General features: G+C 44.4%; 1 protein-coding gene across 1 annotated transcript; it reads right to left on the bottom strand.

Moving 5' to 3' along the window:
• Nucleotides 1-22,191: 22,191 nt before the first annotated feature.
• Nucleotides 22,192-110,682, bottom strand: GRK1 (G protein-coupled receptor kinase 1). Its single transcript, XM_073670424.1, has 7 exons — nucleotides 109,981-110,682; nucleotides 47,223-47,350; nucleotides 41,919-42,076; nucleotides 38,042-38,125; nucleotides 31,225-31,349; nucleotides 26,589-26,790; nucleotides 22,192-23,574 (listed from the first exon to the last, which is right to left on the bottom strand). The coding sequence occupies exons 1-7, from the start codon at nucleotides 110,680-110,682 to the stop codon at nucleotides 23,297-23,299; spliced, it is 1,677 nt and encodes a 558-aa protein (XP_073526525.1). The 3' UTR covers nucleotides 22,192-23,296.
• Nucleotides 110,683-143,887: the final 33,205 nt, after the last annotated feature.

Here is a 143,887-nt window from a genome sequence, read left to right as displayed (position 1 = left end):
GTACAAAACCCATTTCTGTCCGCCGGGTACATTATGCATCTGGCGTGTGGCAGCAGCAGTTCTGAACTGTTGCCCCTGAGGTCCAGGGAGTAGAAGCAAAGAGACGGGGGCCCCAGGCTGCCAATGTGTCCGGGACCCCCCTTTTTGCTTCATCTCACAGGGTCCCATACAGTAGTAGGGCCGCCATCAGAGCATTACTGCCCTTATCTGTAGGTTTTGTTTTGCACTTTACCATAAGATGATTCTTTGGCACTCTGCACACTTTGCAGTAGGAAAATATGTCATGGAGCCATTAGCACATGAATCGACATCAAGTCACTGCCAAGTGATTTTTTCAATTTAAAAGCATGCTGGATTAAAGCCATACATTGGACGGGTTGCTGATGTGCATCAAGTGTCAAATGTCACATTGGATGGTTCCCTGATACCTGCAGCTGGAAATTGTCATGAGCAACAATGCCCTGAACTTCCAGACAGCCTTATGTTTAGGCAAAGTAATTCATGCTCCCTACTACATAGAACATGTCCTGAATTTGATTGTGAAAAATGTCTTTAAGAAAAGCGGTAACTACAGCCAAGAAAGTATCTGCTTGTTTCAAAAATTTTAACGTGGCCAAGAATTGCTTTGCAAAAATAGAACTGTCTGCTAGAGCACTGATCTGTGACATTGCAATTAGCCGGAATTTGATGCTATATTTGTTTGAGTGTCTGTACAAGCCGTGTAAAGAAGAGTAGGAAAGGAGGAGGATCAATAGCAGATGGCTATGGATAGACACATTAATTTATCATAGTCAGGGGACAACACTTTCCATGATGACCAACATTCATGGGGTGCTGAAAGTGAAACAATGGGGCACCCAGTAGTGCTTGTAAGCATGGACAGCTGTATGCTGGAATTCTTGAAGGATGACAGGTGTATCGCTACCATCAAGCAAAGGGATGAATATTGGATAGCCATTAGTGATAGGCAAATGTGGTCGGATAAAGTGTTATCCGAGCACGCTCGAGTCTTAACCCAGTATCTTCGGCGTGCTCGTCAAATATGTTAGCGTCAATGCAGCTGCATGTCTCACAGCTGTTTGACAGCTGCAACACATGTAGGGATTGCTTCTTTGTTAGACAATTTCTGCATGTGTTGTAGCTGTTTAACAGCCGTGAGACATGCGGCCGCGGCGACGCTAACATATTTGATGAGCACGCCAAAGAGTTAGGACTCGAAAGTGTTCAGACAACACCTTATCCAAGCATGTTTGCGCATCACTAATAGCCATGCTTTTAGACCCTTGCTATAAAAACAAAATGGCAAAGGAGGTGTTTATATGCTTGGCAAACTTTTCTCAAAACAGGTCCCCCCCCTCCACATGGCTGACCAGAAAACCCCTGCACACTCCCCACAGAATCAACATTCCCCCACCTATGCAAGCATCAGGCCTGCAACTATTAGTGGAGGCAGCAGCAACAAATACAGTATATTTGACATGATGGATTAGATGTTTTATTTGCTGCTGCACCAACCTGAAGCACTTCAGCAAACAGAGAAGCTCCAGCTGAACAGGCAGGTTCAGTCACACATAGACTATGTCCTTTCTCCAAAAGACACCCTGAGCCCCGATCTCATGAACTAAACTTCATCCTGCCTTGAAAAAATAAGCCCTCACACAGCTCTGTTGATGTAAAAGTGTTAAACATAAAGAAGTTGTCCACTACTATTTAAAATCCCCCCAATGTATTTAAACTGGGAAGAGAAGTTTTTTTGTAATTACCTTGTGTGTTCTTTATTGTCTGTGAGCGGCGCTATCGCTGACCGCTCACAGGCATCACGTGACCCCCTGCTGCAGCCTCCTCTGGCATCTGCATGTGTCACGTCAAGTCGGGTGTGACCCAGTGACGCACTCCCCCCTGATTGATGGACTGTGGGTGGGGTTTCCCTGCACATCACAGCCCAGCATCCACCATGCGCTTTCCCTCTCCTGCATTCATTGGGAAAGCGCACGGTGGATGCTGGGCTGTGACACACGGGGAAACCCCGCCCATAGCCAATCAATCAAGGGGGAGTGCATCACTGAGTCACGTCCGGCGGCAGACGGAACTTGACGTGACATCAGCTGACAGAAACAAAGGATATCTGTTCAAACAGTGTGTTTAATATATAAAAGAAACAAAACATTAAAAGAAAACTTTATTATTTGGCATATCCATAATTGTTCTAAGTGACATAATATAAATACTACCTTATTTGAGGAGCATGGTGAATGGTGTAAAATGTAAAAAAACTATGGAATTGCTGTTCTTTTCTGTGCCTTCCCATAAAGAGTTAATAAAGAATGTCACTAAGTTATATGTACTCCAAAATAGTGCTGCTGATAAATACAACTCATCCTGCAAAAAAAATTCCTTTATATGGTTATGTTAAAGGAAAAATAAAAATGTTACAGCTATTTGAATGCGACTGAAAAAAAAAGATTTGTCCTGAAGGCACAAAATTGGCCAGTCCTTAATGGGATAAGGTGGCAATATATTTCAGATGAATGATGTCCAAACCTACTGATTTGAGTGGCACAAGACGAGTTTCTGTGTACAGGGAATGTATGCAGATGTTGGGCAAAATAGGGTCTGTCCGGCTGGACTTAACATGTTTGTTAACTGTTATTAGCTGTTGGCTGAAGAATTGATTAGCTTACAGCTATCTCTCCCAATTCCCCTATAAACAGGAATGCTCCTTGTTCTCTATTAAAAAGAGTTGTTCTAGACACGTTTGGCAGCAGCCTATTTGCAGCTGAACAAAAGGATCGGCTGCTTAAATTCAACAGTCCAGCCCTTCCCTCTTCCAACATCGTCATCTGTTTGCACACAGTCCAGAAGGCCCTATGCACATTGTTGGCCAATTTTAGTCTAATGTGCAGTGGTATGTAAAAGTTTGGACACCCCTGGTCAAAATTACTGTTACTGTGAAGAGTTAAGCATGTTGAAGATGAAATGATCTCTAAAAGGCCTAAAGTTAAAGATGACACATTTCCTTTGTATTTTAGGCAAATATATTTATATAATATATATATATATATATATATATATATATATATATATATACAGTACAGACCAAAAGTTTGGACACACCTCATTTAAAGATTTTTCTGTATTTTCATGACTATGAAAATTGTACATTCACACTGAAGGCATCAAAACTATAAATTAACACATGTGGAATTATATACTTAATAAAAATGTATGAAACAACTGAAAATATGTCTTATATTCTAGGTTCTTCAAAGTAGCCACCTTCTGCTTTGATGACTGCTTTGCACACTCTTGGCATTCTCTTGATGAGCTTCAAGAGGTAGTCACCAGAAATGGTCTTCCAACAATCTTGAAGGAGTTCCCAGAGATGCACTTGTTGGCCCTTTTGCCTTCACTCTGCAGTCCAGCTCACCCCAAACCATCTCGATTGGGTTCAGGTATGGTGACTTTGGAGGCCAGGTCATCTGGTGTAGCACCCAATCACTCTCCTTCTTGGTCAAATAGCCCTTACACAGCCTGGAGGTGTGTTTGGCGTCATTGAAAAAATAAATGATGGTCCAACTAAATGCAAACCGGATGGAATAGCATACCGCTGCAAGATGCTGTGGTAGCCATGCAGGTTCAGTATGCCTTCAATTTTGAATAAATCCCCAACAGTGTCACCAGCAAAGCACCCCCACACCATCGCACCTCCTCCTCCATGCTTCACGGTGGGAACCAGGCATGTAGAGTCCATCTGTTCACCTTTTCTGCATCGCACAAAGACACGGTGGTTGGAACCAAAGATCTCAAATTTGAGCTCATCAGACCAAAACACAGAATTCCACTGGTCTAATGTCCTTTCCTTGTGTTCTTTAGCCCAAAAAAGTCTCTTCTGCTTGTTGCCTGTCCTTAGCAGTGGTTTCCTAGCAGCTATTTTACCATGAAGGCCTGCTGCACAAGGTCTCCTCTTAACAGTTGTTGTAGAGATGTGTCTGCTGCTAGAACTCTGTGTGGCATTGACCTGGTCTCTAGTCTGAGCTGCTGTTAACCTGTGATTTCTGAGGCTGGTGACTCGGATAAACTTATCCTCAGAAGCAGAGGTGACTCTTGGTCTTCCTTTCCTGGGGCGGTCCTCATGTGAGCCAGTTTCTTTGTAGCGCTTGATGTTTTTTGCAACTGCACTTGGGGACACTTTCAAAGTTTTCCCAATTTTTCGCACTGACTGACCTTCATTTATACTCGTTTTCCTTTACTTAGCTGCTTTTTTCTTGCCATAATACAAATTCTAACAGTCTATTCAGTAGGACTATCAGCTGTGTATCCACCAGACTTCTGCACAACACAACTGATGGTCCCAACCCCATTTATAAGGCAAGAAATCCCACTTATTAAACCTGACAGGGCACACCTGTGAAGTGAAAACCATTTCCGGTGACTACCTCTTGAAGCTCATCAAGAGAATGCCAAGAGTGTGCAAAGCAGTCATCAAAGCAAAAGGTGGCTACTTTGAAGAACCTAGAATATAAGACATATTTTCAGTTGTTTCACACTTTTTTGTTAAGTATATAATTCCACATGTGTTAATTCATAGCTTTGATGCCTTCAGTGTGAATGTACAATTTTCATAGTCATTAAAATACAGAAAAATCTTTAAATGAGAAGGTGTGTCCAAACTTTTGGTCTGTACTGTATATATATTTTCATATTTTACATTTTAAAAATTACAAAAAGGAAAATGGGCTGATGCAAAACTTTCAGCACTCTGCATGATTTGTACCTAGTAGCACCCCCTTTTGAAAGTATCACAGCTTATAAATGTTTTTTGTACCAGCCAAGAGTCTTTCAATACTTGTTTGAGGGATTTTCATTAATTCTTCCTTGGAAAATTCTTTCAGTTTTGTGAGATTCCTGGGTCATCTTGCATGCACTGCTAGTTTGAGGTCTAGCCACAGATTTTCAGATTAAGGGACTGCGAGAGCCCATTGTAAAACCTTCAGTTTTCACCTTTGAGGTAGTTTATTGTGGATTTTGACTTGTGTTTAGGATCATTATCCATTTGTAGAAGCCATCCTCTTTTCAACTTCAGCTTTTTTACAGATGGTGTTATGCTTGCATCAAGAATTTGTTCAAATTTCACTGAATCCTTTCTTCCCTCTAATCGTGAAATTTTCCCCGTGCATTGGCTGCAGCAAAACCCCAAAGCATGATTGATCTACCTCCATGCTTAATGGGTGGTGAGATGTTCTTTTCCTGAAATTCTGTGCACTTTTTACTCCTCACATACCTTTGATCATTTAGGCCAAAGAGTTCTCTTTTAACCTCATCGATCCACAGGACTTGTTTCCAAAATGCATCAAGCTTGTTTAGATGTTCTTTTGCATACTTCTGATGTTGAATTTTATGGTGAAGACACAGGAGAGGTTTCTTCTGATGACTCTTCCATGAAGGCCATATTTGTGCAGGTGTCTCTGAAAAGTTGAACAGTGTACCACAACTCCAGAGTCTGCTGAATCTTTTTGAAGGTCTTTTGCAGTCAAGTGGGAGTTCTGTTTTGCCTCTTTAGCAATTCTACAAGCAGCTCTCACTGAAATTTTGCTTGATCTTCCAGACCTTATCTTGACCTCCACAGTTCCTGTTAACTGCCATTTCTAAATTACATTTCGAACTGAGGAAAGGGCAACTTGAAAACACTTTGCTATCTTCTTATAGCTTTCTCCTTCTTTGTGATCCTCCACCATTTTCATTTTCAGAGTGCTATGCAGCTACTTAGAAGAACCCATGGCTGCTGTTTTTTAGCACAAGGTTAGAGGAGTTGGGATTTTTATAAATCTGGGAAATTTGCATCACTCTAACAGGCTAATTAAGTAATTAAGGCTATGTGCGCACATTCAGGATTTGAAGCAGAAATTTCCTGAACGTTTCTGCATCTCCTTGGCAGGAAAAATTCTGCAGAAAAACTCTGCTAATTTGCTATGATTTTTATTTTATATGCAGTTTTTAAAGCGTTTTGTGAAGCGTTTTTGTACATCAATGAATGCTTTTTGGAGCTAAATAAAGTTATTTGGTGGGACATTACTTAAACCCTTGGATTACCGTCAGAACTGTATTGAGTATATTGCTTAATTTAAATGATTAAAGAATGTGTCTTTTGTATTTCAACTAAAGTGTTTACTCTGTGTCTGTGTGTTTATTTAACTCTTTACCTTACTTTAATTAGGTTTGGTGATGAAAAAGTCCGATTGACACCTTGTTATTACCAAACAAAAGATATAGGTGTCAGCTAATCCTATTTGCCCAATCTTCATTAGCATTCCCATTCATGCTCTGGCAAAAATTAAGAGACCACTGCAAAATTTTCAGTTTCTCAGATTTTTCACTTTATAGGTATATTTTTTAGTAAAATGTACATTGTTGTTTTAGTCTATAAACTACTGACAACATGTCTCCGAAATTCAAAGTTAAAATTTTTTTATTTATTTGCAGGAAAAGATAAAGCGTCAAAATACTAAAAAAGAAGGTGGACTAACCATGATTTTTAATCACAGCTTTCATGCGTCTTGGCATGCTTTCCACCAGTCTTTCCATGCTTTCCAACAGAAAACTGTTCAGTGGTCTCTTAATTTTTGCCAGAGCTGTATATATATTTTTGCCTAAAATACAAAGGAAATGTGTCATCTTTAACTTTAGGCCTTTTAGATATCATTTCATTTTCAACTTGCTTAACTTTTCACAATAACAGTAATTTGACTACGGGCGCACAAACTTTTACTTGCCACTATATACGACCAACCATATAGACAACAACTACCTGAAGTGTATGGCCAGCATAACTTTGGAAATCTTGCCTGCTTTTTACAGATTTTTTTATGATTTTCTAGGCGATGTTGTTTTATGTACAACTGGTTTTAACCATATATTATATTTGAGAAAAAACTGGCCAATTATATGCTAAAATACAAAACCCGGTGCTAAGACAGATTGTCCGGTACCGGGTTCAAATTGCCTACTCATGTCCAATATGAAGAACAAACGGAGAACAAAGGAGTAGTTAGCAAAGAAACAAAATGTTTATTAATAATTCATAATCACAGTGATAAAAAGTTATATAGAAAAATAGCAAGGCAAGGGGATCAGGAAGAACAGTGCCAGAAACAAGACAGCCCCTGGCAATAAGGCTGCTGGGCAGTCCAAAATACAAGGGTACAAATAAATCTACAGGCAGAGGGACACTCCATAATTATGTAACTACAAGTAAAAGCAGTAAATAAGTATCACAATTCACCCATTAAGGGATAAGAGTCAGTAAGATAGGTATAATCTACCATAGCATGTGCAAGAATCGCTAAGTAGCAGCAGTAAAACAAAGATACAAATTAAGGATGAGTTGTACAACTACCCTATGCCATGTAGTGTTAAGTAAAAAGATATACCAAAAGTACCCGGAACGTGGATGGAATCACTCACCCAGTGGCAGAGTGCCCGGGTGACAGGAAGCCCGCAAGATGCCAGGGAAGCCACAGAACGTGCTGCAAGTAAAGACGCGCCCCGACGCGCGTTTCGCTCTTCTTTATCAAGAGGCGCTGTATGTGTACCCGGCAGGACCTGATTATATACGCCCACCACTAATCACGTGATGGATAGAGGAGAAGCACATTGGTATGTAGCGGCGCGTGTACCCGGAGCCGCGCCCCCCGCCGCACACGTCACAGCTGTCAAGTCCCGAGCGCGCGCCAGGTAGCGCGCCTAGGAAACGCTCCCAGGGGCGCGCCAGGGACAGGAGACAGCCGGACACGGGCATGGGTCAGCCAGGAGCCGGAGAACACGCACCATCAATGTGTAAGAAAGGATAAATATTAGAAATACAAACAGAAGATAGAGAGCAAATGACTAGATAGTATAATACACATTAAATAAGACAAGATGCTCTAAGGCACACACAAATGCATAAGATAACTTAATGGAGCATAATTATAATAGGGATCCATCAAAAAGCTCCTAGATAGTTACAATAAGTACCCAAAAGGATAAATATATATGAGTCCAAGTATATATGTGGATACTAGTCGGCATGGGACCATTTCTCACACGGAAAGGAAGGATGATAGTCGAGGGGCTCTTGAAAGATGCTCCATGTTATCAGCTATAGGATGCCTTGAACAATAGATTGAAGAAGGTCCATATGGTGCACAAAGATAATGAGTTAGTAGCCACGAGTCTAGAAGGGTAAGAAACAACAAGGTTAAAAACAGATAATAAAAAAACAGGCTAAAAACTAGAGCACGGATTTAAGATCAGAAAAAGTAAACACTGAGGGAGAGCAAAGCCAAACAAGGGGGCCCATTCACAAAAATGAGGAGAAGCTCAGATTTTCATTGAGGCCACGCAGTGCCAGGGTGTCCAGGGTACTAATCCACCTGGCCTCTTTTTGTGCAAGGCAAAGTTTGTAGTCACCCCCTCGAGAGCCCAGATGTACCACATCGATTCCACGCACCAGAAGGCTGCGTGGGTCACAATCGTGAACTTGTTTGAAATGTCGTGGTAAAGTTCTGAGCTCACGGGGGTCCGACACAGATTTGGCTGCGCCAATGTCCCGCACATGCTCCCGCACCCGAATCCTCAATTCCCTTGTCGTAAGACCTACATAGATTTTCTGACAACTACACGTGGCATAATAGACCACGTGTGTTGTACTACAGGAAATATATCTGAGGATTCGGTATGTGCGGGAGCCATCTGAATTCGTGAAAGACGAACTGCGAAGGACATTAGCGCAGGCCCTGCAATGGCCACATGGATAGGACCCAACCCTGGGACCGCGCGACCCGAAAGGGTTAGGTGCTGGTGGGACATAATGACTTGAAGTGACCAGATCACCCAGATTTCTAGCTCGTCTGGCAGTCATGAGTGGAAACTGTCCCACCACATCCCACAGGGAGGGCTCCGCCCCAAGAACATTCCAATGTCGTGAGAGGACCCGCCTCATAGAGACCCACTCATGGTTATAAGTGGAAATGAAGCGGGTCCTCTCAGGAGGCCCGGAGGAGGATGATCTCGGAGGAGGATACAGTAGAGAACTGCGGGGGGTGCTGCGGGCCCTTCCATAGCCACGGCCGATGCAACGATTACTGTAGCCTCTCTGTTTGAAGCGTTGTGTTAGAACTGCCGCCTGCCTATCAAATCTGCCTGTAGATTTATTTGTACCCTTGTATTTTGGACTGCCCAGCAGCCTTATTGCCAGGGGCTGTCTTGTTTCTGGCACTGTTCTTCCTGATCCCCTTGCCTTGCTATTTTTCTATATAACTTTTTATCACTGTGATTATGAATTATTAATAAACATTTTGTCTCTTTGCTAACTACTCCTTTGTTCTCCGTTTGTTCTTCATATATTATATTTGTATCTAGTACATAACTGATTCCTTATCATACCATCTGTAGCCTGATAACTTATATGACTACAGTGATACAAACCATGTTTATATGTATACAAACATAACCAAATGACAATATAATAAAGCTATAGTTTCTTCTCAGGTGAACCTAAAAATATCAAATATATATTTGAAAAATATCTAGCGCAGAAGTGTTTATGTGCAATTTGCACAATTATTCGGCAATGTATTTTTAATTATTAGAGATGGGAGAGCACTAAAATGCTTTTATGCTCGTTACTATTGATGAGTGAGCACTAAAATGCTCGGGTGCTTGTTGCTCAGGTCGAGCAAATTGGAATCCTCGGGTGCTCGGTCCGAGTAACGAGCCCAATGTAAGTCTATGGGAAAGTCGAGCATTTTTTCGGTGGCATCCCCATTCCCCCAGAGGTCTGCAGGGGGCCTAAAAATTGCCCAAATCGATGGGAATAGTGCTCAGATGACATGGGTACAGCATAGGGAAGACTTTTGCATTGCTTTCAACGGTGAAAAATACATTCACCGGTAAATGTAATTTTAATATTTTACTACCTTATCTGGCCATGTGGTGTGTGAGACATGATCAGACACATCCATACAGTGCTGAAAAGACATGAGAACCACATGGGGAAGACCCCTGGAAGCATATTTAACTTCCAAGTCATTGCCTAAAACCGTAGTCATCAGACGTGATTCTATATTACTGCGGTAATAATACAGACATTTTTGACAAATATTAAACTCCATTTAAAATGGGCAAGGTGCGTGGCAAGGGACGGGGAAGTGGACGTAATGGTGATGGTGCACACAGAGGCCGTTTGCGTTGGCAAGATGAAACTGTGCCTGCTGAGGGAGCACAACAAACACCCACATCATGTTGAACTACTTTCCCGTCCCAATTTCTAGGGGGCCGCGAAACACAACTATTGAAGCCAAAGCAATGTGAAAGGGTTGTTGCTTGGATAGCAGATAATGCTTCCAGTCAGTTTGCCACCACCACCACCTGGTCTTTCACACAGTCCAATCTCAGTAGCCGTGAGTCTAGACATTACTATTATTAGTATAGCGCCATTTATTCCATGGCGCTTTACATATGAAATAGGGGGATTCATCGCAAAAACAATTGCAATAGTCTTGAACAGAAATATGACGGCGACTGGTACACGAGAGGAGAGGAGCCTGCCCGTGAGAGCTCACAGTCTACAAGGGATGGGTGAGGATACAGTAGGTGAGGACAGAGCTGGTCATGCAGCGGTATGGTGGAGCGAGGGTTACTGCAGGTTGTACACTTGTCAGAAGAGATGGGTCTTCAGTTTCCTTTTGAAGGTTTCAACAGTAGACGAGAGTCTGATATGTTGGGGTAGAGAGTGCCCGAGTAGGGGGGATGCACGGGAGAAATCTTGTATGCGATTTTGGGAAGAGGAGATAAGAGGGCAGTAGAGAAGGAGAACTTGTGAGAATCGGAGGTTGCGTGCAGGTAAGTACCGGTAGATTAGGTCACAGATGTATGGAGGAGCCAGGTTGTGGATGGCTTTGCATGTCAAGGTTAGGGTTTTGAACTGGAGTCTCTGGGCAATATAAAGCTAGTGAAGGGATTGACAGAAAACACCTTAAAGTGGCTACCAGGTACACACGAATTGGCCAATTTATGCACTAAGATTTCTCATTTATTTCTATTTTTTAGAGCAGTAATGCAATTCAAATTTCATATATTTCATGTTCGCATACTTAGCGATGCAGAGTGCTACTTCTTTTTTAGTTGTATATGGAGGTAGCTGCTCCTAGAAAGCACCTGTACACACCTATTTTCTTGTTTTGGAAGTGCCGGTCAGTTTTTTCTGTTTATATGTATTGGCTTTCACTGAGCACTCTGCCTCTAAGCAACAGGCGGTTTTAATTGCAGCAGGTTCTTGCCTTCCCATACACAAGCAGACTTTTGTCTCTTAGAGAGGGGTTCACATAGGCAGGTTCCGGGTATAACGAGAAACGCCTTAACGTGGCTACCAGGTACACAAGAATTGGCCAATTTATGCGCTAAGATTTCTCATTTATTTCTATTTTCTAGAGCAGTAATGCTATTTAAATTTCAAATATTTCATGCTCGCATACATAGCATTGCAGAGTGCTACTTCGTTTGTTAGTTGAAGCGATTGACAGAGAGGAGAGGCCAGGGAATAGCGGGGGGAGAGGTGGATTAGAAGGGCAGCAGAGTTTAGGATTGATTGGAAGGGTGTGAGACTGTTAGAAGGGAGGCCACAGAACAGGAGGTTGCAGTAGTTGAGCGGGAGATGATGAGGGCATGCACTAGTGTTTTTGCAGATTTTGTTTGAAGAATGTGCGGATCCAGGATATTTTTTTTTATTTGGAGTCGGCATACTCCTCATCCTGATCCTCCTTCCTCCCACCATGCCGAGTGCCCGGAGACAGCTCATCCCACACTTGGACACTCCGAAGAGCTAGTCTGTTCATCTTTCCATTAATAGATTCTGGCCTCTGGCTTGGTCCCCTTCAAGCGGGGCAACAGAAGATCGCATGTAGTGATAGTGCTTGCGGCAAGGGACGGTACATCTCACTGATGGCACACTGGGTTAATATTGTGGAAGCCGGGACCCAGTCGGACCCTGGGACGGAACACGTCTTCCAGACGCATAGAATTGTGAGTCCTGTGTCAATAAAGCTTCAGCACAATGTTCACAAGGTAGACAGCTGCAGTGGTTGGTCTCCTAGACAATGAGCAAATTATTCATGATGATAGAGGCCATCATCTACTTAGCTTTCTGCTGGTACTTTTCTGTGGGAATGAGCTTGTCTCCAACCAGCCTGGAATATTTCCAGTGAATTATGGCACGCCATGATATTAGCAGTGCACCCAGTACCAGAAGTGAAGCCATCCACAATTTCCTTCTCAGGATTTTTATTTGGTAGACTGAGTGGCTGCCCAAACATTAGTTTCTCACAAAGGAGCTGAAGACACTGAGTGGCAGTAGGTGCAATTTTCTCAAGCATGACCTGTTTGTTATTGTTAGATATCAGAGGTAGAACAGAATTGGGCTTTGCCAAGGTGCCAGATTGCACCTTAAGTCTTATATACCCTGCCCTTGCGGGCTTACATTCTACAGGATGGTGGGGAAGGAGACAGTAGGTTGGGGGGTTGCAGTAGCTCTGGTGGTGTTGAGGTGGCAGTGAGCCTATAGCAGGCTGTAGGCTGTCCTGAAGAGATGGGTTTTCAGGTTCCGTCTGAAGGGCCCCAATGTGGTGGCTAATCGGACGTGTTGAGGCACAAAATTCCAGAGGATGGGGGAAGTCTTGGAGGCGATTGCATGAGGAACAAATAATTGTGGAGGAGAGAAGGAGGTCTTGGGAGGACCGGAGACTATGTAAGGGAATATATCGGGAGATAAGTTCAGAGATGTATGGAGGAGAGAGGCTATGGATGGCTTTGTAGGCCAGTGTTAGCAGTTTGAAATGGATACGCTGGGCAATTGGGAGCCACTGAAGGCATATTATGAATTGCAATCTTATAGATTGCTGGAGCCAGTCCTCAGTAAAAAAGCAGCCATAGAGTGTCTGAGAACCTTCACATAGACTTTTCTTAGGGCTGTTCTTGGTGAGAGTTGTATTTCACCACAGCCATATTCTTTAGCTCAGTGAAAGGACTGGCATAGAGGGAAACCGTATCTACTCCAGTTGCCAAGTCCTCTAATGCAGCTTGTGGTATAAGAAATGGCAGCCCGTCCAACAACAGCTCACACGTCTCGGTGGTGCTTCGACACACAAAGATCTTTCTTTACGACTTGAATTTCATGACTACCGAGTTGGGCAATGGCATGATCTGTAATGCGTTTTGAGAAATAATGTGCATAGGCATGTCCAATCCACAGTAAAAAAGCAGCCATAATGTGTTCAGGAACTTTCACACAGACTTTTTTTTAGCCAGGGCTGCTTCTCGGCAAGGTTGGACTGGCCCACCAGAAAATCAGAGAATCCTCCGGTGGGCCCTGGCTTCTCCTTCAGGAGAGTTCATAGTGCAAACCTTGCAGGTTGTGATGATGATAGAGGCCACATCTCCTTAGCTTGCTGCTGGTACCTTTCTGTAGGAATGAGCTTGGCTCCAACCAGCTTGGAATATTTCCAGTGAATTATGGCATGCCATGGTTTGGTATTAACACCCAGTACTAGAAGCTAAGCCATCCTCAATTTCCTTCTCAGGAATTTTATTTGGTAGACTGAGTGGCTTCCCAAACTTTAGTTTCTCACAAAGAAGCTGAAGACCATGAATGGCAGTAGGTGCAAGATTCTCCAGCATGACCTGTTTGTTAGATATCAGAGGGAGGACAGAATTTGGCTTTACCAAGGTGCCAGATTGCAGCTTTTTAAGTCTTCTAGATTGCTGGAGTCAGTCCGCAGTAAAAAAGCAGCTGCAGAGTGTCCGGGAACCTTCACACAGACTTTTCTTTGCCAGGACTGCTTCTCGGTGAGAGTTTTATTTCACCACAGCCATAATCTTTAGGTCGGATGAAAGTACTGGTATAGAGGGAAACACACGACCATGCCTGGCTGTATGTTCAGCGGTGAGAGCCACAGATCTGCCTGCTGTGATACTGCTTTCGATAACTCTACAGAGGTGTGCGGTTTGTCGTATACGCATATTATCTTCAGCACAGCCTGTTGCCGCTAGGCCAAGGCAGGGCTGCAGTTCTTCCAGCTTGCGACTGATATGGTAATTTCGGAGATGGAGGCTGAAGAGGAGGAGGAAGTGCAGGAGCTGTAGAATGTGATTACATTGAGGTTACATTGACAAGTCTGTTTTTTTTTTATACTAAAGATCCTGCTGTGTGTTTATTTTTTTATTTTTTACGTCTCTTCAAATGTGTATTGGAGTGCGTCCTAATTTTTGTCAGCCCTTGAAATTGCTGCATATATGCAATACCAGTATAGGAAACCCACTCTTTAACAATGGGAAGGACAATTAAAATAGATTCTATATTCTAGAATATTACCTGTCTTATCTGAAATTTGTTTACAGGTGAGGTATCGCAGTATGGATAGTGTATTACACCGATCTAGCCAGGTATTATTGCCTTATACTGCCTGCTGCTGATGCTGCATGCTGGAACGCATTGTTCCTGGTAGTGGAACGCACACTTCCGGGCCTTGGAGCGCATGATGACGTCACGTGCACCGCAGAATGCCCATTCTATAGGCGGACTGGAATAGCGCTACACGTCACATCCAGTGACGTCACAGTCAAAGCCTACCCCATCGGGTCAATGCAATAGCGGCGATTGGCTACTCACACAGGAAATCACCCTCCATAAGCAGCAATAGGCCACTTTACAGGCCGATCACGCCCACCTCCACTGAACCCCACCTCCAGTGGCCATCAGCTTTCTGATAAGCCCCGCCCCTCATGCATTTAAACAGGCCGGCGGAAGGCACACATCAGGGTGGACACTTCAACTAGCAGTGGACACCGCATTCTAGTCCCACATTACCCTGATTTGAGAGACACAGGTATGCAACAGGCTCCAATCTATCCCATACCCAGCTTGATAACCGATTAGAGATAGTGATATTTCCACCATCATTTATATAGATCCGTGTGACCCTCGCTACTAGAGACACTGCATCCCTCCTCCCTCTCTACACCTGATTTCTCCAGCGCTAGGGTAGGTTATTTTCACTTCACGTTGTGATACTGGTCTGTCTTCTGATGCATTGTTTGGAGGTTTTATCTAAAAATTAGACCCTTTATTGCTTACCTATGTATATACTTTATTTTTCATTGTTATTTTCGATTAATTTTTTTTTTGTTCTGTTTATTTAGATTACACTGATGAAGGCCTAATTGGCCAAAACGTTTGTTGTTTTCCTGGACTGCATTAAAAAATTTTGTTGAAAAATAGCCATTTTGAGTGCCAAGGTTTTTTCGTAAAAGGAAAAAAGCTGTTCTAAACCACACCCTCCCTAATTACACAAATTAACATCTTTTTATAGCTTGGAGCTGTAAAATATTAATAAAAATAATGATATAGTTAAAATACTTAATAATTGTACACACAGTGTAAAACAGCACAGTACCCTTAGCAAATTTTGCATTAATCAATAATACAAATAAATGTAAGAAGCTTTGTAACATAGCTTAGCACAGAAGTTTGTTTTTCTCCACTTATGACCCACTTCTTCCATTCCCCAAGCCACCTGAACTTGTAATCCGCTGTGAAAAGAAGCAGCCCATCAGGTCAGGTTACAAAGCTCATTATATTTTATGGATGCTAAAGGTGGGAGGAGGAGTGAAGAGCACAATGAAGAAACAAATAGAGAGAGACACAGAAAGATTGTTCTGAGCTTTATAAAAAAAAAATCAATACCTAACCCCAGAGCTTGATTCACATCTATACTGCTCAGTACTGCTTTTCTATTTTGTCTATTATGCTGCTTGTCTCTGTGTTCTAAATAAGAAATGAAAAGCAGAAATTCCTTTCTGTGTGATGTGCTCTATGTTGGAGAGATCACAGTAGTTGATCCGCCCACCAACTCTTAGTCAATTGCAAATTTCAAAGATTTGTGATTTGTTATGTACACAGGACTGCTAATTCTGGAAAGTTATTTGAAAGTATAGTTAGCCTTTAAATTGACTGATGTGTGATTCATGTATCTTTCTAGTTGATCTTTATATGCTTTTTCTAGGAACATCTGTTAAAAGAAATTTCAGTGAAGTGCCTAGATTCTATAACATAAACGTTGTATTATTCTATGATATTTCGACATGGGGAACTAGAGATAAAAATCAATATACGTAGTAGAAAAATCACTCACTCCAGCACAAAAAATAAAGACTCACGCAGATGATTCTCAAGATAACATTTTGCATCACATATTACAATGGTGATATTTTACTAGAGATTAGTGATTCAGTAACATTTGATTTGTAGTGATTTATGTATTTTTAGACTAAATGTCCTTAAAAAACTACTTTTAATATGGAAATAACTAATTTTTTTTAAATTACAGAATAGCACAATATGGCCACATTCTCAAGGCAGGATATTGGGGTCAGTTTATTGCATCAGTTTGTAAGCCGAAAGCAAAAGTGAAATCAACTTTATAAGCAATACAGAAATAAATTAGAGGTACAACAAATATTGGTATCTCTTCTTTGTTTTGGACCCACTCCTGTATACTTTTTCTTAATAATTTTGCATTAACTATGCTTTTTTGTATATTTTGTATGCATTTTTACACTCTTCATGTTTTTTCTCCATAGTGGTGCATTTCTTATTCTTGTTTACATATTTGTTTTGGTGGGGGTTTTTGTAATTTTGCTTTCTATCTATTTAGGACTGGTATCTCTATTGTTATATTTATTTGTGCATATTATGGCTAATAGAAAGTGCTTATCTGTGTTAATATTTTGATTATGATTAAAGAGTTTATTCCTATGATCACTTTGTATATGAGTCCTGTAACTTTGTTTTACAAGCTGATCAACCTGTATCCATTTATTTCAATCCTATTTTACATGAGTAATTTTTGCAATAACTGAGAGCTGCAAAGTTCAATGCCTTGTGTGTTCTACCATTTTAGATATGCTTTCATCCAATGTAATATTGAGTAGTGGATCTATTCTGTTTTTCCATTTGGGGTTTTCTTACTAATATTAATGGAAAGTACTGACTTGTAAAAGTGGAGTGTAAAGGTGATTAGAAAGACTCACATATTTATTATCTACTAACTGTAAAGTGCAGAATTGCCATACTGTAAATCCACATTTATGTATTAAAGTTCTATTAACATATGCATTTTGGCTTACAATAAAGGAGTGGACACAGACAGAAGAGGTGCAAGAACAGTATATGGGCACTTTGCAGTCCAATAGTTCATTATAATTCAGCACTTTGTGTCTGTAACCAAAGCTTCTTGTAGCTATAGAGGTAGAAGTTGGCACTCCCTAACTCCTTTGGCCCCTGTATGATGGCACAGGTTTCACCAGTGGTATATCTACCCCTATTACATTCATAAAAGAAGCCACACTGCTGTGCAAAATCTGTCAAATGAAGGATCCAAATGGTACTTAAAGTAAACTTTATTGACTTATAATGGGGTTTCATTATAGATTTTACTGTGGGTTTCTATCAGAGTGTGATAAACATAATCGCCCCGATGCTCTCGGATGAGAGAAGATGCGGTGTTGTGACCCAGCCTTTCAGAAGCATATACATGAATTTTAGCAACCTTCATTCACATGTATAAGACTGTTGCAAAAATCTACTGTGTGTGAACATACCCTTATTGGTAATATCACAAGGAGCAACCTTCTAGAAGCAAACATTATAGAGTGTAATAACAGAAAATTCCAACAAGATGACAATTAATTGTTTAAGGAAAACAAAGATTTTTCTCATTTTTAATTTAAAGTTTACCAAACTCACTCCATACAGTATATTTAGCGGTATACAAAGCAGATATGTTCACATTTCAAATGTACATACAGTGCATTGTGAAAGTATTTGGCCCCCTTGAACTTTTCTACCTTTTGCCACATTTCTGGATTCAAACATAAAGATATAAAATTCTAATTTTTTTGGGAAGAATCAACAACAAGTGGGACGCAATCGTGAAGTGGAACAAAATTTATTGGATATTTTAAACTTTTTTAACAAATTAAAAACTGAAAAGTGGGGCGTGCAATATTATTCGGCCCCTTTACTGTCAGTGCAGCAAACTCACTCCAGAAGTTCAGTGAGGATCTCTGAATGATCCAATGTTGTCCTAAATGACTGGTAATGATAAATAGAATCCACCTGTGTGTAATCAAGTCTCCGTATAAATGTACCTGCTCTGTGATAGTCTCAGGGTTCTGTTTCAAGTGCAGAGAGTATCATGAAGACCAATGAACATATCAGGCAGATCCGAGATACTGTTGTGGTGAAGTTTGAAGCTGGATTTGGATACAAAAAGATTTCCCAAGTTTTAAACATCTCAAGGAGCACTGTGCAAGTGATCATATTGAAATGGAAGGAGTATCAGACCACTGCAAATCTACCAAGACCCAGCCGTCCCTCTAAACTTTCATCTCAATCAAGGAGAAGACTGATCAGAGATGCAGCCAAAAGGCCCATGATCACTCTGGATGAACTGCAGAGATCTACAGCTGAGGTGGGAGAGTCTGTCCATAGGACAACAATCAGTCGTACACTGCACAAATCTGGCCTTTATGGAAGTGTGGCAAGAAGAAGGCCATTTCTCAAAGATATCTATAAAAAGTCTTGTTTGAACTTTGCCACAACCCTCCTGGGAGACACACCAAACATGTGGAATAAGGTGCTCTGGTCAGATGGAACCAAAATCAAACTTTTTGCCCACAATGCAAAACGATAAGTTTGGCATAAAAGCAACACAGCTCATCACCCTCAAAACACCATCCCCACTGTCAAACATGGTGGCGGCAGCATCATAGTTTGGACCTGCTTTTCTTCAGCAGGGACAGGGAAGATGGTTAAAATTGATGGGAAGATGGACGGAGCCAAATACAGGACCATTCTGGAAGAAAACCTGTTGGAGTCTGCAAAAGACCTGAGACTGGGACGGAGATTTATCTTCCAACAAGACAATGATCCCAAATATAAAGCAAAATCTACAATGGAATGGTTCAAAAATAAACCTATCCAGGTGTTAGAATGGCCAAGTCAAAGTCCAGACCTGAATCCAATCGAGAATCTGTGGAAAGAGCTGAAAACTGCTGTTCACAAACACCCTCCATCCAACCTCAATGAGCTCGAGCTGTTTTGCAAGGGAGAATGGGCAAGAATTTCAGCCTCTCGATGTGCAAAACTGATAGAGACATACCCCAAGCGACTTGCAGCTGTAATCGCAGCAAAAGGTGGTGCTACAAAGTATTAACTCAAGGGGGCCGAATAATATTGCACGCCCCACTTTTCAGTTTTTAATTTGTTAAAAAAGTTTAAAATATCGAATAAATTTTGTTACACTTCACGATTGTGTCCAACTTGTTGTTGATTCTTCCCAAAAAAAATAGAATTTTATATCTTTATGTTTGAAGCCAGAAATGTGGCAAAAGGTAGAAAAGTTCAAGGGGGCCAAATACTTTCACAATGCACTGCATATAACAGAAGCAAAATGCAAAGCAACTATATATTCTGGAAACAAAGAAAAAACATTCATTAGGATGTTGTGAATATATCAAGAAAAGAAAACATTTCTATAATTACAGCTGAGATTAAATCAATGTACAGTGGGGCAAAAAAGTATTTCGTCAGCAACCAATTGTGCAAGTTCTCCCACTTAAAAAGATGAGAGAGGCCTGTAATTGACATCCTGTAGGTAGACCTCAACAAGAGAGACAGAATGTGAATCAAATCCTGAAAATCATATTGTGTGATTTGGAAAGAATTTTTTTTTCAAATTTTGGTGGAAAATAAGTATTTGGTCAATTACAAACAAGCAAGATTTCTGGCTCTAACAGACCTGTAACTTTTTCATTAAGAGGCTCCTCTGTCCTCCACTCATTACCTGTAGTACTAGCACCTGTTTGAACTTGCTATCAGTATAAAAGACACCTGTCCGCAACCTCAAATAGTCACACTCCAAACTCCACTATGGTGAAGACCAAAGAGCTGTCAAAGGACACCAGAAACAAAATTGTAGCCCTGCACCAGACTGGGGAGACTGAATATGCAATAGGCAAGCAGCTTGGTGTGAAGAAATCAACTGTCGGGGCAATAATTAGAAAATGGAAGACATACAAGACCACTGATAATCTCCCTCGATCTGGGGCTACACACAAGATCTCACCCCGTGGTGTCAAAATGATCTCAAGAACGGGGAGCAAAAATCCCAGAGCCACATGAGGGGGACCTAGTGAATGACCTGCAGAGAGCTGGGACCAACGTTAAACAGGCTACCATCAGTAAGACACTACGCAGCCAGGGACTCGGATCCTTCAGTGCCAAACGTGTCCCCCTGCTTAAGCCATTACATGTCCGGGCCCGCCTGAAGTTTTCTAGAGAGCATTTGGATGATCCAGAAGAGTATTGGGAGAATGTCATATGGTCAGATGAAACCAAAGTAGAACTGTTTGGTAGAAACACAACTCGTCGTGTTTGGAGTAGAAAGAATGCTGCGTTGCATCCAAAGAACACCATACCTACTGTGAAGCATGGGGGTGGCAACATCATGGGGCTTTGGGGCTGTTTCTCTGCCAAGGGACCAGGACGACTGATCCGTGTACATGAAAGAATGAATGGGGTCATGTATTGTGAGATTTTGAGTGCAAACCTCCTTCCATCAGCAAGGGCATTGAAGATGAAACATGTCTGGGTCTTTCAGCATGACAAGATCCCAAGCACACCGCCAGGGCAACGAAGGAGTGGCTTCATAAGAAGCATTTCAAGGTCCTGGAGTGGCCTAGCCTGTCTTCAGATCTAAACCCTATATAAAACCTTTGGAGGGAGTTGAAAGTCCATTTTGCCTAGTGACAGCCCCAAAACATCACTGCTCTAGAGGAGATCTGCATGGAGGAATGGGCCAACATACCAGCAACAGTGTTTGCCAACCTTGTGAAGACTTACAGAAAGCATTTGACCTCTGTCATTGCCAACAAAGGACATATAGCAAAGTATTGAGATGAACTTTTGTAATTGACCAAATACTTATTTTCCACCAAAATTTAAAAAAAAATTCTTTCCAGATCAGACAATGTGATTTTCAGGATTTGTTTTCTTATTTTGTATCTCATTGTTGAGGTCTACCTATGATGTCAATTACAGGCCTCTTTCATCTTTTTAAGTGGGAGAACTTGCACAGTTGGTGTCTGACTAAATACTTTTTTTCACCACTGTAAGGGAGAAGTTAGACAACCATATGAATGGGACCGAGATCGGAACACAGTGCACTGACAGGCTCGCGGCTTTCCCGACCTGAGCGTGATGGTGGCATAAAAATACATGAAGCTGTCACTCTCTAAACGGGAGAGCTGCCGGCCAATCTCAGTCCGATTTATACAGCCGTCTGACAGCGCCATAAGGATTAATGTTCAGATCACCATAGTATCTTTTATAGATGTCAGTATCTCCTTGCTACTATACTTTGTCAGAAAAGGAAAGTCCAACAAAAAATTGTCTTTCTCCATTCAGATCCTAATAAAAAATATTATCAATAGTGGAACTTAGCAATGAAACAAAACACATTTTTTTCCACTGATGTTTTAACTACTGAGAATGTTTTAACAAGGAGTTAGAAAAAGACAGAACCTTTTTATGTTGCACTGTTTCAGAAATTATATTAAACCAATTTATTTACATAATTTTTGTAATAGTTCAAACTTTTATTACAAATATTCTTAACTTACTCTCGTTTTTTGCAACACAGGATTATTTTCATAAAATATTTAATCTAAAAGGAAATTGCAGCTGTAGCGTCAGTGTTTTGTAAAAGGCATCCTATCTAATTAAGATGAATGGTGCCATTTTTTATCCAATATCAGATCAATTAGTTTCTAGCATTATAATAAAAATAGATTTTACAGCCACACTGGTTCTCTATTAACATCTCATATAGTCAAATAACGTTGGCATAATAGTAAGATACTAAAGGTAGTTGTGTGTAACACATCAAGAGGAAATGCCGTTTTTTAGATGAAACGCTTATCAGATGAACTTTCTGTATCTCAATCATTTTCATATTATGATACTAATACATGATTAAAAATAAGAATCAGTCATTTTCCAATTATGATACTATACGTGATTAAAAATGAGAATGGGGCAAATGATTTAAAGAAATCAAAAAATTTATATTGTATATGGTTCAATTATGGTATTTTTAATTTCCAAGCAAAGAGCATATATTTCAGGCTTAGCTTTTGCTATGATATCCAGATGTGCTTTAATATACTATTATTGTCCACAGATAAAACACTATGAAAATTTTATATACAGCTCCAATACAGAAAACAAAGAGACTTTGTAATTTACATCACATCCCAAGGCAGTCCCTCAGCTAAGATCTTAGTAGAATTGTGTTACTTAAAGTGCTTCTCATGAATACTAAGCAATGTACACCTCCTGCTGAAATTTTCAAATGACAGACCAAGTTCAGCTTTGCACATTTTTTATGCTTTCTCTTATTCGCTTATTTTTATCACAGTTTTTAAATTAAAATCTTCATTAACGACAGTGAACACCTTTGCAACCCTTTTCTGCTTTAATGCAACTAAATAAAAGTATGGAAAAACTTTACAAATAGCCTTAGTATCTTAATAAGAATAAATATTCTACTATTTTACATCATCACTTCATCTCTTAGGCAGATCTACAGCATATGTCTCTATGGTTACAGACTACAAACAAACTCTGTGTAGTCATATACTGCAATCAAATTCTTTGCTAATTGTCCCCTACTTCTTGCTAATGTAAATTTGGATATCAAGAAAGCACTGAAACTATAGAAAAAAATGCGTTTCTTTTGCCAAATTACGTGCAATCAAAAAATACAACTATAGCTTGTTCATAAGGTTATATAGTGAGAATGTGAGTGCTGGCAAATCCAAAGTTAAGAAAGTATTTTATAATAATAAAACACCTTCTTTTATAAGTAAAAGATAACTGTCCTCAGTAAATTTATTGAATATCGTTTTCTTGTAGATTCTGATCTTTGTATCTTTGCTCCACGTAGAGGCCTCTTTCCATGTATGTAATAAATTCTTAACTAGGGGGATGGGGAGAGGCAAATGTATATGCCGTAACATAATGTCTTCAATTAAGTGCTTCATCGTTCTGAATACTTCAACGGCCTAATGTGAAAATTTAAAATTCAGAAAAATAGATATTTAACTTTACTTTTACATATATGAAGAAGGTGGATAAATCTTGCTATGCAATTCGACATACTCCAGACTTAGCGGAGTTGTCATTAGCAGTGGAATGTCGCCTCATGTCATTCACTTCTTCATTCAGTTCATCATAGATACCAGTTTCAATCATTTCTTCTTGCCATGGTATAGGAATGTTGCCAGAAGCAAATTCATCAAAAAATTGCTTATCATTTTCCTCAAGGTTGACTCCTTTCACCGTCGAAAATAATCCTACATCTTGAATATCCTTAGCATACACTGTCTTGGAGTCAGGAGTAAAAGGTGGTGGTAGAATACCTGTTAGATTGAACAAAAGGAGTGAAATGTGAATTCATAAAGATTCAATAATAATCTACCTTGTATTATACACCAAAATACTATACAATGTGGCTATCTCCCACAACAAAACCTTTCAATGTTGCATGATGAGAGTAAGGATTCATCGAGACATCAGGTTTTCATGTACGTGTTTTATCCACACCAAAACATATCTGATTTTGATCCGAGTCATGGATCAAATTCGTCAATGCAAGTATATGGGTCCATGAAAAAAATCTGACAGCACTAGGATGCCATCCAAGTGCCATCCATGTGCTGTTTGTTTTCCACTTACTGTTTCATATGAGAAGCTTGAGAAACCTCCATTAGTTTTTAGCAATATGAGAAAAAAGTGGTGAAACTCTGATGGTAAAAACAGACACATTAATCAAAATGTGATCTAAAACACTGATGAAAATCAGTCAGTTTTTTTGCAAACTAGAAAAATTACTGACATCTGAATGAGACCTTCATAATATACTTAGTAATTTAGAAAGAAGAAACATTGTTAAAAGAACAATTTATTTCCAAATTGCAACATTGTGTAAGTGGGTTACAAAACCCCCAAAAATGCATTTAATATGCACAATATGCAATATGTGTTATACACAAAAAAGAAACTTATTTAAGGGGTGAAAAACTGTTCATTCAGACATGCTTACGGCTTCTATCATTTTAATGGCAGGTGCTGACAGCTACAGATTATTTCATTTTAGAGAATCGGATCGATTATGTAAATGACACTCTGATCAAACTCTGATCAGAGTTTGATCAGAGTGTTAGCATAGTGTGCTCCGATTGTCTCGGACGGGGAGAAGATGGAGAGAAGAAATTCTCTATCTTCTCCATTCTGTGAGGCCTTGGAAATCGTACTGCAATCAGATATCATCCGAGTACAGTCCGATGTTTTCCACGCACTCATTGACTTGCATGGCCAAGTGCGATCCAAATAGCCGAGGAAAAAAATCGAAATGCGCATGGCCCAAGCATAACACAACATTGGTCCGGGTGCAATCCAATGTTTGTTCAAGTTTGTGGGTGTAATGTGAAAAAATGTGGAAAAGCTCAAGAGGTATGAATACTTTTTCAAGGCACTATATGGTCTCAGAAAACGACCTAGTAGTTAGATCAAGTTTAAAATTATACTTAGAAAATATTTAATGATATGTCCTGTAATTTTCCATACACATAGGAAGAAGCCGGCACAACGGCTGAATAGGCAGTCATGCTTGAGGAAAGGATGGTAATCCTGTAGTATATAAAGTGAAAACCTCAGCACAGACAGAGATGAGAATAATGCTGCTTGTGGTAAAAAAAATTCAAAATTTATTTTGATCTGGCACCAAAAGAAAAGAACAGATGGTTTGCAACGTTTCGACCATAGGTGGTCTTTAACAAGGACATCTACAACAATTGAAATATTACAATTAAGCAAAATAACCTAAATTGTTATAAGGGAACTTAAAGGGAAGGAGGGAAAATGGGAAGGAGGGAAAAAAGTGGATCAAACAGCATAATGAAATCCAAGGAACACACCAGACAGGTCAGGAATAAAGTTGTGGAGAAGCGTACATAAGTGTTAGGTTCTAAAAAAGTAGCCCAAACTCTGAACATCTCACAGAGCACAGTTCAATCAAATCATCCAAAAATGCAAGGCTTATGGCACAGCTGCAAACCTACCAAGAAATGGTGGTCCACCTAAACTCACATCCAAAGCAAGCAAAGCACTAATTAGAGAATTGGTCCACAGGACAACTATTAATCGTATACTGTACAAATCTGGTCTTTATGGAAGAGTAGCAGGAAGAAAGCCATTTTTTAAAGCCAGCGATAATAAGTCCCGTTTGTAGTTTACAAAATGCCATGTAGGGGACACAGCTAGTATATGAAAGAAGGCGATCTGGTATGGGTGAGGTGGGTGAGACCAAAATAGAACTTTTCAGGCTAAATGCAAAATGCTATGTGTGGCAGAAAAATAACACTGCACATCACCCTGGAAATGTCATCCCCATCATCATGGTGGTGACAGCATCATGCTGTGAAGATACTTTTCTTCAGCATGACAGGGAAGCTGTTCAGAGTTGATGCGAATATACAGTAGATGGAGGTAAATACAGAGCAATCCTGGAGGAACACCTGTTAGAGGCTGCAAAAGACCTGAGCCTGGGGTGCAGGATCACCTTCCAGTAGGATAACGACCCTAAACATATTGCCAGAGCTACAAAGTCCAGATCTAAATTCCATTGAGAATCTGTAGTAAGACTTCTAACCTTACTGAGCTAGAACTAGTTTGCAAAGAAGAATGGGCAAAATGTCAGCCTCTAGAAGTGCAAAGCTGGTAGAGACATACCTCTAAAGACTTGCAGCAGTAATGGCAGCGAAAGGTGGTCCTAGAAAGTATTGATTCGGGGGCTAAACACAAATGCACGTCACAGTTTTCAGATTTATATTTTTAATATATTTAGAATATTTAAAATATTTAGAAAACCTTGTATCATTTCCATTACACTTCACAAATACTTGCTACTTTCTGTTGGTATATCACATAAAAAACATTTGTGGGTGTAATGTGAATAAATATGGTGGAAAAGTTCACAGAGTGTGAATGCTTTTTCAAAGCACTGTATTTCCTCTAACTACTAAGTAGCCTTAATTATGAAAGCGTGAGGCCTATGTTTTTGTCATGTATGGGTCATCAATGGAACTTGTCCCAGTGAGAGCACACAGTAGAGGAGTCCACCTTGTAGCAGACACTGAAGGGTTTTTGTCACCCAATTTGAACAAAACATAAAATAAGCAACCTACTCTAGACTTGAGACAATTGAGAAACCCTTGATCCCATCATAATCATGTGGATTCATGGTTCACTGGATAAGTTTCATGAAATCTGCAACTCTGTGCACTTGAGTCTTAAAATGAAGACACTAAGTAACAGTTTTTCGGTGAGTATTATACTTCAGTAATATATATATATATGAAAGTATTAGACATACCAGCTTCAAGTTTCCTCCAATTTATTTCCGTGAAGAAAGGAACTACTCGTAAATCATTACAATTTCCATTTCTAAACCCTATACGTTTCTTAGGATCTTTTTCCAGTAAGGCTTCACAGAAGTATTTACAATCCTTACTGTGCTTTTCTGTGTAAGTTACTGGATCATTAAGGATTCTATTCTTTAAGTCTTTATTCTCTACCTAAAACAAGAGAAAACAAATTGCTGAACAATTCTTATCATTGAAACAGTTGAAACATGGTATGCTATGTATATATAATTAAAAAAGTTAACTTTTGCATATTTTAAACAGATAAATTAAAGCTGACTTGATCTATAAATTAAATTATTGTTCAGTTTAAAGATCATACAATAATTAAAACAGTTGTTCATTTCACAGATCACAAAGCAAATATAAAAAGTAAAAGGAATATGCCAAGCATTCATCATAGCCAGATGTATAGTTTGCAATAGACCACAAGAGGGCAATGCAACACTTTGTAATGCATTTAAAGTCACCTAAATGTTCTGTAAATGTTAACAATGGCATATCTTCCGCCTGCTAAACAGTCTGTCAGGATTAAAAATAATAAGGCTGAAGAGTAAAAACATACCAGGAAGAGATTGATATAATAATAATATATAGCATACACATCTCTAAGGCCATGTTCACACATGTAAAAACGCTGTTTTTTTACTATTGTGTTGAGTCTACAGATGTCTGTACCAAAATACGCAATAACAATCTGCACTGATTATTGCCTTTTTGCTGCATTTTTTATGTTTTCTAGACTTTCTAAGAATTTCTGTACAGTTGGCAACCCAGTTTGATACCAGATAGGGCGTGTGTGGTGAGACACCTGGAGAACCTGTTATTGACCTGTGAGAGCAGTCTGCCTGCCAGTACGGTGGTAGTTTACGCAAGTGAGAGTATGGCAGCTTATGGGTCTAGTAACTTTGATGTTGAGACCAAGTGATCGAGAGTAGTTAGGCTGTGTGCAGATCCCCAAACATTCAACTTCATGATTGCTGGGGGGCAATCACTCCTATTTGATGGACAGTTAAAGGGGTTTTCCCACGAACAAAAGTTTATTTTAAAAATTGGATGTGTCTGACCGTGTACGGAACATGGTCTGATCATACCACATCTTCTGCCAGGGGAGGAAGGTAAAGAAAATACAGACGTTACAGTACCAGGATCACAGAGGATTCATTTTGTGAGGTAAAACACTTCACTGGCTGTTTTTAAACAATATTTTACCTCATAAAATGAATCCTCTGCGATCCCCTGCTGTAATGTCGGTATTGTCTTTTGCTTCCCCCCTTGCCCAGGAGCTGTGGTATGTTCCGTACATGTTCAGACACAGACAATTTTTAAAATGAACTTTTGTTCGTGGGAAAACCCCTTTAAGGCCACCACATTGTCGCTCTGCTGGCCTGAACTGTGTGCGCACTAATGCTGCAATTTGCTATTTCCTCTGCAGCATCAGAGTGCTTTGGGATTGCGGGGAGGTGGCTGGGAATAGGTGTTAAATGTGCTCTAGTGCTTCTGGCCAGCCTGAAAGCAGTGCTTACAAGCTCAATAGGGAGGAGCTTATAATAACTGCACATGTTCCCCCACCGCTTCTACAGTAGTGGTGGCCAATCCCCTTACCAATGAGCTGTGAACAATAAAATATAAAAATTAGATTCTGTCCCGGTTACATCTTAATACCAGGAAAATGTTTTTCAGATCTGCTCCCTGATGTGTCACAAACTGCAATGAGGAAAACAGATTCCAAAGGACGAATATTTGGCCTCAGTTTGATCTCTTTTCAGTCCATGTCAGTCAACTAGACTATTGTGTTCTGCAAAAAGGATAGACACCAAAAGGATGACAAACGAGAACTAATGAAGGTATTGAGTAACAGAAAATAAGGTGACTGACTGGGTAGTTTTGCAAGAGAAGCCTAGACAGGACAGGTGGTGGCACAGGGTAGCCTCACATAGGCACACAATGGCACAGACAAAAGAAAGAAGTCACTTCAGGCATAATTTTTCGGTCAAAGGATTTGTGGAGTATCGCACAATTATGGAGGACCACTCACAATTGTACAAAGATTTAAAAATTGACCAGCTATTCTGAAGAAGAGAGTGTAGCAGAGCAACCATTTTTGGGTGAGTCTGTTAAATGAGACGATATCACAACATTGCAATAGAAATAGGGAGAATAGGGAGAAAAACCCTAAAAATTCTGAATATACTATGCAGACAGTGTGTGTGTGACAAAACAGCAGTAAATAACAGTTGCCATCCTTTTAACCATAGCCAGATATGTTGAGGTCAGCCAGTCTTCTCTAATAACCAGGTTCCTCCACAGTTTCGCACAGTATAGTGGCAGTTCTTGAGCACTTTAGTGGGGGAAGAGCCGATGGTCGACCTGTGTATGACCAATGCTCATAACAGGCCAGGACATCTTGGTGCTGATATCGCTTGGTCGAAAGGGAAGATCAAAAGCTGCAGAGAAATCATAAAGTTCGGAACTTGGTATGAACCAAGTTCTGACTCAACATCGTCAAAGCCAAAATAGACAGAAAAGGACTCAACTTACTCAAAATTAGTAAACAAATTTTTGACATCAAAGATTAGAGTTAAGCTGCACAAATGGACTAGACAATAAGCCGTTTTCGACTTCAATTTCACCAACATACCCAAAGTTTTTTGGAACGGTCTGCACAACTGATTAAATCACTGGACACAGATGAAGGAAAGCCTGAGGAATAAAAACTATTATTACTGAAGAAGCCAGAAAGCTAATAAACAAGATGCAGAAGAGACCCCCACCACTGTGATTAACAAAAAAGGCCCTAAAAATCATTGAAGTAAGACGAATGGCCAAAGCAAAATGTAATAAGCAGGACACAGACAACATCAGTAAAAGACTAAAAATGGCCATTTGAGTAGACAAAGAACTAAAAGTTATGTACAGAGATAGAAAGCGAACATCTAAGGAGCAAGACCAGGAAGGCATACCTAAAAATCAAAGAGATACGATGAAAGTTTCAACCCGGAGTGGACATATTGAAAAATGCCAATGGGAACAAACTAACTGAGCCAAAACAGATCAAGGAAAGATGGGAAATGTACACAGAGCACCGCTATAATAATACCTTGGGAAGAAACTGAAAATGGAAATAATAGAGAGCCAAATATCCTGAAAGACAAAGTCGTTTCTGCAATAAAGTTTCTGTCAAACAATAAAGCGACTGGATGTGACAATATTACAATAGAGATAATAAAGTCTTCTGAAGCAGAATTTCATGTCATCACATGCCTGTGTCAACAGATATGGCCACTGGTAAATGGCCCAAGGACTGGATGAGATCGGTGGTTATTCCTATTCCGAAGAAGGGACTTGCTGCTAACTGTGGAAATTATCGGACTATTGCACTCATACCTCATGCCAGCAAAATACTACTGAAGATCCTATGAATTACAGCCTTTATTTGACAAAGAGCTTCCAGAGGAACAAGCAGAATTCAGAAAAGGCTGAGGAACAAGAGATTTAATTGCTATCATTGGATGGATAATGGAAAAGGCCAAAGACTAATACAAGGAGATTTATTTTTGCTTCATCGACTAAAGCAAAGCCTTCAACTGTGTTGATCACCAGAGATTTTGTAATACAATGAAGGATATGGGTGTGCTGAATATTCTGATCAGCCTCATTAATAACCTTTATATAGACCAAGAAAGATCAGTTCGAACGGAACACAGCGACACAGCATGGTTGAAAGTAGAGCGAGGCATCAGATACATCCTATCACCATTTCTTTTCAATTTATATGCAGAAGCTACTTATAGGAAGGCTGGATTTGCCGAAAAAGAAGAAGGAATCAAAACTGCTGGACAAATCATCAACAACCTTAAAAATGAAGACTATACAACATTGATAGCAACAAACGTAGATGGAATGAAGGACTTATTACAGAGTATCAAGATGGAAAGTTCGAACATAGAACTGCTACTCAATACAAAGAAGACAAAGTTATTGATTACTGCCAGGTATGCCCTGGACCTATTTGAGATGGACGATGATGAACTGGAAGTTGTAAAGGACTTCATACAATACTTGATACAACCAAAATAATGACGGAGAAGACCTTCGTGGACCTATCTAGGCTTGCACAAGATCAATCTTCCTACAGATCATTCATCCATCAAGTCACCATGGCTCGAGATCGTTAAATAATAATAATAAATATTGATGCAGCTTTAAGTTAATTGAAGTGAATAGGAGATAAGCTGCAGTACCCAAGATCAGCCACTAAACAATGAACGGATTGTACAGCTCTGAACATTGCTTCCATCTGTCCGCCAGCGGAGTAGATAACAGAAGGTTAGTGGTGTTGTGGGGGTGTTGGGTTGTGGGCCTACCATCGATTTGATATTTATGACCTATTCAAAAGATAGGTCCACAATATGTTTGTCCTGGATAACCCCTTTAAATCTGTAATTCATCTTATAACAATATGGCATTTATTCTCAATGAATATTATTTTGGAATTAAAAGTATCCTGCATAGAGTAGAATATAAAACATCATCTAAAAGTGGCCTGAGCTGAATTATTTAGTTATATTGATAATATTTAGTTACCTTTTCTCCTCTAGATCTGAATGGGCCACGAGCAGCAATCATTTCATATAAAGTTACCCCTAAAGAGAAGTAGTCCACAGAGTAATCATATTCTTCTCCATTTAACAGCTCAGGAGCCATAAACCCTGGAAAGATTTTTGTTAGCCCATATATGAAAGAAATAAAAATAGAATTTAGCACATAAATTGTAATACACTGAGGAGATACATTAAAACAACCTCACCTCACAATAAAAATGTCATAATAAGTGCATAATGCATATTAAAAATATCTGGTGCCCTTCGTTTAAGTCTTTCTGGCACTGTTCCTCTGAATTCCAGTACCCTCTTCATGCATGTAAAGAGGCCACCTCCTTCCAATATGTTCTTTGAAAGTTTGAGACACTCTCCCTGCTTTGGGCTACTCCTTCTATGAGCAGGGACAGTGTCTATGTCTAGGCTTTATGCAGTTTTATGGTAGTCTGAGACACTCCCCCTTTCTTAGATGGGCCAGCCACAAGTGTCTGAGACTTTAAAGCACTCTGTGCTTAGAGGACACTATGAGGAGGGTATTGGGAAATAGGAGAACTGTTAAACAAAGTGAGTTCACTAGATGAGATGGATACTCTAAGCCCAAGGTCCGGGTGGTCACACGGGACATTGGCGTTAGTGCAGCAGGAGGGGGGTTGAATGTGAGAAACAGATGCAGAGTTACTGGAAGCCGCAGACAAACTGGAGGCATCTGGGAGACTGCTGATAGGTAGCAGTGTCCCTAGAAGCTGCAGTTGGACAAGTAGCAAAGGCAAATTAAAAGTCTTCAACGGGTCCTTGATGCCACAAGTTGACAGGCGACGTCCTGGAAGCCGTGGGCAGACATAGCAAAGGCAAAAAGTCTTAATAAAGTCCTGGAAGCATCAAGCGGACAGGAGATATCCTGGAAGCCACTGGCGGACATGTAGCAAAGGCAAACAAAAGTCTTAATAAAGTCCAGGAAGCCGCAAGCAGACAGGAGACATCCTGGAAGTCACAGGCAGATTAACGCAAATTAAAAGTCTTAATAAAATCTTGGAAGCCACAAGTGGACTGGAAACGTCCTGGAAGCTCCAGGTCAGACATAAAGCAGGGCTACTGAAAGCCACAGACAAACATGTGAAGTCCTGGAGACCCCTGATAGGTAGCAGGTTTACTGTAAACCACAGACAAACAGGTGAACTCCTGGAGACCACTTACAGGTACCATGGTTGCTGGAAACCGCAGACAAACAGGTGAAATCCTGGAGACCACTGACAGGTAACAGGGTTAATGGAAGCCATAGACAAGTAAATCAGAGACTGGAAACCACAGGCAGCTAGGAGACGGCCTGAAGTCTGTATTAAATGACTGCATAGACAAACTAAAAGAGTTACTGGAAAGTCTTAATACCAAAGACACAGGTGTGTGACGCGCCCCCTGGGCCGTGGGGTACTCGGCAGCCGGGCCTCTGGTTGCCGGGGGATATCACGGTAGCAGGCCCGGTCCGTGACCCAGGGCGGTCAGTAAAAGGGGGAATAGTTTATAGGGGATTTGGGAAAGTGTTCGTGACGCCACCTGTGGAATGCGGTTAAGGGGTGCCGCCGCTGCGGAGCAGTCCTCTGGAGCTGATGTTACGGCAGCAGGGATGGTGTGGCTCTCCACAGGTAGAGCTAGCTCCAGGGCAACGTGGGGTGTAATGGATGGTGGTGCAGGGGAGAGACGGCAGGACGGTCCCGGAGGAAAGACGGACACTCACACGGGGGTAAGCTTCAGTACCTTTACTGGTGATGGTGCAGGCACGGTCCAGGGTACTCCGGATGAAGGGCGCACTTTTGGACTCTCCCCAGTGAGCAGGTATAGGGCCTCCTGATCCGTGGCTTTACTCGCTAAGCTTCTGACCTGCCAGGAGCTAGGCCTAGCTTGGTTACTGTCTCTCTTTGCACCTGCTGACCTGGTGGTAGGGCTTTTTCTTGGAAATCACTCTCCCTGGATGCTGGGGCTTCCGTGACTCCTAGCCCTGGTACTGTAGTCAGCGTTTGGCAAACCTGGGACCTGTAGTCCTCCAGGGGTTCAGGTGGTTCCTACTGGGTATGAAGGGTCCCTGTAGGCGCGGACCCAGTGTCCGGTATATATATCTCGGGGTAAGCCTGGTATGCTCCTCTGCCCCCTCACTACTTCTTCCTTCTCCTCTCGCCTTCGGCCACTCAGGGCCCTCACGAGGCCTTCACATGTGCTGTAGGCCTTGGCTCGCCTAAGCACAGCAGCCAGCTTGCTGCCTCTTCGCTGCTCTCTGAGCATCAGCAGGCTCTCAGCTCAACTCTGAACTCTGTCTGAACTAAACTCACTTCAGACTAATGACTCGCCCCCTGGGCCTCGCGAACACGTGTAGTGGGTTACCCGGAACCAGGTCTCTGGGGGGTTGTAGTTCTCCGTGGCGGTGACCCGGTCCATGCCCAGGGCGTTCAAACCAGTGGCGGTCTTAAGTAATAACAATGTCCGACTACGCCACCCGTGGATTGCGGTCAGTGGGGACCGCCGCTGCGCTGCAGACCGCTGAGGCTGATGTTATATGCGCAGCCAAGAATGGGATAACTCCCCACGGGAGAAGTATTGCCTCAGGGCAGCTAGAGTAGATGATGGGAGTGATGGTGTGAGCGTCCCAGTAGTAATGGTGCTGGTGCGGCGATGAAACACAGAGACTTGTAATTGCAGTTTCCAATGCTTTACTCACAGTTGTTATTCTGGTCACTTGTGCACTTGAGGGACCGCCTGAGCCGTGCTGCGTTCACCAGGCAAGGGACTCGACCAACTCCCAGGCAATTCCAGAGCGTGGCACAGGTCTCCCTTCCTTTCCTTTCTCTGGCCGTCCCCACCAGTGACCCACCTTTGTCCAGCTCCCTCGGGCCTTCTCTTGGCGGAACCTATCTCCGGTTTCCCTGACCCTATGCGGTATGCTTTCCTGGTGGATGTAGTGAGGGGTCGCACCAAGATGTGGTAACAACCTCCGGTCTTTGGCTGAGGAATCTGTTGCCTCCACCAATTTGGGTTCCGGTACACTGTTCTGCCAACCCGTCACCCGCAGTCTCCTGGGTCCTTAGGGTTCCCTCTGTCCTCGTGTCTCTGGGCCTTTCTCTGTGTTCCTGTTCCTTGTTTCCTTTCTTACTTTCCTTTCTGTTCTTTCTTCTCTCTCTCTCTCTCAGGCTCCGGCCTCCTGACAAGGCCTGCCCGTGGAGCAGAGCCCATGCAGCAGCTCTGCTCCCTGTCACTTCTCCTCAGACTGCACACTGATCTAAGATGGTGCCCACCTTATATACCTCCTTCTAACACCCGAGCCCAGGTGACTAGCAACCAATGGGCTCCTACTTATGCCCAGAGACCCACCCCTATCTGCTCCTACACCACTGGGTGTACTTTCCCCTCCCCACTCCAGCCAGGGACAGATGCTGTCGTGCCTGCACTTCTGTCTAGTGGGAGCACCGTTGAGCTGTCCCTCGGAAATGGGGTGTGTGTGGTGCATGCAGCCTACCGAGTCCTAGTCCACACTCCATCCTTACCCGGGAGTGGAATATCACACCTCTGGTTTGAGGTGCAATACCCCTGTAGCAGCCGAGCCCTCGGGGTGCTACACTAACTCTCTCACAAACTGAGCTGCCTGCCTCCACCCTCCCTATATATATCCCTGACGGGCTCCCTCTGCTGGTCTGAGGTGGTAGGGTGGAGGTGTGTGAATGTGTGAGGGCCTCTTGTGGAGAAGTCCATCCATGCACCCTTCTGGGTTCTGTGGCACCAATGCACAGCAGGGCGCCACATGTGTGTCTTGGGAGGCCTTATAAAAGCCTTGGAAGTTGAAACACATGGGAGCACGACAGACTACTTGCAAAGATTGAGATGGAGCACAAGAAAGTCTAGTAGACTGGGTTGAGGGAAGCAAAGCTGGGATCTGGGACAGGTGTGTAACAGTATCCCCACTCAAAGGGTCTCACCTAAAATAAAAGTCCATAACCAACTGGAAAGAATGTTGTTGCTGCTGCTCCTTTGGAACCACGGTCTTGGTATTCTTTTACACACAGTGGGCTCACTAGGTAAGGTGGATCCTCTAAGCCAAAAGTTCAGGTGGGCACATGGGCCCAGAGCTTCGGTGCAGCAGGCAGATGTTGCTCGCAGGAAACTGATAGCAGAGTTACTGGAAGCCGCAGACAATCTGGAGATGTCTGGGAGACCGTAGACAAGTAGCAAAGTTACTGAAACTGTAGGCGAAGACGTAGCAAAAGTAAGCTAAAAAGCCTAACAGGAGTCCTGGAAGCCACAAGTGGACAGGAGACATCCTGGAAACCGCAGACGGACATGTAGCAGAGGCAAATTAAAAATCTTAAAGTGGTCCTGGAAGCCACAAGCGGAGAGAAGATGTACTGGAAGCCACAGGCAGATATGAAGCAGGGTTACTGGAAGCCATAGCCAAGCAAGTGAAGTCCTGGAGACCCCTGACAGGTAGCAGGGTTACTGGAAGCCACAGACAAGTAACTCAGAGACTGGAAACCAAAGGCAACCAAGAAACAGCCTGGAATCTGTATAAAAGAGCTGTGCACAGACAAACTAAAAGAGTTATTAGAAAGTCTTAATACCAAGACATGGATGTGTGTCTTGGTAAGCCTAATAAAGGCCTTGGAAGTTCAACACATGAGAGCACGATGGGCTACTTGCAGAGCACGACGGGCTACTTGCAAAGCCCGATGGGGAGCACAAGAAAGTCTAGTGGACCGGGGTGAGGCAAGCAAAGCACAGGTCTGGGACAGGTGCATAACAAGGACAGTGCAAGAAAGATTAAAAAAAGAGATCAGACATCTGAGTTAAGCATTATGCATATGATGTAAATCTTTTATTGTGAGGTGGAGGGTTACTTTAGGAATTTTACTGTAGATTGGTCATCACAACTAAGATTATTTCCTTACCATGTAGTACAGAATGATTAATGTAATGAAATGCAACTCCCTTGCATGAATGGAGCATGGAGCATTAGTGAGCATGTGCAATTCACTGTTTATAGTAATGGTGGTTGCACATACCCACTACCCCTTTATTTACCCAAGGGACTTTGGGAACTTTAGATGCGGAGTGATCATATGTTTGTCATGTATCTTATGGATAGGTGATAAATGTTGTCCGTGGGGCAACCTCTTTAGCTGGTTACAAAAAGTCATTCTTACAAAAAATACTAAAGAAGTCTTCTGTTGCATGTAACAATAAATTTCAATTACTTTCAGATCACAGGGAATTGTAATTACAAAGGAGGACCTGTCACAAGGTAAACAGTAGCCAGTTTTTGCTATTACTTGGTTCACTCTGCACTCCTGAGTATTCTGTGTTCATGTTTTTGTTTTGTTTTTTAAATCTGCTATATGGCTCCAGAGATATGGATCTTTTTATTAGTGATAGTTTTTATGGTCTTTACCAATAGGGTGTTGCTCTCAGGGTAATAATGCAGAGCAGCTTAAAGATACAACCCAGAGAATATTGGAAGCAATGCTCCCTGATAAAGGCCATGAAAATTAAAACGAAGTAAAAAGGACAAAAACTCTGTGACCCTATGGTGGATTTAATCCCTTCGTGATCGGGCTATCTTCCATTGGGGTGGGGTTCGTTTTGGTTTTTTCCTCTCCTTCTTCCAGGAGCCATTACTTTTTTATTTTTCCATCAACATAGCCGTATAAGGGCTTGTTTTATGTGGGACAAGTTGTAGTTTTGAAGAACACCATTCATTTTATCATGTGGTGTACCGGATAGTGGGAAAAAAAATCCAAGTTCATTGAAATTGCAAAAAAAGTGCATTTCCACAATTGTTTTTTGGGTTTTTCATTTACCATGTTCACTATATGATAAAACTGACCTGACAATACGATTCTCCAGGTCAGTATGAGTACGCAGATACCAAACATGTTTAGTTTTTTTATTTAGGTGGTGAAAAACAATTTTACTTTTGTCACTATTTTTCGAGATACGTAACCTTTTCAGTTTTCAGGATATGGGGCTGTATCACAGCTTATTTTTTTGCGCCCTGAACTGACTTTTTACTGATGTTATTTTGGGGGTAGACATGATGCTTGATTTTTATTGCAATGTTGCGGCGGCCAAAAAAACATAATGCTGGGGTTTCCATTTCTTTTCTCGTTACACTGTTTATCAACCTGATTAACTTATTTTATTTTTTGATAGGTCGTACTTTTCTGAACACAGCGATACCAAGTATGTGTATTTTTTTAAATTGTTTTGTTTTTAATGGACAAAAGGGGGTTGCTTTGAACTTTTTGTTTTTGTTTTTTTTTTTCATATTTTTAAAAACATTTTTTGTCACTTTATACTATATTTGTTAGTCCTCTTAGGACTTGACACTGTGTTCATCTGATCACTTGTACTGCTATGTACTGCTATATATAGCTAAAATCAGTCTCCTATGAACACCATCTAAACACTAGCTTTTACAGGAGTATCATAATGACAGGTGCGGGAAATTTCAGCAGACCCCGGCTGTCAGGCCAACCCATCCGCGCCCAGAGATCACGTCATAGGGCACTGATGAGCCTGTGATATGACAGAAAATATGCCGGCTCGGCTTGTGAGCTTGCGTCAAAGGCAGGGACATGTCAGATGACATAACTGTACATCATATATAGTGAAGGGGTTAAAAAAACTAAATAATCTGGGGAGCAGCAGAAATAAAATAGGAGCAAAAACAAGCCACTTTTAACTTGGTAAGAGGTCCTTGTTAAGTATTCCTAGTTTATACGTATGAAGGGAAGCATGTAATAGGTTTTAATCTATTCATTCTTTACCTGGAGTTCCAGCATAGCCTTTAGTTTTGTTTTTCTTCTCTTTCAATTGTACAGCCAGCCCAAGGTCAGAAATACGGACATTCCCTGAAAAGTAAACACAGACTTTGTTCTTTCAGACCACATACTGTTCCTGCATGCCTATCTACAATATTCACCTTGCATTATAAAATTTGTCTGAAAATATATTGAAAATCACACAAGTAGATGCTAAATGCAGGAAGGTTTTACATTGCATGCATAAAAGGAGTATACAAGGAACAGATAGCCTAGACTTAAAAAGCCACTTTATATAATATGCGGCATCATATTTGCAAATTGGTGAAATAAAAAATTGTACACATTAAAAATACAAATACATAACAGGACAGCCACTCTCAGAATCACTATTTTACTCTATAGGGCCATGGTAAAAATAAAATTCAGTGAGGAAAATAAGTACCGTATATACTCGAGTATAAGCCAACACGTATATAAGCCGAGGCACCTAATTTTAGCACAAAAAAACTGGTAAAACTTACTGACTCGAGTATAGACCTAGGGTGGGAAATGCAGCAGCTACTGGTAAATTTCCCCATCCTGGTAAGAATGGCCCCTCATCCCCAATCCTGGTATGCATGGCACCCCTCATCGCAATCCTGGTATGAATGGCGCCCTCATCCCTAATCCTGGTATGCATGGCCCCCTCATTCCCAATCCTGGTATGCGTGGCCCCATCATTCCCAATCCTGGTATGCATGGCCCCCTCATTCCCAATCCTGGTATGCACGGCACCCCTCATCCCAATCCTGGTAAGCATAGCCCCCTCATCCCCAATCCTGGTATGCATGGCACCCTCATCCACAATCCTGGTTTACATGGCCCCCTCATCCCCAATCCTGGTATGCGTGGCACCCCTCATCCCCAATCCTGGTATTCATGGTCCCCCATCACTGCACACATGAAGAAAAATAAACAATTCTACTCACCTTCCTCCCCTCTGCTCCAGCACTTTGTCCTGTTCTGCCAGCATCTCACCTCCGCATCTGAGCAGTGCATGACGTCACTGCCATGTGCCTTCAAACGCCGCGGTGAGGTGCCGGGATATTCACTCCTCTCCACGCCGGGACTATGAGCATGGAGAGGAGTGAAAAGTCATTCTCCTTACTAGCGCAGTGTGAGTCGCAGCCGCACTTCATGCAGCAGCTCAGGGATCCTCTGTGCCTCTCTAATAGAGGGCACAGAAGATCGCTAAGTCACAGCAGGAAGCGGCGGCTGCGACTCACACTGCGCTTTTAAAGAAAATGAATATTCACCCCTCTCCACTCCCATGAGTGTGGAGAAGAGTGAATATTCATTTTCTTTAGCAGTGGGTACATGTGGTAGCTGCAGCAGCGGTTACTGTCTGTGCCCACTGCTTGGCAGCCGCAACCCCCCCACCGGTATATACTGCATATATAAGTATATATAAAGTATATACCCCATTATAAGCCGAAGGGGGCTTTTTCAGCATAAAAAATGTGCTGAAAAGGTCGGCTTACATTCGAGTATATATGGTATTTGATACACTGCCAATTTTGCAAGTTTTCCCACCTACAAACAATGAAGAGGTCTGTAATTTTTCTTGTAGGTACAATTCAACCATAATATTTTGTACAGAAACCTTGGTTTGCAATTACAGAGGTCAGATGTTTCCTGTAGTTCTTGACCAAGTTTACACACACTGCAACAGGGATTTTGACCCACTCCTCCATACAGATCTTCTCCAGATCTTTCGGGCTTCGGGGCTATCGCTGGGCAACATTGAGTTTCAGCTCCCTCCAAAGATTTTTTATTGGGTTCAGGCCAATCCAGGACCTTGAAATGCTTCTTGCGGAGCCACTCCTTAGTTGCCCTGGCTTTGTGTTTCGGGTCATTGTAATGATGGAAGACCCAGCCACGACCCATCTTCAATGCTCTTACTGAGGGAAGGATGTTGTTGGCCAAAATCTCGCGATACATGACCCCATCGATCCTCCCTTCAATACGGTGCAGTTGTCCTGTCCCCTTTGCAGAAAAGCACTCCCAAAGTATAATGTTTCCTCCACTATGCTTCACATTGGGACGGTGGTCTTGGGGTTGTATTCATCCTTCTTCTTCCTCCAAATACGGCGAGTGGAGTTCTATTTTGGTTTAATTTGACCACATGAACTTCTCCCATGCGTCGTCTGGGTCATGTAGATGGTCATGGGTGAACTTCAAACAGGACTGGACATGTGCTGGCATGAGCACGGGGACTTTGCGTGCCCTGCAGGATTTTAATCCATGACAGTGTAGTGTGTTACTAACAGTAATGTGTGAGACTGTGGTTCCAGAGCTCTTCAAGCCATTGGCCAGGTCCTCCCATGTAGTTCTGGGCGGATTTCTGACTTTTCTCAGAATCATCCTTACCCCAGGAAGCGAGAGCTGACAGTCATCTTGCGTTTCTTCTATTTTCTAATAATTGTGCCAACAGTTGTTGCCTTGTCACCAAGCTGTTTGGCTATTATCCTGTAGCCCATCCTAGCCTTGTGCAGGTCTACAGTTTTGTCCCTGGTGTCCTTAGACAGCTCTTTGGCCTTGGCCATGGTGGAGACATTGGAGTGTGATTGGTTGAGTGTGTGGACAGGTGTCTTTTATACAGGTAACGAGTTCAAACTGTTGGATTTAATAAAAATAATGAGTGCAGAGTAGGAGGTCTTCTTAAAGAAAAAGAAACAGGTCTGTGAGAGCCAGTATTCCTGCTGGTTGGTAGGTGATCAAATACTTATTTCATGCAATAAAATGCAATTTAATTATTTAAAAATCATACAATGTGATTTTCTGTTTTTAGATCCTGTCTCTCACAGTTGAAGTGCACCTATGATAAAAATGACAACCCTCTCCATTCTTTGTAGGTTGCAAAATCGGCGGTATATCAAATACTTATTTTCCCCACTGTATAGATTTAGAGGCCAATGGTTAAAGAAGACCTGTCACTTGCCAGAACAGTGTGTAATTTTTTTACCTGGTATAAATTATGCATTTCTTTTGAATCTGCAATTATTTTTCTTTTGTTCCCGTGCCTCTACATTCATGAGATATAGCTCCCTCTTTCCTGTATGTAAATCAATCTTGTATTTTTATCCAAAGGGGCCTCAACTCTTGCCTATTGGAATATTTTTGAGTATCACGCCCTCTTGGGTTTTTCCAACCTTCAACACAAAATGCTACTCTTACTGACTCCTGCAGTTTCAGAATTATCCAACACTTTCATGACAAGCATCTTCACTACTTAGTAGAACATCCTTCTTAGCTTTTATGGCGAGCTGCAAATATGAATACATAGGCAAGGCATCTCAGCCCATTCTATCTTTACGAATTCTTTTCCTTGTTTATACAAGGGAATTATCTTTTCTGTTGACTTTTTGGGCCACTTTCTTGACAACCGAAGAATATTCGTGAACTGGAGGCCATTGCCCATGAAGAATGGATTAACATTTCTCTGGAACAGTGCCAGAAGCTGGTATCTTGCTATGTATCATGTATGCAGCAGGTTATAAATGCCAAAGGGTGTTCTACGAGTAGCAAAGATGCTTGTCATGAAAGGTTTGAATAACTCTCACCCTGCAGTTGTCATTAAAAGTGGTATTTTGTTCTGAATTTGGAGAAACCACTTAATATGTTAGTTGTATTGAGCTTTTAAATTGATGCCATTTGATTGGTTCATTACCAACAGAAGAAAGTTTGTACATTTTGGAAATAAACCTAATTTGCAATTGGGGTAGAATAATTTTAAATGCAACAACAAATACCAACATATACTATTTGTCTCTAAATATTTGTTGTGGCTGCTGACATAAAAATTCTTGTTCAGAGTTACCACCATCTAAAATAAGCATACCATCATTGTCCAGTAGAACATTTTCTGGTTTAAGGTCACGGTAAATGATCCTGTTTTGGTGTAAATGTTCCATCCCACATATAATCTGTGCAGTATAAAAGCATGCTCTAGGTTCATCTATCCCTGGATTTTCCTCATCAACATTGTAAATGTGGAACCTAGAGTCAACAAGGTTTTAAATAAAAGTTAAGACTTATAAATTAAAAGAAAAAAGTTAATAATAACCATATAGCAATATAGTGAACTAGATATGATGAGTGACATTTTGTAATAATTATAAACAGAAAGTAGGGAAAATATCTATATTTAAAATTATATCTAAATTACAAATGGGAGAATAAATTCATTGTAAATTTGTGTCAAATTTTATGAAATTCACATATCCCAGGAAACTTGAAGAAGGTTGCATCAGCTGCAGGCCAAATGGCAAACATGACATCAGGCACGAACGCACAGTTTTCTCAAAAACACTTTGCAGCTATCATATCACGTGGTTTAGTGTCGACAATCAGAAGAGACTATCATACCCTCTATAAAAGCCAAGGCAAGGATTGCAGCAGCTATTTTAGGATGCGAGGGTGAGAGAACATCAGAGCTCACAGCTCAGTAATACAGATAGGAAGTGAAAGCGTTCAAACATAGGACTAAACATTCTAAACAGTTAAGTGTTGTACAACTACAGCAGTGAAGAAGATTAATGTAGCAGTCTGCAAATAATACAGAAATTCAATTAATAGTGGGAGAGAGAGATATGAGAGGTGCCAGCAGCAGAAATGCCAAATTATGGGTGATTGATTAGAGATATGGAGATATGGTGAAGCTGGCATCTGTCCTGCTGAATTTGAATTCCAATTACACATTTTTTCTTCATTCTTAATGCACTAGCAAAGAGCAGCAAGACAGAACAATGTTTTTTACAGAAAAAAATAATCAGTTTCAGTCTTGGATGGTGTGCTTGCTAGACATAAACAATTGTATTGAGTTTTTGTATTTATTGCACAATCATTTTTGTGAAGGGGAATAGCATTTTTTTAGCATACAAAAGAAAATTCCCCAAAATTCAGATATTTTACTGTGATTGTCTACCTCACAAAGTGCGCGTATTTTAAGAATTGTTTTTATTGGCACATCTGTTTTACTAGTCAAATTTTACATGTGTACTTGCTACTTCAGTACAGTGCCATGTTGCAGGTACTTGCTTTTGGATGTGCACCTACCTTACATTTCTTATCTAATTTTAGGAAAAAGGGTTGAATTTGTTTTACCCCTTAACAATCTTGTGATTTTCCATTTTTGCGTTTTCAATTTTTTTCTCCCATTCTTCCTAGAGCCATAACTTTTTTATTTTTCTGTCAATATAGCCGTATGAGGGCTTTTTTTGCAGGATTAGTTGTACTTTTGAACCTCACCATTGATTTTACCATATAGTGTACCGGAAAACAGGAAAAAAAATCCAAGTGTGGTGAAATTGCAAAAAAAAGTGCAATTCCACAATTGTTTTTTGGGTTTTTTATTTACCATGTTCACTATATGGTAAAACTGACCCGCCAATATGATTCTCAAGGTCAGTATGAGTACACATATATCAAAACATATATAGGCTCTTTTTTTATTTAATTGGTGAAGAAAAAATACAAAGTTTGTAAGAAAAAAAAATATCACCATTTTCCGAGACCTGTAGCATCTCCATTTTTTGTGATCTGGGGCTGGCTGAGGGCTTATTTTTTGCACGCCAAGCTGAGGTTTTTATTGATACTATTTTGGAGTAGATGCAATGTTTTGATCACCTGTTATTGAATTTTATTGTAATGTTGTGGCGACCAAAAAAATGTAATCTGGCGGTTTGATTTTTTTTCTTGATACGCCATTTACTGATCAAATTAATTTACTTTGTATTTTGATAGATTGTACATTTCTGAATGCAGCGCTATCAAATATGTGTATTTTTTTATTATTTTATTTTGAATGGGGTAAAAGGTGTGTGATGTGAAATTTTGTTTTTTTATTTTTTTTTTATATTTTTTAAAACATTTTTTTTACTTATTGCTTGCTTCAATAGTCCCCTTAGGAGACTTGAAGTTGTGATCGTCTGATCACTGGTGCTACACATAGCAGAGCTACAGCCCTGCTATGTGTAGCATAAATCATGATAGGCACAATGACAGGCACGGGGGTCTTCTGCAGACCCTCGGTTGTCATGATAACCCATCGGCGCCCAGCGATCACGTGACAGGGGTGCCTATTGGCATGTCTTATGATGCGCTTCGGGTTCGCGAGAGTTAAATTCCATTGTCAATGATTGACAAAGGCATTAAACATGTTAACAGATGTGGGAGGGTCGCAGATCCACCGCTGTTAGAGGCACATGCCAGCAACCAGATCAGCTGTCTTCCATTGAAAAAAATAAAGTTGGATCCAAAATGGCCAACTTCAAAATGGCCGCTATGGTCACCACCCATCTGGAAAAGTTTTCCCCCTCCCATATACTAATGTGCCACAAACAGGAAGTTGATATCACCAACCATTCCCATTTAATTTAGGTGCACCCATATAAATGGCCCACCCTGTATATTAGTGAGTAGGAAGTGGAGGGTGCTATGGAAAATATGGCACATCACTCATCATAGTTGTTACCTCTGACAGTAACACTATCAGTGTAACGGGTCTGGGAGGCGGAACCGCTGAGCTATTATACAAGGGGGCGGTCCTTTGTAAGGGAGCGGGTGGCGACCAGGGAAGACGGGCAGGCAGTCACAGCAGGTGACCGGGACAGTCTCTGAGTGAACGGGCTGGAGGTCACGGCAAGTGACCGGGGCAGTCTCTGGATGAACGGGCAGGAGGTCACGGCAAGTGACCGGGGCAGTCTCTGGATGAACGGGCAGGAGGTCACGGCAAGTGACCGGGGCAGTCTCTGGATGAACGGGCAGGAGGTCACGGCAAGTGACCGGGGCAGTCTCTGGATGAACGGGCAGGAGGTCACGGCAAGTGACCGGGGCAGTCTCTGGATGAACGGGCAGGAGGTCACGGCAAGTGACCGGGGCAGTCTCTGGGTAAAGGGTTGGTACGACCTGTGGCGGCTGATGGTAGACGTGAGCTCCCAGGTGAGCAGGCGAGAGTCTCTGGATAAACGGGTGGTCACAGCATGTGACGGCGGAGCCTCCAGGAAGACCAACAGACAGGCGGCAGATGAGCGCTCCCAGGTGAGCGGGCAGAAGTCACTGGACAGGCGGGTGGTCACAGCACGTGACGGCAGAGCCTCCAGGTAGGCTAGCAGACAGGCAGCAGATGAGCGCTCCCAGGTGAGCGGGCAGGAGTCACTGGACAGGCAGGTGGTCACAGCACGTGACGGCGGAGCCTCCAGGTAGGCTAGCAGGCAGGTAGCAGATGTGCGCTCCCAGGTGAGCGGGCAAGCTGGTCCATAGACAGACTGACAGGAGTTGGAAGGCAGACCGTCGGACCTCAGGCAAGCAGGCAGGTAGCTGATGTGCGCTCCCAGGTGAGCGGGCAAGCTGGTCCTTAGACAGACTGACAGGAGTTGTAAGGCAGACCGTCGGACCTCAGGCTAGCAGGCAGGTAGCAGAATATCAGGCAGGAATAAGACAGCAAGCTGGCAGGAATCTGGCAGGTATCTGGCAGGTAACTGGCAACGGGACCTGAGGGCTGAAGCAGAGTAGTGAACAGTGCAACAACATTGCTCGGGCACCTCCATTTTGGAGGAGGTGCCTTATATATGGTGAAGTCCTCCGGCCATTGGCCGGGGACTCCTTAGGACGGCGCGCGCGGCCCCTTTAAGAGGGAGGGAGAGCGTGCGCGCCCTAAGCACTGTGGCCGGGAAGGAGCGCGCGCTGCCAGCAGAGCGGGAGGAGGACGCCAGGCACGGAGCAGAGAGGTGAGGGGAACAGCATCCCTGCCTAGCAGAGGGCAGGGACGCCGGCGCTACAATCAGTTTGAGTCATTTTTCTCCAAATGATCCGCATGATCACAAATGGCTAAGAATCATTTTTGAACCATTTTGTTAATTTAAAAAAACATTAATATTCTGTCAGTGCATTGTGTTATTAAATGGGCTGTTGGTTGCTACCGGGTTACTATTCCTTTCTATTGTGAGATCACTTTGACATTACTAAGGTTGTGTTTGTGTTGAAGAGCTTGAAAAGGGTTGGATACAGTGTGAGGTAACCTCAGAATCTTAGACACGTCTTTTCAGAGCAATTAGGAGCTTTGCAGTATTGTGGTGCTCTGCAAATCAAATTCCTTTTAAAAATTCATCATACTTGGTAAATTAAAATTTTAAAAGATACAATCATCTCAAATTAAAATAGATTGAGAAAGAGTTTTATTTTTTATGAGGAACCGGCTTGTTTACAAAAACAAAGTATTTTCTGATGGAGCAAAATGATCAGGGGTTGTCTTCATGAAGCAACCCCTTTTATGAGTATCTGTCAGTACACCAGGACAATATGCATGTACTCTCTGAAACCAATTAGTCAGTGCTGACCGTTTAAGACATACTTGCCAACACCCCAAAAATAACAGGAAGGGTCTCATAAGAAGGGGGGATTTTCAAGAAGAGCCAGGAAAATCTCTTGGTTGACATTTGAGTTTAAATCACAACAACTGCTCCAGGAATTGGAAGAGATGAGTATATAAATGCCTTAGGTCTGTAAAACACTGGTTTCGGTTTATGTAAATACTTAGAATGTTTAACAAATGAGTCTCTATACTAGACAGGTCCAGGTAGTTGTCTGTATACATGGAGTCTGGTTTTGCAACTTTATTGGGAGGTATTTGCTTACAAATACTGATGTAAAACACTGACCAAATACTGAACGAGTGAACGTGGCTTTAAGCAGAAATCTGGTGAAAGAAGGATTGTGCATGTTGACGTCTTTATTCCTGCAGGAGACTCAGGAGGAATAGCTGTCTAAGGGCCTCCTTCATACGTCCGTATAAAACACATACGAGAAGAAACGGTACTGTTGTTATCATTGTTTTCCATCAGTGTGGTCATCCATGAGTCCGATTTTACCATCAGTGTGGTCATCAGTGTTTTTCCAGTACGGATAACAAAATAAATTACTATGCTTCTCCTATACTTTGAAAAGATAAACATGGACAGCACACAGATGGTGCACAGATTTCATCCATGTGCTGTCCATGTTTATATACAGGACAGGACAGGACAACTACTGTGCTCTACAGGACAATAAAAAAACAAAAAATCTGTCAATAATTCCTTTAAGAAAGTGCTGATATAGCAAAATATACTAAAAGTTCTACAGCAGCAATTGCACAACAACTTACCGCAAGTCACCGCCATTCATCAGAGTCATTACTAAGCAGACGTCATTCTTTGTTTGGAATGCATATGCCAATGAAACAATAAATTTACTATGCACTTTAGCCAGAATCCGCTTTTCCACCATGGCACCCTGTAAATATAGAAGAGAATTTTGTGTAATTTTGTTGTATTCTATAATGTAGTAATTAAAGAAACACGCCAGGAAAAACGTGTACACTCTAACGCCAAAACAATGCTTTTCTTCAAGTCACTGAGAGCCCGTATTAGGCATAATGCAGTATGTTTTATAAGGAGTAACAAAAGGGGTAGCATAGAATATGTACATTTGAAACCAGAAGTTTACATGCACTATATAAAAAGACACATATGCATGTTTTTTCTCACTATCTGACATGAAATCAGAATAAACCTTTCCCGTTTTAGGTCAATTAGGATTACCATAATTTTTGATATTTGCCAAATGCCAGAATAATGAGACAGAGAGTGTTTTATAGCTAGCATTTTTATTACTTACTGCAAAGTCAAAAGTTTACATACACTAAGATTACTATGCCTTTAAACAATTCTGGACTGCCCATATTATGATGTCATGTGTTTGGAAGCTTCTGATAGGTTTTTTTGGCAACATCTGAGTTAATTAGAGACACACTTATGGATGTATTTTAATGCACACCTGAAACACACTGCTTCTTTGTGTAGCATCATGGTAAAGTCTAAAGAAATCAGCGAAGATATCAGGAAGAGAATTGTGGACTTGCACAAGTCTGGCTCATCCTTGGGTACAATTTCAAGATACCTGAAGGTGCCTCGTTCATCTGTACAAACAATTATACGCAAGTACAAACAGGATGGGAATGTCCAGCCATCATACCGCTCAGGAAGGAAATGGATTCTGTGTCCCAGAGATGAATGTTCTTTGGTCCGACATGTGCATTTTCAACCCAAGGACAAAAGCAAAAGACCTTGTGAAGATGATGGCGGAAGCTGGTAAGATTGTGTCAATAACTACAAGTACTGTATTGTAACGGGTCTGGGAGGTGGAACCACAGAGCAACTATACAAAGGGGCAGTCCTTGTAAGGAAGCGGGTGACACCCAGGGAAGGCGGGCAGGCAGTCACTGCTAGTGACGGGGACAGTCTCTGGGTAAGAGGGCAGGAGATCACGGCCAGTGACGGGGACAGTCTCTGGGTAAGGGGGCAGGAGGTCACGGCAAGTGACCGGGGCAGTCTCTTGACAGGCGGGTGGTCACGGCAAGTGATGGCTAAGCCTCCAGGTAGGCTAGCCGGCAGGTAGCGGGTGGACGCTCCCAGGTGAGCGGGCGAGAGTCTCTGGACAAGCGGGTGGTCACAGCAAGTGACGGCTGAGCCTCCAGGTAGGCAAGCAGGCAGGTAGCGGGTGGACGCTCCCAGGTGAGCGGGCGAGAGTCTCTGGACAAGCGGGTGGTCACAGCAAGTGACTGCTGAGCCTCCAGGTAGGCAAGCAGGCAGGTAGCGGGTGGACGCTCCCAGGTGAGCGGGCGAGAGTCTTTGGACAAGCGGGTGGTCACAGCAAGTGACGGCAGAGCCTCCAGGTAGGCTAGCGGGCAGGTAGCAGGTGAGCGCTCCCAGGTGAGCGGGTAAGATTCTCTGGACAGGCAGGTGGTCACAGCATGTGACGGCAGAGCCTCCAGGTAGGCTAGCAGGCAGGTAGCAGGTGAGAGCTCCCAGGTGAGCGGGTAAGATTCTCTGGACAGGCAGGTGGTCACAGCACGTCACGGTAGAGCCTCCAGGTAGGCTAGCAGGCAGGTAGCAGGTGAGCGCTCCCAGGTGAGCGGGCCGACGGATCCGTAGACAGACTGGCAGGGCTGGTAGGCAGACTGTCGGACCACAGGAATAACAGCAGATAGACACGAGTCAGGCAGGTATCAGACAGGAAACTGGCAGGAAACTGGCAGGTAACTGGTAACTGGTAACTGAGGGCTGAAGCAGAGTGATGAACTATGCTACAACATTGCTCGGGCACCTCCATTTTGGAGGAGGTGCCTTATATATGGAGAGATCCTCCGACCATTGGCCGGGGACTCCTTAGGACGGCGCGCGCGGCCCCATTAAGAGAGGGGGAGCGCGCGCCCTAAGCACAGTGGCCGGGAAGGAGCGCGCGCTGCCAGCAGAGCGGGAGGAAGACGCCGGGCACGGTGCGGAGAGGTGAGGGGAACAGCGTCCCTGCCTAGCAGGAGGCAGGGACGCCGACGCTACATGTATCAACATGGACTGAAAGGCCACTTTGCCAGGAAAAAGCCATTACTCCAGAAGAAACATAAAAAGCCAGATTAATGTTTGCAAATGCACACAGGAACATAGACCTTAATTTTTGGAGACATGTTTTGTGGTCTGATGAAACTAAAATTTTACTTTTTGGGCATAATGACCATCATTATGTTTGAAGGAAAAAGGGAGAAGCTTGGAAGCCTAAGAACACCATCCCAAACTGTGAAACAGGGGGGTGGCAGCATCATGTTGTGGGGTTGCTTTGCTGTAGGAGGAACTGGTCCACTTCACAAAATAGATGGCATCATGAAAAAAGAAGATTATGTAGCAATACTGAAGTAACATCTCAAGACATCAGCCAGGAAGTTAAAGCTTGGGCGAACATGGGTCTTCCAAATGGACAATGACCCGAAGCATACTTCCAAAATGGTAACAAATTGGCTTAAGGATAACAAAGTCAATGTTTTGGAGTGGCCATTACAGAGCCCTGATTAAAATCCTATTGAAAATTTATGGGCAAAGCTGAAAAGGCAGGTGTGAGCAAGGCGACCTACAAACCTCGATCAGTTACACCAGTTTTGGCAGGAGGAATGGGCTTAAATTCCAACCAACTATTGTTACAAGCTTGTGGAAGGATATCCCAAATGTTTGACTCAAGTCATTCAGTTTAAGGGCAATGGTACAAAATACTAATGAAATGTATGTAAACTTTTGACTTTGCAGTAAGTAATAAAAATGCCTTAAAGCATTCTCCCTCTCTCATTATTCTGGCATTTGGCAAATATTAAAAATTATGGCAATCCTAACTGACCTAAAACGGGTATGGTTTATTCTGATTTCATGTCAGATATTGAGAAAAATGCATATGTGTCTTGTTATATAGTGTATGTAAACTTCTGGTTTCAACTGTATAATTGTTCAGTATAAATGTTTTGCTCAATATTCATTTAAAGGGGATGTCATCTACTTTTAAATCGATAACCTATTTTTAGGATAGGTCATCAATGTAAGATCAGTGGGCGTAAAAATTTCCTGCATCTCAATGATCAACTATTATCACTTGCCAGCGAAATAGAAACAGTGTACAGGGCAGAACACTACAGCTCCAATATTCATTGGCTGCTGTTCTAAACTGCAGATTGGCTCTCATGCTCTTAAATAGGAATTGATCTGTTGGACCCCCATTGATATTATATTGATGACCCATTATAAGAATAATTGACCAATTAACCTTGTGTAAAAATTAAATAGATCACTCTGATATGATATCATTGCTAGATATTGACATCATCGACAAATAATTTGAATGCAATATTAAAGGAGTGTTTTAATCTTATTTCTTCAGGGGTGCACCACACCTTTCACTCTTGGCTTACTGATTGCTGGGGCCAGTGCACTCCTGATGATTGACAGTTTGGACCAGCAGCATAGCTGCGCTGTTCGTCGGAACTGAACTTTCTCATATACTGAGAAGCAGCTTTGACTCTGCAGCATCAGACAAGCACATGGAACTGAAGCTGACAAGCAAGCAACAAGCGCTCCTTTTCTAGGTAACCAGTCACTCTTTGACTGCAACTTCACAACCTATGCTACCAGCGGCCACTCAGTAATCCTAGAAACAAGCTGTAAACTATTTAAATATCCCTCTGTTTTTAAGATCAAAATAGATTTTTAATAAGAGATAAATTACAAAGCTTCTTGTTTTTACAAATAGTCTGAAGTTTTAACCATTTAAGAACTTGAGACTCCTTTAATAGTATGTCAACACTATACAGTGCAGAAGTGATTATGTATCCATATGTACTTATTCATAAGGTTTATTCATAAAACCAAGTAAAGGCAGATTATGAATGTGCTCTACAAGTAATAGTCACTTACTTTCTAGATTGAAGCCAGCCCAACTATCAGCTGAAGCTGTAAAGTAGGGATGTCCAACCTTTTGGCCTCTCTGGGCCACATCAGAATAAGAGTTTTATTGGGCCAAACGTTAAATACACAAATAGTAACAAAACTTGATAAGCAAAAAAAATATTTTTTTCATAATTTTTGTGATATTCGCCACTACAGGTAAGCAAAAAATTCATCACATAATAATCCTAATTATACAGCAGCCTTGTCAGAAAATCTTTCAAGTCCAAAGTTTGTGATCACTAACATAAAAAATGTACATATCTAAGTAATAAAATGTTACACTGAGGCTGCTGTGTATACATCACATAGCACTGAGACTGCTGTTTACATATCACATAGGCTTCTGTATACAACATATAAAATACATTCAGACTCTGCTATATACAATACAGAGGATATGCTAAAGCTGCTGTATATTTATCAAATAGAATACACTTAGGCTCATCTGTACATATTACATACAATATACTTAGACTGCTATATGTACATCACACAGGATACATTAAGACTCTGATGTATACATCACATAGGATACATTTAGACTGCAATATACATAACATAAGATAAACTGAGACTGCTATATATACATCACATAGGATACACTGAGACTGCTGTGTAAATCACATAGGATACACCAAAACTGCTGTATATGTCACATAGGAAACAATGAGACTGCTTTGTATAATTGGAATTATGCGTTATCCAGATCAAAGGCTGGGGGAATTGGATTACACCCCCCTCTGTGACTAGGTAAGTGAAGCAGGTTATGTGATGAAGAGCAGACATGGAGTGTGTACATGGAGTGATAAACAGGTAGCTCTCAATATTGAATAACCATTTGGGTCAGTAGGTGTGTCCCTGTATGCCTCCACTGGCACATAAGTATTAAACACAGTGGCATCAATGCTTTCACCTTCTGTAGCCATTCTGTCTAAACTTTATAATCAAGACCACGTATAAAAATATTTTAAGATTTTTTTGTATTGTAATTCTCCTTTTACAGAGTCTATGGAAATATCCATGATCAGGAAGCATATTTGCATTTGTGGGTAAATTGCAAAAGTTTTGACAGCTGGCAACCCACAGGACTGCCATATCTCCCTGAATTATGGATAAATAATATTCATGTATGGTATGTATAGAATGATTGAAGGATGTTCGATAAGATGACAGCAATATTGTTTCCCTAGGACAGTGATGGCGAACCTTTTACATACCGAGTGCCCAAACTGCAACCCAAAACCCACTTATTTACCGCCAAGTGACAAGACGGCAAATTAACCTAAATACTGAGGATTTAGTTTAGAAAAAACAATTCATACAGAGAGCAGACAAGGGTAGCATATAGCAGCCACAGAAAGGAGCAGGAGTATGAGACTGCAGAAATAAAGGATGTCCTCACCCCCATCTTGGTATATGCCCCCAATCCATGTATGTATGCTGCCCCCAATCCATGTATGTATGCTGCCACCAACCCTTGTATGTGTAACGTCGGCGTCTCTGCCTCCTGCCGGGCAGAGACGCCGATCCCCTCATGGCCGCGGTCCGGCGTCCTCCGACTCCCCTCCTGCGTCTTCCCGGGGTGCGCGCACCACGCGCAGTTCCCCGTGCACTGTGCTTAGGGTGCGCACGCGTGCGCTCCCTCCCTCTTAAAGGGGCCGCGCGTGCCGTCCTAAAGAATCCCCGGCCAATGGCCAGAGGACTTCCCTTATATAAGGCACTTACTCCAAAATGAAGGTGCCTTTGCAAGATTGTTTTTTGTGTGCTAACACGCTCCTCAGTTCTCAGGTTCCAGTGCCCGCCAGCCTGTCTATCTGCCGTGCCCGCCAGCCTATCAGCTGTGCCCGCCAGCCTGTCTATCAGCCATGCCCGCCAGCCTGTCTATCAGCCGTACCCGCCTGCCCGTCTATCTGCCGTGCCTGCTTGCCTGCCTATCGGCCGTGCCTGTCTACCCGCATCACCTGCCTGTCTACCAGCCGTGCTCATCTGCTGTGCCTGTCAGCCTCGGCCATCAGTCCCTGCGGGAGTCGCCTGCTCTCACACAAGGTCGGTCCCGACCTGAGGGGTTGAAGGCTATTCAGCGGTTTCTGGGATTCGCTATTATCGCCTCTTCATTCCTCATTTCTCCTCCCGGACTGCTCCCATCTCTGCTCTCACCCATAAAGGAGCAAATCCCAGGGAATGGACTTCCGAGGCGGAAAGTGCCTTTGTCTCTCTTAAACAAACCTTCTCCTCTGCTCCAGATTGCTATAAACAGTTCTTTCTGGAGGTTGATGCCTCTTCCTCCGGGGCCGGAGCAGTGCTCACCCAGAAATCCTCGTCCGGGCGAATGGTGACCTGCGGCTTCTTCTCCAAACTCTTTTCTCCCTCCGAGCACAATTACTCCTTAGGAGATCGAGAATTGCTGGCCATCAAATTAGCGCTGGAGGAGTGGTGCAATTTGCTTGAGGGGGCTCTACACTCTGTGTTCATCTACACTGACCATAAAAACCTCGCTTACTTGCAGACTGCCCAAAGACTCAATCTGCATCAGTTTCACTCTCCATTACCGCCCGGTAGCCATGAATATTAAAGCTGACGCTCTATCCCGCTCTTTCCTGTCTACAGACCAAGAGGAGAAGCTTCCACACATCATTGACCCCTCCAGAATAATGACTGTTGCTCCGTTTGACCTGTCTCATCTCCTGGTAAGACATTTGTAGCAGCTCAGGATCGGAAGAGGGTCTTACTCTGGGGTCATTTGTCCAAACTGGCTGGTCATGCCAGCCAGAGGAAGATGCTTCCGCTCATTGCCCAACATTATTGGTGGCCCACTCTGCACAATATTTTGTCGTGGCTTGTTCCTCCTGTGCCCATAACAAGATACCTAGGCACCTTCCAGGTGGTCGTCTTCTTCCTCTCCCCGTGCCTTCTGCTCCTTGGCAACACATTGCTATGGACTTCATCACTGACCTTCCGGTATCTGCCGGTTCTACCGTCATATGGGTGGTTGCTGACCGCTTCTCCAAGATGGCTCCCTTCATTCCTTTGCCTGGTCTTCCATCCACACCTGTGCTGGCTAAGTACTTCATCCGTCACATCTTTCGTCTCCACGGCTTACCCCTCCACATTGTCTCGGACAGAGGAGTTCAGTTCACTTCTCGCTTCTGGAGAGCCACGTGCAAGCTACTGGATGTCACTTTGGATTTTTCTTCGGTCTATCATCCTCATTCCAATGCTCAGGTGGAGCGTATTAATCAGATCCTTACCAGGTTTCTTCGGCACTTTGTCAACGCTCACCATAGCGATTGGGTAGAACTTCTGCCTTGGGCCGAGTTTTCTTATAACAACCATGTGAGTGAGCCCTCTGCGAAGTCTATGTTCTTTGTGGTTTACGGTCGACAGCCCTGAATTCCGTTTCACTTCTCCTCTTCAGTGGACAATCCTGCCGCGGAGTCTCTTGTCAGTGACTTTTCAGTGATTTGGGAAGACACTAGATCTGCGCTTCTTCAGTCCTCGGAGCGGATGAAGAAGCATGCTGATAAGAGCCGTCTGGATCTGCCTTTGTTTCATCCGGGAGACAAGGTCTGGCTTTCCTCCAAATATGTCCATCTCAAGATACCATCATACAAGTTGGGCCTGCGGTTCATCAGTCCTTTCGACATTTTGAACCAAATAAATCCAGTGGCGTACAAGCTGAAACTCCCTGCCTCTTTACGGATTCCCAATTCCTTTCATGTGTCTCTCCTCAAGCCTGTTGTCCTTAATCCTTTCTCTGACGATCCAGGTACCACTCCAGCCCTAGTCTCCGCTGACGACGTCTTTGAGGTAGAGAATATTTTGGCCATCAAGAGGGTAAGAGGAAAGACTTTCTTTCTTGTGGATTGGAAGGGGTTTGGTCCTGAGCAGAGGTCTTGGGAGCCTAGGGAGAGCATTCATGCCCCTCGTCTTCTAGAAAAAAAATTTTCAGGCCTAAAGAAGAGAGGGCATAAAGGGGGGTACTGTAGCGTCGGCGTCTCTGCCTCCTGCAGAGACGCCGATCCCCTCACCGCCGCAGTCCCAGTCCGGCATCCTCCGGCTCACCTTCTGCATCTGCCCGGTGTGCGCGCACCGTGCGCAGTTCCCCGGGCACTGTGCTTAGGGCACGCGCTCTTCCCTCCCTCTTAAAGAGGCCGCACGTGCCGTCCTAAAGAGTCCCCGGCCAATGGCCGGAGGACTTTTCTTATATAAGGCACCTCCTCCAAAATGGAGGTGCCTGTGCAAGATAGTTGTTTGTGGGCTAACACGCTCCTCAGTCCTCAGGTTCCAGTTCCCGCCAGCCTGCCTCTCGGCCGTGCCCGCCTGCCTGCTTATCGGCCATGCCCGTCTGCCTGCCTATTGGCTGTGCCTGTCTACCCGCATCACCTGCCTGTCTACCAGCCGTGCTCATCTGCTGTGCCTGTCGGCCTCGGCCATCAGTCCCGTGGGAGTCATCTGCTCTCACACAAGGTCGGTCCCAGAGTGGCACCTGGTTCAACTTCCCGGTCCCTCCTTGGTTCACGGAGTCGACTAAGCCGCCGTGTGGCCAGGGTCGGTCCGGGTAGGCACTTAGTTACACCCCTCTGGTCCCTCCTTGTATCACAGCACAGAGCTTCCACCACCTGGATCCATAACAGTATGTATGCTGCCCCCAATCCTTGTATGTATGCTGCCCCCAATCCTTGTATATATGCTCCCCCAATCCATGTATATATGCTGCCCTCCCCCAATCCATGTATGTATGCTGCCCCAATCCATGTATGTATGCTGTCCCCAATCCATGTATATAGGCTGCCCTCCCCAAATCCTTGTATATATGCTCCCCCAATCCATGTATATATGCTGCACTCCACCAATCCATGTATGTATGCTGCTCCCAATCCTTGTATATATGCTGCCTCCTCATCCATGTATGTATGCTGCCCCCAATCCATGTATATATGCCTGCCTCCCCCAATCCTTGTATGTATGCTGCCCCCAATCCTTGTATGTATGCTGCCCCCAATCCATGTATGTATGCTGCCCCCAATCCTTATATGTATGCTTCCCCCAATCCATGTATATATGCTGCCCCCAATCCTTGTATGTATGCTGCCCCCAATCCAGGTATGTATGTCTGCCTCCCCCATTCCATGTATGTATGCTGCCCCCAATCCATGTATGCTGCCCCCAATCCATGTATGTATGCATGCTGCTCCCAATCCATGTATGCCGCCTCCAATCCATGTATGTGCCCCCCCCCCCCTGCCAGCACCGCTGTTCATCGCATATAGAAAAAAACTCCACTCACCATCCTTCCTCTCCTACGCCACGTCCTCTCCTGTAGCCGGAAGCTGATTTCAGCGTCCTAGCGACGGGAGCGCATGACGTCACTGTTATGCGCACAGTCGCGTGTACGCTGACCTCAGCTGCTGGCCTCTGATCGGCCAGCAGCGTGTATTGCGGCACACGGGCCTGGCATTTTGTGCGCTGAAATACACTTCAGCTACATGTGTGTCAGAGAATGCACATCTAGCTGAAGTAGGGGTTGGCGTCGGCACTCGGCGCGTTTAGAGTACTCACCCGTCAGGCCCGATACAGGAGCGCAAGTGCTGCAGCGATGGCGCACGTGCCCTTAGGGAGGGCTCTGCATGTCCCCTCTGGCACGCGTGCCATAGGTTTGCCAGCACTGCCCTAGGAGGTTCCTTAGGGAAAATATGGCCCACAGCAGAAATGAGGGTTAAAACTAGATTAGACTTCAATCTAATCAGCTGTATCCCTCTCACCTCAGCAGAGGGAGCAGTGAGGTGTCTGGTGGATGCTTTATAACATGTCATCTAAGGAATATCCGGATTAGACCCCAACAGAAGCAAAAAGTATTGCAGAACTGTCTATATTTCCCGTGGTATTCTCCTCCGCCAGAAGGGCTCACAGATCCATTTCCTAAGACATATCTGTATTTTATCCCTTCTATTTTATACTGTTTTTTCCTGTGTGTATGTCTTTTAATTATTCCATCTTTTATAACCTTTTTTAAGAACTGTACTCATTTAGTACATTAAATCAAATATTTAATAAGTGTGTCCTTTGTAGATCTAACATACCCATAATCTCGAGAAGAGAACATAGCTTGGTTGTTTTATCTTGTAGCCATAATGCAAGTAGTGAACCATTCAGGACCTTGGGAAAGCTGGGTATGCATGTGTACCAGTGTGTTCCTAGTACAGGCATCTTGCCACCTGGTAACGGATGAATGGTGGTAGCTTAAAGTGTGCCATGGATGAAAGTACTGGTCACGCATCACATATCCTGATATCGCTCATAGAAAAAAAAACAGCCTTACCAACACTAGGTCAGATTACCAAAGCACAAGCAGGATGGAGGATATCATGGGGGTCTGCCGCATCCTGCTTGAGCTTTGGTAATCTGACCTGGTGTTGGTAAGGCTGTTTTTTTTCTGTGATGTTTTTTTGAATTCTTGTCCTTTTCTGTGAGATGTTTTTATCCTGATAGCGCTGCAGCAGACAGTTTGCACAATCTACAGATGACTGATGAAGTTCTGATTGACCAAAACGTCTTATTTGTTCTGGATACTCCTTTTCCACAATAAAAGACCATTTCTTTGAATGAAGTTATCGATTGCCAAGTATTTTCTACATATTGTTAACGGATTACTACTAAGTTTCAGCTTGTGCACCATTTAACCAGAAGTGCCTTTCTTCTCCCCATATGGATGAAAGTACTGTCTGTGGGGAGTGCTAAGTAGAGATGAGCGTTGTTCGACTCGAACTGTTCGCCAATCTCAAATTCGAGCTGTTTTGGGCGGTGTTCGAGCCGTTCGGCGAACACGAACAATTTGAAAAAAATTCGGCTGTTCGAGGTTATGTTCGATAACTGTTCGTGCCATTTTCCCCGTCGCTACCATTTTCTCACTGCTGCAGCTGCGTGTTAGACTGCACCGCTGTTGCTGTGTGCGCTATACCTTGTTAATTTAAAGCCAATTTTCGCAAACATCTTCAGATAGCTTGGGAGTAGGGAAGAGTTGTGATTGCAGTCCTTTTAAGGACTAGGTTACAGCATTTCCTACGACTTTTATCAGGCAGGTATGAGCTCTTAAATAGATAGGTTGGGAGTAAAGACTAATTGTAATTGCTGTCCTTTTCAGGACTAAGTTACATCAGTTCCTATCAGTTTTTGCCAGGCAGGTCTGTGCCAGTGCTGTGCAAGTTTTTTTCACAGCATTTGGCTAAATCTAGCAAACCTAATCCTTTTTGGCCTATTGCAGAGTGTGTTAGTCAGTGGAGTAGCCTATCTGTGTTGCAAGCTACACCACCTGTGTATAGAATACCAATTTTTTTACTGCACCTAGTGAAGTAAAACCTTTTGGGCATAGCATCATTCTATTAGTCCATCTATACTGACCTCCATAAGGTTGCAAATTGAATATAATTTTTTTCTGCATCTAGCTCTGAAAAAGTATTTGGGCTTCTAACTGCGTGGGACTTGTTCTATTAGTCCATCTATACTGACCTCCATCAGGTTGCAAATTAAAAATAATTTTTATCTGCATCTAGCTCTGAAAAAATATTTGGGCTTCTAGCAGTGTGTGGGACTTGTTCTATTAGTCCATCTATACTGACGTCCATCAGGTTGCAAATTAAAAATAATTTTTATCTGCATCTAGCTCTGAAAAAATATTTGGGCTTCTAGCAGTGTGTGGGGCTTGTTCTTTTAGTCCATCTATACTGACCTCCATCAGGTTGCAAATTCAATATAATTTTTTTCTGCATCTAGCTCTGAAAAAATATTTAGGCTTCTAGCAGTGTGTGGGACTTGGTCTATTAGTCCATCTATACTGACCTCCATCAGGTTGCAAATTGAATATAATTTTTTTCTGCATCTAACCCAGCCAATAGTTTTGGCCTAATACCACAGTTTGGCCACTCAGCTCTGCTCGGTTCCCATCCATTGTTTTTTTGTGCTAACAACTCCAGAGTTGTGAATTAGTTAACCACCAAAATGAGTGGAAAAAGGCCTGCTGCTGGTGGAAAGGGGAATAGGCGTGTTGGGAAGGGGGAAAAAGGTTGTGTCCGTGGGGTAGGTGTTAAAGCAACAGTAACATCTGCAGAAGAAAGACCATCTTCCAGCCAAACTAAAATGTCTACTTCTTTTAGCGGACAATGTGATAAGATCCCTTTCTTACGGCCACGCCAATCGCTGCAAATTCCAGATGAGGCACAAAAACAGCAGGTGCTACAACGGATATCAAGTGCTCCTTTAAGTGGGCTCTCCTCCACATCAACTTCAACATCACAAATACTCCAGTCCTCAAAGGTGTCACCCCAATAGCACTTGCTTCCTCACAGCTCCCAAATCTCCAGCTGCCCGTCTGAGTGTGAAGTAGAACAGATGGTTGAGTCTGCAGAGCTGTTTACTCATACTATAGCCTGGGAATCAGAGGTCGGCTCCAGCGCTTCTGTGAATCCAGACGAGGAAATGATCTGCACTGATGCCCAGAATCTTTATGAGTCGGATCCAGGACCAGGCGCTGAAGGTTCTGACCATAATGTAGACCCTCATTCCCAAACTGTAACTCATGTTGGTGGAGACAATGAGGAAGAAGATGATGAGACTCAAATACCTGGTTGGAGCGACAACTTTAGTTTTTTGTCAGGGCAGGAACAGGTTGGCTCTGAGGACGACGGGTGTGATAACGCACAGGGTGATGATGATGAGGTTGGAGATCCCACTTACTGTCAACCCACAGTCAGCCAAGAGATGAGGTCAGCAGAGGAGGTGGAGGAAAATGCTAGTGACGACGAGGTCAGGTTGCGCCTTCCTGGACAGAGACGTAGTACTGGAAGCACGTCAACAACTGCATCCTCAAACACAACTCTGCCTCTCACCACAAGTCGTGGTGGCTCTTCAGGTCGCATGGGTGCTAAGCCTTGCATAGCCTGGGCATTTTTTCAGATCGATAAAGATGACCCAACTCGTGTTATCTGTAACATTTGTCAGCTAAAGCTAAGTAGAGGACAAAAAATACATAGTTTGAGTACTTCATGCATGAACCGGCACATGGACATGAAGCATAAGTAGCAGTGGGAAGCTCACTGTGCTACAATGCGACCTAGCCGGCCGGGCCAACCACCGTCTGCCATATCTTGTGCATCCGCGGCCTCTTCATCCTCTGTGACTGGGGGGACAGCAGTCACACCTGTTTTGGGACGCAGACCTGCCACCTCTTTACCCGCAACAGCCAGCGTGATTGGCAGGTCATCATTTTCTTTGGAGGTGGTAATACCAGCTGGTGTTGAGCGCTGTCCGACATCGATAGCACCACCTTTGGATCAAGGCAACCTAACATGTCCGCCTGCATCTTCCTCACAGACCGGCAGTTTGCCGGGGACACCCTTATCAACCCCGTCTAAGCACAATAGCCAGCCCTCGGTCCCTCAGATGTGGACAAGTAAAAGACCATTTCCTCCTAGCCATGAGAAAGCTAAGAGGTTGAATTTCACCATCTGCAAGCTCTTGGCTACAGAAATGCTGCCTTTCCGCCTGGTGGACACAGAGGATTTTCGAGACCTTATGTCCATCGCAGTGCCCCAGTACCAGATGCCCAGTCGGCACTACTTCTCAAAGAAAGGTGTGCCTGCGCTCCACCAGCATGTCGCACACAACATCACCGCTTCTTTGAGAAACTCTGTGTGTGACAGGGTGCATTTCACCACAGACACTTGGACGAGTAGGCATGGACAGGGGCGTTACATGTCGCTGACTCTGCACTGGGTAACTATGGTGACAGCAGGACAAGGGGCTGCTGTCCAAGTCTTGCCGTCCCCACGAGTTGTGCGTCAATCCTCTTTATCTCAAAGTTCCTCCACTGCTTCTGCCTCCTCAACCTCCTCTCGGTCCTCCACCTGCACCCAAAGCCTGTCTGGTCATGCCACAAGCTTTCTAACTGCGCAGAAGGGATCCTGCACACCTCCTTACTATGCTGGCAGTAGGGCTCAACGTCATCAGGCGGTTTATACTTTGAAATGTCTGGGAAATGTGAGTCACACAGCTGAGGTGAGGAGTTGTGGTCAGCTCTGGAGAACCAATTTCATGAATGGTTGTCTCCACTGGACCTGAAACCAGGGAAGGCCATGTGCGACAATGCTGCAAACCTGGGTGCGGCCCTTCGCCGGGGAAATGTCACACACGTGCCTTGTATGGCTCACGTGTTGAACCTGGTTGTCCAGCAATTTTTAGCCCACTATCCCAGACTAGATGGCCTTCTGCAGAGGGCACGGTCGCTGTGTGCTCACTTCCGCCATTCGCATCCCGCAGCTCAGCGACTTACATCTCTACAGAAGTCGTTGGGCCTGCCACTTCACCGGCTAAAATGTGATGTGCCTACCCGGTGGAATTCAACTCTGCACATGTTGCAGCGACTGTGGCAGCACCGACCAGCACTGGTGCAATACGTTCTGACGTATAGTCTGGGCCAACGAGATCCAGAGGTGGGGCAAATCACGCTGGAGGAGTGGTCTCAGATTAGGGACCTATGCACCCTTCTGCACAGTTTTGAAATGGTGACGAAGATGTTTAGTGCTGACGATGCCATTATCAGCATGACTATTCCGGTGATTTACATGTTGGAGCACATGTTAAACAGAATTCGGAGTCAGGTGGTGGCACAAGAGGAGGTGGAGGAAGTAGAGGAGGAGGAGTTGTGTGCGGAAGGGCTAACATCTGCAAGGTCCAGACGGTCAGCAGCACAAAGGCGGCAGGCATGTGAGGGTGGGGGAGATGGTTTTACCAGGGCGCATGGTAGCAGCCAAACTAGTGAGGAAGGTGCAGGAGCCCAGGAAGAAGTGGAGGACGAACTGATGGAAGACTCATCAGATGAGGGAGACCTTGATCACATTTCTGTTGTGCGAGGTTGGGGGGAGAGGACAGAGGAAGGAAGCATGATTGTTACCTCGCCACCAACACAACAGGGACTTGGTGCTCCTGGATGCGCAAGACACATGAGTGCATTCTTGCTGCACTACCTGCAGCATGACCCTCGAATTGTGAGAATTAGAAATAATCCTGACTACTGGGTTGCCACACTGTTAGATCCCCGGTACAAAAGTAAATTTGCAGAAATTATTCCTGCCATAGAAAGGGATGCACGCATGCAGGAGTATCAGCAGAGACTGTTGCAGAATCTTACATGTGCTTTTCCACAAAACACCAGTGGTGCACGTAGTGAATCTTACAGTTCCAAAATGCCAACCGTGGGACCGTCGAGTGTTCAGCACTAGTGTTGAGCGATACCTTCCGATATCAGGAAATATCGTATCGGATTGGATCGGACCGATACCCAAAAAGTATCGGATATCGCCGATTCCGATACCGGAAACCAATGCAAGTCAATGGGACACAAATATCGGGATGAAAATAAACCCTTTCTTTCCTTGTAGGTTAATTCTACATGAAGTAAAACAACTAAGAATAATGTAGAATGTATTACGCGAAAAGCCGGCAATTCATAAGCGGCATACACCGGTACCCGACAATTTACAACAGAAAGAAGAGAGCTTCACACATAGATTAGATAGATAGAAACATGTCAGTCACATATATATGAAGTACAATGACAGTGTTGCTTACTGTACTTGTCATTTAGTGTAAAGGATTTATTTAAAAAAATAATTGTGTTTTCATGCACTGTCTCTTTAAAAAAGCCGGCCGGCAATTCAGCAGCGGTACCCGACAATTTATAACAGACAGAATAGAGCTTCACACATAGATTAGATAGATAGAAACATGTCAGTCACATATATATGAAGTACAGTGACAGTGTTGATTACTGTACTTGTCATTTAGTGTTAAAATAAAGGATTTATTTTAAAAAAAATTGGCGTGGGGTTCCCCTTAATTTTAGTCTCTAGCGGAGGTTAAGCAGACGGCTGGGGCAGATGTTTGAAGCCTGGGAAGGGGGTAATACCCACGGAGCTTCCCAGGCTACTAATATGAGCCCCCAGCTGAATACCTAGCCTTTACTAGCTATTAAAATGGGGGACCCCCTCAAAAAAATGATGTGGGGTCCCCCCTAATTTAATAGCTAGCAAAGGCTAGGCAGACAGCTGGGAGCTGATATTAATAGCCCAGGAAGGGTGCCATGAATATTGGCCCCCTCCCAGGCTAGAAACACCAGCCGTCAGCCGCCCCAGAAATGGCGCATCCATAGGATGCGCCAATTCTGGCACTTAGCCTCGCTCTTCCCACTGCCCTGTAGCGGTGGCAGTGGGGTAATAGGGTTGGGGTTGATGTCAGCTTATAATGCCAGCTGACATCAAGCCCGGGTTAGTAATGGAGAGGCGTCTATAAGACACCCCCATTACTAACCCCATAGTCAAAGTTAAAAAAAAAAACACAAAACACCCAGAATAAAGTCCTTTAATTTAAATAAACACACAATTCTTTATTGTTCTAAATTAAACTCTACTTACCATCACGCCCATTCCAGCTGAAGCCAACGATCTCCTGCAATAAAAGAAAAATAATAAAGCAACCTCATCCTTACCTTTCCATGGTTCCCAGGACAGCTTCAGCTCTGCTACATCGAGATGACAGGCTGGACCGCAGCAGAACGCTGCCATCCAGCCTGTCATCCCGCAGACACTAAGAAGCGCAGGCATGCTTGTGCTCCTCAGTGTCTCTCTGTGACGGCATCCAGATGAGCCGAGGTCATGTCCAATGAACTCAGCTCACCTCATGCACGTCACTGACAGCGTGGGAGAATTCTCCTGCACTCAGCGCTTCAGCGTGAGAATTTTCCCACGCTGTCAGTGACGTGCATGAGGTGAGCTGAGTTCATTGGACATGACCTCATCTCATTCACGTCACTGACAGCGTGGGAAAATTCTCACGCTGAAGCGCTGAGTGCAGGAGAATTTTCCCACGCTGTCAGTGACGTGCATGAGGTGAGCCGAGTTCATTGGACATGACCTCGGCTCATCTTTATGCCGTCACAGAGAGACACTGAGGAGCACAAGCAAGCCTGCGCTTCTCAGTGTCTGCGGGATGACAGGCTGGATGGCAGCGTTCTGCTGCGGTCCAGCCTGTCATCTCGATGTAGCAGAGCTGAAGCTGTCGTGGGAACCATGGAAAGGTAAGGATGAGGTTGCTTTATTATTTTTCTTTTATTGCAGGAGATCGTTGGCTTCAGCTGGAATGGGCGTGATGGTAAGTATAGTTTAATTTAGAACAATAAAGAATTGTGTGTTTATTTCAATTAAAGGACTTTTTTCTGGGTGTTGTGTTTTTTTTAAATACTTTACTAGAAATTCATGGTGGTCATGTCTAATATTGGCGTGACCCCATGAATTTCAGGCTTAGGGCCAGCTGATAATGCCAAGCTGGCCTTAACCCCTTTATTACCCAGTTAGCCACCGCACCAGGGCCCTGGATGAGTTGGGTACAGCGCCAGAAGATGGCGCTTCTATGAAAGCACCATTTTCTGGGGTGGCTGCGGACTGCAATTTGCAGCGGGTGGGGCCCAGAAAGCTTGGGCCTCCCTGCGCTGCGGATTCCAGCCCCCAGCTGCCTAGTTGTACCTGGCTGGACACAAAAATAGGGCGAAGCCCCACGTATTTTTTTTTTTAATTATTTCATGAAATTCATGAAATAATTAAGAAAAAAAGGGCTTCCCTATATTGTTGTGTCCAACCAGGTACAAATAGGCAGCTGGTGGTTGGGGCAGCCCGTTCCTGCCTGCTGTACCTGGCTGGACACAAATATAGTGCGAAGCCCCACGTCAATTTTTTTTAAATTATTTCATGAAATAATTTTTTTAAAAAAGGGCTTCCCTATATTGTTGTGTCCGGCCAGGTACAAATAGGCAGCTGGTGGTTGGGCGCAGCCCGTTCCTGCCTGCTGTACCTGGCTGGACACAAATATAGGGCGAAGCCCCACATCAATTTTTTTTTAATTATTTCATGAATTTCCTGAAATAATTAAAAAAAAATTGACGTGGGGCTTCGCACTATATTTGTGTCCAGCCAGGTACAGCAGGCAGGAACGGGCTGCGCCCAACCACCAGCTGCCTATTTGTACCTGGCCGGACACAACAATATAGGGAAGCCCTTTTTTTCTTTATTATTTCATGAATTTCATGAAATAATTTAAAAAAAAAATACGTGGGGCTTCTCCCTATTTGTGTGTCCAGCCAGGTACAGCTAGGCAGCTGGGGGATGGAATCTGCAGCGCAGGGAGGCCCAAGCTTTCTGCCCCCCCCCCCCCCCCAGTGCAAATTGCAGTCCGCAGCCACCCCGGAAAATGGCGCGTTCATAGAAGCTGGATGCTGTACCTGGCTGGCATACAAAAATATGGCAAAGCCCACGTCAAAATTTTTGGGAAAAATTAATTAAAAAATAAATAATAATTTAGGGACTGCATCTTTATTAACTCCTCAAATGTCATTTAGTGTTAAAATAAAGGATTTATTTTAAAAAAAATTGGCGTGGGATCCCCCATAATTTTAGGCTCTAGCGGAGGTTAAGCAGACGGCTGGGGCAGATGTTTGAAGCCTGGGAAGTGGGTAATACCCACGGAGCTTCCCAGACTACTAATATCAGCCCCCAGCTGAATACCTAGCCTTTACTAGCTATTAAAATGGGGGACCCCCCAAAAAAAATGACGTGGGGTACCCCCTATTTAATAGCTAGCAAAGGCTAGGCAGACAGCTGGGGGCTGATATTAATAGCCCAGGAAGGGTGCCATGAATATTGGCCCCCTCCCAGGCTAGAAACACCAGCCGTCAGCCACCCCAGAAATGGCGCATCCATAGGATGCGCCAATTCTGGCACTTAGCCTCGCTCTTCCACGCTGCCCTGGTGCGGTGGCAGGGGGTAATAGGGTTGGGGTTCATGTCAGCGCCAGCTGCCATGAAGCCCAGGTTAGTAATGATGGGCGTCTATAAGACACCCCCATTACTAATCTACAAAGTATTAAAAAGAAAAACACACACTACACCCAGAAAAAAATAATTTATTTGAAATAAAACACACAATTTTATTTAATTCTTAGTTTACTAAAAATAATAGTTACCTGTCCACGTTCCTGCGCTGATCTCCCATGCACAGCTGTCACATCTGGAGATGGTGACAGCTGTGCATGGCTGCTGTAAGCTCACGCTGCCGGGAACACGTCCGCTCCCGGCAGCGGGAGCCACTGACTGAGGTCACCGGAGTGCATTCAGGCAGCGCAGCTCCGGAGACCTCCTTTACGGCACTGCTGTACCGTGGGAATTTCTCACGATACAGCAGGGCTGTAAAGGAGCTAACCGGAGCAGCGCTGCCTGAACTCCGGCGAACCCGCTTATGCAATGACGGGGCTGCTTTACGGCCCCATCATTCTAGCAGCGGCAGCGGTTCAGAGCGGTCACATTCTATGTGGCTGCTCTAAACTGGAGATCATCGTGGGACACTCGTGGACTACTACGGAGGGGTAAGGATAAGGTTGTGGTTTACTATTTTAGATTTTATTACAGGAGATCGATGGCTTCGGGGAATTAGGTGTCTAGGTGAGTATAGGTGTAGTTTTTTATTTTTTACTTTATTTTAGGTGGCGATCGGCGGGGACAGGTAATGTATGAACTAATTTATTGTAGGTAACCACTGGCCACCAATGACATGTATTTAAAATTTATTGGGGAAACAGTAGGGCAATTTAAATAGCAGGATCAGGCTGATGGGAACTACTGCTCCCATCGAGCTGATCCTGCTGGCACGAGTGGATGGGGGACAGACATAGGCCGATGGGAGTAGTAGTGTCACATCGGCCTATGTCTGCCTGCACGCACACACCCGCAGACATCGCACACACACCGCACACACTCGCAGACATCGCACAGACACCGAACACACTCGCAGACATCGCACAGACACCGCACACACTCGCAGACATCGCACAGACACCGCACACACTCGCAGACATCGCACAGACACCGCAGACATTGCACAGACACGGCGCACACCCGCACACACCCGCACACATCGCACAGACACCCCGCACACACTCGCAGACACACGAAAAGACACCCCGCACACACTCGCAGACACACGCACAGACACCCACACACACCAATCATGACGGGCTGATCGTCTGGGAGGTGAGGCTGACCTGTGCGGCCGTGGGAAAGTTCATGTGAGTTCATTCAATGCAGTCAAGCATGAACTCACGTGAACCCTCTGAGGGCACCGCGGCTTCTTCAAATGAACAGCTGATCAGCATCACCTGATACCTCAGCTGTTCATTTGAAATAACCGGCGGGAAAGCGCAGCACAGAACGGGAAAGCCGGCGGTGAAGTCTTTTCACTGCCGGCTTCCCCGCCCGGGTCCTTCGCTCCCCGCTCCTTGGTGCTGTGCTCCCCGCCCGGTCCTAACTTACGATCGGGATGGGAGGTGGCGAGGGGAGCGGAGGATCGGGGTGGGAGGCTGCGGGGAAGCAGTAAGGGGCTGTGTGATTGTTTAAAAGCCGGCGGCTTTTTACCGCCCGCCGGCTTTTAAACGATCAGGAGAATTCTCCCACGCTGGGATGGCATTCTGATGACAGGCTGGATCTCAGCTGAGCGCTGCCATCCAGCTTGTCATACTTCAGAGACACTGCAGAGCGCAGGCATTATAGGAACTTCCGATTCCGGTATTCGATATTGTAAAAGTATCAGAATTAAGTATCGGAATTCCGATACCGCGAATATCGGCCGATACCCGATATTTCAGTATCGGAATGCTCAACACTATTCAGCACTCAAACCGTAAAAGAAACACAGTATCTGCTGGTAACATCAATTTTGCGGAATCATTTCACCACTTTTTTAGCCCATCCTTTGCAAGGCCACAGGAGACAAGAAGTCTGACACATAGTCAACGCCTAGAGACGATGGTACAGGAGTATCTCCAAGTAAACATTGAAGCCATGACTGTGTCACTGGACCCTTGCTCTTTTTGGGCTTCCAATCTGGATAAATGGCCGGAGCTAGCCACTTACGCCTTGGAGATCTTGTCATGCCCCGCAGCCAGCGTTCTGTCTGAACGTGTGTTCAGCGCTGCTGGTGGTGTGCTGACAGATAAGCGCACGCGGCTCTCCACTGATAATGTAGACAGACTCACGTTCATAAAGATGAACAAATCATGGATCCGAAACGACTTTTCTACCCCTGTGTCATCCTGGGGAGAGTAAAAGCTTGATGATTGGTTAAAATCACCTCACCAACCGTTTTAAGCTTTCAAATTACTAATCATGTTTATCTGTATCTTGGCTGGAAAATAATTTGGGCTTTGTAGCAGTGTGCAGCACTGATTCTAATAGGCCATCTATACTAAGCTCCACCAGATTTAAAATTACTAATCATGTTTATCTGTATCTTGGCTGGAAAATAATTTGGGCTTTGTAGCAGTGTGCAGTACTGATTCTATTAGGCCATCTATACTAAGCTCCACCACATTTAAAATTAATAATAATTTTTAGCTGCATCTAGCCCGGAAAATAATTTTGGGGCTCCGAGATGTGCAAGACACATAAGTGCCTTCTTGCTGCACTACCTGCAACATGACCCTCAGATTGTCAGAATTCGAAGTAATCCTGACTACTGGGTTGCCACACTCTTAGATCCCCCACACTCTTCGATCAACCTTTTCATTTTAATAAAGACCCAAAAAATTGTCATTTTTGAAATTATAAGCATTAGCAGGTTATTAGAAACTGAAATCAAACAGTTTTCAACTCAAAAGTTTATTCTAGGTGATGTTACATTTGCACATAGGACCCCTTGTTCGAAAGGAGCTTCTGAACTCTCTCGTCCATTGAATTTGTCAGGTTTTGGATGGTTTCTGCTTCAATTGTTTTGCATGAGGACAGAATACCCTCCCAGAGCTGTTGCTTAGATGTGAACTGCCTCCCGCCATCATAGACACTCCTTTTGATGATGCTCCAGAGGTTCTGAATGGGGTCAGGAGAGCATGGGGGTCACAGCATAAGTTTGTCCCCTTTTATGCCCATATCAGCCAGAGATGCAGATGTGTTATGTGCAGCATGAGATGGTGCATTATCATGCATAAAAATGATCTTGCTGTGGAATACACGGTTCTTCTTCTTGAACCATGGCAGGAAGTGCTGTTTGAGAAACTCCACATACATTATGGAGTTCATCTTTACCCCTTCAGGGATCCTAAAGGGGCCGACAATCTCTCTCCCCATGATTCCAGCCCAAAACATTACTCCACCTCCTCCTTGTTGGCGCTGTAGCCGTGTTTGCGTGGGGTGTCCATCAACCAGCCATCCTCCACTCCATCCATCTGGACCATCGAGCGTTGCACGGCACTCATCCGTGAACAAAACAGTTTTGAAATCAGTCTTCATGTAATGTTTGGCCCACTGGAGCCGTTTCTGCTTGTGTGAAGTGGATAGAGGAGGTCGACAGGATGGCGTACGCACAGCTGCAAACCTCTGAAGGACCCTGCATCTTGTTGTTCGGGGAACGTTGGAGGCACCAGCAGCTTCAAAAACTTGTCTGCTGCTATGACAAGGCTTTTTTGCCGCTGCTCTTTTAACCTGACGTAATTGCCTGTAGGAAAGAGTCCTCAATTTGCCCTTATCAGCACGCACACGTGTGTACTGTGAATCAGCTACATACTTCTTGATTGCCAAGACACTTCATCCTGATCATCGCACAATGTTGATTGTAGTCATGCCTTGACCTAAACACTCCACAATTTGTTGCTTCTCAGCAGCCGACACATCCTTTTTCTTTCCCATTTTGGCAGAAAATGTAGGCTGCTTAATAATGTGGGACAGCCTTCTTAAGTAGTCTGGCCTTTCATTGGACACACCTGCCAAACTAATTAGCACAGGTGTCTGCAATTGCTTACAGTGATATAAAGAGCCCTGACACACATCACCATCAATGAGTTTAACTGACAAACAAACAAATTCTTCCCTTATCACTCCTAAACACTTTTTGCATAATAATTTGGAACACAGTGTACATGTGCTTTTCCACAAAACACCAGTGGTTCACGTAGTGAATCTTACAGTTGTAACTTGCCAACCGTGGTCTGTATGGAGTTGTTCAATAAAGGGCCCAAAACTAAGATAACCTAGACGGGAGAGGTCTCTATGAATCCGAATTCCTAAGTATTTGATACCCTGTGAGGGCCAGGCAAAGGGAAAGTTGGACTGGATGGATTTTGGGAGGGAGACATCGAGGGCCTCAGACTTTGCTGCATTGATTTTAAAATTTGACCATGTAACAAAGTGATCTATTTCAGCCATAACAGCAGGGTTGGATATATGTGATTGAGTGATATATACTAGGACATCAGCAGCAAATAGAGAGCACTTGTACTCGGTGCCTCCCACCTCAATCCACCTAATATTGGGGTTATGGCGAATTGATGAGAGCAGGCGCTCCGTCACTAGGATGTATAAGAGAGGGGACAGAGGACATCCCTGCCTTGTCCCATTGGTGATTATGAAAGGTGATGAAAATGTTCTGACGCGCCCCCTGGGCCTTGGGACACCCGGAGGCGGACCCTTTTTGGTGGATGCTGGTGGTTGTAGTCTCCGTGGCAGCGACCCTGTTCCGTGGCTCAGGGCGGTCAAACCAGTGGCGGAACTATTTATGTGGTTTTGATGTTTAAATGTCCGACTACGCCACCCGTGGATTGCGGTCAGAGTGAACCGCCGCTGCAGGGCAGACCGCTGAGGCTGGTGTTGTGGGTGCAGCAGAGCGTAGCATAACTCCCCACGGGAGGAGTATAGTCTCAGGGCAGTGTATGCGGAGGATGGGGGTGATGGTGCAGGGCAGCAGCAGTAATGACACGGAGTCAGTGATGCAGTCCAGGGCCTTTACTCACAGTTCTTATTATCCAGATCACTTCTGCAGGTAACGGCTGCCCACGTCGTACTGTGCTTACCAGGTGAGGGGCTCAGACAACTCCCAGATAACTTTGGAGCACTTCACAGGACCCCCTTTGTGTGTCCTTTGTCTGGCCTTTCTTACCAACGCTTCTGTCCGGCTGCCTCGGGCCTCCTCTTGGTAAACTTGGCTCCAGTTTCCCTGACCCTATGTGGTGCCTTCCTAGCGGGTGTAGCGAGGGGCTGCGCCACATAAAATGTCACAGCCTCCGGTTTCTAGCTGAGGGTCGTTTCCCGCCTCCACTAGTTTCGGGGACCGGTCTCCCCCTTTGGCGTGCGGTGGCGACTCGCCCGTCCGCACCCCTGGGATCCCTTCGTTCCTCGTTCCTGGAGCCTTCTCCACTCCTCTTCCTTCCTTCTCCCTCTTCCAGGCCTGGGCCTCTGTTACTAGGCCCGCCTCCGGAGCAGAGCTCATGCAGAGCCCCTGCTCCCTGTCACTTCTGCTCAGACTTCTCTGCACTGAACTAAGATGGTGCCCACCTTTTATACTTCCTTCTCAATGCACCCAGGAACTGCTTCCTCCCTGCTCCTGCACTACAGGGTTCCCCTTCCTCAGTGTTCCCTCCCCCCACTCCAGCCAGGGACAGGGACTGTCGTGCCCATCTCAGAGGCATATTGGTCGCCCTGCCCCACGGCAATGTGGTGTAATGCATGCAGGGTCGGGGTCCTGATCCACACTCCATCCTTACCTGAGAGTGAGATATCACACCTCAGGGTGAGGTGCAATACCTCTGTAGCAACCAAGACCTCGGGGTGCTACAGTTCCATTTATCTTCACCCTAGGTGACGCATTGCGATACAAGGCCGTGATTTTGGCTATAAAAGGGTCCCCTAGACCCCTACCCCAAGCTTTTTAAGAGAATAATATATGCCAGGAGACTCTATGGAATTCTTTCTCAGCATCCAACGAGAGTATCTAATTACAAATTTTTAACTGCATCTAGCCCAGGAAATACTTTGTGCCTAGTAGCAGTGTCTGCTAGTCAGCGGATTATCCCAGCTGTTAAGCAAGCTACACCACCTGTAGTTTGGACACTTAATTTTTTCAAAGGAAATGCTTCGGGACCCCGGGATACTCAGTGAAGAGCATCAGGAGGCACCCCAAGGCATAGGGGCTGGGACTGGCGGTAGGACGCCTTGCTGTGGACCGCCGAGCTCGATCCTTATAAAAGCTTTTTAACTGCAGCAGCTTTAGTGGACGCTACTGGAGCTGGAATTACACGGCTGCTAGCATGAGACTTGCCCTCCAATAGATCCTTGTAAAAGGATTTAAAGTGTATTCATTCAAATTAGAGAGACAATTTAAATTAAAAAGCTTAGACCTGCCTCCACCACAGGGGGCTCGCTCGACCCACCAGCAGACAGGCACCAGTATTGGGAGAGGGGGGCTGGCCGTCAGGGTTCACCGCGGCTCTGGCACAAACCCGGCGACACGGAGGTGGCACGGGCAGGAACGGACTGGCCGTGTCGGCTTCTCACTTTTTGGATTTTAGAAGGGCATGACATGCCTATATCTGTGTCTCCCCCTCCTTTTACTCCTCCACCTCTTTTCTTTTCGCATGACTATATGTACTTGTCACTTTTCCATGTGTTAGTTATGTCTTCTGAGCAGTTTGTCAGCTTTTGGACACCTTTGAAGGTGTTTTCTATGTGTTTCTATGTGTTTTTGTTTGCCTGCCATTGGTTTTAACGGTGTTCAAAGGTGTTCGACGAACACAAGGGTGTTCGACGAACCGAACCGAACTCGAACACTACGGGGGTGGCTCAACACTAGTGCTAAGCTCATTGTTGGCCTATTGCAATAGATGAGTGGATGAGTGAGTGGGAGGCGGAGTCCCCCTTTATGGTAGCACCCGAGGCATCTGTGTCATGAGCGAGTAATGTTTGTGACAAATTGGTGGCAAGCAGTGGGATTAATTTGTATTAGTGTAGGGAGCGCCTGGTTTATTGGATTAACCCTTGCACTTACGGACTGGTGTAATCCTTGTGAGGAGCGCCCCATCTATGAAGAGAAACTCAATGCTTAATATTGTTTACGAAGACATACCTATAAACACTATCCCACCTTCTTGTTTTTCTTTTCTATCTTTTATTTGGCAAGGGACTGGTAAGATGGCAGTTGCTTATAAGAAGCATGAGAAAGCTGTGCAGATTCATCTGGGTGAAGTGCAAGTTTTCAATGGAATGAGAAAACCAAAGAGATGTTAATCTGAGCTTTGTTTAAGCACGATGCCAGGCACGAACACAATATGGTACCAGAGCCTGGGACCAGTGGATGCCCAAATATGAATCTGGTTCCAGAACTGCCCGATACAGAGGGTGCGAGCAGCAACCACAGCTCCCAGGGTAGAATGAACACTTGCCCCTCATTCTGCATAAAAAGTGAAAATATGACCCTCAAATTTGTGTACAGCTTGTGCTACGAGAATGCCAAGTGGAGCATGAGTTTGCAGACCAACAGGCCTAGGTCAAGCAGGAGGCTGCAGAGAAACATGGCCAGGCTGAGCGAGAGCAAAAAGATGAGAGAGAATACCAGCAGGAGTTAGCATACCGGTAGATCAATCTGTGCACACACCACCCTTGACAAGGACACCGCTGCCATAAAATTTCAGACAGAAGGCAGGAGTATCTGCTCCAAAACATCCATTCATCAAGCCTGGCAAAAGAATCGCCGATCCTGATGAATCACCCCTTTGTGTTTCAGTTCTTTCTGGTTTTCAAACTATTAGTATACTTATGTTTTAACTAGATGGTGGCCCGATTCTAAAGCATCGGGTATTCTAGCATATGACTCCCGACCCTCCTTTATAATGCCCCATGCAGGAAGTCACATTCCCCGTATATAATACCCCATGCATATAATACCCCATGCAGGATGTCACATCCCCCGTATATAATACCCCATGCAGGATGTCACATCCACCCTATATAATGCCCCATGCAGGAAGTCACATCCCACTATAGTGCCCCATGCAGGATGTCACATTCCCCCTATATAATACCCCATGCAGGATGTCACCTCTCCCCCATATAATGCCCCATGTAGGATGTCACCTCTCCCCCCATATAATGGCCCATGCAGGATGTCACCTCTCCCCCATATAATGCCCCATGTAGGATGTCACCTCTCCCCCCATATAATGCCCCATGCAGGATGTCACCTCTCCCCCCATATAATGCCCCATGTAGGATGTCACCTCTCCACCCATATAATGCCCCATGCAGGATGTCACCTCTCCCCCCATATAATGCCCCATGCAGGCTGTCACATCCCCCCTATATAATACCCCATGCAGGATGTCACCTCTCCCCCCATATAATGCCCCATGTAGGATGTCACCTCTCCCCCATATAATGCCCCATGTAGGATGTCACCTCTCCCCCCATATAATGCCCCATGTAGGATGTCACCTCTCCCCCCATATAATGGCCCATGCAGGATGTCACCTCTCCCCCATATAATGCCCCATGTAGGATGTCACCTCTCCCCCATATAATGCCCCATGTAGGATGTCACCTCTCCCCCCATATAATGGCCCATGCAGGATGTCACCTCTCCCCCATATAATGGCCCATGCAGGATGTCACCTCTCCCCCATATAATGCCCCATGCAGGATGTCACCTCTCCCCCATATAATGTCCCATGTAGAATGTCACCTCTCCCCCATATAATGCCCCATGCAGGATGTCACCTCTCCACCCATATAGTGCCCCATGCAGGATGTCACATCCCCCCCATATAATGCCCCATGTAGGATGTTACGTCTCCCCCCATATAATGCCCCATGCAGGATGTCACCTCTCCCCCATATAATGCCCCATGTAGGATGTCACCTCTCCCCCCATATAATGGCCCATGCAGGATGTCACCTCTCCCCCCATATAATGCCCCATGCAGGCTGTCACATCCCCCCTATATAATACCCCATGCAGGATGTCCCATCCCCCCATTGTGCCCCATGCAGGTCCCCTATTGCCCCATACAAAAAAAAAAAAATCCAATACTCACCTCACTTCTCAGCTGCTGCTCCGGACTCCAGCGTAGCCGGCATCTTCACGCTGTGCGCTGTGATCGGTCAGGAGAGAGCGCGGTGTAAAGACGTCACCGCGCCCTCTGACCTGAAACGTCACAGAGCATCAGCGGAAGACGCAGGAGCTGCTGCGCAGGCACGGGGAGGGGTAAGTATGACGCCGGGTGCCGGGGTCCTGATCAAGCGGGGGGAGGGGCGGGAGGAGAGGAGAGGGGAGGGGAGAGGAGGGGAGGGGCATCACACTTGTCCTCGGGAGATAAGCGGCTGTAGCCGCTGATCTTCCGACGATAGCATGTAGGTCAGCGGAGCCTGCGGCCGGGGGACTTATGCTGCGAGCAGCCGGCTGCATCTCCCGGCAGCATCGCCGCTGACCTCCGTGCCTCACATGAGCCGCTAATGGCCGCCATGTTTTTCTGAAATGCCGCGTCGCTGATTGGTCGCGGCCAGACCAATCAGCGACCCGGGATTTCCAGGACAGACAGACAGAAAGACAGACAGAAAGACAGACAATTATATAGATAGATTGTGACACTGCAAACCTGTCCTGATAAAAACTGGTAAGTGTATTCACTAAACAGAATGCGCAAACCTCTGAGATCCAGTTAAAAGTTATGTATTGTTACAAATTATCAGATGTATTTAATTTGATAAAAAACAATTATGGAATTGCTTTATTAACCTACACACACATTCAATACATTATAATACAGTCATGGACAAAAGTGTTGGCACCCTTTCAATTTTTCCAGACAAGAAAGTATTTCTCCCAGAAAACTATTGTACTTACAAGTTTTGTTATATGCATGTTTATTTCATTTGTGTGTATTGTAACAACACAAAAAAGCAGCAAAAAAAAGGCAAATGGAACATCAATGTACATAAAACCCCAAAAATGGGCCAGACAAAATTGTTGGCATTCTCAACTTAATATTTGATTGCACACCTTTTGGAATAAATAACTGCAATCAATCGCTTCATATAACCATAAACAAGCTTCTTACTCTTCTCAGTTGGAATTTTGCACCACTCTTCTTTTGCAAACTGCTCCAGGTCTCACATATTTGAAGGGTGGCTTCTCACAACAACAATTTTAAGATCTTTCCACAGGTGTTCAATGGGATTTAGATCCGGACTCATTGCTGGCCACTTCAGAACTCTCCAGTGCTCTGTTTTCATCCTTTTATGGCTTCTTGAAGTATGTTTGGGGTTATTGTCCTGCTAGATGACCCATGACCTAGGATGCAAATCCAGCTTTCTAACACTGGGCACTACATTACGACCCAAAATCCTTTGGTAATCTTCAGATTTCATGATGCCTTGCACACAGTCATGGCACCCAGAGGCAGCCAGAAGCAGCAGAACACCCCCAAAACAACAATGAACCTCCACCATATTTGACTGTAGGTACTGTGTTCTCTTTGTGGGCTTCATTCCATTTTCGGTAAACAGTAGAATGATGTGCTTTACCAAAAAGCTCTATCTTGGTCACATCTGTTCACAAGATGCTTTCCCAGAAAAATTTTGACCTACTCACGTATATTTTGGCAAACTGCAGTCTAGCTTTTTTATGTCTCTGTATCAGCAGTGGGGTCCTCCTGGGTCTCCTGCCATAGCGTTTCATTTCATTTAAATTTTGATTGACAGTCTGCACTGACACTGATACACTCTGAGACTGCAGGACAGTTTGAATTTCTTTGGAACTTGAGTGGGGCAGCTTATCCACCATCCGGACTATCATGCGTTGCAACCATTCATCAATTTTTCTCTGCCATCCACGTGCAGAGAGGTTAGCTACAGTGCCATGGGTTGTAAACTTCTTGAATCTGATGCGCACCGTGGACAAAGGAACATCAAGATCTCTGGAGATGGACTTGTAACCTTGAGATTGTTTATATTGCTCAACAATTTTGGTTCTCAAGTCCTCAGACAGTTCTATTTTCATCTTTCTGTACTCCATACTTAGGGTGGTGCACACAGACACACAATGCAAAGATTGAATCAACTTCTCCGCTTTTTATCTGGTTTCCGCCATTTTGCGTGTAAGTCATGCTTTCTTTGAGCCAACTGGGATGGCTCAGAGGAAGCATGACTTACACGCGAAATAGCTGTCAGCCACACTGTCTCCACAATCTCTGTTTGGAACTGCAAATGAAGCTTATTTTAATCGCAGTGGTACGTGCCCCATTTTCTCCTTACTTAAAAATATACAGTGATGAGCAAAAGGATAACAAATGTTTTGAACTTTTGACTTTCAGGCTTCATATCTCACCATCCACTACTGCTTCCAATTTGAGACTACCATCATTTTATAGACAATCATCTTGGCTATCTCATACATAAATTTGACTTGCAATTATTTAGCATATGATTAGTTATGCAGATTCTTGTCATGTCACTGTATTATTACTGTTTTTCTTCTGGTGGTGGAAAAATCTTTTTCTTCCTGTATACTGCTAATTACAAAATGTTCTCACATTCCCTAATAGTTCAGTGTGTTATCAGGTTGATTCCCAAGCGAGAGTCAGTGTTTCAAATTGAGGAGCAGCCATGAAGAAAAGAGAAATAGCATCATCCAGCTCATTGATAGCAGTCTCTCGACCAAGAACATTTCCAAACTACATCATATGAAGGCCATGGCAATTGGAATAATACGAAATTAAATTTGTCCATTCATTCTAAAATATCGGAGTCAACAAGTCGGCACATCACAAGGTCTATCAGTTCTGGAGCAACAAACACGGCAGTGGAAGTGGCTCGTATGCTTCGAAATAAAGAGATCACAGACATTCATGCAAGCACTGTGTAATGCACATTACACAAGTCTGGAATGGGGGCCCCAAAAAAATGTGAAGAAGCATCAACTTCAACATCGTCATAAGAAGCGTTGGCTTGAGTTTGCAAACAACTACGAAAAGTGGACAGTAAAAGATTGGAAACGGGTGATTTGGAGCGATGAGATGAAAGTCAATAGACTAGTTTTTGATGGGTGTAAATGGGTCTGGAAGAAACAAGGGAAAAAGGGGCTAATGGATTGAGAAATTGAAGGAGCTGTCAAGTTCGGTGGAGGAAGCCTGATGATATGAGGTTGTTTCACAGCCAAAGGCGTTGGATACTTGACCAGGATCGATGGTGGTCTCAATGCTGAGCTATATGTGAGTATCCTACAAGAGGAGCTACATTGTACACTCAAGTACTATGAGTATGAAAAGGAAGACATAGTGTTCCAGTAGGACAATAACCCAAATCATACTTCCAGATTGGTGAATAAATGGTTCAATGACAATGAAGTAGAGGTGCTGGATTGGCCCACACAGTCCTCAGACTTCAACCCAATCGTTCACTTGTGGGTAGAGTTGAAGAAAAAGCTGTATACATACCCTAGTGCAGTGATGGCGAACCTTTTAGAGACCGAGTGCCCAAACTGCAATCCAAAACCCACTTATTTTTCGCCAAGTGCCAACATGGCAATTTAACCTAAATATTGAGGTTTTAGTTTAGAAAAAACAACTGATACAATGAGCAGGCTAGCGCAGTATAGAGCAGCCACAGAAAGGAGCAGGGGTATGAGACTGCAGAAATAAAGAATACAGTGGGTACGGAAAGTATTCAGACCCCTTTACATTTTTCACTCTTTGTTTCATTGCAGCCATTTGGTAAATTCTAAAAAGTTCACTTTTTTCTCATTAAAGTACACTCTGCACCCCATCTTGACTGAAAAAAAACAAAACAGAAATGTAGAAATTTTTGCAAATTTATTAAAAAAGAAAAACTGAAATATCACATGGTCATAAGTATTCAGACCCTTTTCTCAGTCACATGCTGTCCATTTCCTTGTGATCCTCCTTGAGATGGTTCTACTCCTTCATTGGAGTCCAGCTGTGTTTAATTAAACTGATAGGACTTGATTTGGAAATATATATCTGTACGGATGGTGGTTCTGGTGACGTATTCCTTTACTGATGATGGTTCTGGTGGTGATGTATTCCTATACTGATGGTAGTTCTGGTAATGTATTTTTGTATTGATGGTCGCTGTGATGCTAAATTTCTCATAACCATGGGCAGAATGTATCAGATGCTATCTGCACGATTTCAGCCATAGATGCTCAACTTTGAAATACTGCAGCGTTTCAGAGAAAAGCATAGTTTAATAGCCACTGGGGGCTGAGCCACATGTGAGACTATTCGGACAGGCAGGTCTTCAGCAGCTTCTCACCATCTACAGCCATGGAGTGATTTGTCACTTCCTGAGTGCATGTATAGAGCGTTAAACATATATGACTGAAATCATGCAGCCAGTGTCTGATACATGCAGGCCGTGTATATGACCGCATGTAAAAGCTGTCAGATTCCCTTTAAGAACTGTATAGAGAAGCAATCTAATTTGTAAGCAACAGATACAACTGTGTCCAAATGCATTGTTATGTATTTTCCACATGTTTGGGTAAAAGGGCATGTAAAAGAAACAACAGTATCTATTAATGTGACCTGTGTTACTCTATGCTGACTAATACTGTAACTAGGTCAGATGTTTCAGATGTTTTTGGCAGGGACTTTACATGTGCTGATACAGTACAGTCAGTTGTGGTTTTACGGTTATTCTGGTGTTATGTAATCATTTGCATGTCCTAGCAGTGTTACCATTTGCATGTACTAGCAGTGTAATCTAAAATCTGACAAAAAAAAGTAGAAGGAGCAATATACTGGAATTTGGAACTTATAGAGAGTGCTTACAAGTGCTTGTTTCCCATGAAACGTCAACTTTCTGAAGATGGGATAAAATTATGTTATAATAGTAGTATAATGGACAGAAATAGTATTATTCCTCGTGCTATTCTGAAAGTTTGCTTAAAATGGCAGTCATTGTTTTAAAAATAAGATTTAGTCTATATCTGATACTTGAATTCATGGTACACATGGTACACATTTATTGTCTGTGCTAATCTAAATACTCAGAGTGCTTTTGTAACCACAGCTTATAATAGTAAAAGCCAAAATAATTTTTGCATACTAATTTTATGCTTTTCAATACTTTTTTGTGCCACCCATATAGTGATGGATGAACCCCTGACTGTTCTGGTCAGCCGAACAGTTTATTAAAAGTTCGGGTTTGGGTACCAGAACAGTACCCGAACCTAGACCCCATTCATGTGAATGGGGGACCCAATAACATCCCTTGTTTCCAGAGCTGTCATCTGCATGACAGCGCAGGAAACAGGGGCTCTGATCAGCGTTAACATAGTTACTGTGGGTCAGAGCACTGTGGGATCATGCTGTCAGATGTCAGCGTGATCCCGCAGCTGTGACTGTGACCCACGGTAAAAGGTTTACCGTGGGTCATAGGCGCCAGCTGATGAGAATACTGCCCCCGTCAGCCAGTGCCTGCTCTCACTGTAAACAGTCAGAACAGGCGCTGCTGGATGGGAGCAATAGTCTCTCATCAGCCGGCGTCTGTGCTGAAAGTAAAAAAAAAAAAAAAAAAGAAAAGTTAAAATTAAAAAGATATATTCAAATGAAAATAAAAAACACATTATACTCACCTACACCTAATTCCCGATGCCCTTGTCCCCTGTAAAAAATGCAAAAACACCATATACTCACCTTAACTAGGGTTGAGCGAGTATGTTCTGTCCGAGTATGCTCGGGCCGAGCTCCGAGTATTTACAGCTGCTCGGTGATGAGGATAAATCGCTCCGATGTCCTACGTCAATTTCTTTTCTGGGGTCCCCCTGTAAACTCTCTATTATCTATCTATAGGTACATCTCACTTATTTCAGTTCTTCAATACAAAAAGTGAAACTCATATATTATATAGAGTCATTGCAAACAGAGTGATCTATTTCAAGTGTTTATTTCTGTTAATGTTGATGATTATGGCTTACAGACAATGAAAATACAAAAGTCATTATCTCAATAAATTAAAATAATTAACAAAAAACATGGATAGATAAATAGATAGATGGATAGATAGATGAAGAATAGATAGACTGATAGATAGATCGACTGATAGACATATCTATCTGTTATCTATCTATCAGTCTATCAATTAGCTATCTAATTATCTATCTATTATCTATCAGTTTTTCTATGTATCTATCTATTATCTATCTATCAGTCTATATATCTATCCATATATCTATCATCTATCAGTCTGTCTATTATCTATCTACATATCTAATTATCTATCCAGTTTTCTATTTGTCTATCTATTATCTATCTATCTAATTATCTACCTATTATTTATCAGTCTATCTATATATCCATCTATCTATCTATTATCACTTTTGGGTATATTATTTCATAAAGGCCCCTCAAAGTCACTTCAAATGTTGTGTGGTCCCTAAAAAATGGTTTTGTAAATTTTGTTGGAAAAATGAGAAATCGCTGGTTAAGTTTTAACCCTTACAGCTTCCTAACCAAAAAAAATATGTTTCAAAAATTGTGCTGATGTAAAGTAGACATGTGGAGAATGTTATTTATTAACTATTTTGTGTGACATATCTTTCTGATTTAAGGGCATAAAAATTAAAAGTTTGAAAATTGCAACATTTTCAAAATTTTCACCAAATTTCTGATGTTTTCACAAATAAACACAAGTTATTTTGAAGAAATGTTACCACTATCATGAAGTACAATATGTCATGAAAAAACTTTCTCAGAATCAGTGGGATCTGTTGAAGCGTTCCAGAGTTATTGAGTTATTACCTCATAAAGTGACACTGGTCAGAATTGAAAAAATTGGCCTGGTCATGAAGGTGAAAACAGGATTCGGGTGAAGGGGTTAAAAACTACAACTCATTGCACAAAAACAAGCTCCCACATGAATCCATAGACAGAAAGATAAAAAAGTTATGGGTTTCATATAATCACAACACAAACCACTTTTTTTCACACACTTCAAATTTTTAAACCACTAAAATAGTAAAATAAAAACCATACATGTTTTGTATCAGCATAATCATACTGACCTGGAGAATCATATTGCCAGGTGATTTTTAACTCAAAATTAAAGGGAATCTGTCAGCAGGTGTTTGCTATTTCATTTGAGGACAGCATGAGATCAGGGTTGAGAAACTGATTTGATGGATTTGTCATTAATTAGTCTGTGTGCTGTTGTTTCAATACATTGAGTGTTTTATCAGCAGGCGATAAAAACTACATGACTACAGTTCATGTGCATACTGGTCCAACTCCGCCCCAGCATTGATTAGCAGCTTACTGTCAATATACAATGTACATAGAAAGCTGCTAATCAGGGATGTGGGCGGGATTAGCTTTCTGAGCTCTTCTACATGCTACATCTTAAAAAAAAAGAGCTACATCGCTGGAATCAGAGTCTCTTTCCATACATTATGCTGCTCTCAGATGAGGTATAAAAAACATTTTAGTAGAGTTGTAAAAGCAAAGCCCATAAACAATATTACCGTGTATACTCGAGTATAAACCGAGTTTTTCAGCACATTTTTTGTGATGAAAAAGCCCCCCTCGGCTTATACTCATGTATATACTCGAGTATATAGAAATTCCGTTGGTGGATTGTGGGGGGGAGGGTTGCAGCGGCGGAGGAGCGAGGCACACATAGTAGCCAGCTGTTGCAGCTACCACGTGTGCCCACTGCTAAAGGGAAATGAATATCCCCTCTTCTCCACTCCCATTGGAGTGGAGAAGAATGAATATTCATTCTCTCTAGTAGCGGGCACATAGGAGCGCTGAGCCGCAGCTCCTGCTGACAGTGCCCGCTACTAAAGAGAATGAATATTGACTCTTCTCCACGCACATAGTCCTGGCATGGAGAGGAGTGAATATGCCGGAAGCTCACATCAGCGTCTGAGAGCGCATGGCACTGACGCCATGCGCTGCTCAGATGCTGACATGAGCTGCTGCAGCAGAACAGGACACCGCGCTGGAGCAGAGGTGAGGAAGGAAGGTGAGTATAAGTGTTTATTTTTTTATGTGTGCATTGATGGTGCCATACATACCAGGATTGGGGGATGAGGAGGCCATGCATACCAGGATTGGGGGATGAGGAGGCCATGCATACCAGGACTGGGGGATGAGGAGGCCATGAATACCAGGACTGGGGGATGAGGAGGTCATGCATTCCAGGATTGGGGATGAGGAGGCCATGCATACCAGGATTGGGGATGAGGAAGCTATGCATACCAGGATTAGAGATGAGGGTGCCATACATACAAGGATTGGAGATGAGGGTGCCATACATACCAGGATTGTAGATGAGAGGGCTATGCATACCAGGATTGGGATGAGGGGGCCATACATACCAGGATTGGAGATGAGGAGGCTATTCATACCAGGATTAGAGATGAGGGTGCCATACATACAAGGATTGGAGATGAGGGTGCTATACATACCAGGATTGGAGATGAGGGTGCCATATATACCAGGATTGGAGATGAAGGTGCCATACATGCCAGGATTGGGGATGAGGGGGCCATGCATACCAGGATTGGGGATGATGGAGCAATGCATACCAGGATGGGGAAATTTACTAGTATCTGCTGCATTTCCCACCCTAGACTTATACTCGAGTCAATAAGGTTTCCCAGTTTTTTGTGGTAAAATTAAGTACCTTGGCTTATACTCAGGTTGGCTTATACTCCAGTATATACGGTATGGGTTTTTTCCACCATTTCACTGTAATTGGAATTGTTTCCCCCATTTTTTTCTTAAATTATGAGTGAATGGTATCATTCAAAACTACAAGTCTTTCCACAAAAAATAAACTCTCATACATTTATGATACAGGAAAAAAATGAAAAAGTATTTGAAAAAGGAGGAAAAAATTAAAATGCTAAAATGAAAATTAGCTATGTGCCTAATGGGTTAATATAGGCATGAAACTACAATATTTTGCTCACTCAGCTTTTATAACCAGCTCCATGTTAAAAGCATTTTAATAATGAAAATCACATAACCATTTAGTTCATTTAAGGTTAATACAATTAAACAACAAATATACAAATATACCTCAGACACACAGGAGAATGTGACCATTTTTAACCCCTTCACCCCGAAGTCTGTTTTCACCTTCATGACTAGGCCAAATTTTTCAATTCTTACCAGTGTCACTTTATGAGGTTATAACTCTGGAATACTTTAAAATATAGCAGTGATTCTGACATTGTTTTTTGTGACACATTGTATGTCATGTTAGTGATAAATAAAAATTTTAATTTTTTCCACAAAAATCTTGCTTTAGCCCCAAATCTTGCATTATCACAAGGTTAAATTGTTGTGCGATCTCTCCTGAATACGCTGGTACCCCATATGTGGTGAAAAACAACTGTTTTTGCACACGTCAGGGCTCTGAAGGGAAGGAGCAATAGGTTTTTTTTAGGTCAAAATTGGCCGGAATAGATAGCAGACGCCATGTCGCGTTTGCAAAGCTCAGTTGAAACCCCCCCATGTGACCCCATTTTGGAAACTACACCTCTCAAGGAATTTATCTAGATGTGTGGTGAGCAACCGGAACCCACAGGTGCTTCACAGAATTTTATAATGTAGAGCCGTGAAAATGACAATAAGGATTTTTCCCACAAAAATTTTGCTTTAGCCACAATTTTTTTTCCCTTTCCCAAGGGTAACATGAAAAAATGGGCACCAAAATTTGTTGTACAATTTCTCCTGAGTACGCCAAAACCCCATATGTGGTGATAAACTACTGTTTGTGCACACTGCAGAGGTTGTGGTCGAGATCCAATTTTTATTGCAAGATTCAGTGGTGATTTGTATATTTAGACGAAAGAGTACATGAATTCAAAGACAATTTCTTAATTTTGTATTATAACTGGACATGTTATCCATAATGCTGATATAGTGGAATGCTCATTCACTGTCACAATATTTCATTACTCACAACTCAAGCAATGTGACAGAAGTGTTAAAAATACACCTTTCAAAATATTTTAGTTTTTTTAGGGCCAATTTAAAAAGTTTGTGTTTATTGTTTGGAAAAGTAGAAACTAAGCACAAACCTGTTGTGTCATTATAAATGTATGTATACAGCTGCTAACAGGTTGAAGACCATAGGACATGGAAAAACAACCATGTAAATTGGTAGCATTACAAACTCCTGATAATAGATTACTTTTGACCCATTATAAAAGTTGCTTATATATCATGTTTATACAATGGATGCAAAATGATTATGTCACATATCACTGCTGTTCTTTCACAAACTCAGTGACCTCAATGATCTTAGTCCTACTAGCCCTCAAGCATAAAATGTTGCATTCTATATAATTGCTGCATTAACACAATGTGGCTTGAATATAACATAACTGTTGTTAACAGGAAAGTCCCAGAGATTTTTGGGGAGGGGGGTTTCACAAAATTTCCAAAACAGCAATTGTAGTAAGAAATGCATTATGCTAAAGAAGGCATTTTATTCAGATTCTAAAATTATATTAACAATTAACAATTTATACTTATAATAATTATGTGACCCGCGCTGGCAAGAATATGAATATAAAATATCAGAATATATGCATTTAATGTTGGCCCCCCAAAAATGGGTAATTCTCACAACTTTTTCAAGGTTTATGAAGGGCCAATTGGGGTGGAAACGTCAATTGTCATTAAGCATAAGATTTTATTCTAAATAACATTTTTTGCAACAGGGATGATATTGCAAAATGCAGCATCCCATATGGAATAATAATAATAAGAATCTTTATATAGCGCCAACATATTCTGCAGTGCTTAACAATTCAGAGATTCATATACAACAGTCATAAGTAATATAGCCAAAAACAATACCATAATTAAAGCAAAAATAACGATGACCCTGCTCGTAAGAGCTTACAATCTATAATGAGGCGGGAGTGACAAAAAATACAGGTGCTTATTTACAATGATGGTCCAGCCATCTTAAGGGAATGGGGTATAGATAAAGGCTGCATGAGCTAGTCACCAGCAATTATTTGTAGTGCTTTTGGGTGCAGTGGAGTTTAATGGAGAATTATGTTCAGAGAATTAGTGAATGGGCTATATACAGGGTGGGCCATTTGTATGGATACACCTAAATTAAATGGGAATGGTTGGTGATATCAACTTCCTGTTTGCGGCACATTAGTATATGGGAGGGGGAAAACTTTTCCAGATGGGTGGTGACCATGATGGCCATTTTGAAGTGGGTCATTTTGGATCCAACTTTATTTTTTTCAATAGGAAGAGGGTCATGTGACACATCAAACTTATTGAGAATTTCATAAGAAAAACAATGGTGTGCATGGTTTTAACGTAACTTTATTCTTTCATGAGTTTTTTACAAGTTTATGACCACTTATAAAATGTGTTCAAAGTGCTGCCTATTGTGTTGGATTGTCAATGCAACCCTCTTCTCCCACTCTTAACACACTGATAGCAACACCACAGAAGAAATGCTAGCACAGGCTTCCAGTATCCGTTGTTTCAGATGCTGCACATCTCGTATCTTGATGGTATGGTGTGGTATATGGGGTACAAAGATAGTGGGGCCATTCTTCATCAATGGAAACCACAATGCCACTGGATATCTGTGTTGCCCTCTTTATGTACTGAAGATGGCACGTTCCCTGAGTTTTTCCAACAAGATTGTGCACCACCATATTATGGGTGTCAGGTCCGAGCATTCCTACATGAACAGTTTCCTAGAAAGTCGATTGGTCATCGTGGGCCAGTTGAATGGCCACCAAGGTCTCCCGATCTGACCCCCTTAGACTTTTATCTTTGGGGTCATCTGAAGGCAATTGTCTATGCTGTGAAGATACGAGATGTGCAGCATCTGAAACAACTGATACTGGAAGCCTGTGCTAGCATTTCTTCTGCGGTGTTGCTATCAGTGTGTCAAGAGTGGGAGAAGAGGGTTGCATTGACAATCCAACACAATGGGCAGCACTTTGAACACATTTTATAAGTGGTCATAAACTTGTAAAAAACTCATGAAAGAATAAAGTTACATTAAAACCAAGCACACCATTGTTTTTCTTATGAAATTCTCAATAAGATTGATGTGTCGCATGACCCTCTTCCCATTGAAAAAAATAAAGTTGGATCCAAAATGACCGACTTCAAAATGGCCACCATGGTCACCACCCATCTGGAAAGGTTTTCCCCCTCCCATATACTAATGTGCCACAAACAGGAAGTTGATATCACCAACCATTCCCATTTAATTTAGGTGTATCCATATAAATAGCCCACCCTGTATAAAAGGTCTTTGATTAGGGAACATGATAGTCCGCCCTAAACAGATGTGTTTTTAGGGAGCGCCTAAAACTGTGTAACTTGAGGTTCGTCCTAATTTCTTGGGGTAATGCATTCCAAAGAATAGGTGCAACTCGGGAGAAGTTTTGGAGCCGGAAGTGGGAGGTACGGATTAGTGCGGATGTTAGTCGAAAGTCGCTTGCAGAGCATAGAGAACAGGTAGGCTGATAAACAGAAATGAGGGAGGAGATGTAGGAGGGTGCCAGACTGTGGAGAGCTTTGTGGGTGAGAACAAGCAATTTTGGATCCTTTAATGTATGGGCAGCCAATGCAATGACTGGCACAGAGCGAAAGCGTCTGAGAAACGATTAGCTAGATAGATGACCCTGGCTGCTGCATTAAGGATGGACTGGAGAGGGGGAAGTCAAGTAAGGAGGGGCAGATTCTAGAGATGTTCTTCAGGTGCAAGCGACAAGAGCAAGCAAGAGATTGTATATGGAAGGTGAAGAAAAGATTGGTGTCAAACATAACACCCAATAAGCAAGCCTGCAGGCTATGCAATATTGTGGTGCCACATACGGAGAGGGAGATGTCAGATTTAGGGAGGTAAGTAGACAGCGGTTGACAAAGGTTGAGTTTCAGATAGAGAGCAGACATGATGTTGGAAACTGCGGACAGTCACTGGTGTTTTGTAGAACAGTGGGGGTGAGGTCAGGGGATGAAGTGTATGGTTGTGTGTCATCAACATAAAGATGGTACTGAAAGCCAAATTTGCTGATGGTCTGTCGGATTGGGCCCATGTGGAGAGAGAATAGAAGAGGGCTGAGGATGGACCCCTGAGGGACCCCAATAGTGAGGGGAAGAGGGGAAGAATTGGAGCCAGCAAAAGGTACACTGAAGGAGCAGTCAGAAAGATAGGAGGAGAACCAAGAGAGAGCAGTGTCCTCTATGCCAATGGACCAAAGCATAGAGAGTAGGAGATGTTGGTCAACAGTGTCGAAAGCTGCAGAGAGATCAAGAAGAATGAGCAGAGAGCAGTCATCATTACGTTTTGCTGTCAAAAGATCATTGGTCACTTTGAGTGCAGTTTCTGTAGAGAGTAGGGGTGTATGCCAGACTGTGATGGATCCAGAAGAGAGTGAGTGGAGGGGTAATGTGTAATGAGGGAACAGACCAGGTGCTCCAAGAGTTTAGAGATGAAGGGGAAATTGGAGACTGGTCTGTAGTTATTTGTGCAGGATGGCTCAAGAGAGGGTTTTTTAATAATGGAGTAGTGATAGAAATTTTGAAGGATGACGGGAATAGAGATGAGCGGTGTTCGACTCGAATTGTTCGCCAATCTCAAATTCGAGCTGTTTTGGGCGGTGTTCGAGCCGTTCGACGAACCCGAACGATTTGAAAAAAATTCGGCTGTTCGAGGTTATGTTCGATAACTGTTCGTGCACCAAAATCATAACTGGATTTTTTCTCAGTAATGCTGAAAATTAATGTTAATACGCAGTTTGAGTGTACAGCGGGGCGGGGGGAGGGGCAGGGGATGGATCGCTGCATAAATAATGAAGATCTCCATTTTTTTTTCTCTTTCCCACATTTTCAGTGGGGAGGTGTAATCTGTCAGCCTATCAGCAGCGCACACACGGAGCGAACTGCTTTTTTTCACACAAGCAAGGGCATGTGTCATTGGCAGTGTATGTCACATGTCCTTGCCCTATAAGACCCAGACATTTTCCACGTAGGCACCATTTTCTCACTGCTGCAGCTGCGTGTTAGACGGCACCGCTGTTACTGTGTGCACTATACTTTGAGTGTTAATTTCAAGCCAATTTTCGCACAAATCTACAGATAGCTTGGGAGTAGGGAATAGTTGTGATTGCAGTCCTTTTGAGGACTAGGTTACATCATTTCCTGCGACTTTTATCAGGCAGGTCTGTGCTCTTAAATAGATAGGTTGGGAGTAGGGACTAATTGTAAATGCAGTCCTTTTGAGGGCTAGGTTACTTCAGTTCCTATCACTTTTTGCCAGGCAGGTCTGTGCCAGTGCTGTGCAAGTTTTTTTCACAGCATTTGGCTAAATCTAGCTAAGCAAATCCTTTTTGGCCTCTTGCAGTGTGTGTTAGTCAGTGGAGTAGCCTATCTGTGTTGCAACCTATACCACCTGTGTATAGAATACACATTTTTTTACTGCAGCTAGCCAAGTAAAACCTTTTGGGCATAGCATCATTCTATTAGTCCATCTATACTAATCTCCACCAGGTTGCAAATTCAAAATAATTTTTATCTCCATCCAGCTCTGAAAAAATATTTCGGCTTGTAGCAGTGTGTGGGACTTGTTCTATTAGTCCATCTATACTAACCTCCACCAGGTTGCAAATTAAAAATAATTTTTATCTGCATCTAGCTCTGAAAAAATATTTGGGCTTCTAGCAGTGTGTGGGACTTGTTCTATTAGTCCATCTATACTAACCTCCACCAGGTTGCAAATTAAAAATAATTTTTATCTGCATCTAGCTCTGAAAAAATATTTGGGCTTCTAGCAGTGTGTGGGACTTGTTCTATTAGTCCATCTATACTAACCTCCACCAGGTTGCAAATTAAAAATAATTTTTATCTGCATCTAGCTCTGAAAAAATATTTGGGCTTGTAGCAGTGTGTGGGACTTGTTCTATTAGTCCATCTATACTAACCTCCACCAGGCTGCAAATTCAAAATAATTTTTATCTGCATCTAGCTCTGAAAAAATATTTGGGCTTGTTGCAGTGTGTGGGACTTGTTCTATTAGTCCATCTATACTAACCTCCACCAGGTTGCAAATTAAAAATAATTTTTATCTGCATCTAGCTCTGAAAAAATATTTGGGCTTGTAGCTGTGTGTGGGACTTGTTCTATTAGTCCATCTATACTAACCTCCACCAGGTTGCAAATTAAAAATAATTTTTATCTGCATCTAGCTCTGAAAAAATATTTGGGCTTGTAGCAGTGTGTGGTACTCATTGTAATAGGCCATCTATACCAAGCTCCACCAGCTTTGAAATTAATAATAATTTTTAGCTGCATCTAGCCCAGAAAATAATTTTTCTTACCAATAGTGGTAGCAATAGAAATATGGGGCGCGCGCCTGGCTAACAAAAATATACGCTTCATAACAAAAAACACCAGCCTAGCGCACTGCATTAATAAGATGGCTTCATCGTCTCTCCCAGTGCTAGGCCTACTACGCCGGCTTGCATTCCTGTGCCTAAAACACAATGTATGGGTCCGCACTAGCCACGATGCTGAGGGGTCTAAAGCTGCTGCTAACGCTTTATCACAATTCAATTGGCAGATTTTCACAGAGCTCCTCCCCAACGCCCACCCATCAGGCAACAGTTGCCCACCCTCCCTATGGGATGTAGTGGCGAATAGTTTATGCCCTTAAGCAGAGCGTCAGTTGCCCCGTTGAAGTGGCAAGCATACGGTAAGGCATGGGAATGCTGGACACGACTAGTAGGAGGCAGACGGGTTGACCAATGTGAACAAGCCAGATTACAAGTCACCATAGAATTTCTCCACCAGCTAATGATGAGGGGCATATCAGGGGCGTCAGCGCAGCGGTGTCTGACCGGAGTAGCATTTCACTTCCAACTTCTGAATTGGGGAGATGTGACAAAGAGATTCATCATCAGACAATCCATAATAGGGTGGAAAAGGGGTCAGCCAAGTCAGGAGTGTAGACGTCCCATCCCGTGTCACTAAAACTGATTTCTCACATCATATCCCTAACACCATTAACATGATACTCACAATTTGAAGTAACACTACTGTCTACTGCATTTGCGATCGCCTTCTTCGAGGCGCTATGCATAAGCGAATCAGTCCCTCAATCCAAAATTACCACCAGTGGAGGCTTATTACACCAGGACGTAGTCATAGCCAATAATGCAATACGTCTACGCCAGGGGTCTCAAACTCGGCTGGGTATATGGGCCGCACATGGAAAAAATTTTAATTTGGGGGGCCGCATTCTTTGTTCAATGTGACATTTTTAGTGATACCATTTTTTTTTGTGTACACCTTTTGAACATTTTTGCCGTGTTTATTTTTTTATGGCTTGGGTCGTTATGGATGTGGCGATAATAAACGTGCACTTTTTTGTGTTTACTTTAGTTTACATATAAAACAGCATTTTTAGTGCCCAATATTTTTTCATGCTTTATTTTATTTTTTATTTTTTTTACAATTTTATTTCCCCCAATTGGCCACATACAGTAATATTGTCTTACAATTAGCATCATATAGTAATAATGGAAAACATCTTGTAGTAATGTTCTCCATCCAAGTCCCCATCTTGTACTAATGTGCCCCATCCAGGTCCCCATCCTGTGGCTATGTGCCCCATCCAGGTCCCCATCCTGTGGCAACGTTCCCCATCCTGGCGCCCATCTTGTACTAATGTGCCTCATCCAGGTCCCCATCTTGGGGCTATGTGCCCCATCCAGGTCCCCATCCTGTGGCAATGTTCCCCATCCAGGTCCCCATCTTGTGGCTCTGGTCCCCATCTTGTGGCTCTGTGCCCCATCTTGTGGCTCTGTGCCCCATCCAGGTCCCCATTATGTGCCCCATCCAGGTCCACATCTTGAGGCTATGTGCCCCATCCAGGTCCACATCTTGAGGCTCTGTGCCCCATCCAGGTCCACATCCTGTGGCTATGTGCCCCATCCAGGTCCCCATCTTGTGGCTCTGGTCCCCATCTTGTGGCTCTGTGCCCCATCCAGGTCCCCATTATGTGCCCCATCCAGGTCCACATCTTGAGGCTATGTGCCCCATCCAGGTCCACATCTTGAGGCTCTGTGCCCCATCCAGGTCCCCATCCTGTGGCTATGTGCCCCATCCAGGTCCCCTCTTGTGGCTATGTGCCCCATCCAGGTCCCCTCTTGTGGCTATGTGCCCCATCCAGGTCCCCTCTTGTGGCTATGTGCCCCATCCAGGTCCCCTCTTGTGGCTATGTGCCCCATCCAGGTCCCCTCTTGTGGCTATGTGCCCCATCCAGGTCCCCTCTTGTGGCTATGTGCCCCATCCAGGTCCCCTCTTGTGGCTATGTGCCCCATCCAGGTCCCCTCTTGTGGCTATGTGCCCCATCCTGGTCCCCATGTTGTGGCTCTGTGCCCCCTGTGCTGTTCTTCACACACATAAAATAGAAAAAAAAAAAAGATGATTCTCACCTGTCCTCCGTTCCCTCGGCGGCCTTCCTGCAGATGTGGCCCGCAGGCACCACAGAGTCCGACCCCTTGACGATCCCGACCTGGTCCAGGAGGAGCCGTCGACAGCAGCGCTGCATTGCCGCACAGAGACTGTCTCCCAGCACAGCATTTTCAATGTCAGCCGCCGGCCAATCAGAGGCCAGCAGCTGACATCTGCATATGGCAATGACGTCATACTCGCTGCGCCGACACGCAGATATCAGCTGCTGGCCTCTGATTGGCCAGCGGCTGGCATTGGAAATACAGTGCTGGGAAACAGTCTCTGTGCGGCAATTCAGCGCTGCTGTCGGCGGCTCCTCCTGGACCAGGTCGGGATCGTCAAGGGGTCTGTGCCTGCGGGCCGCATAAAGCAGCCTCAGGGGCCGCATGCGGCCCGCGGGCCGCGTGTTTGAGACCCCTGGTCTACGCATACACCAATCGAAAACGGTTCCAGCGGGCAGGGGCACTTGGGTACTTCTACAACCCACAAACGGTACACTGAGTCGGGTAACAATAGTAAAAGCATATATAACCATCAGATCACAAAGTAATTTCTTCCTATCACACATTGATGGAATGCCATTATCAAGATACCAGTTCCAAGCTATATTTAATAAATGCATAACATCAGCAGGGAACCACCCCAAAGATTACGGGACACACTCATTCCGCATAGGCACGGCCACGGAAGCAGCAAGAGCAGGACTGTCAGAAACGGAAGTTCAGAGGATAGGGAGATTTCGATCCACGTGTTTGGCGAGATACATACGACCGGACTTGTTATCCTAACGTGGTTTGTTTCTTTTACAGGTGACGCTAAGCCAACAGTGTGGGTGATAGGCCACTCGTATATATATTGGGCAGAAAAAAGGGCGAAAGTCCGCCCAGGTGGGAGGAAATTAGAGTTTCATAACACATATTTCAACTGGAGAGGTATTAGAGGCCTGCTATGGCCACAGGTACTAATGGAGGTAATCAAGGTAGGGAGAGAGGCAAGAGGTCCAGTCATCTTAGTTATACAGGCCGGGGGAAATGACCTAGGTCATCACAAGAGTGCATAACTAATGGCAATAATGAAACTAGACACTGAGCGCTTCAGAGAATTTTTCACAAAACTAATTATAGTATGGTCAGAGATTGTGCCGATAGCGGTATGGCAAGGTGCGCGAGACATCACGGCCATCGAACGGACAAGGCGGGTAATAAATATTCGGATGGCAAAATTTAGAAGAGACAGAGGCGGTGTAGTGATACAACACTGACAACTGGAAGGAGATGAAGCAGGCCTCATACGGCCCGACGGTGTTCACTTAATGGATATTGGACTGGACATATTCCTGTCAGGACTCCAGGACGGAGTGGAACAAGTGTTAAGAGTGATGGATGGGGGTCAGAGTCCTGCATACGAGTACGCAGGATCCTCCGTGGCCTGGAAATAGAAAGGACATGTTGGAGAGTTACACTTGTTGGCCAACTTGCCGGTGTGGAGACCCAGGGCATGCTGCAACAAGCTGAATTATTTTAGAAATAAAATGCCTTTCTAATGGAATGAGTATAAATAGTTAATAAAGCTACATTATTGTATTGTCAAGGAAAGGGGGCGGTAGGGGGGGCTGAGCGTCTGGGTTTGGTTGGGGGTCCCCACAGTCTGCCTGGGCTAGATGCATTTAAAAATTCTTATACACAGGCGGTGCAGTTTGCTTCGCATCTGGGCTACTACACCCAAAGTATTGCCTAGGCTAGATGCAGTTAAAAATTCTACGCTGACTAGCTGACACTGAAGCTTTGGAGCAGACCTCTGAGTAAACAGCTCTCAACCATCTGTGTTACTCCAAGCCATAGTGTATGTAGTTTCTTACAGTTAAAGGGGGGGGGCGACCCAACCCACCTGGAATTGACGATGCCAAAGTCACGTAAAAAACAGCAAGGGGACTCCAAAAAGAGTCTCCATTTTTTCCAAAAATTGTGGCACAGACACCACTTAAGTGGCATCAATTACCCCAGAGTTGCTTAAAATGGTTGGTGAGGTGATTTTACCAAATCCTCAAACTTTTAGTCTCCCCAGGATGACACAGGGGTAGAAAAGTCCTTGCGGATCCATGATTTGTTCATCTTTATGAACGTGAGTCTGTCTACATTCTCAGTGGACAGCCGCGTGCGCTTATCTGTCAGCACACCACCATCAGCGCTGAACACACATTCAGAGAGCATGCTGGCTGCAGGGCATGACAAGATCTTCAAGGCGTGAGTGGTGAGCTCCGGACATTTTTCCAGATCGGAATCCCAAAATGAGCAAGGGTCCAGTGACACAGTTATGGCTTCGATGTTCACTTGGAGATACTCCTGTACCATCCTCTCTAGGCGTTGACTATGTGTCAGACTTCTTGTCTCCTGTGGCCTTGCAAAGGATGGTCTAAAAAAGTGGTGAAACGATTCCACAAAATTGCTGTTACCAGCAGATACTGTGTTACTGTTACGGTTGAGTGATGAAGACTCGACAGTCCCACGGTTTGCAAGTTAGAACTGTGAGATTCACTACGTGCACCACTTGTTAGAACCTTGCTCTTAGGTTTTTTTTCCTTTGCTGGTCACATGACCTTGTTGGCCTATTTAATCCTGCTCCGCCCTTCTGGCTTTGCTGGACTTCATTGTATATCTACTTTCTAGCTAGCCTGTGCTCTGTGTCTTGCTCTGTTAGTTTGCTTGGTCTACTGACCTCTATGTTCTATATATTTTGTTTGTTCGTCTGTCTGCTACTATTTCTGTTAGGAGGTGTCCCATATTCCTCCCAGTCCTTAGTACTTGTAGGGATTCCTTCCCCACATCTATAGGTCTCCGTACAGACTAGCTTAGGACTTTAGCAGGTCTGATCGCAGGATCAGGTTCCCTGTTACATCGTAGGGATTAAGCTGAGTTCTATCGTAGGGACAGATCTCCTCTCTTTCCTTAGCTCTGGTAGCAGAACATAACAGTAAGTCCAGCCAGCAAATTCTCTAAGGAAAGATTTTTTCTGTTCCATCATGGTGTCGGTTCAGGATTTGGTTCATCGCCTGCAGGGACTCTCTCTGGAGGTGGCCGAGCTCCGTCAGCACGTGAGTAACTGTCCTGGAGCACATTTCTTGGAGCCTAAGGTATGTTTGCCGGATTTATTTTTTGGTGAACACCGAGAATTTTTTTCATTCAAAAATGCTTGCTTATTGTATTTTCGTTTGAGACCTAAGTCCTCTGGGGATGAATCCCAGCGCGTAGGGTTCATAATCTCACTTTTGCGCAAAGAGCCTCAGGAGTGGGCCTTTTCTTTGCAACCTAGTGATACATGCTTCAGATCAGTGGATAGTTTTTTTTCTGCTTTGGGACTATTATATGATGATCCTGACCGTGTCGCATCAGCTGAGACTGAGTTGAGACGTTTAAAACAAGGATCGAGTAATGTGGAAAAATATTGTACTCATTTCCGTCGTTGGTCTACTCAAACAGGGTGGAACGATTCTGCTCTGAAAAGTCTATTTCTTGCTGGGCTCAGTGAAAGGGTTAAAGACCTGCTAATTGCTTATCCTACACCTGAAGATTTGCAACAGGCTATGCAATTAGCTATACGGGTGGATAGAAGACTGCGTGCAAGGGTTAATGAGAGCAAATCCTCTGCTATGTCAGTTTCTGGTTATGAGAATGTGTGTACTAACAGTGGTGAACCGATGGAGATTGGATCGGTGGCACCTCGCTCTCAAGAAAAAGACCGTCGATTTTTTGAAGGCTTGTGTTTCTATTGCGGAAAATCTGGTCATTTGATTAAAGGCTGTGAGCTTCGTATGAAGAAAGAAAAAAAAATGGTCAGTCATGCCCATATTGCCTGTTTAAATTCCAAGGGTGTATTTTTAGCTGCTTCCACGATTGCTCAGGAAAAATTAATGGAATTTCGGGTGTTTGTCGATTGTGGGTCTACTCTGAATGTTATTGATGGGGGATTCGTGGAAAGACTCAATTTAAAACCTGAACCTTTATCATCCCCCATTGCTGTGGTTTCTGTGGATGGTTCCCCTTTGAAGAATATTACTCTCAAGGTCTGTGAATTTCCTCTCACTATTAATGGTGTTCACCATGAGAAATTGGATTTGGTAGTGTTGAATAACTTGCCTTCTCCAGTAATATTGGGATTGTCCTGGTTAAAATTTCACAATCCTGTACTGGATTGGTCTACCAGTGAAATTAAATCCTGGAGCCATAAATGTTATGACAAGTGTTGTAATGGGCGTATTGCAGCTTTGGATAGGGGAGAATTGCCTGTTCCTATTCAGGATTTTTGGAGAGTTTTTTCTGAGAAGCAATCGCAGGTTTTGCCTCCCCATAGAGACTATGATTGTTCTATTGAATTTGTCCCTGGAGCGACTCTTCCTAAAAGTCGTTTATTTAACCTTACTATTCCTGAGAGGAAGGCTTTGGAGGAATACATACAGACAAGTTTGGCCGCCGGTCACATTAGGCCCTCTAAGTCTCCTGTGGCGGTTGGATTTTTTTTTGTAAAAAAAAAAGGACGGCGGTTTACGTCCTTGTCTGGATTTTCGTGAGATTAACAAAATTACTGTACGCAATCCTTACCCACTGCCATTGATTCCTGATCTGTTTAACCAGTTAATGGGGGCCAAGTGGTTCTCTAAAATTGACCTTAAGGGGGCATACAATCTGTTGCGCATGAAGGAGGGTGACGAATGGAAGACTGCTTTTAACACTCCTGTGGGTCATTTTGAGAATCTGGTTATGCCTTTTGGTCTTACTAATGCTCCTGCATTTTTTCAGAATCTGATTAATGACATCCTTAGACCTTTGATCGGTAAAAATGTGGTTGTGTATTTGGATGACATTTTGATTTATTCGCCGGATCTGGAGTCTCATTGGCGGAGCGTGCGTGAGGTATTACAGTTATTAATGGACAATTCGCTTTTTGCTAAGCTGGAGAAATGTGAGTTCGCTGTACAGAGAATTAGTTTTTTGGGCTACATTATCTCCAGCAAAGGTTTTGAGATGGATCCGGTTAAGGTTCAGGCTGTGCAGGAATGGCCTAGGCCTATTGGTTTGAAATCGATACAGAGGTTTTTGGGTTTCGCCAATTACTATAGAAAATTCATAAAAAAAATTTCTAGTATTGTCAAACCTCTGACTGATCTCACCAGGAAAGGTGCTGATGCGGTTCAGTGGTCTTCTGAGGCCATTGAAGCTTTTGTGTATCTCAAGGAGAGGTTCACCTCTGCTCCCATCCTTATGCAGCCTGATGTTACTAGGCCGTTTTTGGTTGAGGTTGATGCTTCCTCTGTGGGGGTTGGCGCAGTATTGTCTCAGGATAACGGGGATGGATTACATCCCTGTGCCTTTTTTTCAAAAAAATTTTCGGAGACTGAACTGAATTACGATATTGGTAATCGGGAATTATTGGCTATTAAACTCGCATTTGAACACTGGCGCCACTTCTTGGAAGGTGCGGAATTTCCCGTTCAGGTTCTTACGGATCATAAAAATCTGATATATCTTGATGCTGCCAAGCGCCTGAATGCCCGTCAGGCTAGGTGGGCACTGTTTTTCTCGCGGTTTAATTTCTCCGTTACTTATATCCCTGGTACTAAGAATGTTAAGGCGGATGCCTTGTCTCGCAGTTTTTCTCCCATAGTCGGTGCTGAGAAAGAGGAGAACATTTTACAAGAAGGTGTTGTGATAGCTGCTTTGGACTCCGTTTTGGAAAATGAGATTCTTAAAGCACAGGAGAATGCCCCTTCTAACACTCCTCATGGGAGGTTGTTTGTGCCTGGGACCTTTAGGAGAGATTTGTTTGTTGAGTGTCACGAATCTCGGTTGGCAGGTCATCCCGGAATCTCTGAGACCAAGAGACTGGTGGGTCGCAGTTTTTGGTGGCCTGGATGGCAGAAGGAAGTCATTAAGTGGGTGCGTCAATGTACTATATGTGCTAGATCTAAGTCCTCACATACTCCTGCTGCGGGGTTGCTTTGTCCTTTGGAGGTTCCCAGTGCTCCTTGGACACATTTGGCTATGGACTTTATAACTGACCTTCCCCCCTCTGAGGGTTTTACTGTCATCTGGGTGGTCGTGGACCGTTTTAGCAAGATGTGTCACTTGGTTCCTTTCGTCAAACTGCCCTGCGCTAAAACTCTCGCTAAGGCCTTTGTCAAGGAAATTGTCAGACTTCATGGCGTTCCTACTGACATTGTTTCTGATAGGGGTCCTCAGTTCGTGGCTCGTTTTTGGCGTGCCTTTTGTGATAGGTTGGGAGTTCATTTGTCGTTCTCGTCCGGATATCATCCTGAATCTAATGGCCAGACAGAAAGGAAAAACCAGGATGTTGAGCAGTTCTTGCGTTGTTTTGTGGCAGACAATCAAGAGGGGTGATCTGAGTTTCTGCCACTTGCTGAATTTGCTCTGAACAATCATACATCTTCTTCTGCTGGTTGTTCGCCTTTTTTTTGTTGTTCTGGGAGACATCCGTCGTTTGGGTCGTTCTCCAAGTTGGGATCTGCTGTGCCTGAGGAGGAGAATTTTTCCGGTGATTTGGAGAGAGTTTGGACGGATGTGCGTGGTAATCTTCAGGAGGCCAACAGAAAATCTAAAGACTACTTTGATAGGAAACGACAGGAGGTTTTGTTCGCTGTTGGTGACATGGTTTGGTTGTCCTCTAGGAATCTGCGGTTGAGGATTCCTTCAAAGAAATTGGGTCCCAAGTTTGTAGGGCCCTTTAAGGTGCTTCAGGTTGTCAACCAATCTGCTGTTAGGTTGGAGGTTCCTACCTCCTGGAGAATTAATCCGGTATTTCATGTCTCTCTGTTGAAAAAAGCTGTTGTATCGGATTGTGACGCCTCTGCCTCTGTTCCTCCGGTGGTGGAGGACGGGGAATATGAAATTTCTCGCATCCTTAACTCTAGACGGTATAGAGGTAGTTTGCAGTATCTTGTGGCCTGGAAAGGTTTCGGTCCCGAGGATAACTCTTGGGTGAGGTCGGATGATGTTTCCGCGTCCAGACTTATCAGAGCGTTTCACAGGAGATTTCCTGATAAGCCTGGTCCTAGGGGATCCGGAGGATCCTCTTAGAAGGGGGGGTACTGTTAGAACCTTGCTCTTAGGTTTTTTTTCCTTTGCTGGTCACATGACCTTGTTGGCCTATTTAATCCTGCTCCGCCCTTCTGGCTTTGCTGGACTTCATTGTATATCTACTTTCTAGCTAGCCTGTGCTCTGTGTCTTGCTCTGTTAGTTTGCTTGGTCTACTGACCTCTATGTTCTATATATTTTGTTTGTTCGTCTGTCTGCTACTATTTCTGTTAGGAGGTGTCCCATATTCCTCCCAGTCCTTAGTACTTGTAGGGATTCCTTCCCCACATCTATAGGTCTCCGTACAGACTAGTTTAGGACTTTGGCAGGTCTGATCGCAGGATCAGGTTCCGTGTTACATCGTAGGGATTAAGCTGAGTTCTATCGTAGGGACAGATCTCCTCTCTTTCCTTAGCTCTGGTAGCAGAACATAACACCACTGGTGTTTTGTGGAAAAGCACATGTAAGATTCTGCAACAGCCTCTGCTGATACTCCTGCATACATGAATCCCTTTCTATGGCAGAAATTATTTCGGCAAATTTACTTTTGTACCAGGGATCTAAGAGTGTGGCAACCCAGTAGTCGGGATTACTTCGAATTCTGACAATCCAAGGGTCATGTTGCAGGTAGTGCAGCAAGAAGGCACTCATGTGTCTTGCGCATCCAGGAGGACCAAGTCCTTGTTGTGTTGGTAGCGAGGTAAGAATCATGCTTCCTTCCTCTGCCCTCTCCCCCCAACCTCACACAACAGAAATGTGATCAAGGTCTCCCTCATCTCATGAGTCTTACATGCCCATCGCCAGTTCGTCCTCCACTTCTTCCTCGGCTCCTGCACCTTCCTCAACAGTTTGACTGCTGCCATGCGCCCTGGTTAATCCCTCTCCCCCACCCTCCCATGCCTGCCGCCTTGGTGCTGCTGACCGTCTGGACCTTGGAGATGTTATCCCTTCCGCATACGACTCCTCCTCTACTTCCTCCACCTCCTCTTGTCCCACCACCTGACTCTGAATTCTGTTTAACGTGTGCTCCAGCATGTAAATCACTGGAATAGTCATGCTGATAATGGCATCGGCGTCAGCACTAAACATCTTCGTCGCCATTTCAAAACTGTGCAGAAGGGTGTGTGGTGCCCCTGAGGGTTCAGTCGCCACAGAGGTACTGCATCTCACCCAGAGGTGTGGTATCTCACCCTCAGGTAAGGAAGGAGTATGGCTCGGGACCCTAACACCTGCATCCAACACATACCCGCAGTGGGGGTAGGGCGAGATTGCTCCTAAGGGAGAGCACAGTCCCAGGTCCCTAGCTGGCGGGAGGGTCCTATGTAGTGGGTGTGGGTGGAGAAAGAAGCTTAGGGGAGCACATGACAGGGAGAGTGTAAATAGGAAGCCATCTTAGAAAGAGCAAGCCAGTCAGAGGAGGAGAAGTGACAGGAGCAGAGGCTCTGCATGAGCTCTGCTCCGGAGGCAGGCCTAGCCTGGGAGGCCCAGGACTGAAGGAGAGAAGAGAGGAGTGGGAGCAGGAAGGCTTCAGGAACCGAAGGGACCCTAGGGGAACGGGCCGTGCAGAAGGCCACCCGTACGCCCGCTGCTACCAGGAGGTAGAGGGGTCAGGCCAAATAAGGGGAACCGGTCCCTCAACTAGCGGAGAAACAGCAAGGCTCAACTAGAAACCGGAGGCTGCAGCATTTCATGTACTGCAGGCCAAACTCCACACCAGTCTCACTAAGAAGGTAGCCACATAGGACCCAGGGGACGGAACATACGTCGCACGCCAAGGCCCGAGGATACCGGATAGAAGTGTCACTGGGTGTGAGGTGCAGGGAGAAGGCCAGAGAAAGGACTCACAGAAGGGGGTCCTGCTAAGTACTCTGGAGCTATCTGGGGGTGGACTGAGCCCCTCACTGAGTACACACAGCACGACAGGGGAGATTGCTCTGGTACCTGTAATCTGGACTGCAACAACTGTGAGTAAAGATCTTGGGACTGCATCACACGGACTCTGTGTTCATTACTGACTCCCTGCACTACAACCACCATCATCCACACACACTGCCCTGAAGCTATACTCTTCCTGTGGGGAGTAATAATACCATTGCTGCAAAACCACCAGCTTCAGAGGACTGTTCCGCAGCGGCGGCCCCTTTGGCCGCACTCCACAGGTGGCGTAGTCGGACATTATAAAACCCATATATACAAATTACCCTTGGATTGACCACCCTGGGTCACGGACCGGGTCACCGCCACAGTGACTACAACCCCCAGCGTCTACCGGCCCGGCTCCGGGTACTCCACGGCCCAGGGGGTGTGTCAACTTCATAGGTCCCTGATCTGAGACCACTCCGGCAGCGTGATTTGCCCCACCTCTGGATCTCGTTGGCCCAGGCTATATGTCAGAACGTATTGCACCAGGGCTTGTCGGTGCTGCCACAGTCGCTGCAACATGTGCAGAGTTGAATTCCACCGTGTTGGCACATCGCATTTCAGCCGGTGAACTGGCAGGCCCAACGACTTCTGTAGAGATGTAAGTCGTTGAGCTGCGGGATGTGAACGGCGGAAGTGAGCACTCAGCGACCGTGCCCTCTGCAGAAGGCCATCTAGTCCGGGATAGTGGGCTAAAAATTGCTGGACAACCAGGTTCAACTTGTGAGCCATTCAAGGCACATGTGTGACATTGCCCCGGCGAAGGGCCGCACCCAGGTTTGCAGCATTGTCGCACACGGCCTTCCCTGGTTGCAGGTCCAGTGGAGACAACCATTCATGAAACTGGATCTCCAGAGCTGACCACAACTTCTCAGCTGTGTGACTCACATTTCCCAGACATTTCAAAGTAAACACCACCTGATGCTGTTGAGCCCTGCTGCCAGCATAGTAAGGAGGTGTGCAGGATTCCTTCTGCACAGTTAGAAAGCGGGTGGCATTACCAGACAGGCTTTGGGTGCAGGTGGAGGTCCGAGAGGAGGTTGAGGAGGCAGAAGCAGTGGAGGATCTTCTAGATAAAGAGGATTGATGTACAACTCGTGGGGACGGCAAGACTTGGACAGCAGCCCCTTGTCCTGCTGTCACCATAGTTACCCAGTGCCCAGTCAGCGATATGTAACACCCCTATCCATGCCTACTCGCCCAAGTGTCTGTGGTGAAATGCACCCTGTCACACACAGAGTTTCTAAAAGAAGCGGTGATGTTGTGTGCGACATGCTGGTGGAGCGCAGGCACACCTTTCTTTGAGAAGTAGTGCCGACTGGGCATCTGGTACTGGGGCACTGCGACGGACATAAGGTCTCGAAAATCCTCTGTGTCCACCAGGCGGAAAGGCAGCATTTCTGTAGCCAACAGCTTGCAGATGGTGAAATTCAACCTCTTAGCTTTCTCATGGCTAGGAGGAAATGGTCTTTTACTTGTCCACATCTGAGGGACCGAGGGCTGGCTGTTGTGCTTAGACGGGGTTTAGTAGGGTGTCCCCAGCAAACTTGCCAGTCTATGAGGAAGATACAGGCAGAAAAGTTAGGTTGCCTTGATCCAAAGGTGGTGCTCTCGATGTCGGAGAGCGCTCAACACCAGCTGGTGTTTCAACTTCCAAATGAAATGATGACCTGCCAATCACACTGGCTGTTGCGGGTAAAGAGGTGGCAGGTCTGTGTCCAAAAACATGTGTGACTGCTGTCCCCCCAGTCACAGAGGATGAAGAGGCCGCGGATGCACAAGATGGGGCAGACGGTGGTTGGCCCGGCCCGCTAGGCCGCATTGTAGCACAGTGAGCTTCCCACTGCAACTTATGCTTCATATCCATGTGACGGTACATGCATGAAGTACTCAAACTATGGATTTTTTGGCCTCTACTTAGCTTTTGGTGATAAATATTACAGATAACACGAGTTGGGTCATCCTTATCGATCTGAAAAAATGCCCAGGCTATGCAAGGCTTAGAGCCCATGCGACCTGAAGAGCCACTACGACTTGTGGTCAGAGGCAGAGTTGTGGTTGAGGATGCAGTTGTTGACGTGCTTCCAGTACTCCGTCTCTGTCCAGGAAGGCGCAACCTAACCTCGTCATCAATAGCATCTGTGATGCCCAGCTGCGCTTGGTATCACAGATCCTAGAAGAGTGCATTGATGGAATCCTCCACAAGAGGCCCCCATAAACATTCACACATCTCCACCTTCCACCTCAGACCAGCAGAGAGAGTCCGTTAGGGATATAAATAGGGAAGGTGGAGCTAGGCAGTTCAGTTCCTCTGAAGAGTTCCTGCAGTAGAGAAGCCTAAGAGAGGTCAGTCTGCAGTGGAGCTCAGTCTAGTCTAGAGAACTCAGTTAATAGTTCAGCAGTGGAGCACGAGGCTCCTGTTAGCTAGATTCAGAGAGCCCAGTTAGAGCTTAAGGTGTGCCGGCGCCATAAGATCGGTGAAGTGCGGCAAGCTGCCGTTAGTGTGCATAGCCTAGTGAGGGCCCGGGTAGGCCGAAGGCGAGTGGAGAGTTAGTACTTAGGGGGCAGAGGAGCTTAACCAGCTCACCCCGAAGCTTTTACCGGACACCGGATCCGAGCTTACCGGGATCTCTATGACCCAGTAAGGCATAACCGGAATCCCTGGAGAACTACAAGTCCCAGGATCGCTAAGGTGCTGATACGTAACAGAGCCAGGAGATGCTTAGGCCCCGCATACTGGGAGCGTGAACTCCAAGACAAGGCCCTACCACAAGGTCAGCCAGCGCAGGACAGAGACAAAGTTAGGCCTAGCTCCAGGCAGGTCAGAAACTTACTACGCAGAGGCAAGAAACAGGAGACCCTACACCCACTCAATGGGGAGGATCCTGATATGCACCCTTCACCCTACAGTGCTCCGGGATGTGCCTGAATTTCCACCAGTAAAAGGTACTGAAGTGACTACCGTGTCCGTTCCCGTTCTTGCTCTGACCCAGCTGGGTCTCGCTTGTTCTGCATTCCCCCTGCATAACTTTTTCTGGGGCCTAGCTCTACCTGTGGGGAGCTATACCATCGAGCTGCCTTATCACCGGCCTCAGTGGACTGCTGCAGCGCTGGTGCTTCTCACCAGATACCACAGTGGCGTCACGAACTCTTATAAAATGAACAATTATCCACACTTTTAAAGAGTGACCCCAGGGTACGGGCTCGGGAGCCGACCACCGCGACATCCCCAAGGCCAGGCAAAGGCCCGGGTACCGAATCATCCCCATCCCCTGGGCTAGTCACATCCTCCTCCACCTCCTCTGCTGACCTCATCGACTGGCTGACTGTGGGTTGACAGTAAGTGGGATCTCCAACCTCGTCATCATCACCCTGTGTGTTCTCACACCCGTCGTCTTCAGAGCCAACCTCTTCCTGCCCTGACAAAAAAGTCAAGTTGTCGCTCCAATCAGGTGTTTGAGTCTCATCATCGTCTTCATCATTGTCTCCACCAACAGGAGTTACAGTTTGGGAACGAGGGTCTACATTATGCTCAGAACCTTCTTCATCTGGTCCTGGATCCGACTCATAAAGATTCTGGGCATCAGTGCAGATCATTTCCTCGTCTGGATTAACAGAAGCTCTGGAGCAGACCTCCGTTTCCCAGGCTATAGTATGAGTAAACAGCTGTGCAGACTCAACCATCTGTGTTACCCCATACTCAGACCGGCAGCTGGAGACTTGGGAGCTGTGAGGAAGCAAGTGCGATTGGGGTGACACCTCTGAGGACTGGAGTATTTGTGATGTTGAAGTTGAGGTGGAGGAGAGCCCACTTGAAGGAGCACTTGATATCCGTTGAAGCACCTGCTGTTTTTGTGCCTCATCTGGAATTTGTAGCGATGGGCGTGTCCGTAAGAAAGGGATCGTATCACATTGTCCACGAAAAGAAGTAGACATCTTAGTTTGGCTGGAAGATAGTCTTTCTTCTGCAGATGTTACTCCCCCCCCCCCCCCCCACCGCGGGGGGGCTCGACCCATCAGCGGACAGGCACCAGTATTGGGAGAGGGGGGCTGGCCGTCAGGGTCCACCGTGGCTCTGGCACAAACCCGGCGACACGGATGTCGCACGGGCAGGAACGGACTGGCCGTGTCGGCTTGGCACTCCAGCGTAGTCCCTCTGCCCGCTCGCGCCCGTAACCTCAAAGGGATGCGCAAGCGGCTTTTCTTCCCAGGGCTGTTCTCCGCCCAGCAGGAACGTGGGGGAGCTCAGGTTGGCCTTCCACTGTACTCCCTTACCTCCCTCGCCCTCTTTCCTTCTTCCGTTCTCCATCTAACCCCTCAGCTCTGTGGTGTCCGCTCTCCCTCCAGCTCTCTCGTTCTCACAGGTGGACTACCGCGTGTATTCGCACTGTGGTGAATCTTTTGGGCCCAGGCATAAGAAGTTGTCGAGGTAATGGATAATATGTGCCCCCTTAGAAACGTCCATTACAACCCATTCGAGGAAGCAACTAAACGCCTCAAATAGTGAGCAGGATCTGGAGCACCCCATGGGCAAACAGCGATCTCTATAGTATGCTCCTTCCCAGAAGCAGCCCAATAGGTGGACACTATTCGGAGGCACAGGTAGTAAGTAACCGGAACGCCGCATCAATGTCTGTTTTGGCCATTAGGGTGACCCTTCCCAACTTCTTGATCCGCCTGATTGCCTTGTCAAAGGATGTACAGTATATACTACTGTACTTGGTTCCGCGTCGATGTTGTCGTTAACGGACCTGCCCCTTGGATATGACAAATGGTGGATTAGTCCGAATGTATTGGGTTCCGTTTTTGGCACAACTCACAACGGGGATACCACTACGTCTTGTAAGGAAAGTGTTCTGAATGATACCGCCATTCTACCTAAAGATATTTCTTTTTTTAATTTTCTTGTCACGACGTCTGGGTAGGCTGATTTTAGATTTTTACTCCAGCCATTCTTGATTTTAGAAGGGCATGACATGCCTATATCTGTGTCTCCCCCTCCTTTTACTCCTCCACCTCTTTTCTTTTCGCATGACTATATGTACTTGTCACTTTTCCATGTGTTAGTTATGTCTTCTGAGCAGTTTGTCAGCTTTTGGACACCTTTGAAGTGTTTTCTATGTGTTTTCTATGTGTTTCTATGTGTTTTTGTTTGCCTGCCATTGGTTTTAACGGTGTTCGAAGGTGTTCGACGAACAGTTCGACGAACAGTTCGGCAAACATACGGGTGTTCGACGAGCCGAACACTACGGGGGTGGCACAACACTAGACCGGAAGATAACAGAAGAGAGGGAGAGATTGAAGATTTTAGTTAGGTGAGTAGTAACGACTGGAAAGAGAGACTGGAGTAGGTGAAGGAATGGGGTCAGTAATGCATGTAGTAAGTCGAGAAAAAGAAAGGAGCCTGGAGATTTCTTCTTCTGTGATCGGGTCAAATGTGGAAAGTGAGCCAGAGGAGATGTGGGGAGGGATGGGCATGGCACTTGGTGGCTGTGAGCTGATTTCCTGATGGATATTTTCTATTTTCTCTTTAAAGTAGGAAGCCAGATCATCAGCACAATGTTCATGATAAGGGCCTGCGCTTTAGGACTGAGGAAAGAGTGAAAGGTGTTGAAGTGTTTTTTTGAGTTGATGGATAGTGAGGAGATGAGGGTGGTGAAGTAGGCTTGTTTGGCGAGGTAAAGGCCAGAGTTATAGGTTCTTAACATAAATTTATAGTGGATAAAGTTTTCTGGTGTGCAAGTTTTCCTCCATAGGTGTTCAGCACTCCTAGAGCATCGCTGGAGAAATCGAGTTTGCGGTGTGAGCAAGGGCTGTTTTACTCTGTGTTTGGAGGTTCTGAGGGTGAGGGGCGCTACTTGGTCCAGGGTGCTTCTGAGGGTGTTGTTGCAGTGATATACAGAACATATATGGAATATATGGAACAACTTTGCATCACAAATAATGAGCAGGGCTTGCTGTTCATGAGTTGTATTATTTAAAACTACTGAAACATTAACCCCTTTCTGCAAATGGATGTAATCGTAAGTCCAGACTGCAGGTCATTTCCTGCACTCGGGAGTATGGTTATATTTGATGGACCGTCGGGTCGTAGGAGTTGTGCCTGTGCCATCAACAACAGGAGCCGGTTGTTACACACAGCCAGGCTCCTACTGCAAGTCCTGAGGCTGTACATAGTGTTGATCCCAGCACTTTAACCCCTCATATGCTATTGTCAGTATTGACAGCTGCATGTGAGGAATCAAAGGGAGAACACTCCCTTTGTCAGCCCTTTGGCACCACCTCAGCGGGATCCTAGGGTGCAAATCGCCTGACAATGGCCTCCCTGTCTGCTATAATCATCAGGCAATCAGATAACAATGGGGGCGGGACCTATTTGACTAACTGTCAGTCAAAGACTGTGGAGATAATGAATTGCAATATATCAGTAATACAGTATATACAGTGGTGGCCAAAAGTATTGGCACTCCTGCAATTCTGTCAGATAATATTCAGTTTCTTCCTGAAAATGATTGCAATCACAAATTCTTTGGTATTATTATCTTCATTTAATTTGTCTTCAATGAAAAAAAACACAAAAAGAATTGTCCTAAAGCCAAATTGGATACAATTCCACACCAAACCTAAAAAAGGGGGTGGATAAAAGTATTGGCACTGTTTGAAAAATCATGTGATGCTTCTCTAATTTGTGTAATTAACAGCACCTGTAACTTACCTGTGGCACCTAACAGGTGTTGGCAATAACTAAATCACACTTGCAGCCAGCTAACATGGATTAAAGTTGACTCAACCTCTGTCCTGTATCCTTGTGTGTACCACATTGAGCATGGAGAAAAGAAAGAAGTTTAGGATTCTTGCAATATGGTGACCAAAAAGAAAGTGATTTTTTTTTTAAGTGTTTTTTTTTGTGTGAAAAAGTAGTAAAACATAAAAAAAGTTATAAAGTGGATATCAATATAGTCATATTGACCCCCAGAATAACATTAACTTAATTAATGTCAATTATACTGGATGGTGAACTTTGTAAAAAAAAAATGTAAAAACATCTCCAGATTTAATGTTTTTGCTCTTGCCTGCTACTGAATTAAACAGCGATCAAAAAGCAGTATGTACCAAAAAGCAGTAGTAGTTAAAACTATACACAAAAAAACAAGTCTTCATATAGCTCATACAGCTCTATTTACAGTAAAATAAAAAAGTTCTGGATGTCAGAATATGGTGTCCAAAAAATAAGATTTTTTTTCAAAGTAATTTCTTGTGCAAAAATAGCAAAAAAAAAAAAAACTATATAACTTTTCTATTGCCATGATCGCATTGACCCACAGAATAAATATAACATAATACATAATTATGAATGGTCATTGGTGTTTAAAATAGAATCAACAAAAAATAGAATTGCTAGCTTTTTGTTCTTTTTGACTCCGAATATTTTAAGAAAAACTAACCAAAAAGTCACATGTACCACAAAACAGCACTAATGTAAACTACAGCTTATTCCACAACAAATAAGTTCTCATACAGGACTGCTGATGTAAAATTGTGAAAATTATGCCACCCTAAATGGCTACCCCAAAATAAAAAAAAATTTTTAAAGAGCATTTTAATGAAACAATAATTTGGTATTGCCGTATTCATACTGACCCACAGAATAAAGTTAACACTTTATTTATGTAGCATGACACATAGCGTAAAATTAAAAATGCAAAAAAAAGTTGCAAAATTGTTGTTTTGTTTATATTCCATCCCATGACGCTTATTAGTAAGTGATATGAACTCCAAAATGATGCCACTGAGAAAAACAAATCCCAAAAAAACAAGCCCTCATACATCTATATTGCAGGGAAAAAAAAGTTATGGTTTCTGGAACGCAACAATAAAAAAGTAAAAAAAATGGTCTGACAATGATCAAAACTGGCTGTGACGTCAAGGGGTTAAAATGTTGATCAGCGTGGTAAATTGTCATCGCAAATCAATTATATAAATGAATTAGATTAACTTGAATATATATATTAAAAGGAAAATATTTATGAAAAAAGAAAATATTTAGGTAAATGTAATTAACTATCCAACAGTGAAGCCTGTCAAGTAATCTGCTCATGTAACCCTTAGCCAATCACAGCACTGCAAAATGAATGTCTTTAAATCTGTTAGCGTTTCAAAAGCAATAAGTGGATCACATTCACTAATAATGAGTAATCACATGCTTACATCAAATCCCTTTCTCTTCTTCAAGCGTTTCTTGTTGAGTTTCTTACAAGCATACATTTTACCAGTTGCCCTCATTTGGGAAGCTGACACTTCCCCAAATCCACCTTTTCCAAGAATTCGAAAGTCCATAAACCAGTCCGATCCAACAGGCTGAGTTTCTAGCCATTTCCATTGAAGGAATCTTGAAAAGTATTTGCTTTCCTTGTATTGTTGAAATGCATTTTCCCTTAAATAACTTGAGGTAGAATGAAGCAGTGGTTCAAAAAGCTCATCGGGGACCTTACTGCATTCCTCCACCGCCTGCGCAATAGCCTTTGCTTCTAAATAGTAACAAAAATACTTAGAATGGGTGTCAAGATATTTGCTGATAATGTTCTTGGCTTTCTGCAAACGATCATCCTCCTCCGCAGTATCATATTCCTCAATATCAATCCAGATCTCCAATGCAGGAACAAAGTGATCTACTGTTCCCAAAAACTCCTGGAACAGCTTTTTGCCAATGGGCTGCTTTTCACAAATATTCTCATATTCCAAGTCAAGCTGATTTTTCAGATGTTCACACTCTGAGAGTGGAGGTAGCTTAAGTTTGGCACGGAATTTCTTGTTCCGAGTAATTTGAGGAGTGAAGCCCCCATCAAAGCTGCCACGTGCAGTAATAAATGCAGAATTGGCTACCACTGTTTCCAGTGCTCCAAAATCCATCTTTGATTGATTAGTCTCCTGAACCAAACATGAACCACTTGGCAGCTACAGAAAGAAAATCTTGACTGAAAGTAGGATCTGCCTACTGCATTCGGTACCTGCAGGCTTAGCAAAATCCCTTTGATTCAGGTAGAATTATAGACTAAGGTCTTCAATGGGGAATTGTATGTCCATGACACTGTGCATGAGAAAATTATATGTCAAGCAACTCATACCCAAAACTGTAAAAAAAATAAATAAATACAAAAATAACAGTAGAAAACAGCAATGTGTCATGAAAATCACCTAGATAGTAATCCAGATCCTGTATGACATATAATATAAGAATGGCTTATTAGAAGAGATAGCTAAATGACAGGTGAGGAACTAATACCCCTGACTCAACACCTCTGTAAACTCTTTATCCACTTAGGTAGATAATTCCACTCTCATTCTCTCTCCCTCCATCATTAGTGTACTCTGTTCTACCACTGCAGTATATTATTTTCATGTACAGTAAATTGAAATTCCTCATTTGATAGTTATAGGTGTAATGTATGAATCTTTGAAACCAATGCATTTAGCCAAAAATGGAAATCCAACAGTGAATATGATGGAAATGTAATGTTTTCTTAAATTCTATAGAAAGACAGATGATGCCCTCATTATAATGTTTTGTGCCCCACCATAGACGGCACACATCTCCCGACAGGGAGCTTAGATGGAGCTCCTCTGCCAGCAATACAGAATCGCAGCAGAGCTCCAGGAGAGCTTGCGTCGCCTTTCCTGCCACGTGACGGCACAATGATGTCATCGCGCTAGTGTTATGATCTGCTACAGGGAGTAAGGAAAGACAGGAGAACTGTCCCTACAATAGAACTAAACTAGATCCCTACGATGTAACGGGGAACATGATCCTGCGATCAGACCCGCTAAAGTCCTCGGCTAGTCTGAACGAAGACCTATAGATGTGAGGGAGGGATCCCTACAAGAACTAGGGACTGGGATAAGTTTGACACCTCCTAGCAGAAATAGTAGCAGTCAAAGACAAACACACAACAAAAAGCATAGAGGTCAGAAGACCTAGAAAAACTAACAGAGAACGGCAACAGAGCACCAAGCTAGCTCAAGAGTAGTAAATACAATGAAGTCCAGCAAGACCAGGAGGGCGGAGCCGGATTAAATAGGCAAAAATGGTCATGTGACCAGCAAACTAAAAAAAAACTAGCAGGAGAGTTCTAACAGTACCCCCTTTTCTAAGAGGATCCTCCGGATCCCCTAGGCCCAGGCTTACCAGGAAACCTCCTGTGAAACGCTCTGACAAGTCTGGAAGCAGAAACATCATCCGCCCTCACCCATGAGTTATCCTCAGGTCCGAAACCCTTCCAAGCGACGAGATACTGCAAACTCCCTCTATACCGTCTAGAATTTAGGATGCGGGAAATTTCATATTCCCCGTCCTCCACCACCGGAGGAACAGTGGCAGAGGCGTCACCATCAGACACATCAGCTTTTTTCAACAGAGAAACATGAAACACCGGGTTAATCTTCCAGGACGTAGGAACCTCCAACCTAACAGCAGATTGGTTAACTATCTGAAGCACCTTAAAGGGCCCTACGAACTTGGGACCCAATTTTTTAGAAGGAATCCTCAATCGCAGATTCTTAGAGGACAACCAAACCATGCCACCAACAGCAAACAAAACCTCTTGCCGTTTCCTATCAAAGTGCCTCTTAAATTTTTTGTTAGCCTCCTGAAGATTACCACGCACTTCCGTCCAAACTCTCTCCAAATCACCGGAAAAACTCTCCTCCTCAGGCACAGCCGAAACCAATTTGGAGAATGACCCAAAAGACGGATGTCTCCCAGAACAACAAAAAAAAGGCGAACACCCAGCAGAAGAGGATGTATGGTTGTTAAGAGCAAATTCAGCAAGTGGCAGAAACTCAGACCACCCCTCTTGATTGTCTGCCACAAAACAACGCAAGAACTGCTCAACATCCTGGTTCTTCCTTTCTGTCTGGCCATTAGACTCAGGATGATATCCAGATGAAAACGACAAATGAACTCCCAACCTGTCACAAAAGGCACGCCAAAAACGAGCCACGAACTGAGGTCCCCTATCAGAAACAATGTCAGTAGGAACACCATGTAGTCTGACAATTTCCTTGACAAAGGCCTTAGCGAGTGTCTTAGCGCAAGGCAGTTTGATGAAGGGAACCAAGTGACACATCTTGCTAAAACGGTCCACGACCACCCAGATGACCGTGAAACCTTCAGAGGGGGGAAGGTCAGTAATAAAGTCCATAGCCAGATGTGTCCAAGGTGCACTAGGAACCTCCAGAGGGCAAAGCAACCCCGCAGCAGGAGCATGCGAAGACTTGGATCTAGCACACACAGTACATTGGCGCACCCACTTAATGACTTCCTTCTGCCATCCAGGCCACCAAAAACTGCGACCCACAAGTCTTTTGGTCTCAGAAATTCCTGGATGACCTGCCAACCGAGACTCATGACACTCAACAAACAAATCTCTCCTGAAGGTCCTAGGCACAAACAACCTCCCATGGGGAGTGTTAGATGGGGCATTCTCCTGAGCTTTAAGAATCTCATCCTCCAAAACGGAGTCCAAAGCAGCAATCACAACACCTTCTTGTAAAATGCTCTCCTCTTCCTCCTCAACACCGACCATGGGAGAAAAGCTGCGAGACAAAGCATCCGCTTTAACATTCTTGGTACCCGGGATGTAAGTAACGGAAAAATTAAACCGCGAGAAAAAAAGTGCCCACCTAGCCTGACGGGCATTCAAGCACTTGGCAGCATCAAGATAGATCAGATTTTTATGATCAGTGAAAACCTGAATGGGAAATTCAGCACCTTCCAAGAGGTGACGCCAGTGTTCAAATGTGAGTTTAATCGCCAGTAATTCCCGATTACCAATATCGTAATTAAGTTCAGTCTCAGAAAATTTTTTTGAAAAAAAGGCACAGGGATGTACTCCATCCTTGTTTTCCTGAGACAACACCGCACCGACCCCCACCGAAGAAGCATCAACCTCAACCAAAAACTGCTTAGTCACATCAGGCTGCATAAGGATGGGCGCAGAGGTGAACCTCTCCTTTAGAAACACAAAAGCTTCAATGGCCTCAGAAGTCCACTGAACCGCATTAGCACCTTTCCTGGTGAGATCGGTCAGCGGTTTGACAATAATAGAAAAAATTTTTATGAATTTTCTGTAATAATTGGCGAAACCCAAAAACCTCTGTATCGATTTCAAACCAATAGGCCTAGGCCATTCCTGCACAGCTTGAACTTTAACCGGGTCCATCTCAAAACCTTCACTGGAGATAATGTAGCCCAAAAAACTAATTCTCTGTACAGCGAACTCACATTTCTCCAGCTTAGCAAAAAGCGAATTGTCCATTAATAACTGTAATACCTCACGTACGCTCCGCCAATGAGACTCCAGATCAGGCGAATAAATCAGAATGTCATCCAAATACACAACCACATTTTTGCCGATTAAAGGTCTAAGGATGTCATTAATAAGATTCTGAAAAAATGCTGGAGCATTGGTAAGACCAAAAGGCATAACCAGATTCTCAAAATGACCCACAGGAGTGTTAAAAGCAGTCTTCCATTCATCACCCTCCTTCATGCGCAACAAATTGTATGCCCCCCGGAGATCAATTTTAGAGAACCACTTGGCCCCCACTAACTGGTTAAATAAATCAGGAATCAATGGCAGTGGGTAAGGATTGCGTACAGTAATTTTATTAATCTCACGAAAGTCCAGACAAGGACGTAAACCGCCATCTTTTTTTTTTTACAAAAAAAAATCCAACAGCCACAGGAGACTTGGAAGGCCTAATGTGACCAGCGGCCAAGCTTGTCTGTATGTATTCCTCCAAAGCCTTTCTCTCAGGAATAGTAAGATTAAATAAACGACTTTTAGGAAGAGTCGCTCCAGGGACAAATTCAATGGTACAATCATAGTCTCTATGGGGAGGCAAAATTTGTGACTCCTCCTCAGAAAAAACTCTCCAAAAATCCTGAATAGGTACAGGCAATTCCCCTTTATCCACAGCAGCAATACGTCCGTTACAACACTTGTCATAACACTTAGGGCTCCAGGACTTAATTTCATTGGTAGACCAATCCAGTACAGGATTGTGCAATTTTAACCAGGGTAACCTCAATATTACTGGAGAAGGCAAATTATCCAATACCACCAAATCCAAATTTTCTTGGTGAATACCATTAATAGTGAGGGGAAATTCACAGACCTTATGAGTAACACTCTTCAAGGGAGAGCCATCAACAGAAACCACAGCAATAGGGGATGACAAAGTTTTAGGTTCTAATCTAAGGTTTTCCAAGAATCCCCCATCAATCACATTCAGAGTAGAACCACAATCCACAAATACCCGAAATTCAATTAATTCATCCTGAGCAGCAGTAGTGGCAGATAGGAATACTCCCTTAGAATTTAAACAGGCAATACGGGCATAACTGACCTTTTTTTTTTCTTTCTTCAAACGAAGCACACAGTTCTTAATAAAATGACCAGAATTTCCGCAATAGAAGCACAAGCCTTCAGAAAGCCTGCGATCTTTTTCCTGAGAGCGGGGTGGCATCGCCCCAATCTCCATCGGCTCTCCATTGTCAGCACAGACCCTCTCAAGACTCGGAGCTGACATAGCAGAGGATTTGCTCTCATTAACTCTTGCACGCAGTCTCCTGTCCACCCGTATAGCTAATTGCATAGCCTCCTGCAAGTTTCCAGGTGTGGGATAAGCAATCAGTAAATCCTTAACCCTTTCACCTAGCCCTGCAAGAAACAAGCTTTTCAAAGCTGAATCGTTCCACCCCACCTGGGCAGACCACCGACGGAAGTGAGAACAATATTTTTCCACATTACCTGATCCCTGCCTCAAACGTCTCAATTCAGACTCAGCAGATGAGACTCGATCAGGATCATCATACAACAAACCCAAAGCAGAAAAAAAACTATCCACTGATCTAAAGCACAGATCACTAGGTTGGAGAGAGAAGGCCCATCCCTGAGGATCTTTGCGCAAAAGTGACATTATGAACCCTATGCGCTGTGATTCATCACCAGAGGATCCGGGTCTCAAACGAAAATACAATAAACAAGCATTTTTAAAAGAAAAAAAATCTTGTTGTTCGCCAAAAAATAAATCAGGCAGACGTACCTTTGGTTCCACAAAATGTGCTCCAGAACAGCTACTCACGTGTTGTTGGAGCTTGGCCACCTCCAGAGAGAGTCCCTGCAAGCGTTGAGCCAAATCTTGAACCGAGACCATGATGGAAAACTGGAGGTCTTTCCTTAGAGAAAATTTTTTTTTTTTCTTTTAGGGCTGGACTTACTGTTATGATCTGCTACAGGGACTAAGGAAAGACAGGAGAACTGTCCCTACAATAGAACTAAACTAGATCCCTACGATGTAACGGGGAACCTGATCCTGCGATCAGACCCGCTAAAGTCCTCGGCTAGTCTGAACGAAGACCTATAGATGTGAGGGAGGGATCCCTACAAGAACTAGGGACTGGGATAAGTTGGACACCTCCTAGCAGAAATAGTAGCAGTCAAAGACAAACACACAACGTATGCGCTGGCCTCAGGTAGAAGGCATATACAGGAGATCATATGGAGAGATGAGTATTAAAAACTTTTTTTTTTTCAATAAAATAAATGAAATGCTGGTGGGAGAGAGGAAGGTATAACGATTTAAAGGGAATCTGTCATGTAAAAAAACGCTAATAACGTTTATTCTTCAGGTTAATAGCGTTCTGAACCTGCGCCTGGTTTTCAGTCAGTGTGCCGGCGCCACTTAAGTCACCTCTCAGTGTATAGTGAGTGGCGGATCCTGTTGTCAGTCAATGTCGGAGGCGCTGTTACAGTGGTGACTTAAGCAGCACCTTTGTGACTGAAAGCAGATATAAATATATAGAATAAAGATAAGCGGGGCTCTCAGTGGTGGGGCTGGGCAGATTAAGAATGCTATTAACCTGCAGATTAAAGCAATATCTGCAGGTTAATAGCGTTTTTTGCATGATAAGTTTCTTTTAAGGGTGGTGGGTGAGAGAGTGGAAATTATAATGAAATAAGGGTGGAGGATAGGAGAGAAGACATGATATAATGAATTGGGTTTGGGGGAGAGGGGCATGTAAATATAATAAATCAGGAGAGCGGGTGGTGCACAGTGATGGGACATTGAGGATGCAGGAGAGTGACTGGTAATGAATTGATGGAAAGAGGGGCTAATTAATTTATATATTTATTGGGTGGGGGAAAAGTGGCTAATTATAGTTAAGGGGAGGCACAGTGCTGGCTTATCAATTTACATTTGTAATTATGGGTTGCCTAATAGCTAATTATATAGTAATGGAGGGTGCATGTCTGTATTCAACTGCGCAATGTGGGGGATTTCTTATTCAGGAAACAAAAATGAGTACATATATGTGACTTTTTTTATTTTCAGGGGTGCAGTGATTAGTGTGGCAAACTCTGCAGTGACTGAGTCACGGCGATAGGACGTCGATGAAGGTTTGACAAGGTAAAGAAGAAAAAGGCTGTAATCAGCTGAGATATCAGCGGTAATTACTGGATATAAATGTTTATTCTTTATAGGGGTATGTTTACACAGATGGACTAAACCACCATCAATCGGTAAACCATTACCGATCGGCAGTTGTTTACTGCAATCTGTCTGTTTAAACAGGCTATTAACCACTTCGCGCCAGAGCCTCTTTTTGCCTTCGTGACCGGGCCAATTTTTTCAATTCTGACCACTGTCACTTTATGAAGTAATTACCTGGAACGCTTCAACGGATTCCCTTAATTCTGAGATTGTTTTTTCATGACATATTGTACTTCATGATAGTGGTAAAATTTCTTCGATATCACTTGCGTTTATTTGTGAAAAAATCAGAAATTTGGCGAAAATTTTGAAAGTTTTGCAATTTTCAAACTTTGAATTTTCATGCCCTTAAATCAGAGAGATATGTCACACAAAATAGTTAATGAATAACATTTCGCACATGTCTACTTTACATCAGCACAATTTTGGAACCAAAATTTTTTTTTGCTAGGAAGCTATAAGGGTTAAAAGTTGACCAGCGATTTCTCATTTTTCCAACAAATTTACAAAAACATTTTTTTTAGGGACCACATCTTATTTGAAGTGACTTTGAGGGGCCTTTATGACAGAAAATACCCAAAAGTGACACCATTCCAAAAACTGCACCCCTCAAGGTGCTCAAAACCACATTCAAGAAGTTTATTAACCCTTCAGGTGTTTCACTGGAATTTTTGGAATGTGGAAGAAAACAATGAACATTTAACTTTTTTTCACAAAAATGTTATTTTAGACCCAATTTTTTTATTTTCACAAGGGTAACAGGAAAAAATGGAATATACAATTTGTAGTGCAATTTCTCATGAGCACGCTGATACCCCATATGTGAGGGAAAACCACTGTTTGGGCGCACTGCAGGGTTCGGAAGGGAAGGAGTGCCATTAGACTTTTTGAATGTAAAATTTGTTTGAATAATTAGCAGACGCCATGTAGCGTTTGGAGAGCCCCTGATGTGCCTAAACAGTGGAAACCCCCCACAAGTGACACCATTTTGGAAACTAGACCCCTTAGGGAGCTTATCTAGATGTGTGGTGAGCACCTTGAACCCCAAGGTGCTTCACAGAAGTTTATAATATTGAGCTGTAAAAATAAAATTTTCACATTTTTCCCACAAAAACGTTTTTCATCCCTTAATTTTGCATTATCATAAGGGTAACTGGATAAATTGCACTATGAAATTTGTTGTGCAATTTCTCCTGAACACGTCGATACCCCATATGTGGAGGCAAACCACTGTTTGGGCGCACGGCAGGGTTTGAAAGGGAAGGAGCGCCATTTGACTTTTTGAATGTAAAATTTGCTTGAATAATTAGCGGACGCCATGTTGCATTTGGGGAGCCCCTGATGTGCCTAAACAGTGGAAACCCCCCACAAGTGACACCATTTTGGAAACTAGACCCCTTAGGGAACTTATCTAGATGTGTGGTGAGCACTTTGAACCCCAAGGTGCTTCACAGAAGTTTATAATATTGAGCTGTAAAAATAAAATTTTCACATTTTTCCCACAAAAACATTTTTCATCCCTTAAGTTTGCATTATCATAAGGGTAATAGGATAAATTGCACCATGAAATTTGTTGTGCAATTTCTCCTGAACACTCCGATACCCCATATGTGGAGGCAAACCACTGTTTGGGCGCACGGCAGGGTTTGAAAGGGAAGGAGCGCCATTTGACTTTTTGAATGTAAAATTTGCTTGAATAATTAGCGGACGCCATGTTGCATTTGGGGAGCCCCTGATGTGCCTAAACAGTGGAAACCCCCCACAAGTGACACCATTTTGGAAACTAGACCCCTTAGGGAACTTATCTAGATGTGTGGTGAGCACCTTAAACCCCAAGGTGCTTCACAGAAGTTTATAATATTGAGCTGTAAAAATAAAATTTTCACATTTTTCCCACAAAAACATTTTTCATCCCTTAAGTTTGCATTATCATAAGGGTAATAGGATAAATTGCACCATGAAATTTGTTGTGCAATTTCTCCTGAACACTCCGATACCCCATATGTGGAGGCAAACCACTGTTTGGGCGCACGGCAGGGTTTGAAAGGGAAGGAGCGCCATTTGACTTTTTGAATGTAAAATTTGCTTGAATAATTAGCGGACGCCATGTTGCATTTGGGGATCCCCTGATGTGCCTAAACAGTGGAAACCCCCCACAAGTGACACCATTTTGGAAACTAGACCCCTTAGGGAACTTATCTAGATGTGTGGTGAGCACCTTAAACCCCAAGGTGCTTCACAGAAGTTTATAATATTGAGCTGTAAAAATAAAATTTTCACATTTTTCCCACAAAAACGTTTTTCATCCCTTAATTTTGCATTATCATAAGGGTAATAGGATAAATTGCACCATGAAATTTGTTGTGCAATTTCTCCTGAACACTCCGATACCCCATATGTGGAGGCAAACCACTGTTTGGGCGCACGGCAGGGTTTGAAAGTGAAGGAGCGCCATTTGACTTTTTGAATGTAAAATTTGCTTGAATAATTAGCGGACGCCATGTTGCATTTGGGGAGCCCCTGATGTGCCTAAACAGTGGAAACCCCCCACAAGTGACACCATTTTGGAAACTAGACCCCTTAGGGAACTTATCTAGATGTGTGGTGAGCACCTTAAACCCCAAGGTGCTTCACAGAAGTTTATAATATTGAGCTGTAAAAATAAAATTTTCACATTTTTCCCACAAAAACGTTTTTCATCCCTTAATTTTGCATTATCATAAGGATAACAGGAGAAATTGCACCATGAAATTTGTTGTGCAATTTCTCCTGAGTATGCCAATACCCCATATGTGGGGGAAAACCACATATTGGTGTACGGCAGGGTTCGGAAGAGAAAGGAGCGCTATGTTGGCTGGGATAGGTTGCAGACACCATGTCACATTTGAAGAGTCGCTGACATGCCGAAACAGCAGAAACCACCACAAGTGACCCCATTTTGTAAACTACACCTCTCATGGAATTCATCTAGGGAAGTAGTGATTATTTCTTAATTTTTAAAGTTATACCATTGGGCAGTGAAAAAAGCATAATTATATTTTTACCACAAAAAATTGTTTTACCCTCAGATTTTACATTTTCACACAGGGCAATGGGTAAAAATGGTACCGAAATGTGTCACACAATTTCTTCTAAAAGTGGCAATACCCCATATGTGGCTGTATTGTACCGCTTAGCCATACAGCGAGATCTGGGAGGGACGGAGCGCTATTTGACAATTGGAGAACAAATTATTGTAGAATAGGCATTTGGATTTGGGAGCACAAAATTTTCTGAATTTCTTTTGGGGGGCAAGGGCCATTTCGCTTTTCCAGAGCCTTTCTGCTACCAGTAACTTGGAATATTTTTAACAGATGACAGACCTGAGTGGGGACTAGCTTTTTTTGAGGACTGAGTTGAAGCTTTTATTGGGAACATTTTACGCAACATTTATCCGGCGCTCTAGGCTGAGCACTTACATCGGGGTTTCCATCTAAATTTCCAAGTGATGTAATTCAGATGAAACCCCTGCAGGATCCATTCACTATAATGAGGCAGCAGAGTTACTCTGGACTCCGTCTGGCCTCTGTTTAGCGGTGTCTTTTTTTTCAGAAGTGCACAAAACTGTGGCCAACCGCACTTTTATGCACGCCTAAAAAAAACTGACACTGTGGGATCACAGGCCAGATGGCATCCACAGTGGCCTATAGCTGCCTCATTAAAGAGAATCTTCCGTCATGGGTTCAGTCTGAATCACGTATTTCAGAGATTTACACGAAACTCTGGTGTAAGTGCTCAGCGCAGAGAGCAGGATAAATGTGAGCAGAGCCTTACTGCGATCTTTGGGAGACATAATAAACAAATCAGTAGCAGGTGAAGAATTGGTTTTATTTATTTTTTATGCTGTTCCTCGTGCGGTATAAGTGATGAGATTACTTTATTCTTCGGGTCGGTGCGATTACAGAGATACCAGATTTATATCGGGTTTTTATGATTGACAGCTGTCACACACTAAGAGATGCTTTTTTTGCAAAATCTAGTTTTTGCATCGCCATATTTTGAGAGCTATAATTTTTCCATATTTCGGCCGACAGAGTCATGTGATGGTTTGTTTTTTGCGGGATGAGTTGACATTTTTATTAGTACCATTGTTGGGTAAGTGACATTTTTTGATCGCTTTCTATTCCGTTTTTTGGGAGGTAAAATTAACAAAGACCAACAATTCAGGAATTGTTTTTTGAGGTTTTTTTTTTATGCCGTTCTGCGTGTGGTAAAAGTGATAATGCAGAATTATTCTTCGGGTCAGTACGTTTACAGAGATACTACACTTACTATATTTTTTTTTTATGTTTTGGCGCTTTTACACAATAAAACAATTTTATAGAAAAAATATTTTTTTTGCATCTCTTTATTCTGAGCGCTATAACTTTTTCATTTTTCGGCTGATAGAGCTGTATGGCGGCTTTTTTTTTGCGGAACAAGATGTCGTTTTCAGCGGTACCATTTATATTTCCATTTTGCTTTTTGATCGCATTTTTTTCCACTTTTTGTTTGGCAATATGATGAAAAAGCATAGTTTTTTGCTCCGTTTTTTATTTATTTTTAATTACGGTGTGCACAGAAGGAGTTAATTAGTGTGACAGTTTTATAGATCAGGTTGTTTCAGACGCGGCGATGCCGAATATGTGTACTCTTTTTCTTTTTGCATAAATATACGGATTTATTGGTTTAATATTTTATTTATTTATTTTTATTTATTTTGTGATTTTTTTTTAACAGTTTGAAAACTTTTTTTGACTTTTTTTTTACATTTTTACTTAGTCCCTGTATGGGACATTAATTTTTATTTTTCTAATCACTGATGTCATGCAATGTAATAGACATATATTACATTGCATGACATCTTTTCTGACTGTTTCACAGTCAGTGTCTCCTGTTGGACTCAGCTGCAGGGCTGAGCTCAGCAGGACACCATATATGGCAGATCTGGAGACGGTCATGTGACCTCCAGCTGCCATAACAACGGAAGGTCCTGGAAGCTATCAGGGGGCCGTCGGAGAGGTAAGTTGACAACCCCCTCTCCTCTCACTATCTTCTATATGCCGCGATCACTATAGATCGCGGCATATAGAAGATAGCAAAGGGTTAACATCATTGGGACCTGATCCAATCAGGTCCCGATGATGTCCCCTGTCAGAGCTATCGCTCTGCACCGGAATTGCAGCGCTTGCAGGACCCTGAGGGTCCTGAGCGCTGCGCGACCACCCACCGTTTTTAAACGTCGGCGCTGCACAGAGCCCAGCAAGCGCTGACGTTTATGTACAGTGGGCGGTCGGGAACCGGTTAAATGGGTGGTCCGAAACGAAATTTTATTTTCATCCTAATTCTGTATGTAATGTCATAATCTATTCTTTGTTCCTATCAGTGCACAGTGGCAATGCGCTCTCTCAGTGACATCACTAGCGGGGGCGAGGCTGGTCTCTGCTCACTCTTTCTTTACTTACACTGTGCATTAACTGTGCGCTCTGTTGCTCTTTGCATTTCTGATCAGGGATAACGGAGAAGAATAGTGCACAGTGCAGGAATCTACTGAACATCTGTCAGAATTGACAACTAGCCCAGCCCCTGAAACAGAGATCACTGATGACGCTTTGTTTCAGAGAAGGGGAAGAGGCTGCATCAGTGACTGCAGTCTCTGCTCTCTGATGATGCTTCGATTGAGTATCCCAATATGTACTGGGATTGTCAAGCGAGGCGTCATCAGGGAGGAAGTAGTAGAAGAAAAAAATAAAGCAGTTAGACAGTGAAGTTACACTTTTTAATTAAAGTGTATGAGGAAAAAGAGGAAAAAATATTAGATTATGACATGAAACAGAGTTTATGATAAAAATAAAATTTTGTTTTGAACCAACACTTTAAATGATGTGCACTGAGCAATCCTTCCCGTATTATATAGCAACCCCTATTGTTATATATAGCGCTGTCCCTTATTACATAGCATTCCCTTTGGTTATGCATAGCGCAAATCCGTATTATATAGCATGCTCTTGTTATATATAGTGCAGAGAAAAAATGTTCTGTGTCTTTTTGCATCAGATGTGCACTGGAGCACCTGTGTTTTAATAACGTGACCTATCACATGATCTCTCAAAGGGATCCCATGATACATCGGGCACAGGGGGGGGCACGCCCTGTTGTGTGATGCTCGCAGCCCACCCTGGGAAGATGGGGGGTACTGGGAGCCGGGTCAGATGTTGGGGGATGTAGCCGTGGCCTGGACCCTTTCCGTGCCCAGGGCCGTCACACTAAAAAGAGATGAAGTGGGCTTTCAAGTTTGGTGTTAATCGAGTGGTTGTATTGACTATGCCACCTGTGGTTTCTGGTGATCCTCCACCAGCGCTGTAGTGGCAGCAGAAGATGGTACTACTCCACACAGGCGAAGCAGGGCCTCAGGGCAGAGAGAACAGGAGGATGGGAGTTGTAGTAGTTCAGGTGCTTTGGTCAGGACCCCGCACCAGAGTGTTCCTAAACTTTCCCACTAGGTCCTCTCGTGTCCGTATGTGGTGCGTGTACTAAGGCCGGGTCTCCCTCTGGACTATGCACAGAACAAGGGTACGGGTGGCGACTCCGCTCCGTCCATTACCCGGTGGGATCCACTGAGCCTCCGGGCTTCTCCGACTAAGACTTGAAGTGACAGAGTCAGATATCGGGGGCCGGTACCTCTCTTGCAGCAGGAATCCCTCTGACTAGGCCAGAATAGTGAGGACAGGTGGTGTATACCGCTCCGTCTGTATCCCCCTGAGATCCTTTTGCCTGCGGAGCTTCACTCCTCCGCTCCCCTCCAGGCCTTCTTAAGGCAGGACCTTGACCGGGTAGAGACAGCCGTTAACTCTTGCCCGTTCCTCGACTCAAGGCCAGAGTACGAGGCCCGTGTCCCCATCAACTGCAGGTTCACACAGAAAGCCACGTTCAGTGATGAAGATCACAATCAAAGACCTTGAACTTAAGATGGCTGGCTATTAAATATGAATTTAGTACGTGTAACCTCTAAGTGTGTCCTCCACCCTCACCCACTACTAGGTTCCCCCTTACTTTGGTTCCCCCATCTCCACTTATCCCGGCTGGCGGAGCACTATGGTGCCTATAAGCCCCCCTCAGGTGGGAGAGGTGTAATGTTGGATGCAGAGGTGGGGTCCTGACAGATACACCATCCTTACCTCGAAGGAGAGATACCACACCTCATTAAAGAGATGCAGTACCCCTGTGGCGACTGAACCCTCAGGGGCGCCACACTGTCATCAGTATCCTACGCCTGGAGAACCACTTTGTGTTATGCTTTGTTTTGCTTTATGTTGTACATATACTTTGTGTGTTTTGTGCTCCAAATACAGTAGTGTACAAAAAGTTTAGACAGAAGCGGAAAAAAATGGTGCAAATTAAGAATGATTATAAAAATAAAATTTTTGCAGTTTAATTCGATCAATAAACAAAATGCAAATTGAATGAACAAAAGAGGAATCTAAATTAAATCAGTAGCGTGACCACCCTTTGCCTTGACAACAGCATCAATTCTGCTAGGTGTTAGATGTTTGCTGGATCTGAAATTGGTTCAGAATCATCTGTGGATTCTGTGGTCTCCCATTCTGGTCCAGCCAGGGCAGATGTTGCTCAGCATCACCATCAGTCCCAACGCCAAGCTGGTGCACGAGATGTACAAGTTGTCTCTTGGGTCTTTGTTCCTAGTAGTGTTAAGCATAGGTTGCGGAGGGGAACAGGGCTAGTACAGCCTAAGTCCAGGATGCACTGCACTGAGCATGCCCGTGACATGGCAGACTGTGATTGGTGGTTTGGTGTCAGCTGATCCGGTGACCTGGCACCGCCTGATTGGCTGCGAGTGACGTCATCAGTAGTGCGACCAATAATGCGACGGTGGGCAGGGCTTAGTTTTTAAATAGCCCGCCCACAAACATGGCGGTGCACTCTGATCATTGAGCTAAGGTTGTGTTACTGTGTGGACGCTTGTCTGTTTGGGCTCCACGTGCTCTCTTGCTGCTCTAGCTTTGGACAGGCAGGTTTAGCTGGGGATAGGCAGTCTTAGCTGGAGGGAGGCAGGTAGTTCCGTTTGACAGTCTGGCTCCGACAAGGGGGTCGCTATACCCCCCGAGCAGACTGCGGACTCCGTATTCCTGGCACCGCCTGTTAGCCATGTGGAGAGTTACTCCGCAGTCCGGTCGCACACCGGCTTGGAGCACGTATACGCCGGCGTGAGTCACACACACTTCTTAGCGTCTGCTGCGTAGCCTTTGTGCAGTTAACAGGGCTACAGCTACATTATTTGTCGCACATCTCTCGTGCAGTTAACGGAGATAGTGCGAATCCCTTTTCCCGTCTCGCTGTGCAGTAACACTGGAGGGATTTTTATATTAGTTGGTTGTTTTACGTTCTTACCCGGAAAGTGTTCGGCCTCAGTCTACCAGGCTGCATCGTGGACCCCGGGTTCGGTTGCTTTCCATTATTAATAAAGTTGTTTGCAACCGTCACCTTAACAGCTAGGTATAGTGGCACACAGTTTTTGAAGGAATTCGGAAGGGAAGTTGTTGCAAACTTCATAGAGAACTACCAACATATGTTCTATGGATGCAGCCTTGTGCAAATTCTTCTCTAGTGCAAATATCTTCATGTAATCCTACCTTACAGAATTCTCAGTGCCTCTTTTGGTTTGTATGCCCAGCACGATGTGATCACTGCATTGTGACACATGCCTGATGTAGAGCCAGGCCCACTAATCAGAAGCACTAGGGATACTGGCAGGTAGAATACGGTCTGCAGGGCTCTTGTCTGGTGGCCAGGCAATATTGACCAAAGTCCTGCAAATTGATTTGCTCTACTCTAATGCTAGGACTTTAAAAGAGTACTCAAAGTGTAGGTAACTGCATGGAGATTACATAGTTATTCTTGAATAAACAAGTTAACTTCTACCCTTAGAATAGTGGATAACATGATGATCGTTCGTACTCCTTTTGGTATCTGAGTTGTTTGATTCTGTAATGTCTTTAATGTCTATACAAGTCCCCTCTAAAGTTTTAAGTGATGCGGAACACGTTGGCACTATAGAAATAAAAATTATTATTATTATTATTACTACTATAGTCCAACCACTGCAACCTCAGGGATCCCAAAATCCAGGCTCGGGAACCAGCCTGAATGAAGGTGTCCACACTTGGCCTACACTTTATTTAATATTAATAAGACTACCCGTTAATGCCAGTGGTTTAGACATTGAGTGATGGTTGAGCATGCGCAACAGCAAGCGATAACTTTTTTTTTTAGGAAATATCCCTTTAACCAAGGTGGTGCGTTGCCTGATGTTTGTTCCTGTTGTTCCGCATGATTCTTCTATGATTGACCTGGCTTAATCTGATTTATCTATGCTCCAGTCTCGGATCTGAACATTGCTTCCAGCTACCTCAAGTCAAGAGTTCCAGGCTTCACTGCACGCAGATGCCAGTGTGGCGGTGATGAGGGATCTTGCAAAGAAGCCCACCTCCAAGTCCAAGAAAGATAGGGTATTGTGGGATCCAGGGAGGTTGTGCCGGGAGAGGGGCTCAGTAGATCATCTGTGAATCGGTCTCCCATCTCTAAAAGGGGGAGGTGTCATAAAAATGGTAAATAGGATCAATCTTTAAACTACCTCTTGTGAGGGGACCTGTCGCCCTCATATTGAGCCTAGAATCATGGCTTTATTATAAATTGTAAATGGAAAAAAAAATGCTGACACTCATTGTAAATGAAAAAAGAGCTATAACCCCTGTTTGTTCTACAACCCCCTGCTGTGGACAGGTAATTGAAAGTTATCTGATGGAGAGCAGACCCATAGTCTGTGCGAGAGGCTGGGAAGTGAGACTTTTCTCTCCTGTGTGGATAACTCTTTCTGTCTTCAAAAGCAATGCAGAGCAATGATATCAGACGCTCTGGCACAGGATACCAGATATGAATATGTGGCGCCCCTGCATGTTCAGTCGTCACAGAGGTACTGCATCTCACCCAGAGGTGTGGTACCCCACTCTCAGGTAAGGAGGGAGTACTACCCGGGACCCACACACGCACATCCAGTACACTCCACTTCAGTAGAGAAGGTCGCGATTGCTCCTAAGGGAGAGCACAATCCCTGGTCCCTAGCTGGAGGGTGGAACTAGGTAGAGGAGGTGGGTGGAGGAAGAAGATTAGGGGAGCACAGACCGAAAGAGTATAAGAAGAAGGGGGAACTATCTAGAAGCAGTCAGTACAGAGGAGAGAGAGCTGGGAGCAGGAGCTCAGGAGGAGCTCTGCTCAGGAGGAGTGGAGTAAGGAGCAGGTCCCAGTCAGAGAGGCCCAGGAGAAGGAAAGAGAGAAGAGAGGAGCAGCGAGGAGGGCTCCTGGAGGAATAGAGGGGATCCCAGGGGCACGGTGAGTGCGGATGCCACCCGTGTGCCCGAATCCAAGCTGACGAGGAGGGATCAGGCCGCAGAGAGGGGACCGGCCCCTAAACTAGTGGAGAACAACCAGGCTCAGTTAGACAACCGGAGGCTGCTGCACTTTCAAGATGCTGCAGCCAATAGCCACAATTACATCGCCGAAAAGGTGGCCGCATAGGGGCCAGGGGATTGCAAGTCGCCTGACAAGGCCTGAGGTCACTGGCTTGGGATACTGATTGTGAGTCGCAGGGCAGGAGGGCGAGAGCCAGCGCAGTGAGACAACCAGGAAAGGTACATAGAACTGGGTCCCGTCCGAATGCTCCTGAAATACTTGAGAGTTTGCTGGATCACTACCCCGGAGGACACAGGATGACGTGGGCGGTTATAATCCGGAAAGTGTAACCTGAGGAACTTAACAACTGTGAGTAAAATCTGAAGACTGCACCCCACTGTGTCCTTGAATAATTGCTGCGCCATCACCAGCCCTGCACTACATAGCACCAGCAAAATCTACCTCATAACATCACTATATCCTGCCCTGGAGCTTAGATCTACCTGTGGAGAGCTGAACCAACTCTGCTGCGTCACCATCAGCTCCAGTGGATCTGCACCACAGCGGCGGCCCCATATAGCCACATACCACAGGTGGCGTCACAAACATTATCTCTAAAAACTTTATTCCCCTTTAACTTTTCCTTTAATTTGACGGCCCAGGGCCACGGACCGGGTCACTGCCACCGTGACATCCCCAGCACCGACCGGCCCGGCTACCGAGTACCCCACAGCCCCAGGGGGCGCGTCAAATATTGTTTTTTTTTGTAACCAGTGTAGGTCCTATATGTATGGGAGACATATTTTCGGCATCGTGGCCTCAGGACAAATGCAGTGCATATACTTGTAATATACTTATACTTGTAATATCTGGCTTGTAATAATATTAGCCAGATGGATAAAGGTGTATATGCCATGTTTTATATCTATCAAAAGCTAAAATCATGATAGGAAATATGGCATTAATATCCCCCGCATAGGACTTCCAGGGGGGGGCAGATATCCTAAAGGTTGGGGTTAGAGATGAGCGTTGTTCTACTCGAACTGTTCGCCAATCTCAAATTCGAGCTGTTTTGGGCGGTGTTCGAGCCGTTCGGCGAACACGAACAATTTGATAAAAATTCGGCTGTTCGAGGTTATGTTCGATAACTGTTCGTGCACCAAAATCATAACTGGATTTTTTCTCAGTAATGATGAAAATTAATGTTAATACGCAGTTTGAGTGTACAGCGGGGTGGGGGGAGGGGCAGGGGATGGATCTCTGCAGGAACAATGAAGATCTCCATTTTTTTTTCTCTTTCCCGCATTGCAGTGGGGAGGTGCAATCTGTCAGCCTATCAGCAGCGCACACACGGAGCGAAGTGCTTTTTTTCACACAAGCAAGGGCATGTGTCATTGGCAGTGTATGTCACATGTCCTTGCCCTATAAGACCAAGCCATTTTCCCCGTCGCCACCATTTTCTCACTGCTGCAGCTGCGTGTTAGACGGCACCGCTGTTGCTGTGTGCGCTATACCTTGTTAATTTCAAGCCAATTTTCGCACAAATATACAGATAGCTTGGGAGTAGGGAATAGTTGTGATTGCAGTCCTTTTAAGGACTAGGTTACAGCATTTCCTACAACTTTTATCAGGGAGGTCTGTGCTCTTAAATAGATAGGTTGTGGGAGTAAAGACTAATTGTAATTGGAGTCCTTTTCAGGACTAGGTTACATCAGTTCCTATCAGTTTTTGCCAGGCAGGTCTGTGCCAGTGCTGTGCAAGTTTTTTTCACAGCATTTGGCTGAATCTAGCAAAGCTAATCCTTTTTGGCCTATTGCAGAGTGTGTTAGTCAGTGGAGTAGCCTATCTGTGCTGCAAGATATACCACCTGTGTATAGAATACCAATTTTTTTACTGCACCTAGTGAAGTAAAATCTTTTGGGCATAGCATCATTCTATTAGTCCATCTATACTGACCTCCATCAGGTTGCAAATTAAAACTAATTTTTATCTGCATCTACAGTACCTCTGAAAAAAATATTTGGGCTTCTAGCTGTGTGTGGGACTTGTTGTATTAGTCCATCTATACTGACCTCCATCAGGTTGCAAACTGAATATATTTTTTTCTGCATCTACCTCTGAAAAAATATTTGGGCTTCTAGCTGTGTGTGGGTCTTGTTCTATTAATCCATCTATACTGACCTCCATCAGGTTGCAAACTGAATATAATTTTTTTCTGCATCTAGCTCTGAAAAAATATTTGGCCTTCTAGCAGTGTGTCGGACTTTCTCTATTAGTCCATCTATACTGACCTCCATCAGGTTGCAAATTAAAAATAATTTGTATCTGCATCTACAGTACCTCTGAAAAAATATTTGGGCTTCTAGCTGTGTGTGGGACTTGTTGTATTAGTCCATCTATACTGACCTCCATCAGGTTTCAAATTAAAAATAATTTTTATCTGCATCTACCTCTGAAAAAATATTTGGGCTTCTAGCTGTGTGTGGGACTTGTTGTATTAGTCCATCTATACTGACCTCCATCAGGTTGCAAACTGAATATATTTTTTTCTGCATCTACCTCTGAAAAAATATTTGGGCTTCTAGCTGTGTGTGGGACTTGTTGTATTAGTCCATCTATACTGACCTCCATCAGGTTGCAAATTAAAAATAATTTGTATCTGCATCTACAGTACCTCTGAAAAAATATTTGGGCTTCTAGCTGTGTGTGGGACTTGTATTAGTCCATCTATACTGACATCCATCAGGTTGCAAATTAAAAATAATTTTTATCTGCATCTACAGTACCTCTGAAAAAATATTTGGGCTTCTAGCTGTGTGTGGGACTTGTTGTATTAGTCCATCTATACTGACCTCCATCAGGTTGCAAACTGAATATATTTTTTTCTGCATCTACCTCTGAAAAAATATTGGGCCTCTAGCTGTGTGTGGGTCTTGTTCTATTAATCCATCTATACTGACCTCCATCAGGTTGCAAACTGAATATAATTTTTTTCTGCATCTAGCTCTGAAAAAATATTTGGCCTTCTAGCAGTGTGTCGGACTTTCTCTATTAGTCCATCTATACTGACCTCCATCAGGTTGCAAATTAAAAATAATTTTTATCTGCATCTACAGTACCTTTGAAAAAATATTTGGGCTTCTAGCTGTGTGTGGGACTTGTTGTATTAGTCCATCTATACTGACCTCCATCAGGTTGCAAATTAAAAATAATTTGTATCTGCATCTACAGTACCTCTGAAAAAATATTTGGGCTTCTAGCTGTGTGTGTGACTTGTTGTATTAGTCCATCTATACTGACCTCCATCAGGTTGCAAACTGAATATATTTTTTTCTGCATCTACCTCTGAAAAAATATTGGGCTTCTAGCTGTGTGTGGGTCTTGTTCTATTAATCCATCTATACTGACCTCCATCAGGTTGCAAACTGAATATAATTTTTTTCTGCATCTAGCTCTGAAAAAATATTTGGCCTTCTAGCAGTGTGTCGGACTTTCTCTATTAGTCCATCTATACTGACCTCCATCAGGTTGCAAATTAAAAATAATTTTTATCTGCATCTACAGTACCTCTGAAAAAATATTTGGGCTTCTAGCTGTGTGTGGGACTTGTTGTATTAGTCCATCTATACTGACCTCCATCAGGTTGCAAATTAAAACTAATTTTTATCTGCATCTACAGTACCTCTGAAAAAATATTTGGGCTTCTAGCTGTGTGTGGGACTTGTTGTATTAGTCCATCTATACTGACCTCCATCAGGTTGCAAACTGAATATATTTTTTTCTGCATCTACCTCTGAAAAAATATTGGGCTTCTAGCTGTGTGTGGGACTTGTTGTATTAGTCCATCTATACTGACCTCCATCAGGTTGCAAACTGAATATATTTTTTTCTGCATCTACCTCTGAAAAAATATTGGGCTTCTAGCTGTGTGTGGGACTTGTTGTATTAGTCCATCTATACTGACCTCCATCAGGTTGCAAACTGAATATATTTTTTTCTGCATCTACCTCTGAAAAAATATTGGGCTTCTAGCTGTGTGTGGGTCTTGTTCTATTAATCCATCTATACAGACCTCCATCAGGTTGCAAACTGAATATAATTTTTTTCTGCATCTACCTCTGAAAAAATATTTGGCCTTGTAGCAGTGTGTCGGACTTTCTCTATTAGTCCATCTATACTGACCTCCATCAGGTTGCAAACTGAATATATTTTTTTCTGCATCTAACCCAGCCAATAGTTTTGGCCTAATACCACAGTTTGGCCACTCAGCTCTGCTCGGTTACCATCCATTGTTTTTTTGTGCAAACAACTCCAGAGTTGTGAATTAGTTAACCACCAAAATGAGTGGAAAAAGGCCTGCTGCTGGTGGAAAGGGGAATAGGCGTGTTGGGAAGGGGAAAAAAGGTTGTGTCCGTGGGGTAGGTGTTAAAGCAACAGTAACATCTGCAGAAGAAAGACCATCTTCCAGCCAAACTAAAATGTCTACTTCTTTTAGCGGACAATGTGATAAGATCCCTTTCTTACGGCCACGCCAATCGCTACAAATTCCAGATGAGGCACAAAAACAGCAGGTGCTTCAACGGATATCAAGTGCTCCTTTAAGTGGGCTCTCCTCCACATCAACTTCAACATCACAAATACTCCAGTCCTCAAAGGTGTCACCCAAATCGCACTTGCTTCCTCACAGCTCCCAAATCTCCAGCTGCCCGTGTGAGTATGAGGTAGAACAGATGGTTGAGTCTGCAGAGCTGTTTACTCATACTATAGCCTGGGAATCAGAGGTCGACTCCAGCGCTTCTGTGAATCCAGACGAGGAAATGATCTGCACTGATGCCCAGAATCTTTATGAGTCGGATCCAGGACCAGACGCAGAAGGTTCTGACCATAATGTAGACCCTCATTCCCAAACTGTAACTCCTGTTGGTGGAGACAATGAGGAAGACGATGATAAGACTCAAATACCTGATTGGAGCGACAACTTTAGTTTTTTGTCAGGGCAGGAACAGGTTGGCTCTGAGGACGACGGGTGTGATAACACACAGGGTGATGATGATGAGGTTGGAGATCCCACTTACTGTCAACCCACAGTCAGCCAAGAGATGAGGTCAGCAGAGGAGGTGGAGGAAGATGCTAGTGACGACGAGGTCAGGTTGCGCCTTCCTGGACAGAGACGTAGTACTGGAAGCACGTCAACAACTGCATCCTCAAACACAACTCTGCCTCTCACCACAAGTCGTGGTGGCTCTTCAGGTCGCATGGGTGCTAAGCCTTGCATAGCCTGGGCATTTTTTCAGATCGATAAAGATGACCCAACTCGTGTTATCTGTAACATTTGTCAGCAAAAGCTAAGTAGAGGCCAAAAAATACATAGTTTGAGTACTTCATGCATGAACCGGCACATGGACATGAAGCATAAGTTGCAGTGGGAAGCTCAGTGTGCTACAATGCGGCCTAACCGGCCGGGCCAACCACCGTCTGCCATATCTTGTGCATCCGCGGCCTCTTCATCCTCTGTGACTGGGGGGACAGCAGTCACAACTGTTTTGGGGCGCAGACCTGCCACCTCTTTACCCGCAACAGCCAGCGTGATTGGCAGGTCATCATTTTCTTTGGAGGTGGTAACAGCAGCTGGTGTTGAGCGCTGTCCGACATCGATAGCACCACCTTTGGATCAAGGCAACCTAACATGTCCGCCTGCATCTTCCTCACAGACCGGCAGTTTGCCGGGGACACCCTTATCAACCCCGTCTAAGCACAATAGCCAGCCCTCGGTCCCTCAGATGTGGACAAGTAAAAGACCATTTCCTCCTAGCCATGAGAAAGCTAAGAGGTTGAATTTCACCATCTGCAAGCTCTTGGCTACAGAAATGCTGCCTTTCCGCCTGGTGGACACAGAGGATTTTCGAGACCTTATGTCCGTCGCAGTGCCCCAGTACCAGATGCCCAGTCGGCACTACTTCTCAAAGAAAGGTGTGCCTGCGCTCCACCAGCATGTCGCACACAACATCACCGCTTCTTTGAGAAACTCTGTGTGTGACAGGGTGCATTTCACCACAGACACTTGGACGAGTAGGCATGGACAGGGGCGTTACATGTCGCTGACTGGGCACTGGGTAACTATGGTGACAGCAGGACAAGGGGCTGCTGTCCAAGACTTGCCGTCCCCACGAGTTGTGCGTCAATCCTCTTTATGTCAAAGTTCCTCCACTGCTTCTGCCTCCTCAACCTCCTCTCGGTCTTCCACCTGCACCCAAAGCCTGTCTGGTCATGCCACAAGCTTTCTAACTGCGCAGAAGGGATCCTGCACACCTCCTTACTATGCTGGCAGTAGGGCTCAACGTCATCAGGCGGTTTTTACATTGAAATGTCTGGGAAATGTGAGTCACACAGCTGAGGAGTTGTGGTCAGCTCTGGAGAACCAATTTCATGAATGGTTGTCTCCACTGGACCTGAAACCAGGGAAGGCCGTGTGCGACAATGCTGCAAACCTGGGTGCGGCCCTTCGCCGGGGCAATGTCACACACGTGCCTTGTATGGCTCACGTGTTGAACCTGGTTGTCCAGCAATTTTTAGCCCACTATCCCAGACTAGATGGCCTTCTGCAGAGGGCACGGTCGCTGTGTGCTCACTTCCGCCGTTCGCATCCCGCAGCTCAGCGACTTACATCTCTACAGAAGTCGTTGGGCCTGCCACTTCACCGGCTAAAATGCGATGTGCCTACCCGGTGGAATTCAACTCTGCACATGTTGCAGCGACTGTGGCAGCACCGACAAGCCCTGGTGCAATACGTTCTGACGTATAGCCTGGGCCAACGAGATTCAGAGGTGGGGCAAATCACGCTGGAGGAGTGGTCTCAGATCAGGGACCTATGCACCCTTCTGCACAGTTTTGAAATGGCGACGAAGATGTTTAGTGCTGACGATGCCATTATCAGCATGACTATTCCGGTGATTTACATGCTGGAGCACATGTTAAACAGAATTCGGAGTCAGGTGGTGGCACAAGAGGAGGTGGAGGAAGTAGAGGAGGAGAAGTTGTATGCGGAAGGGCTAACATCTGCAAGGTCCAGACGGTCGGCAGCACCAAGGCGGCAGGCATGTGAGGGTGGGGGAGATGGTTTTACCAGGGCGCATGGTAGCAGCCAAACTAGTGAAGAAGGTGCAGGAGCCCAGGAAGAAGTGGAGGACGAACTGATGGAAGACTCATCAGATGAGGGAGACCTTGATCACATTTCTGTTGTGCGAGGTTGGGAGGAGAGGACAGAGGAAGGAAGCATGATTGTTACCTCGCCACCAACACAACAGGGACTTGGTGCTCCTGGATGCGCAACACACATGAGTGCCTTCTTGCTGCACTACCTGCAACATGACCCTCGAATTGTGAGAATTAGAAATAATCCTGACTACTGGGTTGCCACACTGTTAGATCCCCGGTACAAAAGTAAATTTGCAGAAATTATTCCTGCCATAGAAAGGGATGCACGCATGCAGGAGTATCAGCAGAGACTGTTGCAGAATCTTACATGTGCTTTTCCACAAAATACCAGTGGTGCACGTAGTGAATCTCACAGTTCCAACTTGCCAACCGTGGTCTGTATGGAATTGTTCAATAAAGGGCCCAAAATTAAGATAACATAGATGGGAGAGGTCTCTATGAATAGGAATTCCTAAGTATTTGATACCCTGTGAGGGCCAGGCAAAGGGAAAGTTGGACTGGATGGAATCCTATATGGATTTAGGGAGGGAGACATCGAGGGCCTCAGACTTCGCTGCATTGATTTTAAAATTTTACCATGTAACAAAGTGATCTATTTCAGCCATAACAGCAGGGATGGATATATGTGATTGAGTGATATATACTAGGACATCATCAGCAAATAGAGAGCACTTGTACTCGGTGCCTCCCACCTCAATCCACCTAATATTGGGGTTATGGCGAATTGATGAGAGCAGGTGCTCCGTCACTAGGATGTATAAGAGAGGGGACAGAGGACATCCCTGCCTTGTCCCATTGGTGATTGTGAAAGGTGATGAAAATGTTCTGACGCACCCCCTGGGCCTTGGGACACCCGGAGCCGGACCCTTTTTGGTGGATGCTGGTGGTTGTAGTCTTCGTGGCGGCGATCCGGTTCCGTGGCTCAGGGCGGTCAAACCAGTGGCGGAACTATTTATGTGGTTTTGATGTTTAAATGTCCGACTACGCCACCCGTGGATTGCGGTCAGAGTGAACCGCCGCTACAGGGCAGACCGCTAAGGCTGGTGTTGTGGGTGCAGCAGAGCGTAGCATAACTCCCCACGGGAGGAGTATAGCCTCAGGGCAGTGTATGCGGAGGATGGGGGTGATGGTGCAGGGCAGCAGCAGTAACGACACGGAGTCAGTGATGCAGTTCAGGGCCTTTACTCACAGTTCTTATTATCCAGACCACGTCTGCAGGTAACGGCTGCCCACGTCGTACTGTGCTCACCAGGTGAGGGGCTCAGACAACTCCCAGATAACTTTGGAGCGCTTCACAGGACCCCCTTTGTGTGTCCTTTGTCTGGCCTTTCTTACCAACACTTCTGTCCGGCTGCCTCGGGCCTCCTCTTGGTAAACTTGGCGCCAGTTTCCCTGACCCTATGTGGTGCCTTCCTAGCGGGTGGAGCAAGGGGCTGCGCCACATAAAATGTCAGAGCCTCCGGTTTCTAGCTGAGGGTCGTTTCCTGCCTCCACTAGTTCGGGGACCGGTCTCCCCCTTTGGCCTGACCCCTCCACGCAGGTGGATTCGGGCGTGCAGTGGCGACTCGCCCGTCCGCACCCCTGGGATCCCTTCATTCCTCGTTCCTGGAGCCTTCTCCGCTCCTCTTCCTTCCTTCTCCCTCTTGCAGGCCTGGGCCTCTGTTACTAGGCCCGCCTCCGGAGCAGAGCTCATGCAGAGCCCCTGCTCCCTGCCACTTCTGCTCAGACTTCTCTGCACTGAACTAAGATGGTGCCCACCTTTTATACTCCCTTCTCAATGCACCCAGGAACTGCTTCCTCCCTGCTCCTGCACTGCAGGGTTCCCCTTCCTCAGTGTTCCCTCCCCCCACTCCAGCCAGGGACAGGGACTGTCGTGCCCATCTCAGGGGCATATTGGTCGCCCTGCCCCACGGCAATGTGGTGTAATGCATGCAGGTGTCGGGTCCTGATCCACACTCCATCCTTATCTGAGAGTGAGATATCACACCTCTGGGTGAGGTGCAATACGTCTGTAGCAACCGAGCCCTCGGTGCTACAGTTCCATTTATCTTCAGCCTAGGTGACGTATTGTGATACAGGGCCGTGATTTTGGCTATAAAAGGGTCCCCTAGACCCCTACCCCAAGCTTTTTAAGAGAATCATATATGGCGTGCCAGGAGACTCTATGGAATGCTTTCTCAGCATCCAACGAGAGTATCTACTTACAAATTTTTAACTGCATCTAGCCCAGGAAATACTTTGTGCCTAGTAGCAGTGTCTGCTAGTCAGCGGATTATCCCGGCTGTTAAGCAAGCTACACCACCTGTAGTTTGGACACTTAATTTTTTCAAAGGAAATGCTTCGGGACCACGGGATACTTAGTGAAGAGCATCAGGAGTCACCCCAAGGCATAGGGGCTGGGACTGGCACTAGGATGCCTTGCGGTGGACAGCCGAGCTCGATCCTTATAAAAGCTTTTTAACTGCAGCAGCTTTAGTGGACGCTACTGGAGCTGGAATTACGCGGCTGCTGGCATGAGACTTGCCCTCCAATAGATCCTTGTAAATGGATTTAAAGTGTATTCATTCAAATTAGAGGGACAATTTAAATTAAAAAGCTTAGAGCTGCCTCCACCACAGGGGGGCTCTCTCGACCCACCAGCGGACAGGCACCAGTATTGGGAGAGGGGGGCTGGCCGTCAGGGTTCACCACGGCTCTGGCACAAACCCGGCGACACGGAGGTGGCACGGGCAGGAGCGGACTGGCCGTCTCGGCTTCTCACTTTTTGGATTTTAGAAGGGCATGACATGCCTATATCTGTGTCTCCCCCTCCTTTTACTCCTCCACCTCTTTTCTTTTCGCATGACTATATGTACTTGTCACTTTTCCATGTGTTAGTTGTGTCTTCTGAGCAGTTTGTCAGCTTTTGGACACCTTTGAAGGTGTTTTCTATGTGTTTCTATGTGTTTTTGTTTGCCTGCCATTGGTTTTAACGGTGTTCGAAGGTGTTCGACGAACAGTTCGGCGAACACACGGGTGTTCGACGAACCGAACTCGAACACTACGGGGGTGGCTCAACACTATTCAGCACTCAAACCGTAGCAGAACCACAGTATCTGGTGGTAACATCAATTTTGCGGAATCATTTCACCACTTTTTTAGCCCATCCTTTGCAAGGCCACAGGAGACAAGAAGTCTGACACATAGTCAACGCCTAGAGACGATGGTACAGGAGTATCTCCAAGTAAACATTGAAGCCACGACTGTGTCACTGGACCCTTGCTCTTTTTGGGCTTCCAATCTGGATAAATGGCCGGAGCTAGCCACTTACGCCTTGGAGATCTTGTCATGCCCCGCAGCCAGCGTTCTGTCTGAACGTGTGTTCAGCGCTGCTGGTGGTGTGCTGACAGATAAGCGCACGCGGCTCTCCACTGATAATGTAGACAGACTCACGTTCATAAAGATGAACAAATCATGGATCCGAAACGACTTTTCTACCCCTGTGTCATCCTGGGGAGAGTAAAAGCTTGATGATTGGTTAAAATCACCCTACCAACCGTTTTAAGCTTTCAAATTACTAATCATGTTTATCGGTATCTTGACTGGAAAATAATTTGGGCTTTGTAGCAGTGTGCAGCACTGATCCTATTAGGCCATCTATAATAAGCTCCACCAGATTTAAAATTAAAAATAATTTTTAGCTGCATCTAGCCCGGAAAATAATTTTGGGGCTCCGAGATGCGCAAGACACATAAGTGCCTTCTTGCTGCACTACCTGCAGCATGACCCTCATATTGTCAGAATTCGAAGTAATCATGACTACTGGGTTGCCACACTCTTAGATCCCCCAAACTTTTCGATCAACCTTTTCATTTTAATAAAGACCAAAAAAATGGTCATTTTTGAAATTATAAGCATTAGCAGGTTGTTAGAAACTGAAATCAAACAGTTTTCAACTCAAAACTTTATTCTAGGTGATGTTACATTTTCACATAGGACCCCTTGTTCGAAAGGAGCTTCTGAACTCTCTCGTCCATTGAATTTGTCAGGTTTTGGATGGTTTCTGCTTCAATTGTTTTGCATGAGGACAGAATACCCTCCCAGAGCTGTTGCTTAGATGTGAACTGCCTCCCGCCATCATAGACACTCCTTTTAATGATGCTCCAAAGGTTCTGAATGGGGTAGAGGTCAGGGGAGCATGGGGGTCACACCATAAGTTTGTCCCCTTTTATGCCCATATCAGCCAGAGATGCAGATGTTTTATGTGCAGCATGAGATGGTGCATTATCATGCAGAAAAATGATCTTGCTGTGAAATACACGGTTCTTCTTCTTGAACCATGGCAGGAAGTGCTGTTTGAGAAAATCCACATACATTATGGAGTTCATCTTTAGCGCCTTCAGGGATCCTAAAGGGGCCGACAATCTCTCTCCCCATGATTCCAGCCCAAAACATTACTCCACCTCCTCCTTGTTGGCGCTGTAGCCGTGTTTGCGTGGGGTGTCCATCAACCAGCCATCCTCCACTCCATCCATCTGGACCATCGAGAGCTGCACGGCACTCATCCGTGAACAAAACAGTTTTGAAATCAGTCTTCATGTAATGTTTGGCCCACTGGAGCCGTTTCTGCTTGTGTGAAGTGGATAGAGGAGGTCGACAGGATGGCGTATGCACAGCTGCAAACCTCTGAAGGACCCTGCATCTTGTTGTTCGGGGGACGTTGGAGGCACAAGCAGCTTCAAAAACTTGTCTGCTGCTATGACAAGGCTTTTTTGCCGCTGCTCTTTCAACCTGACGTAATTGCCTGTAGGAAAGAGTCCTCAATTTGCCCTTATCAGCACGCACACGTGTGTACTGTGAATCAGCTACATACTTCTTGATTGCCAAGACACTTCATCCTGATCATCGCACAATGTTGATTGTAGTCATGCCTTGACCTAAACACTCCACAATTTGTTGCTTCTCAGCAGCCGACACATCCTTTTTCTTTCCCAGTTTGGCAGAAAATGTAGGCTGCTGAATAATGTGAGAGAGCCTTCTTAACACTAGAACTACTGATGGAGTCATTTTGACTCCTTTCGTGTTTTATTTCTCTTCTGTGACTACATTTTTCAGAATTCCGGCTTGAAACTCGGTGACTTTTCCTCAAATATGATGTGAAAAAAGATTTTGTGAGAATAATTAATTTTGGTGAAAAATTTGCGCGTTTTTTTCAAAATTTACCAAGAACTACTGAAGGGAGTCATTTTGACTCCCTACTATATTTTGAGGTCCTTTTGTCACTAAATGTTGCTATAAAGTTTTGTGCATAATTTTTTCACTCTGTCTTATTTACCCTGATGTTCATATAGATGTAGTTCAATTTACATGTCAACTTTTCACATTTTCCTTGTGTTTTACCTGCTTGTATTACTGTGTAATGCTGAACAAAATAGCTTGTTTACTCTAGGCTCTTATCTTATGCTAATGAAGGGTGGTGTTTTTCTAAGGTCCTAGCAGGAGACAGTATTCTGGATAGTAACTTTACTTTCAGTTCAGCTGAAGAGACAAAGAGAACAGACGCAGACATACGAGCTCTGAAGACTCATACAGGTATGAATTGTTATGAAATAGTTTAGCTGTCTGTCAACTGATTCAGCCCACCTACTTTTGAAGGTGGCAGAACAGTTATTATTTCTTTTAGTTTTCATTTCATTTCTATTTTTCAGCAGGGAACTATATAGAATTATGGAATTTGTGAGGAATATGGAGAGAAGACGTTTGATAAAGCCTCAGGATATTCTGGCTACTTTGCAATCCATACCGGAGGATGAATCAGAATCCGAATTGCAGGAACATGTATTTGATTCTGACAGTGATGAAGATTTCATTCCTCAGAACATATCAAGTGAATCTGAAGACTCAGAAGGAACAAATCCAGAAGGTAAGTAGTTATGTGTATTTATTTGTTCTTCCACACACTGAGTTAGGGCCTGTGCACACTAGCAGAATTCTGGCTGAATAGCCATCTGGATATTCTTGCCGCAATACAGGCCGTACCTGCCCGCTCATGCCTGAAGCTCCGCTCCGAACCCCAGGCTGGAGCCGCTGTCAGGGACAGAGCAGCGCTTGCTTATGTAGCACCCTGAGGATTCGGCTGCTACAGGGGTATTGCACCTCAACCAAGAGGTGTGATATTCCACTCCCGGGTAAGGATGGAGTGTGGAACTGAGCTCAGTAGGCTGCATGCACTACACACATCCCATTTCCGGAGGGCAGACCAACGGTACTCCCACTTAGAAATGTGCAGGTACGATCGAGTCTGTCCTTGGCTGGAGTGGGAGGGGGGTGGTACATCCCAGTAGTGTAGGGGCAGATAGGGGGAGCAGCCTGGGTAAAGTTAGGAGCTCATTGAGTGCTGGTCACCTGAGCTCACACATAGAGGGAGTATATAAGGTGGGAACCATCTTAGATCAGGGTCAGTCAGTCTGTCAGTCTTTTGTCAGAGCAGAGCAGAGGAAGAGAGCAGAGGAGAAGAGCAGCTCCAAGGCCCAGAGAGAGAGAGGAGAAAGAAAGGCCCAGAGGGGGAGAACGAAGGAACTCCAAGAGCCCAAATTAGATCAGAGGGTGAAGAGTTGGCAAGAGGGTACCGGATCCCAAGCTGGCAGAGGCTACAGCACACCTTAGCCAGGAACCGGAGGTCGTGGGCAGGATTGATCTGCCACGATCACCCACTAAATCCACCCGGAAGGCAGACCACGAATAGGGTCAGGGAACCCAGAGACAAGGGTTTGCCACCAGAAGGCCCGAGGGAGCCGGACATAGGTGGATCCCTGGTGGGGGAAGGCCAGAGATGAGGACAGGACAGAAAGGGAGCTCAGAACCACGCTCCAGAACTACTTGGGGGTTGGCCGAGTCCAGGACCTGGTGGACGCAGCACGGCTCGGGTGGTCACTCAAGGCCGGAGTGACCAGTACAAGAACAGCAGTAAGTAAAGAACCCTGAACTGCACAACCCGACTCTGACTCTCATTACCATCTTCCCTGCACTTCCACAACCACCATCCTCTGCACCTGACCCCCTGAGGCTATACCCCTCCCGTTGGGGGTTATACTACCTAAGCTGCACAAACACCATCAGCCTCAGTGGACCCTGCTGCAGCGGCGGCCGAAGTGACCGCAATTCAACGGGTGGCGTAGTCGACATAAAGAACTTTAGTAACATCATAAGGACTGCCACACACTGAGCTTGACACCCTGGGCACGGACCGGGTCACAGCCACTCGGAGACTACAACCCCCATCTGATCCGGCTCCGGGTATCCCTAACAGCACTGGCCCAGGGGGCGCGTCAACTTTGGCGTAGTCGGCAGGATAACGTGCCCGCAACAACCGGGTACTGCGTGCCTGAAGAAAAGTACACCGTTACCTTAAAAAGAAGTCTCCTGCCGGTTCCGGAGGGTCCCCGCCATCGGGCCCCATCACAGGTCGTTTCCCGCCGGTTGTCCGCCATTTGCAGCTTTTTCCCGCCATTTCCGAAGATTTCCCGCCTTGGAAGAGCGGACGCCATTATGGGCGTGCCAGAGGGTGGCAAGAGGCCACCTCCCATCGTGGGCCAGGTCGAAGAATGGCGCCAAAAGCGGAAACCGCGCCCACCAACAGAGACTGTGATGCTGGAAGTGTCCATCAGCGTGAGAGAACTGCCCCTGGAACTGACAATCACAAAGTTGCCCCGGTACCACCCTCAATGTGGGCGGGGACAGAACAAGAGAGCAAAGATGGGTGTCGCCTGGAGCAGTCTAGAGAGAGCGCACCCGGAGACAAGACGTCTGGAAGAGAGTCCAGAGAGAGCCTACCCGGAGATGGAGGGAGAGCCAGGCAGCACCGACCCAGTGGTCAGGAGCCTGATGCGGGCCGCCACTCCAGGCAGCACCGACCCAGTGGTCAGGAGCCTGTTGCCGGTCGCCACTCCAGAAGGCCTGCTGGAGACAACGAGAGGAGAGCAGAGCAGCACCGACCCGTTGGTCAGGAGCCTGCTAGAAGCAACGACCCCACTAGGCTTAGTGGAGGTCCTGGCACAGCTCCCCCGAGATCGGGAGTGTGCACAGACTGCGCTGGAGGGCCTCGCACGGAGGATGGCCCGGGTGCAGCGAGAGACGTTAGCGGAGTGGAGCCGAGAGATGGCCCAGCAGACAAGAACCCGTCAGCGGAGCACGCCACCCGAGACGAGGAGACAGACCGCCTCTGAGGATGGCGCAGGAGGACTGAAGGCCGGAGACGGCGCCGAGAAGGGAGCCGAACAAAAGGAGGCAGGTAAAGGGGACGTCTCTACCCCAAACCGGGAAACCGCGCACCTGCCCCAGCTCCCCGTCGCAGAGCCCGAAGTACCCCCTGCCGTGCCCGTAACCGCAACGTCACCGCCACAGACTAGGCCTCAACCGGAAGCCGCAGCCGCGACCCCTGTGACGTCACACGCCTCGACCCCGAGCGTGACCAAGCAGGAAGTACCACCAGCCTGGTCGCAGGGCCTAGTACCCCCGGGCGCCGCAATACCAACAGCGCCCCCTACCTCCGCGGAGCCACCGGCCTGGTCGCAGGGCCAAGTAGCCCAGGGCGCCGCCGTCCTTACGGTGCCCTTCACTTTCCAGGTGCCCCAGGCCTGGCCGCAAGCCCTGGGCAACCCGGGCGCCACCACCACCGCGCCCATAACACCTAGAGTGCCGCACCTGGGTGAAGATCTATTTGCCCAGCATACGTGCCCGGACAGGTCTGAAACTGAAACCAACCAACAAGAAAGAGCAGGAGGACGCCGTCGTTGAGTACGGTAGAGAAGAGACTGTACATAGTTACCCGTCAGGGTATAAGAACTGTTCTAGTTAAAATATAGTCCCCGTTGGGACCAGC

This window comes from Phyllobates terribilis, unplaced genomic scaffold (genome assembly GCF_046119375.1).
Source record: "Phyllobates terribilis strain yellow unplaced genomic scaffold, ASM4611937v1 Scaffold_2__4_contigs__length_985480577, whole genome shotgun sequence".
NCBI classification, from domain to species: domain Eukaryota; kingdom Metazoa; phylum Chordata; class Amphibia; order Anura; family Dendrobatidae; genus Phyllobates; species Phyllobates terribilis.
Note: the sequence above shows the minus strand (reverse complement) of the source record. Positions and strands in the feature narration are given on the sequence as shown.

Excerpts from the sequence above, each read along its gene's own strand:
- GRK1 (XM_073670424.1), bottom strand. The coding sequence starts at position 110,682 with ATGGATTTTGGAGCACTGGAAACAGTGGTAGCCAATTCTGCATTTATT. Across the intron at positions 26,791-31,224 it reads TCAGATCTAGAGGAGAAAAG|GTAGAGAATAAAGACTTAAA; the intron begins GTAACTAAATAT and ends CTCTTGTTTTAG. Across the intron at positions 23,575-26,588 it reads TTGGAGGAAACTTGAAGCTG|GTATTCTACCACCACCTTTT; the intron begins GTATGTCTAATA and ends TCAATCTAACAG.